The following is a 144,179-nucleotide window of genomic DNA, read 5'->3' on the forward strand; positions in this document are numbered from 1 at the left end:
TATTACGTCATTTATGCATTATTAAATCCTCGTCTTAATCTGAGTCAACAGTCTAACTGCGTTATGTAAATTGGTAAATTGAAACAGATGATACATAAAGCTCTCGTTCATTCATTTTCATATTAGGGGTCAAGAGTTTATCGCTGTGTGGGAGAGTATTTACTACGTTATAGTATGATATAGCTGTACTATTGATTTTTCCATTCAGTCCTCTTAGGAAAAACATGCTTTTTGTTAAACTAACATGCAAACCATTCCTCCAAAGTGATTCTTCTTATTTCAAATTAAATATTCCTCTGCACTGGTTGCACCCAGCTTGACTCGACTTGAACATGTGCCGCCTGGATATCTATGGATATTCCGCCCACGTAAAGTACCAAATGAACTCTTATAATTTGGTTGATAACCTCCTCTGTTATGTCAGTAGTATAACACCCAGTGAGGTGGGATGTAGTGTAAACAAGAGTGATTAAAGCGTGTTATCTCTCCTGCCTTTTGACACTTGTATATCTGAGGCTGGGTTAAGAAGACACATGCTGTCAGGCAATAAATCTTAGTTATTTCCCAAGGTCTAACCATGTTTACACTCAGAACGCTGTCTTCAGTGTGTGGAGAATAATATCTCAGCCGGTCAAATCAGGGTTCAGGAATGTGTCAGTAACCTTTCTGTCAAAACAGGTGTTCTTTTAAATCCAGATATTCAGCAGCAACTTCACCGCTATCAGCAGAGGTTGAAGCATCCAGTTAATATTGATTTATGAGGTTTGGAAAAGTGTTTCAAAGTCAAACAACGATTCAAGAAAACTCAACGATAACTGTTATTCCATTGAACATTAAAATGAATGATTGTAGACTACGGAAACATTGTATTCTTTACGTTATTTTAAATCAAGGTGGGTGCTTCTTATTAACCTTGAAGAAAAACACATGAATTGAGAATGTTTTGAGGTGAAACATGTAACTTCTGGATATTTTTATAGTCCACTACGTAGTGAGATTTCATAATCAAATATTCATTACAAATATGGCCTTCCCACAATTAAATTAACTTGATTGAAAGCAATTGCAACATTGAAAATGCATGATCCACTTGTAGAAAACTCTGCCACATGTCTGATAAGGGAAGGAGAGGAGGGGGTTTGATAGGTTTTGGCTTGCAGCAGCAGTTTAGAGTAGAAGAGTAAACAGCACAGACGGACAGGAGAAACAACAGTAAAATGTCTTGAGTAGGTGATCATGAGTCAGTCCCCCAGAATGCCTGATCAATGTTTGTTTGGAGGTATATTGGGTTTCGGGTAAGTAATGTTGAGCAAGACATAATAGTACGTATAAATAAAGAGTGCGTTAAATCTGGGTTTGTGGTGGAAAGCAGCATGGCTAACTTTTTCAGACACCAAAGTATGATTTAAGATTGTTATCCCTAGTGCTTACTCAGCATCAATTAAGAAAACTATATGATGCTCCACTTTAAACAATGTGTAAATGTCCTTAAATTCATATTAAAGGAAAATGTATCTTATGCGTTGTGTTTGTTTTCCTTACTGTAACAAAAATGTATCGAACCAAGACAGCAAAACCGATAAATCAAACTGAATTGTCTTTTTGTAATGTTAGGATATTTTTTGGGGGAAGTGGTCCATCATGTGATAATATATATTTGTAAAGGTAGCAAGAACTGTCGTTTTGATTTATTGTGGTAAAGTAAAGGTGATTGATCTAATCAGTGAATTAGTCTAGATGGAAGGGCTAAGCTGTTAAAAGCCTCTGGCCACCTTGGCTCTTGAGCAAGTGGAAAGCCCATGCCGAAGTGTTATAAACTGCATTTCATTGAGAATCTGCTTGAGGCTGGCTGCAGAAACACCGGAAACCACATACACACCAATTCAAAAAAGACAATCTTTGCAGCATTCATAAACAAGTTTACAGCCTGGTTCAAAAAACGGCTTTTGTTCTCCTTTGTAAATAAAAGCACATTAGTCAATTTTGCAACTCAAGCCATCGTGTTTTTTTTTACAACACATCCCTAATCAAACCCAAACCCACAACCCTGCCCACAATTCAAAAACTGAACAGAGATAGTTGACTGTAATGAAGACACACCTGTGACATACCTTCTTTTCATGCTCAGAGTTAGTTTTTGAATGTTGTTAAGACTGCGGTCATAATTTTTGTATATATATGTTTATTGAGAGTGTGTCTGTGTGTGGATGCTGCTTGCTGCTGTCTCTTTTCCAGCTGCACTCGTCATTCGGGGTGTGAAGTCACGGGATTCAGCTCGGCGGCTGATAGGCTGGGTCAGAGGTCTTGCCCCTATGTCAGCTGAGCAGTGACGTCACCGCAAGAGAAGGGTATCCCAGCTCCCTCAGCTTCCAACCAGCCACGTTAGCCTTTTGTTCTCACATGTGTTAATGATTCTGTTACGTTGTGTAGGGTTGAACACCCAATTTATTAAATTCTGGATCTCCTGTTTTCGCTAGGTAGGAAGGTTAGTAAATGTATTTTGGTTTCTTTGACTTCTCAGTTCAGTTGCTCTACTTAAGTTAGAAATGTTTGTTTGTTTCTTTGGCCTTGGTTCACCCTGTGATGGCCCCTCCCGCTTTGCCTGCATGTCTTTTTATGTTTCAGTCTCCATGTGTTTCCTCAGGCTTGCAGGTATCTGGAGATGGCTTGTGGGTGGAGCTGGGAGAGGTAGTCTGAGTTACCTGCCCGGCTGGGCGGGGCCTTCAGGAGATATAAAAGGCCTGCCTCTCTGAGCTCTCGCTCTCTCAGCTGGGCCTGCTACTAGTGATGGGAATTCCGACTCTTTTTAGAGAGCTGGTTCTTTTGGCTCAGCTCACTACAAAGAGTTGGCTCTTTCGGCTCCGAAGTGGCTCCTCAGATTTTTTCTTGTTTGAATGACTGTATTACCTAAAATAATGTTAAATTATATGTCAAATGAATTACTCATGTAAAAAACATACATTATATCAAATGTTTATCATTTAAAAGGCTTTATTTTTATTCTCAACATGGAGCAGAGTGTTACAGAAATTAAATAATAAAGTACAAAAAACAAGACTTATCTCAATTAGACAAAAAGGTCCAATCTCTGATGTCTGTATATTACTTATAAACTTTAAACACCTTCATTAACAGCAGGTTCCCTTGACTGTCTTTATTCTTCCAACTGCACTGATGGATAAACAGTTGTAATGTCCATGAACTGGATGACTGAGATCCTTCACAGGTTTTAATGTGCCTTTTCAGGTTTTTTGTGGACCCCAATTGATGACACTTTCATCTTACACAGTCTACACTCTGCCTTTGAACTATCTCTGCCATTGAAATTCGTCCACAGGTTACTGCGTTTCCTGCAGTCACTCGTTTTCTCACCTTTCCAGTGCGTTCCCTCTCTGTCGCGCATATTCTCCCTCTCGTCTCCCTCCTGTTAGTGTACTGTGTTGTGTGTGTCTGTAACACCTCCCCTCCCTATTCTGCTCAATGTAGACACGTGATTGGTCAAGACGCCACCATGTCTTGTCCAATCACGTGAGGCTTTAACAGAAAAAGACGAGAAAAAAAAAACGGCAGTCAGCCGGTTCGTTCGCGACCAGCACGTCACTACTTGCTACTCATCCTGTCTGTATTGGTTTGAAACATGCATCACCACCATCACACAACATCTTCATTCATCCACACATAACAGACATCCCTGATTACTCAGATACTGATATTTCACATGATTGTTTGAAGAGATCTGACCTTTAGGTTAAATAAATATTACTTTTCGAAAGTTTTATCAGTGTGTGGCCTCCCTTCTTGTTACCAGCCTTGAGCCAGGTGGTAACAACCCTGAAGGTAATTTTTGTTTCCTCTTAAGTTGTCACAGTTTAATATTATCTACTCAAATAAATCAATTAACTTTTATACTGGCAATCATAGTTTCTATGTGGCTGCTTGGGACTTGGGGGAAATGGGTCGTTTTCAGGTTATGCCTCAGCTACCCCTAGACTGGGCATAACAATGTATCTTGGCACATTATAGCACACAGTTGTCTGTATGTCCCTGTGTTCAATTTCCATTCTTCTTCATGTACAAGCTGCTCCATACAAATTGCCCCTGGAGGGATTAATACAGTTGTTTGAATCCTTTGAATTAAATGGAGAACTCAGCCCTCTTCATGTCACTACACAACAGGCTCCGCCTATGACGATGCACGCCTGCTTTAATGATAGTCGGGGTAATGGTCTGTTTAATCTGGCCTCAGAGCTGGGATGAATTTTATGATTAAGAATATGACAGAGCCACTTCCACACCTTGAGGAAGTGATGATTCTACACGTGTTGCTTGTCGCCTTGCGTTAAATGGTTGTTTCATCACTGTCAGAGACAGATGCTGAGATCCCCCCTCCTGCCACAGCGAGCTGCTGTGGAGGAGCCTCGTCACAACAGACTACCCTGACAGGAGGAGAAAGCGCTCATTGGTGCGCATTATTCTGTAAAGAATATCAATCCAGCTGTATGTGTTTATACAAGAGATACTGCATCATCCTCTACAACAAGTGTCCCCCAGATATCTGGCTCAATTTGTTGTCACAGAAATGCCTCGGACAAGAAAGAAACCCATTTACTAGCAGATCCCCAGCTGGAAATGTAACACTCGCTGTAATTCATCACCTGTTTCAAGGGAGGTGCACTGCTGTCGGCCATTAAGACCACTGAGGGTTTAACCACAGCCGGGCGATGAGTTGTAGTCATAAACTGCTAGAGTGTAATCGTGTGGATCTGTGTGAGCAGGTTGTGCACTCTGTGATGGAGTACCTAGACTTCAATGAACCTCCACCCAGCCAGCGCCGGATCATGTGGACGTCATGCTGTTGAAGAACGATATAAATATAGATTGTTCTGCCCTCACTGGGCAAAATCCATAACTATGACCTAGGAGGCTTTGATCTCGGCTAACGTATGACCAAGGCCGGTTTTGTTTGTCGAAGGTAAACAGGGTAATCTATAAAAGAAACAGAACCTCTGTGGATTAGACAACTCTGGGTTTTCAGAGGGTTTGGATGAAGGGAGGAGTGGTTGTTGATGTTCAACACAGCAGACTGAAGCTTGTTGATGTTTGACTTCTGTCCTGTTTTTTTGTAGTGTCAGTGATCACTGTATTTCACTCATACTCAGGGAGTTCTTTGAGGAAAAAATGGAAATTTCCCAGGCCAGGGTTTTGAATTTGTGGCATTAAATAAGAGACAGTTATCCAATACATTAAAAAACATTCATGACAAGTTTAGTATCATACCCTTTGAACACATTCACATTTTATATTTAGTTGTCTAAACGATTCAATGTCATCATCCTCCCTGGATGGCCCCAGAATTATGAACTAACAAACTATTAATAATTGTATAGTCATAGTCCTAACTGCCAGTCCTATATTGTGTCTAAGTTGTCGTGCAGCCTCCCACCTCTAGCCAGGTCTGTAGCTCTGGTTAGCGGCTATTGCTATCATGCTCTACAACCCTAACTTAAACAAGCACAGATGGCATGTCGTGTGGTTTGACAGTGTTTGATCTAATGTTGTATGTTGTAAATTCCCTATTATTGGTGAGACTGGGTCCTTTATGTTGTTCATTTTGATCAGGCATTCTTATCGGACCACCCATGTAGCATAAATGAGAACGAGGGTTATATTCGTGAGTCTTCATCCTAAGCAGGGAATGCGTGTGTGAAGAAAGTAAGTAGTTTATCTCCCAACTGTTCACATCGGATTGATGTTGCGGGTAGTGTGCATTATTTCTGTTATTAAGTAGTGAAATATACTACGTTAGCATGTTGTATGACTCACTGTTTAAGCCAAAGGCTAGTTTCTTGTATTGCATTTGATTACATGTGTGTATGTGAAATGGCAGTTAAGCTAATTGTTTGGTATTTCTGTTACCTTTAATACATGTATACTGCTGATTATGAGTCAGATGAGTTTTAGTGGATAGTCTTTAATATTGTATGTAGGCTGTGTCTGATTAAACTGTAATATAACCAACCAACCAGAGCAAAGTGTTACCAGCAGAGGCATTTGAACATTAACCTCAAAGAAGGACAGAAGGCTGGTGGTAGTGATGGGAAGTACGGCTCTTAATTTAGGATCTTTTGCAGCCATATATTTTACCTTAACTTTGCAAAAACTAATGGTTTGTGTGTTGAAAACCCTTTCCCATTCTTACTTTTGTTTAGTATTTCAATCAAACTGTTTTATTGCACAAATTAAAAAAAAACTGCAAACATATCCACAGAACCGAACCAGAACCAAACTCAAGCAAACAGAACCAGAACCAAACTGGAGCAGACATTAATGTCCTCAGTGCAGGTTGGCATTGAGAAAAATCAGATGCCCCAGCTTGGATGGGCTGATCCGATTTCTCCTCTCAGTGAGAATTTGCTCTGTCTTCGAGAAGACTCTCTAGGAAGGAACAGATGTAGCCACGATACACAGCCTCTCCACCATCCCCTATATCCTATATCCTCACATGTCATTGGCTGCATGGCTGCCATGTTGACCAATCAAAACAAAGTTCTGCTGTGAGCAGAGCTGGGGCTGAGCACTGTGAGAGCTAAGCATCGAAAGGAAAAAAATGGGAGCCAGCTCTCTCTCGATGCGAGCCGGCTCTTCTGATTCACTATAAAGCATCAACTCTCAGAGCCGCAGCTTTTGATCATGACACATCACTAGCTGGTGGTGCTAGCTCTGCTATAGTTAGCCAACTCTGCAAACCAGTTTGACATGTTTACATGCAGACTCTGGGATCTTGTGTTTAGCCATGTTACATAAATCATGCTAAATTTTGACTGCTATCCAAATGCATTCTTACCTTTAGACTAGTCAGAATTAAATTTTTCTGTGTAAACAATTATGAATGTCAAATTTGTATGTTTTTTGTATTAAGCAAAATGTTAATAATTTCATTATTAGTATGGTTTATTTATTTACATATGTTTCTTACTTTGATTGTTCAGATTTTAAGGATATACTCCAAGAAAGAATATACTCCAAGAAAGTGCAACACAATGGACTGATATGTCATTTAATTAACTGGCTGTCTCATTTCTATTGCATAATGCTAATCAGCCCAATATGATCATTCATTGACTTTTCTTTTGCTTTGTGCCCTACATTATGACTCTGCTTTAATTGCAGCTCCAGTTTGATAGTCTGATTATCCAAATGAACTGAAAGTGGTTGTAAACACCGGGCCAAGGGAGGTTAGCCGAGTTGTAAGAGCAAACAAGCCCCCTTTTGTTCCGCTGACTCAACTCCCAGTGAACGCTGACATGATGATGGAGGGAGTCCGGATGGGGCCTTGTCAGAAGGCCACAGCGCCATTCTCCAAGAGCAGCACCACAGCGGATGAGGGTGCCACCGCTCTGTGCGTTAACATGGAAGAAAAAGAAAAAAAGAGAGGTAAGCTGAGGACTGTAAAACAGGGTCAGCGGGGACTCCCTGCGTCTCGTCCCGCATCAAGGGACGAGAGGAGACACACAAGCCGGCCTTTTAGAGGGAACACATCCACAGAGCGAGCAGTGAATGGAGCTCTGTCAATTTGCCAAAGTAGCTCGGGTGATTAACATTTGAACTGTGGCACATCAAGAGCCCCCTGTGGATGAATGGTCATTCTATCAGGCTCATTAGGGGGAACCTATTCAAGGATGCCAAGCACAAATTGCCCAGGCCCGACTGTCAAGCCTGGGTAGAGAATGACAATGGGCCACCCAAAGTAAACAGTGGCGTCTCGTAGATCGCTCAAATCCTCCGGTAAACAACATTCAGAGCCAAGATAAGCAATGAGCTTCTTAAACTGATGGAGTGTGTCATAATAATAACCTGTGTTGCACCATGGTGAATCGTTTCAGTGTGGTCTGCTCCTCTGAGTAAATAGTATCATGGGACGGACAGCTTGGAGACCAATCAACCGGCTAGTACACACAAACACGAATCCTTTTAGTTATTTTCTCATTTTCTTAAATAGCAAAACTTCTCAAACGAAACAAAAAAAACACAAAAACATACATTACCTCCCTTTATCTGGGCTCAAGTATGTTGTTTTGAAGCACAACCTCCGAGGAATAGCCGAGATTCAGCATGCATTAACAGCATAGCTCCAGCTAAAAGCATTAAGAGGCAGGACTGACGTATTCGGAGAGACACAACAGTGCCTCGCCTGTTCTGTTTTTCTTTTCTTTTTGCTACCCTGCCATCTGCAGACCCCTCATCAACAATTTATGGGGTTTTCTCACACATGCACACAAACCAACAGGGGAGAAGGAAAAACAAACATCTACATGAAAAGCTACGGGAAATATTCTATAACAATTAGATCAGGAAATAGAAAGACCTCGAGAACACCAGAACTCTTATTGTCACATCAATTTGTCACATTATAGTGAAAGCTACATGTCTAAACTCGCCTGATGGAGGGTATTTTCGAAGGATGTATTCCACATTCTCACTTCATATTTGTTGCTGCAAAGCCCCCACAGATAAACAATCATTCTTGAAACAATACTTAAAAAGGCTTTTTGTGTTTGGACTTGAATGAAGTGTGTAGATGCTTTTGAAACTTTTTCAAAGTTACATCAATTAAAGTTATGATCAGTACCTTTTTGCTATCTTGTACGTCATCCCTGGGCCCTGACACTTCATCATGTAGCATCTGCATGTCAGTGTTTTGGTACGCACAACACCCATAGACTGTATAAATGATGGACGTAGTATCCGTGACGTCACTCATCTGTTCCTGGGTGCTGTTTTGAAGCCAATCGTTGGCGGGAGACATATTGGTGATGCTGAACTCAACCAAACTTAAGGCTGGGACACATTACAGGATTCTTCAAACCTTCACAAATTTAGAGACTACACACTTGATAACAACAAAAGACAGATCGCACAAGATCTCTCTCTTCTGATCTTATAGTGTGTGGTGTGCACTACGGAGCAGTTCTTCACGCTCAATATTCCAAATCTCGCGTAGTAAAACGTGACTTCGATGTAAACAAACATCGCGGACGAACAGGAAGAAGCAATGATGATTGTTTTCAGCCTCTTAATTTCCGAAAAAACACCCAAAAAAGAAAAGAAAAAAGAAAAACGATTATGGAAAAAGTCATGGAGACGGCGGGAATGGGGCTGTATGCATTACAGCGCGAGTTGTATTCATTACAGCGGTGAGTTTTAGCCGGCGTCATGTTTTTGTTAGTTTTAAGTCAGTTCGCGTCTTGATTGGCTTTTGCTCCGGTACACGTGACTTGTTCATTATTATCAATCTCTCCTTCTGAGGCCTTCCGAGCGGCTCCGACCGGACAAAGTCACTCTTAACCCACCCCACACCACAGGAAAATCAGACACAATGTTGTTTGCAAACATCCAACAATCTGGCCTTTGCTGGCTTTGATCGTAAGGGGGAGATCGGGACAATAATCAGCCCGATTATCCTGTAGAGTGTACCCGCCTTTAGTGTGAGGTAAAGAGGCAGGGTTTGAGCCTCCTAGTCAACAGCTATGTGTTCCCGCCTGTCAGTCAAGTCAGTCATGTCCTTAAATGGGCAAAAATTGTAATCTTAATATCTTTCAAACTGCTGTGTTCTAAAAAAATGTTCTCCCCGGACAGTGTGTGCCAATCGAGAAATGGGGTATCCAGACTACACTTGTCTTTTGTACCAGGATGTAAACATGTTTATTTCTGTTGTAAAAATCTGCTTTTTTTTAATTGGTGTGTATGTGGTTTCCGGTTCTTCCTGAGCCAGCCTCAAGTGGACACTCAAGAAACTGCAGTTTTTAACAATTCCACATTAGCTTCAATTCTCGCAGCTGGAGGTTGCCGCTTGACTACACTATAACAGTATAGATTCTTCTAAGTATGCAGCTAGTGTTTTTCCGCCTCAATCTTGTTCTTTCTGAAAATCTGAATGCAACCTGCAAATCTCTGAATGAACAGCATGTGGGCTTAATCATTTTTTTGTATACTGCATAGGGACGATGCTCGAACATGAATTAATTCATAGGGGTGTTCTGTTTCATGAAATAATAGCATTACAAGGCACAGTTTCTGTTTCCTTTTAGCAGTAATTTGCTGCTATTATAGAACCCTCTCTCTTCCAAGTCCTTGGTGGGACTGCAGTCATTTTGGCACAAAAAATGTTCACGCTTTCTGATTGCTCTCCCATATTTGTTTTTTTCCCCCCTCCATCTCTTCTCTCTTCAGTTAAAAATCAGCATGATCTCATTTGATAGACGTGTTTACCCAAGCTCTGGATGGAATTCATTAGCTGTAATTAAGCGTTTACTTGATCAGGAGGGTAAAAAAAAGGATTATGTGAAGTCAGATTAAAGGGAGCTGAGTGAAACCAACGAAGAGATTATCAAGCGCTGCCAGGCAGGCAGGCTGCCTTTGGAGTTGGGCCCTCTCTGATCGCTATCTCGTTAGTGCTTTATGCGTCAAGAGCAAGCTAATGCCTAAAACAAGCTTGGCTTTATGCAGATTCTCCTGCAGGAGAACAACTCTGGAGATGTCTTATTGAGCAATTGGTGAAGACAATGTACTGAGTCAGAGATAAGGCGAGATAGAGGGGACAGGCCAGCTGGACCATTCTGTGAATTTTATAGATGATACGTATTTTAGAGTTAACTATCATCCATTGGACAAAAGAAGCATTTTCTTTTTATTTTAAATTATTCTTAAAGCCTAAATGTATTCATGACTTCAGTTGGTCTCTGGGAAGTGGATATAGATGTTTTGAAGCAGAATCAGTTGCATCATGGTCACTTGAAGTCAAGCTGAAAACACAACATGGGCATATTAAATGTTAAGGCATCAAATATGTTTCTTGTTGATGTCTTCATCAGACAAAAACAGTCACTAGATTTCATTCAGGGTTATTTTTTTAGCTGCCTGGCACCTCTAAATCTTATATCCTCTCTCATTTTGGCTGTGTTTTAATCTTAATCAATACCTGGATTGTAGCTGTCACTTTATTTTTGCTGCTCCTTGTAGAAGGTCAGTTAATTTATCAGGGTGTCTGCGGAAAACATCTGTCTGCAACGAGTGAAAAATGATGTGTACTGCACTATACTGTACCTTTCACAGAGACATGCAGCCCATAATGCACCCTGGAGGAGCAATAATGACACGAGTGGAGCTCGGGGGAGACAACAGATTGAGGTGAAAATGTATTGTGAGTTTGTCACTATGAGCATAAGTACTAAACTTATAAAGCACATTTTCATTTATCAGTTATAAGTAAAGTAGTGTGCTGTAAAATTGTAAAATACACTTTTTGCATCTTAAAAAGTGAGCAGTTTACTTTAAAATGGTGAAACCAATATACCAGTATAAAATGCAGGGAGGTGAGGAGGGACATGCACCGAGGTGATCGCTAGTGTGGCTGCTACTATAACACACTGCATGCAACCTGACACTAATGAACATTTGCCCCCATTCATTGCTGCTGCTCAGAGCATACATAGTGACACATACAAGGCTTGCAGCAACACTTTAACAGCATTCCTCCACCATTACATCTTAAGCATCAAAACTGAGGTATACTATTAAGTTAACAAACCACACCGGGTTTGATTGGAAAGACTCCTCAGTTTGGTGGGTGGTGTATATGAAATCAGCCATAAAACACACATTTTAACATCCATAATTATTACATCCTTATTTGTACTTTTCAGGCAGTAACTGTTATAATCGCTCAACATGTCAAATTGTGACCTGCCAAGGGACTACCATAGACTGTATAAATAATGGACATAGTATCCGTTACGTCACCCATCTGTTCCTGAGCGCTGTTTTGAAGCCAATCAACGGCGGCAGCCATATTGGAAATGCGGAACTCAACCAGGCATAGTGTGACATAAAGAGGCAGAGTTTGAACCTCCTAGCCAACAGCTATGTGTTCCCGACCAGGAGTCAATTCAGTCATGTCCTTATTTGGGCAAAAACTCGTAATCTTAAAATCTTCTGAACCGTCGTGTTAGAAAAAAAATTCACCCTCTGTACAGTGTGTGCCGATAGAGAGATTAGCTACGTAGGGCCAAGACGTTTTTTTAACCGGGCTGTAAACATGTTTATTAATGCTGCAAAGATTGTCTTTTTTGAATGGGCGTCTATGTGGTTTCCGGTGTTTCTGCAGCCAGCCTCAAGTGGATTCTTGATGAATTGCAGTTTATAACACTTTCGCATGGGCTTCATAATTTGAGACCAGAGGTTGCCGCTTGGGGGACTACAGATGTAAATTAGCTTCAAGCTAACTCTGGTACAATGCATCAAATGGTACTATTTATGTTAAATATTATACATGGTCCCTTTATCAAATCAAAATGAAAAATAAAATTACAGCAGCAGTAACAATACACTTCCAATAGTCAGAAACTACATGTTAATTTTGCCTCTAAGGAGTTAAATACTCTTGTTTAAGTACTGCTTTAGGGTACTCTATCGAGAGTCTTAGCACAAAACAGGGTTCCCACTCTTTTCCAGAGATCATTTTCCAGGACATTTCCAGGACATTTTCATTGATGATAAAGCTGGTATGACAGACTATTTAGGAACTAAATTAGGAACTAAATTTAGACGAATATGTTCCTCTCAGTAGAAGTCTACATTGAAAGACATGTAGCCTATGGCTATCAATGAAATCATCTCTTACATACTTAAAAATTATGGCAATTGATAATAGAATAATGCAACCACAGATGTACAGCACTTCACTTTATTAGTGCAACCAAGTAACAATGATGGGCAACTCTCATCTCAGCTTTCTCTTTTCTCAAAAAATATAAAATGAGCTAAGAAAAAAACAAAAGAGCCAGCAAAGGAATCAGGAAGCTGCCTTACTGAAATAATTAAATAATAATAATGATCAGAGGATCAGTGCTTTAATGACCTAAATAGATCTGAATGACAAAAATGGCCACAAATGTTTCTCAACTCAACTCAGACTCAAAATATACCTGCTTAATCATGATATTCATCCTGCTAAGTGGTCGATATAAAACAAAGCATATGTCACATTTTTTTATTTGAGTTATCGTAAATTCTGAAAAAATCTCACCGGTGTAAAGAAGCACTCTGTATTTGAAGATCTCTCAGAGATTTAAAAAAATGTAAACTGTCTTCCTGCATGGCGATGTCTATTATGATCAGTGATGTCTACAATGTGGAGTTTCTGTGCAGCCGTGTCGCTCTTTTTGTTCCGTTTGTTTTTACTATCGGGAGTTTGCACTCCTGCTAGCTAGAGCAGGGGTTCTGAAACTTTTTGGAGCCAGGGACCCCTTACAGGTGAGAAAATTGTCCATGGCCCCCTCATAATTGTAACACAGATTAAGCACATTATTGATGTGTAATGATCAAAAGCTGCGGCTCTGAGAGCCGATGCTTTATAGTGAATCAGAAAAGCCGGCTCGCATCGAGAGAGAGCCGGCTCCCAGTTTTCTCCTTTCGCTGCTTAGCTCTCACAGTGCTCAGCCCCAGCTCTGCTCACAACAGAACTTTGTTTTGATTGGTCAGCATTGCGGCCAATCATATGTGAGGATATAGGATACAGGTGGTGGAGGGGAGGCTGTGTATCCTGGCTTCATCTGTTCCTTCAGAGAGAGTCTTCTTGAAGACAGGGCAAATACTTACTGAGGAGAAATCGGATCAGCCCATCCAAGCTGAGGCATCTGATTTTTCTCAATGCCAACCTGAGGACGTTAATGTTTGCTTGAGTTTGGTTCTGGTTCTGTTTGCTCGATTTTGGGTCTGGTTATGTTTGCTTGAGTTGGTTCTGTTTCTGTTTACCTGAGTTGGTTCTGGTTCTGTTTGCTTGAGTTTGGTTCTGGTTTTGGTTCAGTTTGCTAAGTTCGGTTCTGGTATGGTTCTGGTTCAGTTCTGTTCTGGTTCGATTCTGGTTCAAGTCTGGTTAGGTTCTGGTTCGGTTCTAGTTTGGTTCTGGTTCAGTTCTGGTTCGGTTCTGGTTCAGTTCTGGTACGGTTCTAGTTCGGTTCTGATTCGGTTCTGGTTCAAGTCTGGTTGGGTTCTGGTTCTGTTCTGGTACGGTTCCGGTTCGGTTCTGGTTCTGTTCCGGTTAAGTTCTGTTCTGGTACGGCTCTGGTTCGGTTTTGGTTCGGGTATGGCTCGGTTCTGGCTCGGTTCTGGTTTGGTTCTGGTTCGGTTCTGGTTCAGTTCAAGTAGGGTTCCGGTTCGGTTCTGGTTGGGGTCTGGGTCGGTTCTGGTTTCGGTTCTGGTTTAATTCTTGTTTGGTTCTGGTAGAGTTTGATTCTGGTTCTGTTTGCATGAGTTTGGTTCTGGTTCTGTATGCTTAAGTTTAGTTCTGGTTCTAACCCTAACCCTAACCCTAATCCTAATCCTAACCCTAACCCTAATCATAATCGTAACCCTAACCCTAATCAAAATCCTAACCCTAACCCTAATCACAATTCCAACCCTAATCATAACCCTAACCCTAATACTAACCCTAACCTTAACCGTAACCCTAATCACAACCCTAACCCTAACCCTAACCACAACCCTAACCATAATCACAACCCTAACCCTAATCATAAACCTAACCCTAATCACAACCCTAACCCTAATCACAACCCTAAACCTAACCATAATCACAACCCTAACCCTAATCATAAACCTAACCCTAATCACAACCCTAACCCTAATCACAACCCTAAACCTAATCACAACCCTAACCCTAATCACAACCCCAACCCTAATCACAACCCTTATCACAACCCTAACCCTAATCCTAATCCAGTTCAGTTCTGTTCTGGTTTGATTCTGGTTCAAGTCTGGTTGGGTTCTAGTTTGGTTCTGGTTCGGTTCTGGTTCAGTTCTGGTTCAGTTCTGGCACGGTTTTAGTTCGGTTCTGATTCGGTTCTGGTTCAAGTGTGGTTGGGTTCTGTCCTGGTACATTTCCGGTACAATTCTGGTTCGGTTCTGGTTTAGTTCTGGTACCGTTCTGGTTCGGTTCTGGTTCTGGTCTGGCTCGGTTCTGGTTTGGTTCAGTTCTGGTTCGGTTCTGGTTCTGGTCTGGCTCGGTTCTGGTTTGGTTCGGTTCTGATACGGTTCTGGTTCAAGTATGGTTGGGTTCTGTCTTGGTACATTTCCTGTAAGGTTCTGGTTCGGTTCTGGTTCAGTTCTGGTGTGGTTCGGTTCCGGTTCAGTTCTGGTTCAGTTCTGGCACGGTTTTAGTTCGGTTCTGATTCGGTTCTGCTTCAAGTATGGTTGGGTTCCTGGTACATTTCTGGTTCGGTTCTGGTTCGGTCCGGGTTCGGTTCTGGTTCAGTTCTGGTTCAATTCTGTTTTGGTTCTGGTTCGGTTCTGGTTCGGGTCTGGCTCGGTTCTGGTTCGGTTCTGGTTCAGTTCTGTTTCAGTTCAAGTAGGGTTCTGGTTCAGTTCAAGTAGGGTTCTGGTTGGGTACTGGTTTGGTTCTGGTTTGGTTCTTGTTCGGTTCTGGTACAGTTCGATTCTGGTTCTGTTTGCATGAGTTTGGTTCTGGTTCTGTATGCTTAAGTTTAGTTCTGGTTCTAAACTTAACCCTAATCCTAACCCTAATACTAACCCTAACCCTAATCATAACCCTAACCCTAACCCTAATTATAACCCTAACCCTAATCACAACCCTAACCCTAATCATAACCCTAACCCTAATCATAACCCTAACCCTAATCACAACCCTAACCCTAATCACAACCCTAACCCTAACCACAACCTAACCCTAATCACAACCCTATCCCTAATCATAACCCTAACCCTAATCACAACCCTAACCCTAATCACAACCCTAACCCTAACCACAACCCTAACCCTAATCACAACCCTAACCCTAATCACAACCCTATCCCTAATCATAACCCTATCCCTAATCACAACCCTATCCCTAATCGTAACCCTAACCCTAATCACAACCCTAACCCTAATCACAACCCTAACCCTAACCCTAATCACAACCCTAACCCTAATCACAACCCTAACCCTAATCACAACCCTAATCATAACCTTAACCCTAATCATAACCTTAACCCTATCCCTTACCTTTATCACAACCCTAACCCTAACCACAACCCTAACCCCAACCCTAATCACTACCCTAACCCTAATCACAACCCTAACCCTAATCACAACCCTAAGCCTAACCCTAATCACAACCCTAACCCCAACCCTAATCACAACCCTAACCCTAATCACAACCCTAATCATAACCTTAACCCTATCCCTTACCTTTATCACAACCCTAACCCTAACCACAACCCTAACCCCAACCCTAATCACAACCCTAACCCTAATCACAACCCTAACCCTGATCACAACCCTAACCCTGATCACAACCCTAACCCTAAACACAACCCTAACCCTAATACTAACCCTAATCACAACCCTAAGCCTAATCATAACCCTAACCCTAATCCTAACCCTAATCACAACCCTAACCCTAATCACAACCCTAACCCTTATCATAACCCTAACCCTAATCACAACCCTAACCCCAACCCTAACCCTAATCACAACCCTAACCCTAATCACAACCCTTACCCTATCCATAATCACAACCCTAACCCTAATCATAACCCTAACCATAATCACAACCCTAACCCTAACCCCAACCCTAACCCTAATCACAACCCTAACCCTAATCACTACCCTAACCCTATCACTACCCTAACCCTAATCACAACCCTAACCCTAATCACAACCCTAACCCTATCCCTAATCACAACCCTAACCCTAATCACAACCCTAACCCTAATCACAACCCTAACCCTAATCACAACCCTAACCCTAACCCTAATCACAACCCTAACCCTAATCACAACCCTAACCCTTATCACAACCCTAACCCTAATCACAACCCTAACCCTATTCCTAATCACAACCCCATCCCTAATCACAACCCTAACCCTAATCACAACTCTAACCCCAACCCTAACCCTAATCGCAACCCTAACCCTAACCCTAATCACAACCCTAACCCTAATCACAACCCTAATCCTAACCCTAATCACAACCCTAAGCCTAATCATAACCCTAACCCTAATCATAACCCTAATCACAACCCTAACCCTAATCACAACCCTAACCCTAATCATAACCCTAACCCTAATCACAACCCTAACCCCAACCCTAACCCTAATCACAACCCTAATCACAACCCTTACCCTATCCCTAATCACAACCCTAACCCTAATCATAACCCTAACCATAATCACAACCCTAACCCTAACCCCAACCCTAACCCTAATCACAACCCTAACCCTAATCATAACCCTAACCCTAATCACTACCCTAACCCTATCACTACCCTAACCCTAATCACAACCCTAACCCTAATCACAACCCTAACCCTATCCCTAATCACAACCCTAACCCTATCCCTAATCACAACCCTAACCCTAACCCTAATCACAACCCTAACCCTTATCACAACCCTAACCCTAATCACAACCCTAACCCTATTCCTAATCACAACCCCATCCCTAATCACAACCCTAACCCTAATCACAACTCTAACCCCAACCCTAACCCTAATCACAACCCTAACCCTAACCCTAATCACAACCCTAACCCTAACCCTAATCACAACCCTAACCCTTATCACAAGTCTGGTTCGGTTCTAGTTTGGTTCTGGTTCAGGTCCGGTTCAGTTCTGGTTCAGTTCTGGCACGGTTCTAGTTCGGTTCTGATTCGGTTCTGGTTCAAGTATGGTTGGGTTCTGTCTTGGTACATTTCCGGTACGGTTCTGGTTCGGTTCAGGTTCGGTTCTGGTTCGGTTCAGGTTCGGTTCTGGTTTAGTTCTGGTTCGGTTCTGGTTCAGTTCTGGCTCGGTTCTGGTTTGGTTCGGTTCTGGTTCAGTTCTGGTTCAGTTCTGGCACAGTTCTAGTTCGGTTCTAGTTCGGTTCTGATTCGGTTCTGGTTCAAGTATGGTTGGGTTCTGTCCTGGTACATTTCCTGTACGGTTCTGGTTCGGTTCTGGTTCAGTTCTGGTACGGTTCAGGTCCGGTTCTGGTTTAGTTCTGGTTCGGTTCTGGTTCAGTTCTGGCTCGGTTCTGGTTTGGTTCGGTTCTGGTTCGGTTCTGGTTCAGTTCTGGCACAGTTCTAGTTCGGTTCTAGTTCGGTTCTGATTCGGTTCTGGTTCAAGTATGGTTGGGTTCTGTCCTGGTACATTTCCTGTACGGTTCTGGTTCGGTTCTGGTTCAGTTCTGGTACGGTTCTGGTTCAGTTCTGGTTCGGTTCCGGTTCAGTTCTGGTTCAGTTCTGGCACGGTTCTAGTTCGGTTCTGGTTCAGTTCCGGTACGGTTCTGTTTCGGTTCTGGTTCGGGTCTGGCTCGGTTCTGATTTGGTTCGGTTATGGTTCGGTTCTGGTTCGGTTGTGGTTCAGTTCAAGTAGGGTTCTGGTTTGGTTCTTGTTCGGTTCTGGTAGAGTTTGATTCTGGTTCTGTTTGCATGAGTTTGGTTCTGGTTCTGTATGCTTAAGTTTAGTTCTGGTTCTAAACTTAACCCTAACCCTAATCCTAATCCTTACCCTAATCCTAACCCTAACCCTAACCCTAATCATAATCGTAACCCTAACCCTAACCCTAATCATAACCCTAACCCTAATACTAACCCTAACCCTAATCACAACCCTAACCTTAACCCTAATCACAACCCTAACCCCAACCCTAACCCTAACCCTAATCATAACCCTAACCCTAATCATAACCCTAACCCTAATCACAACCCTAACCCTAACCCCAACCCTAACCCTAATCATAAACCTAACCCTAATCAGAACCCTAACCCTAATCACAACCACAACCCTATCCCTAATCACAACCCTATCCCTAATCACAACCCTAACCCTAATCACAACCCTAACCCCAACCCTAATCACAACCCTAACCCTAATCACAACCCTAACCTTAACCCTAATCACAACCCTAACCCTAACCCCAACCCTAATCACAACCCTAACCCTAATCACAACCCTAACCCCAACCCTAACCACAACCCTAACCCCAACCCAAACCCCAACCCTAATCACAACCCTAACCCTAATCACAACCCTAGCCCTAATCACAACCACAACCCTATCCCTAATCACAACCCTATCCCTAATCACAACCCTAACACTAATCACAACCCTAACCCCAACCCTAACCCTTACCACAACCCTAACCCTTATCACAACCCTTACCCTAATCACAACCCTAACCCTAATCATAACCCTAATCATAACCCTAATCACAACCCTAACCCTAATCACAACCCTAATCACAACCCTAACCACAACCCTAATCCTAATCACAACCCCTTACCCTAACCCTAACCCTAATCACAACCCTAATCAGAACCCTAACCCTAATCACAACCCTAACCCCAATCATAACCTTAACCCTAATCATAACCTTAACCCTATCCCTTATTTAAGTCTGTAAACCTCTTTCCATAGTTGGGGCTGAAGTCTCAACAGCAGAGATTATTATTTTTAATTTTCCTTTTCTTTTCTATGTTTCATTGTATTTGTAATTTTAATTGTGCTCTTTTATGCTTGTCTGAATGTTTCCAATGCTTTTAATGTTTTAATGTAAAGCACATTGAGTTGCCCTCGTGTATGAAATGTGCTATACAAATAAAGTTGCCTTTCCTTGCCTTGCCCAGAGATAGAAACCCATGAGAACATCAATTCCACCTCAAGTGATTAAAGGAGTTATTATGTTACTGATCTCCCTGATGATGGATAACATGTAGTTGTCAGCAGATGAGAAATTCATCATACATCGTATATGCACATCCCATCCCTCCGATTATTTTCTCCCCACTGATGTCAGTCAGAGGAATTTAAACTAGAAATCAGTTATAGTACAGGACACTGACATGCCCCCATGCTGGACTCTATGTGCAGAGATTAATGTTAAAGTGTTAACTAGGTCTTATATGACTGACCTGTTGATTTGAGGTCTGTAAGGTGGAGCCTGTCAGAGCGCTGCTGGATCGCACACAGGAACCTGTAATGAGGCTTCAGAGACATGCCAAGTGGTTGGAAAGCGAAGCATTCCTACCTGCTGCTGGCTCAGACACACGACAGCATGGAGAGCCAGGTTTCAGGATTACTGGATCTTAAAGAGAAAATCAGAAGATGGATTTAAAGTTACCTGGATGCTAGGTGATAAAACTTTAGTTTTTGCATGTACTTTTTAACACAGATGTCTATATTAGTTCAGGAAACAAATCATTTCTCAATCTGAGGGTTTGAATTTACTGATTACTTCCAAATGAATACAGGTGTGCTTTATCAGAAGGAGAGGTGTGTTTTATATTCAAACTTTTTAAATGGCACCCAACTCGAGCACAAATAAGAGCACCTTCTTATTGTTAGATACAGCTTGAGCATTTTAGTGCCATGGTTTGCGTTTGTCTGGCAAAAGGGAGGGTCGTGTGCCAAGGGTAATGTGTTTTAAATGCTATATTGAATCGCCAATAAGAACTGTACTATGGTGAGGATAAGATAGGGTACCGGCAGCTGGTAAGAAGCCCCAGTATGCCATAAACGACCTGGTACGCAAAGAGGTTAAATTTAGTAGAGGTGGTATTGTGTATTGGAGCCCACTGGTCCACCTAAAGTGCTGGTGGTAGTTGATAGTGACTTAAACATAACATGCTTTTTGACCATAAGCACTAATAACTTTTAGAACCAGGAACTTCTCTTCAAAGAACTAAATAGTTCCTGTGGCCAATTGTTGTCTGTTTCCACTGTGGCCTGAAGTCCCATGGTAATTATGCAAATAAGGCCAGCAACTTATGGAGAAGGAATAAAAGGCCAGCATTGTCATGTGTGACTTTACAGTTAGCTTGTTTGCATAGTGGAGATTCATATTGTGCTGTTTTAGGTTGTGTATTTTATTGCATTGCTAATGAATTTGTTGAATCAACATTTGTAATTAGACAAGCACTAGTAACAAAGCAGATTCAAAGTGCCTGAAATGCTTGACTCAAGAGGATGGATTTTAAAACCCATGGCAGAGATTGACCGGTGTTTCAGTTTAAACTGCACCCTGTTATCTAGCGACTTTCGGCCAGATGTATCCCTCATAAATGTCTCTAGATTATCATTTAAGACTTATATGTTAAGTATATTTTAACATTGTAAGAAGAAAAACTAAACTAGGATGCATTCCTGAGGACTCCTTCTGTGTTTTAACCATGGACTGTATAAAATATGAACGTAGTATCCGTGACGTTACCCATCTGTTTCTGAAGAGCTCTTTTGAGGCCAATCGGCGGCTGGGGCAGCCATATTGCTGCTGTCGAGCGATTGTGAAGTAAAGAGGCGTAGTTTCAGTCTCCTAGCCAACAGCTACAGTGTTCCTACAGTCAGCTGTGCCTCTTATCGGAAGACTCATAATCTCAATATCTTTGAAAATTGCAGCATTAGAACAAAAATTCACCCCCCTCACAGTGTGTGCCGATCGAGAAATGAGCTATCCAGACTACACTCGTCTTTTGTACCAGGCTGTAAACATGTTTATTTCTGCTGTAATGTTGGTCTTTTTCCCATTCATGTATATGTGGTTTCCGGTACTTCCGGAGCCAGCCTCAAGCAGATCCTCGATGAACTGCAGTTTTCAGCACTTCCACATTGGACACATATTTTTAGACCAGAGGTTGCTGCTTGGTTTTAACTAATGTTATAAACTGAACAACCACTGACACATTCAGCTGAAGGTTGCCAATTTACAGGGTCGCAATTTAAACTGTAACACCGGGAGCTTACAGAGAAGTAGTCCCACTATCAGGCCCATAGAGGACTAATGATAAAAGTAATCAAATCAAGTGAATTACAGTTGTTTACAATGTTAATGTGGACAGCGGGTGAACATAAAACACAGCAGGAACTCTACCAATCAGTAATTGACAGTCTTAATTGTGTCATTTAGAGACAAAAGTTGTAGTGTTCAGAAGTACCTGTACTGCTCATGACCAATACCTGAAACAAAAATATTACCTCCAGGCTCTTTATGCCATATGGACAAACATATGAGTGGAATTGATTGTTGACTCTCAGAGATTATGAGCAGCTGCCACACAATGATGATACTTTAAACTTGTGTATGTTTTGTTTCCATATGGCAGAGTTATTGCAGAGCTTATACTGAAGGATAATTACCAGGTGGGTACATTATTATCAGAAGCCAAGCAGGGTGCGAGTGGGACCCAAAGCACACAAGTAGAATCCAAATATCAGGAGCATTTATTCATAGATAAGAAATACATTTTTTAGAAAGTACTGTATTAAATTGTATTCATAATATTAGCCATTAAAAGGGACACTTGTAACCTCATGCTATTTATTTGATTGCTTGCTCACTTTCCAACTAATCTGCCTCATCACCTTTTTGTTCAAAAATGTCCTCATAGTTTTATAAAATCCACAATTTCTGATATATCTGGAAGTGAAGTGTAGCTGCTGTTTAAGAATTGCAGAATTATACACTATTACAGAGGTATATGGATACTATAGATGTAAAAAAAAAACTCAAAAACTTAATATTTCTGCTCATTTGGTATGATTCTTCTGGAGATTAGAACAGCATCTTTTGGAGTTTGCAATTTTGTCATGTACCATCAGTCAGCCAAAAACAAGCAGAAAAAAAGGAGTCAAAGTTGACCAGGAGTCAGTGAACATCTGGAGGAAGATCAAGAAGGCCATTTACATCAGACTCCAAAGAGCATCCCTGAACAGACGGCAGAGAGATACAGTGAGTAACTGGAGGTAAGCCTAGAGGCCCTATTTGAGAATATTTCACCACATGTTTACCCAAGAACAGAAAGTACTTCTCCTACATAAAATATATTATATAAAAGGTGAAATTCCCAAACCACTTACCCTATTATTATTATCTTCTGTAATACGATTTGAAAATTACAATAAGCATTGTATTATTTTAATTTACAATTGTTTTTATGTAATGTGGTTCTTTGAAAGGCAAAACTCTGGTAGCATGCTGATGTTTGACTAGCTAGCTTTTGTTACGCCTTTACCTGAATGCCATTGTTGATGACGATGACATAAAGGTCTTGAAGGGTTGTCCCATTTCATAGGTGAAGATTTAATCAGTTGTCATTTCAACTCTGTTCTCAAGGGCAAAGAGTCACTCTAGTAGGAGTACTAGGACCAAAGTGGTTTATGATTGAGTATATGTATTTGGAGTAGTATTGGTGAACTAATCCTAAATAAAGAGTATTTGCAACAAGGCGTGCTTTTTATTCTAAGCAGGTGTTAACTAGCGCCCTTGATTCGGGGCTTCCCACATAGAAAAATTGGTCTGGTAGGTCGGGACCATATCTGGCATCAAGCCGGCACTGCTGACTGACTGCTGGCATAGCAAGTGGTATGTCAACTGGATGTGGACCAGGTCTGGCAATGATGGCATTGTATATATGATGGCATGCCACATCTGGCCCGATTGTGGCTTGGTTTATGTGGCCCAGATCTGCATCTGGGCCGATTAAGGTTGAGCTTGTGATTAAGCTGGCTCATGTCTCTGGCAAACTATATCTGGGCCACTTAAGGACCGTCATTCTTTGCGGTATGTTGGCCGAGTCTAAGTTTATTGTGGGCCAGAACCGGGCCAGACCAATTTAGCTATGTGGGTTCTTGCTAAGCTAGGCTTTCTGTTTTGGAAAATTAAGACCAACGTGGTATTGATCTCCTGTACTTAAAAAGGATTTGCTTTACGATACAGTGAAGAGGACATTAAAGGCCTAGAGGGAGACAAATAGTGTGCAGAGACAAGCTTACAACCTAACCTCTTAATTTCTTCTTTAGTAAGATTTGACAATATCAATAGCTATTGTATCATCTTGTTTTGATGTAATATGGTGCTTTGAAATAAAGAACTGCTAGGAGCAAGCTGATGTCTAGCTAACTAACGTCACATCCTTACCTAAATGCCATTAAAGAAGACCTATAAGGGTCTTGAAGGATTGGATCATCTCATAGAGGAAGATTTCACCACTACCCATTTTAAGTCTGTTCCCAAGGGTAAGGAGGCACTCAGAAGTAGGAGAAGGGTGTTTATAGTGGTATCGGGGAACTAATTCTTAAACAAGACTGTTTGCAAGAAGGCGTGCTTTTATTTTAAGCAGGTGTTAACCAGCACCTTTGATTCTGGGCTTCTTGCTAAGCTGGGCTTTTTGTTCTGGAAACATTAAGACCAATGTTGTATCTGCTTCACCATACAGTTGAGAGGATGTTGGAGGCCTAGAGGGATACAAATAGAGTGCAGAGAGAAGTTTGATCATTCTTGCACACATAAGGTACAGCTTTACCTGATTAAACCCATCTTTATATCTGTGTTTTTGAAGATACTGTGAGATGATCCACTGAACGGACAAGAGAGTGTCCTGCACGGAAAGACAGTGTGCTTAAATGGACCATTGTATCCAGCCTCTCCTTTGCTTAACTGATTCTGTTTGTTTCATGAATGGTTCTAAATGAAACAGAAGGGAAACAAGATCTCCCTCAGTATCCTTAACACTAAGCTCAGGTAGTCTCACAAACACACATTTGGCTTATACTCATTTCCTGCAGTACTTCCACCCTGCAGACATAAGCATTCATTACCAAGCCGTGTTCACTTTTTGCACAAGGAAACGTCTGCATGCGTTCACATACAAATTCTGCATACACACACCCCAATAAGCAAATGACACAAGGCTATAACAACATTCAAAGTGCGGCAAGAAAACAAATCAGCTTGTTCTTGAATATCTGCACATCAGAGCAAAGCCCTTTGGTTATTGTAATTACAAAGTGCAATAAATCAAAATAGAAAACTGGATGTGTTTGCTGTGGATTTTCCCTCTCCCAGCTGATTTTTTCAGAAGATGCCACTGCTGATGCAGCTCTTCTTGAGACAACAAGCCCCAGAGAATTGCCCATGTCTCAGCAAATATGAGGAATCGACATCAGGGGTAATGAAGTGGCTGAAATAGGAGTGCGGGCGGCTTTATGATGTTGTGATAATGTATTTCTTCCTTGGGATCTGATTTTAGAGCAGTGATTATCATGCTTTTGATTACCTTATGACATAAATCTTTAGGCCCCTAACAGATGTGTCCACTCTGGACACCAAGGCTCTGTGTACTCACAGCACAGTTCGGTTTAGCTTAGCAGGCTAGCAACACACTTTGAAGCTAAGAAGAGGACAATGAATGCTACATAATGAGCTGCACTGACTGTAAAAGGGATGTGATGATCAACAGGCCTTAATGTGACAAACTTCTCATCATCTTTACAACTAAAGTGCCATTTACAGAACTAAAGCTCCTCTCTAAAATCAAACACAAAGAACAATTTCCAACAAGGCATTCAACTTCATCACTCGGCTGCATTTTCCTCTCGCTTCATGCTCATGGTGGTACTGTATTCAAAGAGAAGACAGACGTCCTATACTGATGTCTCTTTCTCACAATGAGGCACAGAGAGCGGGTAAAATACCTCCGTGATGACCCCCGGAGGAAAAGCGTTTTTCCTCTCCAAATTCGAAGTATTTTCCTCCAGGCTCGAGGGTCCATGTCCGGACTCACGCGGCCGAGAATGAGGTCAACCTATTGTTCAGTATGTTCTAGTTGAATATGTTCATGTTCAGTCTTGTGCAGACATAATTTTGGAAAAAATTAAATGGTTTCTTTTAGTGCGGAAGACTGTATAGAAATACCTTTTTCCCCTCAAAAAAATACTCATGAATCGTTTGGAGAATCGATAAGGAATTGGATTGATAAGCAGAATCGACAATGGCATTGACATTGATAAAATCTTATCAATTCCCACCTGTATGAGCCATTTTTACCTATGTTGTTTTTTTTGTTTTGTTTTGGGACTCGCACAATCACCACAAGGGGCACTTCAGGTAAACGGGCAGGTAAATGCTACAAAAGGGGCACAGGTGAAGTAGTGATCTTGGGAACGGGAAGAGCACAGTTTTTACCGCTCGTCTTAGACCACGCTGTTATTTTCATCACGCATATCACCTTCAAAGTAAGTTGTCTTAACCTGTTTATCTTTTGGAACAATAAACGGCAAGAAATAACGCAACAATAACCTCAGATTGAACATTGGATTCTTTTAGAAGCGCGTCAAAAACACCTCACTCCCGCACCCAGACAGTGACTAAAATCAGGTCAGGTTAGTCACTACACCACCCCTATTCAGAACTTTGCAGGCTTAATCTGGCAGGAAGAAGTAAGTTAGCAAGCAGAAGGAGAGTTAAATTTTTTTGGGAAAGCTTTACCTTGTTACATAATATTTTGTACTCATGGCTGATATTGGATTTGCAAAAAGATGTACATTTTCTGTTGAAGTTTTGTTTATTGCTAACAGTAACGTTAGCAGTAAGTTGTTGAATGCCTATGTTTCCTGTTGTCTAACCATTGCTGACAAGTTGTCTTCAATGGAGAAGCAGTGAATTGATGATTTATAAGATTCTCTAACAACTAAAACCCTAGACCACAGCCAGTCTTTTTTTAAACAGCATTCAGGTTTCCACCCTTAGCATGATGTGAGAGGAGAACAACCGCTGTGTGAATGTGGTCAGTTGCTCTAAAACTACAAAAAGATTGACATATGATTCTGTTGAGCATTTAAAACTGCCACTCTCGTTTTGCTTGCCACACAGAAAAGGAGCAGTTACACCTCACTCGAGGTAAATAAAAAGTGCCTGTCTTGCAGTTTGGACTCTGATATTCACTCAGCGGCACTGACATTGACGAGCTACAAAAGAATACAGAGTGTGTTTCAGCATTGTGATGTTGGTGAAAGAAAAATATTCTTTCTGGAGGTAAATGTACCAAATTCCCATGTTGCTACCGTCAGTGAAGCCAGATTATGCAGTATTAAATCTGCACTGCTGTAGGGATATGTGTCATATTAGGTTAGTCGGCAAAGGGAAATGCATGGCTCGAGGTTTTTTAGGCTTTGCAAACATTTCATGGAGCCTTGGTACGTGCGACTGCGGCAGAAGCAGTAGGGTAGAGCTCAGGAGAGCATGCTGCCCTTCCAACTGCCCCTGAGAGGCCAGCAGGCTGTCACTATCACTCTATAACAAAAGTCAAGCCTCCAGTTTGATTTGTGTGCATTTCAGGGAAGCATCCCAGTCTTTGCATGCAGTCAGCATTCAGCAGTGTATATCGCAGGGATGCTATGAAATCATTAAAATGACATTTGAATATAGACAATGGCAGGAAAAATACCTTTACTTGTTAAATATATTATAGAAATTTAATCACCAAAGAATTGTTCAACAAAAAAGGGGGAAAGTTAACTTTATCATTTAATAATTCCCATTTATCAGCGCAGCCTGTTAAAGGTGCGTTTACACAAATTAAATGCAGTTAAATCTGAATATAACAGACCTTAAAGGTGTAAAAATGTAATTGGAGATACTCGATGACTATCAGAAGCTCACTTAAAGCTGGGGTTGGTAATCAGATTTAGATACACTTTTTGTTATACTGGTTAAAATGATCTTTATGTCCCGATGCCAATCAATACATGATGTGTTCTTAAAAAAGAGTGAAAACAAAATGCTATCTACAGCCGGAGTAAACCTGGGAAAACACCAACCAATCACCGTTTTTTGGGTGCCAAAATTTTAAACCATTCAAATCCCGTCCTGCTGTTCTGCCCTCCTCCTGCGCGTACATTTCCCCGGCGTGCACTCCTCCGAGTCCCCGTCTACTGCCTCTGCTTCCCCTGCCTCTACTGACTGCCCCTCTCGCTCGACCTCAGGCCTGTCCCCTCTGACCCGATGAGGTGCTTTGCTCAGGACTGTAGTCCGGATCAGAGCCTAAAAAGCTCTCACCAACAAGCAAAATAATTAATGATATTCTGTAAGTCCTACAGAAAATGTATATGTACTGTAGCGTCCGTCCGGACGCTGTAGGGATGACGAGCCGATTCGTGAACACGTTGATTTTTAATAACCGGTCACTGTCGGCCGTGATCACACCAACCAACAAAGCAACAATCAATGTTTGAATGAACGAAGAACTTCTCTTCTCGTCTCTCCTCTCTCCCGCTCACACACTCTACAGTACACCTCTCCTGATGCCTTCACTGACTGTCAACACTGTAGGAATTAAGAACATCTACACTGAACACGTTTAACAAACAGTAGAGCTGTTACAGTTTTATATATGTTATAAATTTTCTCCTGATATCATGTCACTGGTACAACTGGATAATGCTAGCATGACAGTTGTGAGTACTAACAGCAGCCATGTTTGTTTGTGTTTTCAACTTTCACTATGATAATGTTTCGGTGACGACTGGTTTTGAATCAGTCACCATCATATGGTCGCAAGTCAGCTGCGCTCGTGCTTGTGAGCGGGGGGGGGGGGGGGGGGGGGGCTACATTCAAATTCATGCTAGTTTTCCGAGATTACCAACCCCAGCCCCCACTTCTTCTATGTGCAAGAGCAGTGTATAAACAAAAGTAAAGACAGTAGTATGTGTACAGAGTCTATTTTTAGTCTATTGGAATCCCTGTGATATCTAATGTGCCTGCAGCCCCCTCTTAATATTTTAGTCATGTGTTTGGCATGGGTGCAAAAAAATGACCTTTGGTTCATGGCTTTTGGGGAGACTGCATAATTGTCAAGTGATTTTGTACTATTAAAAATAACTTTTTTAGTTTTTAAATATTGTGGATCTAAGTATTGTTTTTTCTTTAAAAAAAAAAAATTTTGCTAACACCTTGTCAATCATCCGAACACATTTCACCTTGTTTCAAATGTTCACAATCTGCTGAGTTGCTGTTGTTCCCACAGAAATCCAAGCAATGGACCGTTTTTCTAACCCGTACTTTCTGTTGAGGCTTTTCCTGTCTTGTGTGTGTGTGTGTGTGTGTGCGTGTGTCTTGGATGATTGGTTTTACTCAAGAAAGAACAAGATGTTATCAGGAAAATGTGGGCTTCTCATGATCAAGAATGTTCTCTGGTTTCCATGGCTACCAACAGATCCTATGCAGGGGAGCAGAATTGTCAGTCTCAATTACAAAACGGCTGATTAGTATCAAGGTACTTGTGCAGGAGGAAGTACTAGAGCCTTTCAGATCCACAGGCAGCTGTGCAGCTGAGGGGCAATCAAAGAATGTGATTGCTGTCATTTGAGAAGAACTCTGTTTGTTTTGCAAATAATTCTAAAACGATGAAGAGGTCAGAGAAGTGAAAAGTTGAACTTTGGTGCGCTTTACATCCAAATACTTGATAACCTTTTTGCTCTCCTATCATCCTCAATCTACATACCTTAATCTATATGATCTGAAATTTTAATTAAAGTTTCCTCACTGCACTTAATTTAAAAATGACATTGCAGCGTGGTGTGAAATGGAGAACCTTGTGGGATCTCACAGCTAATGAGAAAGATATCACACGAGACAATGCTCTGAAGTTATTTGCTGTTTTGCTGCATGCACTGTGCAACCAAAAGAGAAAGGATTCCCTATTCATCTCTGTCGCCTTTCCTGGGTCAGACAGAGGACACAATCAGGCTAATAACAAAATTAGCCTTGATCAAATTACTTCTGCCTTGGTGGTTAATGATACTGCAAAGTTTGGAGCCCCCTGGAGCCAAGAATGCACATTTATCGGATGTTCGTAGTGCAGTTGAAGTTAAATTAGCTTTGAAATCACATGCCGCTAATGCTTATGGGTCTGTACTCCTTTAGGCTTCTTCAACAGTTTCCCCTCACAACACGGTGATCAGTGCACCTTAGCGAGAGCGAATGACTTTGACATCTGCACTGTCAGCTTACTCTCGCTGCCATTCCTGCTTTCCTTAAAAGAATATAGATGGGCGGACATTATGAGTGAAGTGGTAAACAGTGTTCTACATTTAACCTGAGCTCCGTAGCGGTCAAGGACGACTTAAGTGGGACAGCCCTGCTACCTGGGCTTGCATCAAGTAATGCCACGGTTCCCTGTCGGTGCTCGAGGCCTCTCCAGCTCCCAGTCAGACTTCACAGCCACAGAGTTTCAGTCTCCCGGTGGGAGCTCATGCTCAGTGTCAGGTGTCAGGTGGAGTTATCCCAGCCCCGGAATAAGGACTCCATTGTTTGTGAAAGCCCCGGTCATTGTCGCAACACATTTCTTGCCGCAAGGAGAGATGGAACGGGAAGGCTTCTGAAGCGATCTGTTTCTCTGTTGGTGGAGGTAACTGCGAGGCGGGGGGGTGGGGGATGTGGTTCACTTCTACAGTAAGGGCTTCGTGCATTCGTGAAATGCTTCATGGGGTGTACAGCTGCATCCGCCACGAGGAATCTCAAGAGTGTAAACGAGTCAATGGAAAAAGTAGGGCATGAAAATACAGCGAAAATCACTCAGTTGCTTCTAAAATCACACATTCTGTATGTTGTTATGCTACAGGAACATCTGAAAAGAAAAAAAAGGGGGCACCAAAGGGACTATCCTTGAAGCAAGAGTGAATATGAGAGCTGTCAGTCTGCATTTTTGCACTTGTCTTTTCAGCAGGCATCCCCTCAGATGACATGCGGTTATTGTCATGTTGCTGCAGTTACTCCGGCACAGAGAGGTTGAAGTAACCTGACTATGTAAGGGCTCGACTCTCAGACAACCCTGTCACAGAACAGTCTTCAGACTGGCACAGCACATCTATGATTGATCCCAAAAGTATCAAGGGTGGATTTAAAAAAAGTATTTTTTTTTCATATTTTTTTGCTTGGGGCGAGTCCTTGTGAATAAAAGGAAAATGAGAGGCAAGCAATGAGGTAACTTATAAATTGACGAATGATAAAGCTGAGAGGTTGTTTGTGAACTCACAAGGGCTTCTTGTTTTAAGAGGAGCAACAGGAGGAACTCTCGTCCAGTTCCTACACTGCAAAAAACTGAAAATCTTACCAAGGGAAATTGTCTATTTTTTGTCAAAATGTCTTATCCCACTGGATTTAAGATCAATTTACTTAACAAGTAAAAATTGAGCTGAGATCTTATTTGTAGAAAACGGATAATCTTGATTTAAGACAAACCCTTTACTTGATTTAAGTAAATGCATTTTATTGGAGAATCTATCAGAAAACAGCTCCATTGATAAAAGAAAGAAAAGTTATTTTTTAAGGGTGGGTTCCAGTTTTCAGGCACTGTTTCTTCTAAATCAGATAAAAATATACACCCTCAAACTACATGCACACAATGAAACACCTACTTTTGAGCATAGCTTGCTTGTCCTAAAAAACAACATGACTGAATATTAGTATATCCAGCTAACTATGAGAAGACATATCTCCAAATTCTCAAATTTAAATTTCTAACCTTTTTTCCAGTACAAGATGGTCTTAAACCTAGAGAAGTGCAGCTATAATACAACCCAAATTAAGGTGAATATATCTCAAATGAAGAATTTGACATGAAATTTATTAATGCAAAAATCTTTTCTTTTTTTTTGAGTGAAAAAATACTAATTGTTTACATTGCTGGCTTATTCTGAGATTTCAAGGTACTTTTACCTTGGAATAAGTTTTTTTCCCCTTGTTTTTGGAGGCGCAGTTTTTCCAGTGTAACTGGGCGATTTGGTGCAAGAGATCCACACCCTCCATGTACCCCAAGTCCTTTTTTGCAGCTCCACATGCGACTGCAATGCCTCTGTAGCACTCCTTTTCTCTGCTCTACCGTGGTATCACTCCCCCTGGTCTTCACTCCTCGCCCCACTTGATTGACCTTCCCACTTCAGACCAGTCAGAATTGCAGAGTCGCTCCCAAACTCCCCATCATAGGCTGAACATCACCTTCTGCACACTGAATGAAAACTCCTCACCTCAATTCACTGTAGTTACTCTCAGAGATAGTCCATTTGATCTGTGTTATTCTGTCTGTATTCGACTTCAAGCCCCGTGCTCTTACATGTGGCCACAGAAACACCATTTGACACAGGCTTGCTTTGTCAGTTTGCTGCTTTCCGTTTTCAAAATGCACTGTTTTGGCTTCATCACTAATTAGTATTAACCTTGCTACAATTCATTTAAGCATTTAAAAAGGTCACTCCATCAAAATAAACTTAAAATTTCATAATTCATTAAGTTTACTAGATGCCCTGCATACTTTAAATGCTGGTTTTAGGTGTTTGTTTAGTGAGTATTCAGCTCATTTAACCACTCAAAGTGTAAAATTGACTGCCTTTGAACTGCATGCATAGAGAATTAAACACGAACACTTGATTTTTGTCCTTGCACAACATAGGCGAGGTTTGATCTTTCACAGTGGCATGCCTTATGGTGTTTACAGCGGGGAAGCGATGATGTATGAGTCAGCTAGTCGAGACTTGCAAGGTAATTAACAAACGATGTTTTGGCTAACAAAGCACAGCCTTGATGGGGCTGCATTACTTTGGTGGAGCCCCACAGCTAGGCCGCTCACGAGGATGCCGCTTAATGGAGTTAGATGAATGGACTGTGACTCGGACCAAGCAGGTGGACCCCACTGCTACCCCCACACCCTACACCCCCTGCAGAGATGAACTCACACACGCATGAGAACGCACACGAGACACACGCTCACAAATGTGGACACGCACACGGGCTGATGCACATACACATCATCCTCAGAGGAGAGTGTACACAGCTGCAAGGTGAAACATGGCAAAGAAGAGACCAATTATCCTCCAGACAGAGGACTGGGGAAGTGGGAAGCTTGATCATTTTTTTCTGCCGAAGGTTTGAAACCCTGCTGGTGTTGGCTGCTGACAACTGGCTTCCTCTTCTCCACCTCTCTGTTTATGTTATCGTTCACTTTAAGGACAAACTTATGAGCACAATGTTTGAAAGTTGGGGTGCAGATGTCAGCCAGTATGAGTTCATTGTAGATGAACACATGCTGACCTGTTTGTCTGTGTTGTAATTCACAGACACTAGAAGAACACAGCTTCCATGCATGACGCATTAAGGAAACATTTGGTGACGGTGGTTGCCATTTTTTTCTGCTGTTCAGTGAGATTTGATAAATACAATTTGGGCCTTCAGTATTTTCTCTGTATGTATCAACAATTATAAAATTGGAATGCCCACAAAGCATGTGTGCTAGTTTAATAATGCAACTTTCATTGCATGTATCACAGGGAAATGGTACCAACATATTCACACATTTTCAAATCGCTATAAGTTCCTCTGCTGCTTCATCACTCTGTCTGGTGTCTCCTTTGTCCACGCTGTCACTTCTATGTAATGTTTATGCAGCCTAGAAAAAAGTAGCATACTAATAAATTGCAACCTTTTCTATACACATACATTCATCCGTTTTTAAAACAGCTAAATTTAATCTGTAGTCCTAAAGCAGGTACTGAAATAAAACAAAAACAAGTTTTAAACACTTTTATATATAAAATGATCACTTGTGTGACGTCCAAAAAAACAAAACAGATCCACATATTATAAACTCAAAAGAATGAATGGTGAGTCCAAAACCTCCTGGAACGGGCATCAAATGAAGAAACAGATAAAACTCATGAGTATATGACTGGTGTGTTTTTAACTAATGTTTGAGGGTTTTTTAAAGGTAATTAAATAACATTTGAATTGGTTTTCACCAACATCTTGTCCCAACCACAAATTGCATTACTGCAAAAGTGATTAAAACAAAGGCGCAGAATTCAATACTTTCAATAGAATTGTGTTTTTCTGATCAACTGCAGAGATTATTTCGCTGTGTTGTCTGGTTTACATCATTCACTAATGTCAAAAGGAAAATCCAAGCAAAGAAAAGTTTTCCAAACAGGATGTTGAGCTAATCTGTAAATTGATGGTAATCACTCCAGAAACAAACACATACTATACCGAGCACACGGATGCTGAGAATACTAAGTACTGCTGAACAACTCTTCAACATCCCTGTGACTCCAGCAGCAGCTTCAAAGGCTGATCTATCCACCATGACTGTGTGCCTGATGGCGGAGAGATCAAACATGACATGAAAAATATATTAGTCAGTCAGGTGAGAAAAGACAAAAACAGTGGCTTATCACTGGTTGTACATGGTGATGTGGTAACACTTTACTTCTGAAAATCCGTTGTTTGTTTGTTCCTGTGGGTACATTTTCCGACTGTTAAGAGCAGTCTTTATGTAGTAAAATCCATATGGAAACACACAATCTTTTGATGCGACACAGCAAGATACTCAGATGCAATAATGGCACATTTTGGTGACGTTAAACTGCATAGTTTTGGTTCATTCCTGCATTGTTCCCCAGAACTCCAGTGGACAACCAACAACTGGCAGCCCCAAAGCACACATGACATTGAGACACCAGAGGGAAGTCATTTTCCACTTCTGAAAAAAGCCCCAAAGCAGAGTTGCTTTGTGGTAGGAGGGAGGCAAAATTGCTTTTAAACATTTGGGCAGAGGGGGCCATTTTAAAGAAATTGAAGGGAACAGAGGGGATTTTTGATGCTGCAGTTTAAAAAAAAAGTGCAAAGGAAAGAGAAAAGAAAGCCAAGTTCCACACCCAAGTTTGAGCTGGAATCGAAATCTAAACACTACAAAGCCATAGAGAAAAGGCTGGCTTTCATGGTTTCAGTGTAGTTTTTTTTGCATCAAATGTTAATTTTGGCTACTTAGTAACTTGAAACACTGGTACACATGGACAGAAAGCAAAGCCCCTTCTCATTTTCACATTATCAGAACAAGGAAATATAACATTTTGAATCTGTTTCCTGTTCTGTGATAACACTCATGTTTGCTCTATTAAGATTACTACCCAGGTTTTTTTTGCCTTATTTGTCTTAGTAAAGATAAACCCAGATAATAAAAATGCAACCAAAGAGCCACATGTGACTTCATATATAAACTGCATTACAGTTAGATTAACACTGAAAATCACAGGGTTAAAAACAATGTCCAATCATTGGTTGTACTGCGTAGATAAGTAGTAATCAAAACCAATGGGGTGTTTTAACCCAATGTAAGTGTTAAGGTGTTAATTCACCCACCATTGGTGGAAAACCAACAGAAGTGACTTGATTGTATTACTACCACTGGTTCACAACACCCCCTGGACACAGCACTCCTTTGTTGCCATTACACACACTGGGTTCAGTTGTAACCCAATGATTTTGATGAGTTGAACTGAAACCATGATCAGTATCATCAACTTGAAATAATCCATAATGCACAAGGTCACACTTTCACAGCCCACTCCAAGTGAATTATGAGCACACTGCAGTGATATATGGTACTCATATATCTAGATCCTGCTAGGTACTTTAAAGGGATGGCTAATGTGATAAAATGTGTACCCAAGTCTGTGATGAAGCAATGACATGTTAGAAAAACGTAGCCACTTAGATAAGCAAATTCATGTTACATTACAAAAAAGCTCCTAATATAAGCTCAACTAATATTTATCTCCAGATTCTGCATTAAGAATGAAGTAGGAACAGAACCAGGATCTGGTTTTGGTGTTGGATGTGTTCTGACATCCAGGAAAGCTGTCCATGCAGAGATAAAAAGAGACAGAAATGCATCCCGCTGACATGCAATCCAAAAACCCATTAGCAGTATAGCTCTGATTAATGTCTTACATCTCCATGGAAGTGCTAACAACCAGGCAGAAACCTCTGGTGTAAAAAAAATCTAATCAAAGTGCTACAAAGTGCAGTTTCTTGACTGCCCACTTGAAGCTGGTTCCAAAAGCCCAGGAGACCCAATAAACACCAATGTAAAAATGCTTACAGCAGAAATAAACATGTTTACAGCCTGGTAAAAAAAAAAAAAAAAGTGGTGAGGTGATCTTTCTTTTGGACTCATTTGTTTTGAAGATATTAAGGCTACACGTTTTACACAGTTAGGCATAATTAGGGATGTGGGTGAGTTGACCAACAAGTGGGCTGAAAGTCACTGGATTTCCGGTTTCGGAAAGTGGAAGTAAACAACGGCTAAGCCGATAGAGAAACTGCTTCTTCAGCATCCACTTATGATTTCAAAAGTTGGGAAGTGGTTTATATGGAATTTGATCACTTTCAAAGCACCCAGAAACATATTTCATCCCGTCAAAAAAAAAAGGGAAAAAAAAGCAGAACGAGCGCTGTGCATTGTGGGGAACAGTACGCGAGGCAGACTAGTCCAATACATACTGTGAAATTTTCCCGAATCAGTAGACATCCAGGGAGTTTTGGCATACTGCAGATTTTGCGCTTGTTCACATACTGCTTACTACATACTGAATTTTGGCCAAATCAGTACATACTGCCAGTATAGCAGGCGGTCTCGAAAACAGCCTGAATCTGTATTTATAATATGGAGACTGCCATCACCAGGCTTCAGAACTCCTATTCAGTAACCAATGGGTGACACCACCGAGACTGTTGGATTTCATTCTTGCTTCTCAAATTGCTCATCAGACTGTAAACACTGCAGGAATTCTTCAATCAAGGTCTTTAATCACTAATTGGCTGGCTACATCTAAAGCCCTGGAAAGTTGGATGTTGTCACAGAGGCTTTGTCAAATCTTCCAGCCTTCATGTGCTCACAGAAAGGTTAATTTCCTTGAAACATCCTCATTCTATGACTGAACACATGTTTCAACACAGTCCTTACAACCTTAGCTAAACCATTGGAAAGATACAACTCCTTCCTTTTCTGCATTCATTCCTGTCTTGGAGTTATTGATGTTTGATTTTTTACACATTTATCTTGTCATCTTCATTTTATCTGCCCAGTTTGACCTCGCCATTCATTGTTTTTTGCGCCTGTGTTTATGTGGTGTTGTCCATACACCCTTCTGAAGAGTCAATGTGACCAGGCAGAGTAAAAGAGGGCAGAAGGAGAACTGAAAGGAGGTTTTGAGGTCGCACAAGGGTTACATCTTTGATGCCAGAAATGGTCCAACCTATGAAACATATGTAAACAACATTAATCTATTTTACATAATGCAGGCACAATACGAGACTACAATACAATGTGACCTGGGGAGTTAATCTACACAATAACACGACAAGTTGCTTAGTCAATGAGAGATTTCAGAATAAATTAACATAAGAATTTCCCCCGAGGACTATTCCAATCAGAGTATACTATCGTTTTCTGTTCCTGCTTAATGAATCATACGAATTATAGTCATATTATAAATGGCAAGTCTTTGCAGGGCTATTAGTTTGTTTCTTTAGGGGTCTAATAGAAGACATGCTTCATTTAGGGCCCTGTAGTGTCCCGCAGCAACACGAAATGAATTGCATTATTTCCAACAGCTGCCATTTTCCAATGATCTTATCAGTAGTGCACTAACATAATGTGGCAGAGGAAGTTATTATTCCACACCAGCCGTCTCACTCGCGCTCCATAATAGCATTCATCTTTCTGAGCAGGTCTTTTACTTCCAGCTCGCCGTCCTCCTCCTCCTCCTCCTCCTCCTCCTCGCACATTTTGCACACTTTCTTTCTTAATTACAAAAGATGGATTCCGTCAGTAGATACATTCCTGCTCCAGATTTATATTCCGCGGGAGTTTGCCTTTAACTTTCATTTTAATGCTAATGCCTCATGCTTTATTAACTCCCCGGTGTGTAAACCATGTTTGGTGGAATGTGCGACTGCCTGAATGCAATAACACCTCATTCAATACGTTGATTAAATTTCAGTGCATCTACAGAGGCGTCCGTAGAGATTACTCGAGGTGGGACACATATTCCTTCATTTTACTACTGAGTTCAGACCTACCTCTCCTTATAGCATGCCTTCTACACCTCCAGTTGGAGCACCTGATTTATGTTAGGTAGTACAACCAAAAAATGAAACAAGCACTCCTCAAGTGCGCCTTTTTCTTGCGTAGGCCTAATCATGCAGCACTTACCACCTGCTTTGTCCTTCACACTTGTTTGTCATCACAGAGCTGCGGATAATTTCATACTTCCATTTACTTAACAACAATAGCTAACGTTGAACTGATACGCAGAAGCAGGGCCACTTGTAATTTATTATTTTTCTCTGAATACACCAATGGCTCAGGTATTACAGATTGTTTTTTCTCACACTTATGTTTCATTTTCACTGAAAAACAAAACATTGAGTCTTTCTGCAGTTATTAGAAAACATGACCTTCTTTTCAAGAAGTAATTATATCAACACTTTTCAGCCAGAACATTATGTACTTTTAAGTCTATGGAAGCGGTTCTGAAAGGGTCATTTGAATCAAAAGGTCACTGTGTTTTCTCAGCTTGTTGAGGCCCAGGTAATCCTATATTGAGAAATATGGAATTTGTTGTACAGGGTCTTTTAAAATTACCAAATACTGTATATACCTATATACCTGATATATATCCTATCCAGGGCCATCATACGCATTGCAACCTCAATAGAACAGGACAACACACATCCACTATACACCCACCTCATCCCACTCCCTTCAGGACGCAGGTACAGAGCACTGAGGTGCACAAAGGCTAGCTTTGGTAAGAGCCGGATCCCTGCTGTTATAACGAGCCTGAACAAAAGGCCTCGCTGAATTATACAACTCTGTCTGAGTGTTGATGTCTTTGTGGACAGTTTGTTGAGCCTACAGTGTATGTTCTTGTGTTTGTCTATGTCTGTGGAAATGCAGAAAGGTGTTGTGGAAAAGGATTTCCCCAAGGGGACAATAAAGTCTAAAGGCAAAAATATTAAGACATTTTAGAGCTTGAAAACATGTAATGATCAGTCATAGATAACATGTTTGATGATTTTTAGAAAAGAAAAACATTAGAGTTGGGAAACTTTGCATAAACAGGACGTGCTCTGCACATTTTTGCAGTATAATTTCAATACAACAGAAAAAATGGACTAAAAAAACATATCAAGGTTTGGTGTTGAAGATCTTCCACAACATTAAAAATTCTAAAAACATATTTATTACAGGACAGTGTTAAGCACTTGATTCTGATTGGTCATTACTCAGTATCATTCTTAAAGTAACAGTCTGCTATTTCTTGATAGCAGACCAATGTTATGAACTTGATACCCATATATGTTTTGTACACCATGTGGAGCTCCTTTGAGTATCTAGAAAAGTGCTTCATAAGTCTTATAAATTATTACTACTATTATTATTAGTAGTAGTAGTAGTAGTAGTAGTAGTAGTAGTAGTTGTGTTAATTATAAAGAACACAACATAGCCAGGTATGTGTTCTGTTGTTTCCTGCATTTTGTTGGCATTCTTAATAGGTGCAATAAATAACAACAACCTACAGGTCTTCTTCCTGTTACTTTTCTGTTGGCATTTTCTTCTCACCCAACCAGTCCTGTAACACTGCCAAAGCTTTTACTGTGTTGTGGTTTTGTGTCTGTTGTCTTTAATTTGATTGATGTCTCTTTCACTCAACATCCCTCGCTGTTTCTCGCTGTCTCTTGTCTTCAGTTCTCTGCTGGTGACTGGTCACCCATTAACCATCAGTCTTAAGTTTGTACTCTCCCAATAAATTGAGAGTGATAATACAAATGATCTCCATGTTGTCAACCATCCCCTACGGCCGTCCCCTAATGTAGCCTTTGCTACCCCAAATTAGTAACCATTGTCAAGGTGTTTTGACCAATCAGAATCAAGTATTTAACACAGTAGGATGATCACTACAAAAGCTGCTATAACATCCCACTCTATACATATACCCCCTACAGAGTAATTTTCTCTGTTGAAGTGCTGTATCAAAGCAGAAACCTTGATTGCTAAGCTGAAAAAAGAAATGATCCATTAACCAGCTCTTCCTACACAGCAGACAGTCTGACTTGTCAAACTAAGAAAAGCATGGATGATATTAATATCATTGCGGGAGGCAGTGTTCTATTCAAGTGCGCCAGTAAGTGAGGAACGCTCTGGCAGTGAGCCAGCATACACAATGGCAGCACCCTGAAACTGAAGCTAAATGGAGTTTGAGTTACACCTGTGCTTTATTGCTGTGGGAGAAAACTGATTGGATAGCTCGTTGTCTCAGATAACATGTCAACGTTAGCTTTTTAGATACATCATTGTTCAGTCCTGGGTAGGAGCTGAATTTTAACAAAAGGTCGTCTTTTGTCCAAACCAATCAAAGTTGATTAAAGTAGGATAATCACTGATTAAAGAAGTTTTGAGGTAGACAATTTTGACTTCAACACTTTACAGTAAAAAAAGCAGTCATGGAGGATTTATGGAACTCATAGCTGCCTGATGGCACTCATGGAAAGATTGAAAAAATGTGTGTATCAAAACACAACTCTCACAAAGGCTAATATGGGACTAAAAAAATAATAGAAAGAATATAGAAGATATTTTTGAGGATTGCAGTAGCTCAGCCCATAAAGACTAAGACTTGGGAACATGAAGATTGCCAGTTCAGGCAAGGCAAGGCAAGGCAAGGCAAGGCAAGGCAAGGCAAGGCAAGGCAAGGCAAGGCAAGGCAAGGCAAGGCAAGGCAAGGCAAGGCAAGGCAAGGCAAGGCAAGGCAAGGCAGCTTTATTTGTATAGCGCATTTCATACACGAGGGCAACTCAATGTGCTTTACATTAAAACATTAAAAGCATTTGAAACATTCAGACAAGCATAAAATAGCACAATTAAAATGACAAATATAATAAAACATAGAAAAGAAAAGTAAAATTAGAAATATGTTAAAATAGAATTAAAATGTTCATTTAAATCGAGTTAAAATGAGCTAAGATAGGAAGGCAGTGGCAAATAAAAAGGTCTTAGTCTTTGATTTAAAAGAGGTGAGAGTTGGAGCAGACCTGCAGCTTTCAGGGAGCTTGTTCCAGATATATGGTACATAATGACTAAACGGTGCTTCACCATGTTTCGTTCTGACTCTAGGGACTGAAAGCAGACCAGTGTTTGATGACCTTAGAGGTCGAGATGGTTCATAGTGCCGGTTTGGACCAAGCTTGGAGACTGGCTTGTAGCAGTCAAGGTGCCAGTTCAATTCCTAGGCACTGCTCAGGACGCTCATACATTCAAAAACCATCCCGCTCTGGCTTCTTTACATAAGTGCATGTCCATATGAACCTATTTTTGTGTTTATTTCAGCCTGTGTGTATGAAGAATGTTCAAAACCAGAGGGAAAAATAGAATTTCCCCTTGGGAATAAAGGCAAATGTTTTTATTATTATTTTAACTATAAGAAAGCAGTCATGAGAGATATATGTAATTCATAGCTGCCTTATGGAACTCATGGAAATGAGTGAAAAAAAATTGTGTGTTTCAAAACATAACTCTCACAGAGGCTAATATGGGACTAAAAATGCATATATAAAAATATATTGAGAGAATATAGAAGATATTTTTCAGGATGGCAGTAACTCAGCCCATAAGGACATACAAGCTGTTTTTTTCTATATATTCTTGGAATTATTGCACTGTACACCTTCTTGTTTGCTGCTGTAACTCTATGAATTTCCCCGTTGTGGGATGAATAAAGGAGTATCGTATAGTATGATGATCGCACCTTTAGGTCCCTGTTTGGACCAAGCTTGGAAACCGTCTTGTACCAGTCAAGGGGCCAGTTCAATTCCTAGGCATTGCTCAAGACGCTGAAACAATCAAAAACCCTCTTGCTCTGGCTTCTTTACATACAGTAAGTGAATGTCCATAGGATCCTGATTGTGCGTTTATTTCAGCATGTGTGTATAAAGAATGTTCAGAACCAGAGTGAAAAATGGAATTTCTCCTTGGGAATATATAAGAGAAAGCAAGATTTTTTTTTTAGTGTAGAAAAAAACTCAAATTAAAATGGGTCGACACAAGCCAAGAACTGCTCACAGTAGCTTTAAGGTTTTTAAGGTTACTGTATTCTGAGTTCTGTTTGTTGAAAATGACCTGTTAGCTACTAATGGATTATTAGAAAGACTTTTTCCAGAAAGACCAATAATTTCCCAAAAAAGTGACCAATGAAAAATGTATTTGCTAATTACAGTGAGTGCCACTAACCCCGACTAATGGAGTTTACATCCGTACAACGGGAAATTCTCTTTCAACACCACTGAAACACTTTCACTGTTGTTCATAAATATGTGCAAAACGTGTTAATAGGCTGAGTTAATGCATTATTCAAACGTGAGTCAGGAGCAGCTTATTATAGACTGCTATCAAAGTGTTACTCTGCGGTGTACTCTGCAAAGTTCTCTCTCCCCTTGATGTGCACCCAAAGAAACAATACAGCACAAAGAGAAGTGAGGTGGAAAAACTTCCTAGCTAGTGCTGAGACTTGAAACTCTCCATCTCATCCTGCCAATCACACCGGTGAACATTTCAACCCTAAATGGATCGCTCTCTCACTTCTCTACTTGTAGACGCTATCATCTTAAAAAAGAGGCATCTTATTGCCCTCAGAAGCAGGAATAACAAAACTTTACTTCTCTGGCTTGTTTATGAATCAAAGCAGCCACTTGCCACATGAATGTGAGGATATGGTGGTCTGATTACTTTAATAATACATGAGAAGTCTAATGATCATATTCAGACGTCACCCGTCTGCGAGGTGCTGAGCGTTGATTAAAGTTTGCTTGTTTGGCATTTGAATAATGAACAAACACTGTGGAGAAATGGCAACCATTAACCTTTCATCGAGTCCCTCTTATTCTCAACCCCGGCGCATCAGGACGTTCCGATTCCTGATTCCTGTTTTCCACTACATTACCCGGCAAGAAAAGATGCCAACAGTGTCAACAAAGAGCTATGTCAGAGGATGCTCAGTTATGAGGCACCCAACAAGCTGATATAATGTTGGTATAGTCATTTTAGTCAACCCATCCAACATTATAGGCACTGGTTGGTGTGCTTTTTAAGTGACACAGGTGTGCTTTGACAATGTGCTTTTAACATGGTGCTGTGGTGATTTCTAATAAAAATATAATCATATAATATTTTTTTGCTGGTAACTTTTCACTCACAGTCATATTTCTAGAAGATGTATGTGCTATAGACGAAAGCGGCAACTGATTTATGTGTTCCATCATCTTGCATAGTCATCATTACTGCACAGGCAACTCAGTATGCTGCTTGCTTTCTAAATGTGACAGCATCATAGAGAGTTTGATCATCAACTATCAGATAGGGAGTGAGCATTTTTTAATTGATCAATGTCCAGCATTTCAGCCAATCTTCTCACCCGGATCAAACGCTCAACTTTCACCAAGCATTCTGAGTTCTCTTATGTACTTATAATAAAAAAATAATAAAATGCACAATAGGACATCAGTGTAGAACTCCAGCCATGGCATTCACTTTACTGCATGAACACATGTGTACAGCCAGCCAGAGTAAGTCAGGGATCTCTTTTAAATCTCTTCTTCAAACCTACTCTTATCGAAAAGCCCAGTCGGATTTTACCTGAACTTTATTTTATTTTTTACTTCAGTTTAACCGTGTCAATATTAGAGATGTGAAAAAATATCGATACAGCAATATATATCGCCGAGTTGAAACTTAAATACGATTCAGTATCTTTTTAAAAAACAATAAAGTGGAAAAGTTGTTATCAATCAAATAGTTTTGACTTAAATTTTCCTTTCAATTTTGAGTAACATTGTGTGATTTACATATACACCATATCATCAATCAATCAATCAATCTTTATTTGTATAGCGCCAAATCACAACAAACGTTATCTCAAGACGCTTTTACAAACATAGGAGGTCTAGACCACTCTATGTCAAATTATGAACAGAGACCCAACTTCAGGACAGGATAAGATTCAGTCTGACCCCACCTTAATCCATCATGAGCATTGCACATCGCAGTATTTAGCTAGTTACAGTGGTGAGGAAAAACTTCCTTTTAACAGGCAGAAACCTCAGGCAGAACCAGACTCATGTTAGACAGCCATCATGCCTCGACCGAGTTGGGTCTGGAAAGACAGATAGAGGGGAGTAAGAGAGAGAGGTGATAGTGATGAGACGAGTCGTAGAAGCTGTTGCCGCTGGAGTCCAGCACGTCCGTATCAGCTGGAGTCCAGATCGTCCACAGCAGGAGGACGTCTACAGCAGCTCAGAGGAATCTACGAGACAATGGAGCTCAGGGACTCCAGAAAGGTCTGTGGTTAGTAACTTTAATGGGACAGGCAGAGTTAAAGTAAGTGATGAGGGGGTTGGGGGGAAGGGGGGAAGTTAGGATCCCAGTGTGTCAGTGTGCCAGTTTCCCCCGGCAGTCTAGGCCTATAGCATATCTATTTTTTCTCAGTTAACTATGTAGAATATCACAATATATCACAATATTGTGATATCATGATATATCGTGATACTATCATATCGTGATGAGTATCGTATTGTGAGGTTCTAGCCAATGCTCCCCCCCAGACAATATATATATATATAATAAAATCATTTTGTTCTGTTAGAGTTCCTTTAAAGGAATTTCATGTCTGTTGTCTTGCCTTGTGTGATTTATTGAACTGCTTGTTTTATTTTGCTGCCCATGCAAAGCACTTAGTAACAGTCTTTGAAAAGTGCTCTACAAATAAAAGTTGATAATAATTTAAAAGATAAAAACATTAATTAATTTATACATATATTATTATTATTATTATTATTATTATTATTATTATTGGTAGTAGTAGTAGTAGTAGTAGTGGTGTTTCAGCAATAACAACTGCTTTACATTACCCTATGATAACTCCCAATGTGGTTCAAAAAGGTGAAAACATATACCAAACGTAGGACAGTCTGTCAAATTAGCATGAGCATCAAGTGGCTAACATGTCAGCAGTGTAGAAATATTTCAGAAAGTGAGAACAGTTCCACGGCCACTTGGAATATGCAAATTGATCCAGATAGGAGGATTTAAAACTTCAGAAGCTAAAAATCCAATCTGCTTATAGATCTAGTGGAATGTGAAATAAATTTGTGCTGACTTGTGCTGTGATTCATCCTTATATTTTTTCAAAGTGTGCCAAATATGATCAGGTATCTACTTTATTTACCTGTTTTTCTTGTGTTTCTTGTGCATCATGTTTACTTTTACAAGCTACAAAAGGTCTAGCAGCTTGAACTCTGCTTGCACTTTTGACAGCTTTTACAAGTGACAATTCTACTGTCAACACTGCTATGAGGAACGCTAAAAAAAAAAAAAAAAACATTTTTCAGGAAGGTTTCTCGTTGATTCATTTGAGCCGAGAATCTGTAGTTAACACTTACTGTTCATGTCTTTCACAGCACTGAGGTGGCAAACCAGGGTGTCTTCATGTCTTGCTGTGCTTACTTCTGTTTCCTTTTCAAAGAGTGGTCTTTGTGTTTTTCTGGCACAAGTTTCAGCTTCCACTAAGCCTCTATGATGTTGTAAATGGAGACACTTATTCTTTGTTCCAGGAAGTGCCACTGTAGGTTGTTAAAAGATACTTTTCAGGAAACATCCTCAAGGAATTGTTGTGCCGGATATTCTTTTGCCAAATCTTTCCAGCAATCTAAAACTTATTAATAAACATTTATTCAATACAGTAAAGCCAGATTTATGTAAACTCTCTAAGTCAATAAAGCAGTTACTATCCTTTCTGTTAAATGCTGTTTCTACAATGATTTATGATTCATTTAATACAATAAAAGCTAATGGGTGAATTACTTTAGCTGGAACTCTCTAAGCAGGAGAGCTTTAACTGGACATTTAAATGAAGACATGTTTCCAATTAAAGGTCACATAACAGTATTTTAGGCTTCTAACAACAAGTCCTAGTCGCAGGGTATTGGGTTCAGTTGCAAAATACATCATCAAATCAAGCTTTGAAGAGGGTCTTCAGCCTTTCAGTTTCTAATCTAGTTATCCATGTGATGACCTGAGTGGGCAGGGATGCTATGATAATGAGGCACTGCACTGATTGGCTGCTTGACAGTTGTCTTAGGGGAGGGGCAGTGCAGACAGGTGCAGAGTGGAAAAGTTTGTAGAAAACTGTGTACTGATCAATCAGTTTGCAGATCTATTAATTGTGCTTCCCGACATAATACTTAAAAAAAAGACTGAAAAAGGCCAATGCTGGAGCCTTTCAGCCGTTGCACATATTAGATGTAAAATTGTGTTTGCTTATGGCTGTGAATCATGTTTTATATTGATTTTTATTATCACTATTACATTAGGGCTGCAGCTGAAAAATTATGCCAAAAACTGTCAAACATGCCACAAGAACGAAATCCAAGCAAGTAATCAGTTTCAGGGAATAAAGTGGAGTTATCGTCTGACGTGCTTTAATAATTGAAAAGTGATTACTTAATTTGCGCAGCTTATTTTTTACCTGACAGTTCTTCTGTAATATTGCAAAGACAGCTATGTTGACATTAATCTGAATTGTATGTTTTATTTAATATTTTTCTAATATCAGATTAGCCAAGTTTGTAAAATATGCTGATATGCCGACGACAGACTTGTTCGCGTTTGCAATTGATCTTTGATGCCTTCACAGTCTGGTTCATGAGAAGTGCAGCAGCTGTAGCCACAACAGTATGTCTCTGAGTGGTACCTTCAATTTGAGAATTATTCCAACTTTCTTACTCTAGCTACTTTCTTGGCACAAAAAACCCCCAACAAATTAGCACCAACTACAGCCTGCACATTGTCATTCAAGATAAAAAGCAACCACTATTTTTTTGGTCCTCCAGTGCTAGGACAGAATAACAGAGCAGTTGTCATGCCAGCTCAAACCTATACCATCATACATTTGTAACATGGAAGCAAAACCGCGATAGCATGGGAGGAAGCAGCATACTCCAGAAGTGGGATTGGTTTTGCAGGCATGCCTAGGCGAATCACTCCTGTTGTGATGTCACCACAGGAGCAAATCCAATTTGCCTCGTTGAAGCTATGCTTTCCCAGTAGGTGGGCTACAGAAACAATGCACAGGCTTTTCTTCTTCTGCACTCTCAGGGTTGCTCGGCTGGAGAATGACTAAAGTTTGTATGTAGAGACAAGGAAAAAATGTGTTTTTCATTATGTGAGACCTTTAAATTTCGCCCAACTCCAGGGTTTCCTGAGAACAGATGACAAGGACGCCTGCAGTGTGCTAATAGATAATGGCTCTAAATAAATGAGAAGTAACTGCATGCAGAGATGTAAGAGATTCCTCATGGAGCTGACGAAAAAAAAACAAAAAAAGACAAAGAAGAAACAAAAATCTGTCAGGTCTCGTGTTAATGTTCAGCATATGGTCACAAGAGAATGTGTGACAATCCACACCAAAAGGTGCGAACGTCTGTAAACAACTGCATAAGCAACCATCTGTTGGATATTTTCAGAAGTCACTTCAAAGAAAATGAATCCTTTTTTAGCAAAACTGAATGAAAAACAAGTTGTCTGAAAATTATAAGACTGCATTTAGATGTCTTCTTTTTTGGCTTACTAATTCAGGTCAGGTCTTTGTTGTCTTGCAGCTTAGTCTTAAATCAGACACTAAAGTTTTATTTTCCAAGAAACACAATCATCTCCCTAATATCATCCCTGTCAAATGGTTCAAAGGTTCAAAAGAAGAGGAGATATCAAAGAAGAATAGAGAAGTTGAGAGTGGTTTGAGGAAATATTTTGTTGTCAGACTGGTTCTTTCAAAATAATTGGGATATCCATCTAACACAAGTGCCCATTGTGTAGTCTGAGAGTGTTAGAGTTTGAGTTTGTGTTCAGCCTGTGGCTTCTTGTTGCTCAGACAGGCAGTGCGCAAACAGCTCAGACCTATAATGACTTTAGAGGAAGGGTTGTGAGGAAAAACACTCCTTTTAACAATGTGCTGAACTTCTGCAATTCCTTTGCTCCTTCAACTGATAGCTCCCTGAGGGAAACCCTGACAAGTATAACACAGGGAGGGAAAACAAACCGAAAATAAAATAGTAAAAGGGAAAATTTCCACGTTGATATGGTCAATGAACAACAAACCCTCTTACCTCATACATTACCTTTATATACAGCTATTGGCTATAGCAAATCACACTTTACAGAGACGATACTATCAAGATATTTCAACTGTCAAGAGTCCTGCCAATAAATTCATGTCAGGCTAGAATTCCAATCTCATATTAAAATCATTTATCAACGCTGTAATAATTCATGTGTTTACCATATTGCTCCAAATACTATGTCTTACATCGGACCTGCATTAGTTTTGTCCGTCTCCAATCCACTGCAGTCGTTTTCAGAACGGAGCACTGAACAGGACGGCCGGACAGCTGGAGTCATGTGACCAAGGTTTTGCCGCGGTAATTACTGAATCAACGATAATCCAACTCCTCTCCTCATCCATGTTGTCTTTATCATCCTCTTAAAACCTCTGACCTAATGACTCCGGGCCTGGATCTGCTCATCATGACAGTTTGTTGTTGTAGTTTCGTGAAACACGATCTTGCGATAACACAGAGTGTTTTATTCTGAAAACAAACCAAATGTTTTCATTTTGTTTTGGTGCCTGACTTCCTGTCCCGCTTGATTGGAGACAGATCTGGTGGAATTTGGCTGTTAGCCTGTGTCCAAAACCACACACTATCATACTATTCATGCTAAGTATGTCATCATATTGAGTATGTAGTATAATGCTAATTTGTAGTTTGCAATTTTGTGCATGCCTGTTTGTCAAAGCTGGGCACACGCCTGTTAATTCATTAATCTTTAGTTAACAGTGTTACTTTCATTTAATTAACTTTTAACGTGGACTTTAATTTGAAAAACCATTAATTAAATCTTTAATGAAACCCTTATCTTCCATTAAGTTCAGTTTTTGCTCATTTGAAAGTCTTGCTCTGTGGCTCTGTTCTAAATGCTCTGCGAGTCATGACTTAACGTGAGCCCACTATACAGCCTGTTATTTAAGTTACAAGCTTAGGTACTGGATAACACTTAAGTTAAGGTTTGATTAACTGTACCTACCTCTGCTGGTTGTACACTAGAGTATGAAGCGAGACTCAGTAGTAATATCCATCTGCCCCTAAATGCATTACGGCTCTTCGAACAATACAATACGGAGCTCACCAGTCAATAATAACTGACGTACAAATGCAAATAATACACTTAATATGTGGTTGAAATATATTCAATCTAAACTTACTTACCAATATCATATTCCATTTCTAACCAGCCTGTTCTGCTAAATGCTGCTAAATTATACATACTGTACGTTTAATAAGACAATGTTTCTCTGCAGGTGTAACATGAGGTTAACTGTATCAGGATTTATAAGGTTTCAGTGGTGAAAACAGGTCAAGTGAACAAGATTCCTTCCCTATATTTTGGCTCACAGTAGAAACTCCTTGTTCCCTCGGGTACATGCTGATTTTGGGTCTATATTCCCCGCTGATTCGTTCATATGCCTTTGGCAATGTCTGATAAGACTCTCATTGTTTGATAGCATTTCAACACACACACACACACACACACTAGACACACGGGGATGTGCACGTGCACCCAGTCACAAACACACACATGCAGCACTGCTGTAGGAGGGGGGACAAGTGTCAGCTGGAGGCATAGAAAGATAGGCCGCCCCCGCTACACAGTTAATCTTAATGAAAAACGAGTCTGCCTCCAGACGGGGTGCTTTGGCTGACATCCATTGATGTTCTTTCCTCAATGTATTTTTTGTATCCTTTATATTTATGTATTTTTATATTTTTTTAAAGCATTATGGAGCTTAAATTAAATGCATTTCCAAGTTGTTCAAACTATTACTCAGCTATTTTTTTTTACCCTCACTTATAAGACAGTTTGTGCATAGTAAGTCATTTGCATCAGTCCAGACCCTCTGAAGTATCAATAATTAAACACTTGTTTCTATTAATGAATGAATGAATACTGTAATGTCTTTTAAATGTCAAAGGTCACACTATGGCCTATGTAGATGACATCAGTCAAACTTGTCAACAACAGAATCATCATGCTGTCTTATTCAAACACTGCACAGTACACGTTAAATGCACAACAATGATACCACAGTGTGACATGAGTTACAGTAAATTCAAGGTTTCACATGAACATGTTTTTATTTTGATGGTGAAAGGGTTAAGCGTGAAAAATGAATGGGAATTACTGGCTGTGGATTTGTTCAGCTTCAGCCACTTTGGCTGGTGTGCATTCAAAAAGAAAATACCAAATAATGAAAAATGTTTTGTATAATTTGGCAAATAAAGGCGATTACTGAAATATATTGAATTTGTTCTTGCTGCACTTTTCCCTCTGTATTGTTTGATTATTTTAAAGACAATAAATGATCTTTTTTTTCCTATAGTACCAGCTCCGTTAAACTTCTGTCATTACCAATTGCAAGAAACAAGCCTTGAGGAAAAATGGCTCTATTATCAGATGACTGAGACTACTTGAACTGCCCAATACGACATCATAACAATATTAATACTTTATTTTTAGCAGACTAACCCCATTATAGATGTATTACATCAGCTCATCCATCGAAATTAAATTTTTTAGAATGCTAAAATGTAAAATAATTTGAATATTATCAGTATTGACTATCAGGGGCAGGTTATTATTGGTTGTCAGCTCAAAAAACATCCATATTGTGCATCCCTTATTGTTTATCTATGAGAATAATGTAAGGCTGAAAAGTTGAATAAATCATATCACCAATAAAATACATTTTCATAAAGGTAATGAAAGGTCATCAAGACGAACCACAAGCCATGGACCATTAAGGCCAGAGTGTTACGCAGACACCATCAGTCTCTTCCCTTTCTGTAAACAAGAGCCTTGAGCTGAGTCCTGACCTCTTACACCCCTCAGATGTTGAACTTGGAGCTGTGACTTCCAATTTGCCCGTCTGATTGTTGCAGCGTGGGGGGGGGGGGGGGGGCCTTGTCATGACCGGTCTGCAGACGGGGCATGGAGCTCAGTTAAACTGTCTTGTCCCTCCAGGAAGTTCCTCCGGCACGGTTTCTTTTCGGAGGTTCTTGGCGTGACATAGTGCATTAAGCATCAACCGTGAATAAGTGAATAAAGGGGTTTGACATTTTACCCCGAATAGCCGAGGGCTTGGACACTTAATTAAGTCCTCACAGTTCTGCTCACTACTAGTTATTGTAAGAAGAGGATAAGGGAATGCACAGGCTTCGTCGGAAATGGTACTCTTCTATAATACTAAAAGACGGCCGTGTTTGATTGAAAAATAATGACTTGAATGTCGAAGACTTTTTGTACCTTCATAAGGACTTTTGAGACATCTGAAAGTGCTACAATCTCGACATAATCCAGTTTTTGAAAGCCCTGTGGTGCCAAACAAACTTGAGAACAAATTGAACATCGAGTGGAGCAAGTGCAAGGCTTCAGTGCTTCATTTAATCTGTTGTACAAGTGGATTAATATCTGTAAAGATCCAATTGAATATCACTCATGTAAAAAATCTTAAGGAAAAACATTTAGACAGTTTTTAAACTCTTGCCCTCCCCCTTTCCAGCATCCATGCCCCAACTACTGGACGAAGAGAGCTGATTGGTACCAATACCACAACTTCACTTGCATTGGTAGCGCCCTCACTGCTAACCAAAGCATGTTACTTTCTAGAATGGAAAATATCCCTCATGTCTGCACAATCTGCAATGTATCGGATTCCTGTTTTGGGTCTAAAGCTGACAGTCATTATTAAGAAAAACTTGAAGACTTGTGTGTTGTATTCCATCAAATATCATTGTGCCATCCCGCCTTTACTCTGCAGTACCTGCTTTTGTCTGTCAATCATGGCATTGCACTCCTTTTAACAGCATCAAATAACTAATTTAAACGAAACTCAGAGACACGAACATCCGGGCTAAATCAACAAAACAACTGACAATGATAGAAACCAAATTCGAGAAAAAAAATCAAGTGGATTTTGTTTAAGTTCTACCCATGTACCATGTGTGAACATGGAGGAGGCGGATTTTGTGACCTACACTATATTCAGTCAGCAAGGGAATTGCCTTCACTTTTGAAGTTCTGTCATGTCCACTCACTTTTTAAACAGTCAGTGTAAAAAAACCTCAGTATAAACATTAAATGTATGTCATTGCACTCAACTCCTGCTTGTGTTTTTACAGGCCGCATGGTTTGATACCTAACTAACATGTGGCTGAATATTTCTCACAAGCTCTTTTAGTTAAGAGAAGAAAAGGGGGGGGGGGGGGGGGGGGGGGGGGGGATGGCTGACAGTACAAGTGGACATATCCTGTTTGTTTAAAGAGGGGGTATTATGCTTTCTCATATTTCCAACATGGATATAAAGTAACAATTGTAGCTGACAAAACTGCAAGCTATCTGGCAGCCCTGGCTTACACATGTTTCCCTGATGTATCCAATACAACCATCCACTCTAACTTTTTTCCAAAAGCGTCACAAAACCAAATATTTTTAAGATGACACTGGACTGCAAACTAAAAGACAATACGACAACAGACACGGTAAAAAAAGTTGTGACTCCACAGCTAGTTGAGCCTCCACTAATTTCACCCACTGTATATGGACAACATACAACTCTTTTGAAAGAGACAGTGGCAAAACCTTTTTTATCAAAAAAGACCCAAAGCCACAAATCTTACCACAAATTTTGTGCTTGCAAACATGCTTTCATGCTTTACAATTAGCATTTCTCAATCAACACTTTCCGTAAATAAATCAATAAACAGTCGTTAATAAACAGTAACACAACTTTTGCCTCATACAACAATGTTCATACTAAACATTTGCAAGTTTGCAAATTGCTAGGTGTGCATATGTCATAATTATCCCTGAATTTGTGTGTAAACTGCTAAAAACGGTCCATTTTCAAAATACAGCAAGATCTCCACAAGACTTGCTGGAATGATGAGGTCATTGCATAATAATCTCCAAACTGGTAGAGCTGTATTTCTACGGCTCTACTTACTGGTTCATCTGTGCTGCTAGCACAACGGAACAGCACGCTCACGGCAACACGGAAGCAAATGGTCCACCAATAGCTCTGGCCCCCGACACGCCTCAGGAGTGCTAATCAATCAAGGGAAAGGGAGTTATAGGGATTTGTAATGTCTTACAACCATGTCAAAATGTAGTTTCAGATGACAACCACATAATACTAAAGTAAGCTCAACAAACTAGTGATGTGTAATGATCAAAAGCTGCGGCTCTGAGAGCCGATGCTTTATAGTGAATCAGAAGAGCCGGCTCCCATCGAGAGAGCCGGCTCCCAGTTTTTTCCTTTCGCTGCTTAGCTCTAACGGTGTTCAGCCCCAGCTCTGCTCACAGCAGAACTTTGTTTTGATTGGTCACCATGGCAGCCATGCGGCCAATCACATGTGAGGATATAGGATCATACCATTATGTGAAAACAGAGAGGGGGGCAGACGCTCAGAGTTTGGTTCTGGTTCTGTTCTGTGGATATGTTTGCAGTTTTTTGTTAATTTGGACAAAACAAAAGTTTGATTAAAATACTAAACAAAAGTAAGAATGGTTTTGTAACAGAATAAATGCACAAAACTAGGCAATTATAAGGCTTCTCATAAAAACACTGTACGTAAAAGGGTTTTCAACACACAAACCATTAGTTTTTGCAAGTTAAGGTAAAATATACGGCTTCAAAAGATCCTAAATTAAGAGCCGTTCAGGAGTCGAAAGAGCCTGCTCTTCTTTGGGAGCCGAGTTAAAAGAGCCGACTCTCTGAAAAGATCCGAACTTCCCATCACTACAACAAACTCCTCAGATTTTTTGTGTAAGCAATCAAAATACGCACATCACTGTCTCTTCTTCAGCAATTGTTTCAGTAACTTTTCAAAACTGGATCTGGAGTGTTAAATACTCCTGAGCCAAAAAAAGTATAAAAAAACTTAATGACAACTGAAATTACCCCAAGAATATTGGTGTTCATAGAACGAGAGCCGGCTGCAGGAGAATTGAAATGCTTCGAAGCAGAAAGAAAGAATGATGCATGCGGACTGAGTCTGCTGCCTGAGAGGAAACTTTTAGCGGTAACTGCCAGGTCTATGTTACTGACTTACTGAGCTGATTCACTTCCTCAGAACTTGACGAAACCTCTAAAGAACAGGGAAAGACTGAAATGATTGCACAACAGGGGATGAAGTATAATGCAGCTCGCTGATTAGGCCTGTGCTGTTGCTTTTATGTCAGCATATATGTGGAGAGTAAATGATCCCTGATAAGAAGCAATCTACGTTATCCAACCTCCCACACTATTTTAGCAGCTGTTCCCCAGATGTTAGCTTGGCGCAGGTTCCTAATTGGATGCTACCTGATTAAAATCACTGGTTATATGAAGGGGAGGGTGTTCATGTGAGGCTTTGTTGTCGAGGTGTATGAAATCTTATCGGACCAAAGCGAGAAAAGACTCTCGTTCTATCATATCACCCTCACACTTTCTCATCACTTTATCAGAAAAGCTCTGAAGTACACTGGCTTTCAACTCACCAAACACCCTAGTTCAGGCCTCAAGCCTCCACCACACACTCCCTCTCGTGTGTCTGAGTGTGTAGCGAAAGTTGCAGGTCTAAAGCAATTATGAGCTGCAGACAAGGCTTTTGTTACACTACGACAAACCAATTTCCTGAATCTATGGCAGCCAAGTGACTCATCACTTTACTTATTCAGGCTCCTTAGCATACAAGTGACACATAGGGCCCTTTGAAATAAGCAATATTTCTTATCTAAATAAATCAATAACCACCATCTGCACGCAGCCCACAAGATCACTGAATTCTCAATTTATGCAACCGCCGCTCATTTCAAAGAGCGGTGCGATCAAAATACTGAGGCGAACCAGCTTCATAATGCAGGGATTGTTGTTAGGTGAACTAAATTGAAAGGTTCCATTAAATAGAGGGCGCCTCATCAGGTCTGAATAATAATGACATTGGTGCCCATCTCATAATAAGTCTTGGCTTTATGTGGCAGACAGCTTGAGCAGCCCGGGCTGAAATTGAATTTGGTTCATTTCCTTTGGCTGTCTAATTCTTTTGTGCACTTCTCCTCTGCTTGGCATTGATTGTTCGTCTAGATACAAGGTGCATCCAGGCTAACTTCCATCCATTGGTGCAAACGCACTCTCCCATACACACACAGGGATTCAAAGCCACCTCCAGAGTGTCTAAAAAAAGAAATCCAGTTTGATTTTAATGCAGTTTGGAGACTCTCATTGTGGTTATCAGTATATGGAAGAAAAAAAAAGTTGGCCTAAACATGGAGAAAAAGCACAAAAAGGCTTCTGCTTTGGTGCAGCCTGTCTCTGTTTTCTGATATCTTCCCAGGACACAATGGGATTCACTCCAGACCTCATGCCCCCGGACTCTGAGATACCTTGTAAGGCATTAAAACACACAACTGAAGGTGAATGGCCTCCATCTCATTATCAGTGTTTTAATTAAGGTGAGCAGCTTGCAGGGTGTACAGTAAACCAAAATCCACTCTTTGCCATCCAACTGCTTTGGTCTCCACTTTGCCACGGTGCATTTTTTGGCCACGCACGATGTCATCAGGACACAGTTGCTGTCAGTGATTTAATTTTGGATCCAAAGAGTATGTATTTTAGCTAATTAGAGAGTGTTGGGTCTGGTTCAGGCTCTGACCATCAGTCATGGCGGTTTTGTCTTTGCTCTGGGACTCTTTTAGTGCCAGTAATCCTTTCCCCTTTTTTTCCCAGACAGCTGCGCCGGCATTTGCCCCCAGATTAGCACTAATGTCAATAATGATCACACTGTGCAGAAAAAAAACATCCAAGATGGCCCAGCCAAGTCTTTAGTAGCACTTTGTTTAACATGTCTCTGAGGAAGGGGGAAAATCCATAATTAGAGAAAACAATTGACCGGGATCTTCTGAGCAAGTGGATATACAGTAAATGCGTCAGTGTGCAGAGCATCATTATCTCCTTATACTATGCTTAACAGTTGTCCTACTATTGGGCCTGCTTGATTTGGGCCGTAAGACGTGGATTAACCTGCCTTTTTTTCACCTCAGCAGATGAGTCCAATTAAAAATCCACAACACCATAGCATAGAGTAAGACCATGAAAATGTTCCTCTCTTTGAAACAATATAATAGCTGGTATTCTTATGTTTAATACTATCAAAAAACAATGAAGACTGATCTATAATTTCAAACAGAAGCAGCCGTGAGTGAAAGAGAGAGAGAGAGAGAGAGAGAGAGAGAGAGAGAGAGAGAGAGAGAGAGAGAGAGAGAGAGAGAGAGAGAGAGGAGAGAGAGAGAGAGAGAGAGAGCGTTGGATCTATAGAGAGATAAAGTAAAGAGAGAGCAGTGTTAAAGTCAACAAAGCAGCAGAACCTGGACATGAGATGTTATTTTCTGACTGTTTCACACTGGTTCAACTCTAAGAAATTCTAAACACACCCACACTTCTGCAAATCATGAGGGAAGTGCCAGAATTTGGAGCCCCCCCCCCCTCTTTTTGCCCGTTGTACGTCTCTAAGCTTCGCCCCCCTTGACACGGCCACCACACGGCTAACTGCCCTCATTCACTGGTTGGCAAATATTCATGTTATGCAAGGTCCTTTTAGCATCTGATACAAACACATGTTGCGTTTGTGTCTGTTGAAGTCAAACAGAGAGCAGAGGAGAGAGACTGTATGAAGTTTGAGGTTTTTATTTTATTTATATGACCATGTGTACCAGATCTTAACTCTGCTACCAAGGATCTTTGGCCTCCAGATGAACAAGATGTATCATATAATTCAAGGATGAAATTCTGTTTGATGCAATATATGTTTTCTATTAGTCCCAACCAAGCGGCAACCTCCGGTCTAAAAATATGAGTCCAATGCAGAAGTGCTAAAAACTGCAGTTCATCGAGGATCCGCTTGAGGCTGGCTCCGGAAGTACCGGAAGTCACATACACATGAATGGGAAAAAGATGATCTTTACAGCAGAAATAAATATGTTTACAGCCTGGTACAAAAGATGAGTGTAGTCTGGATAGCTCATTTCTCGATCGGCTCTCACTGTGAGGGGGGTGAATTTTTTCATAACGCGGCAATTTCGAAGATATTGAGATTACGAGTCTTCCAATGAGAGGCACAGCTGATTGCGGGAACACTGTAGCTGTTGGCTCGGAGGCTCAAACTCCGCTTCCTTACATAGCAATCGCTTGACAGCAGGAATATGGCTCCCGCCGACGATTGGCCTCAAACAGCTCTTCAGAAACAGATTGGTGACGTCACGGATCCTAAGTCCATATTTTATACAGTCTATGGTCCCAAACTGCGGACTGTTGTCAGGTAGGTTCACACCTCTGCACAATGATCACCTTGCATAAATTCTGTCTTAAAATACAGTGAAGAAATACTTTAAATCTAATGGGCTGATTCCAGAGAAAAGTTTGTCCACTTCCTGAATTCAAAACCCTTCTCACTTATTGATGTGACAGGGAGGTGAAAGGGGAAGGCAGCAAATTGTCACATTAATTGGGTCATACCTGAAATACGCTGAAGGAATTTGTAGTGAAATCCCATACTCCTGAGAGTGTGTGCTAAGTTCAGATAAGCCTCCCCTGCATGGATTCTCCATCTTATCTTGAGCCGGCAATAGGACTGTGAGATTGAATAATCTGGCGAAGGCTGGAGAGCAATAGTTCAGGCATCCATAGGCTCTTAAAAGCAATTTGACAATGCTTCCACACTCTAATAAGTGTGGAAAGTCTCCTTGGTGTCAGCGGAGGACGCCAAAGTAAGAGGACGGTCCTACTTGAGATCCTCACACACAGAAATGTGAAATCACTAATAAGTGTGCCGGCTGTTGTGTGCTGTGCAATGTCAGAGTGAAAGTCATGTGAGGCTCTTGTCCTTGTAACCTGCATGCTGGGATGTACTTCATGAGATGTCAGTTTATCAGTAGCTGCATGACTGGAGGAGTCTTTTTTTGCACGTGAGTGAAAATGTTTTTTGATTTTCAGCATGGCTGTGTGCAAAAGTTACATCAAATCATCTCTTCTGATTTGGTTTGAAAGACATTGTTTGGTTTTGTTTGTTCAGTCTTTCATCACACGAGACAGTTCTCACATTAAAAAGAAATGAGAAATTTTGTGTTATTCCTTTAAAAAAAATGAAATAATGATACTTATATAAGCCTTTAGTGAACCAAGGGAATGCTTATGATACTTGTAAACATTCCATTCTAGGGGTGGGAAAAATGCCAAAATTACAATATATCATTGTGTGATACAAATACCAACATCCTAGTGCCAAATATTATATTGATTATCACACAATTGCTTCATGATGATATTATCGTTGGTTATGTCTTTTGCATTTCGTGGTGTCATATCGCATGGTAAGGTCTGGCATGGTACGGCATGTTATCATTAGGTGCTTTTATACGAGAAGTTCTTCCAGGAACTAAATGGTTCCTGGAGCCCATTGTTGTCTATGTTTCCACCAAGGCCTGAAGTCCTATGGAGATCATGCAATCAGGTCAATGACATATTGAAAAAAAAAAACGTTTTTGCACTATACCGCCATACCAGTAGAGGGCAGTAAGACAAAGATGAAGGCCACTAGACAAAGATAACATAAAAGGCAACAGATAGACCAGCAACGTGATGTTCAACACTACGGTTCCCCTGTAAGCGTGGAGGAGATTCAGTTTGTGCTGTTTAAATCGTGCTTTGTTGAATTGCAAATGGATTCATTGAACGGACACTTGGAATTGCGAGAAGTAGAACCGTTTCAACACGCCAAAAAACGCTTGCAATTTTAAAAGCTGTGGTAGATATTAACCGCTGTTTCAATTGAAAGAGCCACCCTGTTGATTGTGGACGTTCACCTGTAGGCATCCTTCACAAATGGCCTTAGATTCTCATTAAATACTTATATGATGAGGTTATTTTGACATTGTAATAAAACAGTAAACTAGGATGCATTCCTGGGGACTCCTTCCCTGTTTCAACAGCTGTTGTAAACAGCCAATGACACGTTCAATTGGAGGTCCACCGGTTTACAGGGTCACTCTCAATACTGTAACACCGAAAGCTTACAGTGACGCATTTGCGGTAGTCTCAAAGAAGACAACTGTTAAACCACTATTAAACCCAAGTGACTCACAGTTGTGTGAAATGTTTTTGTGGATGGTGGTGAAATAAAAACATTGTGGTTGCTCTACCAATGGGAAACGTTCAGCATTCAAAGCCCTGTCCCCAAAGTTCCTGGAAAGTACCTTTAGGCATTTTTTGACCGCAGGAACTTTACCCCGGAACTAGAGACTTTGCCCTTGAACTATGTGCGTTTCGACGGGAGGAACCAGGGTCTAAATTTAGTTCAGGGGTAGATAATCTCCCCCCTGAAAAGCCCCTGCTAGGGGGGTGGTATGTATCAAAGGGCCTGGGACTTTCAGTTGAACGTAACAGTGTTTGTGTAGTTTACACAGTTGTTGAAACACAGAGGGAGTTCCTGGGAATGAATTCTAGTTTGGTTTTTTTTATTAAGATTTCAAAATATTATTTAAATTTTTTTTTTTTCTCCATTAGTCACTGGCCTGATTTGCAAAATCTACCCGGGATTTCAGCCTGCGGTTGAAACGCAGACAACAATGGGGGGCACAGGAACCTTTTAGTTCAGGGGAAAGTAGTTATGGGGGCTAAAAGACCCTGGAACTCTCGGTCGAAATGCACCTTTTGAAAAGTACTACCCCAGAACTAAATTTAGACCCTGGTTCCTGCTGCAGATATGCGCATAGTTCCTCAAAAGATCTAACTCTTGGGGAAAGTTCCTGCGGTTGAAAAGCGCATATTGTATCATGGGTCTACCAGCGATTCCCAGCCCTGTTGTAATTAACTTGTAGCTGATTAGATCAATCTTCAAGAACAAGGCTGGAAATGCTCCATATTTCCTTGTAGCCCATATGTTGTATTAAAAGACCAACCAACATTAAATTCTCTCACCCGGCTCTCACCCACAACTCAATTTGTTCCCACTGTGAACAGAAATCTGTATAAAAATGACCAGAAACCACTGCAGCTGGCCGTTGTAGCAAATTTTACCCTATGGGAGAAAATGGCTTTATTTTTATTTTTTGGTAAATAATGTAAGTGGAGGATTCTCAGTGGTTGCGACTCTTTAATAATGACAATTATTGAAGGTTTGACGCAAAGTCTGTGAAGTTTCTGTGTTTATCATGACAAAAGAAGGTTTCATCAAATGTAAGTGTGCATACTGATGTTTTGAGAAATGGGTTTTGGACAGCAATTCTGGTCTATTGCTTTGGATACACAGGGTTCCTTTGTGAGTAGGATTTATTCTGTTGTTGGTTTTGGTCTTTTGTTGACTGCAAGAAAACCATGCACCATCTAAATGCTTTAAATGATACGCTTATTGTAATCTTATTTTTCCTGTGTTACTAGATTTGATTTCTTTATACTGAGAAAGACGTTCATCTTTTATTCTTCACATCTCAAAAAAAACATCACTTGCCTCCTATACATAAATGTAAATGTACACGCATCAAGAGTTTATGAGTGAGACTAAATATAAAATACTAGAAACAATAAGGATGTTTATTGGGTTCATAAATGTCTCCTTAAAGAACACTGGGGTGTAGACGCTTCCTGCCTAGAGGAGGAAGAGTGAGAGTAAGAAACAGACACTGTAACTCCTTTTTTTTTTTTTTTTTGGGAAATGTTAAGATAAGAGATCGTCGGAGAGTAAGAGGCTATGAAGTGTGAGCGAAGGAGCGGAAATTGAACCGCGCTGCCATAGCCCCAGTCAATCAGATAAATAACGGTATAATCGAGTTTTGCACCTCACATGCATAATTCATCTAACATTTAGCTGTATATCTTTTTTTTCTTTCCTCAGAGTGACTTTGCTGCTTAGGACAAATTGTTGTGGATTTAAGAACATGATGAGAATTAATTTTCCTTCTGTCAACCACGCTACAGGTTTGAACCCAGAGGGAGATTACAGCAGCTTCATGAAAGCCACAGAGTTGGATTTCTGTGCACATATCACTCTTTCATCCTGCCTTTGAACCCAGATTGCATCAACGCTTCGCGTGGCACACTTGATTATTCCTGACAGGGATCAGGGTCATAAATGTATTATTTCAAAAGCAACCTTTAATAGAGCTTTAAGAAAATATATCAAATGCAATCAGCCGTATTATTTGAGATTTAGTCATCTTAAAATGTGCACTGATAGTATAACCACATTCGCTAATTTTTATGCCTCATTTCATCCCTGTTTGTTATTCTAATGGACACTACATTCACCTTGTCTAATGTTACCTCCAATGGAAATGTTCAGTTTGATGTGAATTATGACAAATAAGCAGGATAATGTTCTGATTTGACTGTGAATTGAAATGATCAGTGTAATGTTAGGAGGCTCTTTGATATGGGAGCGTGACCAACCATGGAATCAGAGGGTCTATTTTTGTAGTTGTATACATAAATAGTTTTTTAAATAAACAAAATCATTTCTAAATCAATATTTGTATCAACTTGTGTATGTGTTTGGTTGATCTTGGTTAGCGAGACTCCGATGCTAAGCAAACTATGTCAGGATTCCAATTTGCATTGCCACCTGTTCACTTTACATTATCACTTACCTATCATTGTCACTGTTGCTTGTGTTTCAATCTTGTACAATACATAGACATAGTCTCGGTGTCACCAAATTGTTTCTGGAGCGGTGTTTTGAAACCTATTGTTGTCATATTGAAATGCTGACTCAACCTAACTTTGGTCGATCTACTTTGATGCAAATAGTTGAGGTGCGTTCTTAAGCCTCTTTGCTAACAGCAGCAGTTTAACATCTTACACCCCGTACAGTGTGTGCCGATAGCGAAATTAGCTACTCAGACCAAATCTGTTTTTGCACTAAGCTGTAACCATGTTTATTTTTTCTGTAAAGACCCCCTTTTTTGAATGTGTGTGGATGTATCTTCCGGTGTTTCAGTAGCCAGCCTCAAGTGGACGCTTAAAAAACTGAAGTTTTCAACACTTCTGCATTGGCTTCATTTTTTAAGACTGGAGGTTGCTGCTTGTAGTATTTTTGTAGTTCTTTAATTAACTGTTTTTTATACAAAAAATTAATTTCTAAATCAATATTTGCATCAACTTGTGTAAGTGTTTGGATGAACTTGGTTAGCAAGACTCCTATGAAAAGCAAACTATGTCAGGATTCCAATTTACATAGCCAGTTGTTCACTGTACATTATCCCTTACCTATCATTATCACTGTCTCATGTGTTTCAATCATGTTTAATAAATGGAGGTAGTCTCTTTGACCCTACCCATTTGTTTCTGAAGCAATGTTTTGAAGCCTATTGTCCACGGTTGCCATTTTGAAATGCTGACCCAACCTTCAGTTGATCTAGTTTGATGCAAAGACTTGTAGTTGTTGGCCTCTTTGCTAACAACGTTATAATAAAATGCGGCCCCCCATACTGTCTGTTCCAATAGAGAAATTAACTATTCAGACCGAGCTTTTTTGAATGGGTGTGTATGTGTTGTCTGGTGTTTCCGCTGCCAGCCTCAAGTGGACGCTCAGTGAACTGCAGCTTTCAACACACAATCATTAATGACTCCTCAGTGACTATTACACGTGATTTTCCTCAATTCAAATAGTTTATTTCTGTCTTTAACCAACATCTAAAACAACGGAAAAGCTCCAGGGTTAGCTAAAAGCCTATCTTCCATCTTCAACACTTAGCCTGATGTTGTTTGGCATCCAAAGGAGGACACATCGCAACCAACCCCGATACCCCTGATATATTGAAGCAGTGGGAGGTGCAGGAGAGTCACCTGGGTGGAGAAAAATAGAGTGTTTTCTTCTGGCTCTGCAGTCCTTGGCAGGTGTAGAGGCAGCTCACTCACCACTCCACGGACCACCTGCTGCCAAATCTGATTTAGTGCAGGGAAATATTTTCTCCCTGAGACCCTGCCTTCAGTTTAGAAGGCCAGGCCACATGTTGTGAAACGAAGTAGGCCGCCAAACTAAACGGGTTGTCATTTGCCCACACTGCGTAGCTATTGATTTACTGCTTCGTGCTGCTGGTTTCCTAGAGGGGACTGCGAGCTCTTAAAAAAAAAAAAAAAAAAAAAAAAAAAAAGAGTCTGCATGCTCCATCAAAGGAAAGGTTCCTCCAGCCAGGCCTCCCATAAGGCTCAACTGCCAGTATTTGACACCATTAAGGGTGGAATAAATGATCAGCTAATACAGGAGTTATGCCTTTAATTGAACATGTATCATCAGATAAAAAAAGCCTCAGGTCAATAATGTTGATGTACTATTTTTAACCTGAGCTACGGCTTATTATAATGCGCACAGTTTGTAGAACTATTACATTGATTCATGCAAGATCAGCAGTTATTTCTGCTTATGCTTTAATTACCTTATACAAAATGCACTACTTGATTCTTAATGGAACAACATATCTAATTCACAGTGACATGATACTTGGTTTTTTTATACCCAATAAATGGAACGCTGTGCCTCAAGCATTAATTGGTCGGCATGAGTATCAGGAAATGGTAATTATTACCATCAGATGTCTAGACCTGGTATCTGCTGCTGTATCTAACTGTAAACCAACTCAAACACTACTGGAAATTTTCAACAGGAAGTCATATTATAAAGATTTTACCAAGGTAGTTAAAATATTAAAACCAACTATTTGTCAATTTTTTGTTCTCTTAGTTTAATAACCAACTAATTGTACTATTTAAATGCGTAAAAAGGTGATATTAACCTTAAGATTTGCGCTGAATGCAAAATTGTGTTAACTACTTCTCTTTCTTTTTATTTCTGTAATTTATTTGTATTCATGTGTAGTTAAGTGAGGACATCCACTGAATGTTAATTTTGCACGGCAATTGTTTTTGTATACAATGTGCAGAGAAGGCATTATTGTTCTGTTTTATTCCATTCTATATGGTCGAATTAAATTAGTTTTGGTTTGAGTTGTCAATCAGACACCACAAGCAATTTGAACACATCACCTGAGGCTCTCACAGCTCATCATGCACCTTTTAAAATTATTTTTGACATTTTCTGACTAAATGATCAGCTTATTCATGGCATATATAGCCAATTAATGATGAAAAATTTGTTTTCTGAATACTTCTGTCAGGTTATGTTAACACATTTTAAAAATTACCATCTTTAGATTAGAAATTGACATTTTAAAGCCTGGTACAATAACTGTTTCAGTCTATAGCTTTCTTTATTTCTTCACACCGTACAGCAGTAGAATTTTTGTAAACTCATACATTTTGAAGATACATTATAAGGCTAAGAGTTTTGCGCAGTTAGACATAATCAGGGGTGCTGAAGAGTTAACCAACAGGCCTATTTGAAATGTTTGCCAGGAGGCATAAGGCCCACTTTAGCTCTGCCTCAGCTCTGAATCTTTGCTTGTTTGTAGACTGATCAGAAGTTAGGTTGAGTCCCCAGTCCTTAGGTTCCAATATGGCAGCCCCAGGCTGCCTAATGCCACTTCATAAACCAGTTGGCGACCTCACTGAGACTACGTCCATGTTATGTACAGCCTATGATCCTGACTTGTATATGAATGTGTATTTTTCATAAAAGGTATACCTCAACCTATACTTACCTTGGTCTGTTCAATATACTCGTCATTGTGAAACCTTAGTGGGAAATGTAAACAAAGGGTCTTTGAGCAGCATGCTCTAGATAGCTGTAAAAGACATTAAGTGTAACTATATTATATAAGAGTTGTTGTCTCCATTTGCTTTGAGGCAACATTTCAGTCTGTTTTATAACCCTTAACAATGTTCTAGCTTATTTAAAGCAGGTTAGGATCCAACAAAAGCTGATGTTTTCATTAGAAATTAGGCTTTTATTCATTTTTTCTGTTCTTTTTTTGTTTAAGTATTCTTTTAAAGTCTATGTGTGGAAATTTTGCATTTGCATTTGAACTGTTCCCACATTTTAATAGCAAGGCCCACCACAGTGCAGTGCTCAGGGACCAACTCCAGTTCTGAGTCAAGCTTATTCCCAACACCTAACATTCATGACTGGAGGTGGGGAGAGAAAAAAAAAAAAACAAAGCACGTAAAAACACTCCACAGACTTCACTCGAGCCAGGACTTTACTGCTGTGAGGTGCATCGTGTGAGCCAGTGTGCCAGAGCCTTTCAGACTGCAGAAGTGTGATCTAATCTGACGCTGACTTTGTCTCCATCTGAAGATCCAACAGCAATCTGAGCGCAGTGGGAGTAAATACATCCCGAGCAGGGCAGGGTGATGGAAATTACACTGAAATGACAATTTCAGCTGCAGCCATGTCTGCTCTGTGGGAGCTTCTGATTCAAGTCATTTGCGGCTTTGACGTGCCTTTCAACATTAACACATGCAAACGTGTTTTATCTGCGCACAGTAAGAGCGCACATCTTCACGTTGGAGATCAAAAACTGGGATTGACAAATGCATGAAAATGATTTCGATGTGTGTGTGTTTGTGTTTGCTTCATCTTAAATTATCTCTAACCTGTTAACCTTTTCTATCAGGAGTGTGATCAAGTGTTTATTCAAACCGCAGTTGAGGGTTTGTGTGTGGGGAACAGGGGATTGAAATAAGCTTGCAGGAATAATGCAAAACATGAAGGCCTCTCTTTAGAGTAAACCCTCTCCTCACATCTCCCCACTGAATCTTAAAGCTTCACAGCGAGCAAATTGAGATACTGATGCACCTCAATTATTCCAAAACAAGATCCTAACGCAGCGTTAATGCAATCTGCGTGTGTGATTAGCGCTGGTGGCCCTGGTTGCAGACTGGCTGCACGTCGCATATCATCGAGCCATTACGTGCTGCCAGGCCTGGTTATGGAAATAAACTTATAACAGTGCTACCTGATGTTGCTGCCCACTGAGACAGGCGGAGAAATCACATTCATTTACCAGCCTCCAATTAGTGCTGAGCCCGCATCATCATCAATTCACATACTAATTGTCCCGTGTGGCTCGCACGCTATACCACCATCTGTGCAGAGCGTCTAACTCGTCAGCAGGTTGTTATTTTAAGGGAGCGGAGAGAAGTGGATGTGGCTGTGAGTCACTTGCATGTCTGCGTATGAATTATGACGGCTACAGCTATTGTGAAACCTGACGGTATCATTAAAACACAGCAGTCTTCAGACGCATTGATCACAGAATAAACCCACCCTAAGGTCGGTCCTGATAATTGGCAATCTCCCTCACCTTTCTGTGCCCTTTTCATTGATCGGTGTTACATATTTTCTCACAAATAACTAATTAAAAGCACAAAGAATGACCTTAAAATCGACACGGTTCCAGTGTGATTACACATGCAACATTCTGTAGCATAAAGCATCAAACTGACATATTGCAAATCCCCAAAAAAGGCGAACTTTGTAGATGGAAGTGTGCGTTTGTGATCAAAAGTCACACAGCCAAAAACTCTATTACAGAAGAAAGGTCAATTTGTCGACCAATCATGACCTCAGCAGACCAGAACACAAAGCATAGGGACAGAACTTCACTCTACTACTCTGCTGTAAAGGTTCCTACAGAGGACAAAAGATGCCAAAACAAAAAAACACGTACCATATTTAAAATACTGATTACCACGGAATTTACTGGAATGCCACTGCTATTTAGGATAATAAGTAGCATATCCAGTTTTTCGATTAGATTAGATTAGAAAATCTTCATTGTCCCCAAGGGGCATTTGTGTCGCAACAGCAGTCCACACATCCTATACATACAAGCAATTCACACAACAACAAACACAAGTTCACAAATCAATACAAGTACATATCCATATAACTTAACCCCTGTGGATGACATCATTCTTCCTGTGCATGAGACAAAGGTAAGGTCCTACAGCTTGTTTAAAACCCCAACAGCTGAGGACACAAATGATCTAAGATATCGGTTTGATCTTGCCCCCCTGGTGTAAGTGAACCTCCTCCCTGTTGGCAAAAGTCTAAAAGGGGGTGGTGAGGGTCTTCAAGGATGGCCTTTGCCTTCTGAGTGGCTCTCACTTGGTAGAGATGGCCAAGATTATTAAGATTAGTACCAACGATCTTTCGGCAGACCTTGACGATGTAATCTAACCTGTTTTTGTTAAAAATGCTGAGGTTACCAAACCAAGAGGTCATTGTAAAAGTTAAAATAAACTCAATAAAATATGAATAAAAGTGATCTGTCAACATTGAAACTCCTCAGCGTCCTCAAGAAAAAGAGTCTCTGATTGGCCTTTTTGCAAATGGCATCAGTGTTTGCATTAAAAGCCAGTTTGTCATCAAGAATTGTGCCTAAGTATTTATACTGATTAACGGTCTCAACAGCAGATCCATTGATGACAGTCTGTGCCTTGGTTGGTTCTGACGAAAATCAATAGTTACTTTTTAAAGTCAACGTTGCCATTACAATTACCCAATTTTTAACCTGTGGCAGACAACATAAGAGCAATCATCAGCTGGTGAGGTAACACCAATGTCAGCACAGTGGCATCCTAGGAGAGAATATCCCATTCAGTAATTGCACTCAATAGCTCATGTTCATTCAGACAAGAGGATGAAGAAAATAATGAAGGTTATTGCTCCTTTCTGAGGTGAAGGACAATAATACAGTAGTGAGTTGTACTTCTATATGCAGGAAAAAAGACTTTGTCTACCATCAAGGCTAGTCATTCTACTCTCACAAAGCACTCAACCAAACAACACGCTTCTACAAAGCAAGATGCCAGAGGGCCCAGTGTTCCAAACACTGTTGACCCTGGGGTAGCTCACCTTAGCTGGGTTAGACCAAGAAGAAGCCACCCCATCCAAACAGCCAGGGCTTGATTTAAAATCACCATCAGCTCCACCACAAGTTGTAAGCTAGAGAGGACCAAACACACATGTTTTATATACATTGAGTCTGCTGGCTTTAGATAACGAATTAGAAAAGTACCGGTGAGACGAGAAGCAGAGTATGTTAAGGGTATTAAAGCAAAAAAATAATGCTAATGTTACTTGTTTTTACTAAGAAACAAATTACTTTCATAATCCAGAAAATCAGTTAGCACTTGTCTCTTTTTGGTAGTAGTAACAAGTCATTGTAGCTACTTATTCAATTTCAGTATAATGCCCAACACTGCTTGGGATCTAATGGTACTTCAGGGAATGGTTGAAAATGGAAATGGACTTGAGAAAAAATTTAAATTGGTGAGATGAAAAATGAATATCGATACAGTTTTTTCATCAAGGCAGCAGGCTAAAATTTTGAGGAAGCACCGCCAGTTTTTCCCACATGGAGAGGATCATAGGGGTCTACTTTTGACATCCTCTATCACAAAAACTCTATCTCTCTATGTATGTGTTGAGACTAGTCTCCACCCCTGCTTAGTAGAAAATAGAGGAAAAAAAAAAAAAAGACGTAACAGACAAAGTAAGAGATTACATCTCTGCAGGGAGTGCAAACACATTGAATATGTATTACTGTTAATTGTTCTTTCAGCTGTTTTTATCAACTCCTGTTATTTTATGAGCAACAGGAAATACCTGTGGTTTCCTTTCAAAATAAAAGCTTTTTTCCTATCAAATCAGGAAATAAAGTAGTCTAGTCTGGAGAGTAGACTGTATAATAAATGGACGGAGTATCCGTGACTGATGCCATGTTTTGAAGCTGATCGAAGGCGCCATATTGGAAATGCTGAACTCAACCTAACTCATGTTGAGCTAGTGTGGAGGTAAAGAGGTGGGCCTTGAGCCTCCTCGCCCAACAGCTACAGTGTACTAATCAGCTGTGGCTCTCATTATTGAAAACTTGTAGTCTTAACATCTCCTAAACATCCACATTATGTATATTTCTGCTGAAAAGATCAGCCTTTTTGAATTGGTGTGTATGTGGTTTCTGGTTCTTCCAGAGCAAGCCTCAAGTGGAATCTCTATTAACTGCAGTTTTTAGCAGTTTTGCATTGGCTTCAAATCTCTCGGTCGGAGGTTGCAGCTTGGTTTTGAGACAGCGAAAATGGAAAACTAAAAGCATGAAGCAATCTCTTCTCTGAAGCTTGAACATAAATTGTTACTGAAACCCTTAGAAAAAAAACTTCTCTAAAAAGTGGTGTTTTAAACCAAATATCCTGAATTAAGTGTATCACTCTGCCTGACTGATAAGAAAAACAAAACTTTTGACATGTGGTTAAATAAATTCCATATTTTTTAATTAAGGGCAGGTAACGGTTAATTGCTTTGTGATTATTTGTCTGGCAAAAAAAATATGACAGAAATGAAACAGATGGTAACAAAATAAGAGTTAGCGAAACAGCTGGGAAAAAGTTAACTATGCATATCTGAAAAACTCTGCTTTAAATTCCAGTGTAACCTGGCAGCTGCTGTGTCACACTGAAAAGGTGGACTGAGAGGGTGTGGAGCTGTTTACCCTCACATTTAGTTGAGACCTTGAAGGGATGCCTAAGTGTTTTCAGAGCTAACATGGAAGGTAGGTGGCTATGACACAGACCTCAGGGGTTTAATAGAGGCCATATTGCCAAAGAGAGGTTTTAAAAAAAGTATTTCAAAAGGCTGTACACAAGAGAGAGGCTGCTGTGGACCAGGAGTACACTGCTCCTATTTTAAAATAGAGGCTTCTTGTGTAAGCTGCAAACATTCTACATTGTGTGTATTTATTTGTAATTTAATTCATTGAGTTATGTAAGAAGTTATGTAAGAATGTATTTCTAAATCAGTGATGTAGGACTTAACTTTGTCACACATTGTAAAGGAATGGAGGCATTTCTTCACTGGCCGCTTCAATCAGAATCTTTGAATAACAAAGTTAATAACCATAGACCTTTCTGGTCTGAGCTCCCTTGTCTCGTAGGTTCCTCTGAGTCACTGCCGTAGGTGGCCTGGTCGAGGCAGATGGCTGTCTAACATGAGTCTGGTCCTGCTCAAGGTTTCTGCCTGTTAAAAAGAAGTTTTTCCTTGCCACTGTAACTAGCGAAATACAGCAAAGTGCTCTACTCATGGTGAATTAAGATGAGTTAGACTGAGTCATACCCTGTCTTAATGTTGGGTCTTTGTTATGGTATGGTATGTATGGTCTAGAACTGCTATGTTTGTCAAAGTGTTTTATATTTCAAATATCTTTATTGAGTTTCCATCACATTTGAAAATACAAAACACAACACACAAAAATACAAAAAATAATAATAAGACAGAAAACCCCGGGGTTGGGCGGTAATGTTCTACATTGTCACAGATGGTACAGTATTGTGCAAAACAAGGAAGACGAACAGGTATCTGCGGCATTGATAGTAATACCTGATATAGTGCAATAGCCCTTCCCACCCTCCCATCCCCTCCCCCCATCCCCCCATCCCCAGCTGTCCTGAAAAAATGAAGGCATAATATGTAAGAGTTAGTTTGCAGCGCACCACACACAGTCAGATCTTACTTCTTATGCCAAGGGCTGTATAAAGGCTCATCTTATGATGTTTTAGTGTGGGTGTCATGAAAGTAGGCTAAGAAAGGAACCCATGTTTCATAAAATTTCCTCTTCGATCTACTGATAGAAAAACGGAGCATCTTGAGTTTGAGACAGGACATTACATCCTGACGCCACTGGTCAAGCGTGGGCGGGGCAGCACCCTTCCATTTTAGCAGGATTACATGTCTGGCCAAGAGCAAGGCAAAGGCGACCATGCGGTGTTCTGTAGGAGTGAGGTGAGGGTCAGTGTTTTGAGACGCTTGTTGTGATTTGGCGCTATAGAAATAAAGATTGATTGATTGAAAGATTGAAATTTGTCTGGATGTAAAAACCAAACATCCCACATTAAAAACATCAGACAAAGATTTTTGTGACACAAAAGTCTAACCTCTGTTTCCTCCTCTTTTAAAAGACTTCGTGTGAAACCGACAAACTTTCCCTGCAGTTTTCACAGAGCATTATAGTTCTGAGCCACAAGTGTTTTAAGGTGTCTGCAGTCAAGTGAGTTTCTGTTAACACATTTTTCGGCCTGGCACTGAGTCCGATCACGCACGCCATCCAATCCCCTTGGCTGGCTGCAAAGTAAAATGATTCAATACATCCAATAAGCTTTTCTCTTTCTTTTCATTTCTTTCATCCGAGGCCTGCTTGTGTACTGCCATCCCGGGTCAGTCAACCCCATTTCAAGTGGCTCTCCTTCAATCTATACCTCGAATTTCCTCCGCGGCTTCTCCTTTCAAAAAGTCACAGACCCTGGTGTTGCCGTTTCACAAAAAAACACAAAAGAGAATAAATCCTTGACAAAGATAACACAGTTCATTGTGTCAAAGAGGATTATTTACAATGATGCTGAGGCATTGTTAGATCGGGAGAGTTGTTTCAAGATATTGCTTTCTGTGTCACTGGACAGGAAGAATCAAGTTTGCAGGACGTCTGAAAAGCCATTACTCAATTATCACTTGATTCTTCCGGCTGTGTGAGTGCAATTCATTTAAAATTAACGCAGTAGGGAATATCTCACATTTCTAGCTCATGAGTTTGAACTAGGATCATTAGTGAGACAATAAAAGTGGACATTAAAAATGTCATCCACCACTCAGGCTCCACTGACAAGCATTAGACCAATAAGCACAAATGTCTGAAGGATAATGCTCACATTAGGGTTTGATTCATTCACTGTCTCTATTCATAGCCCCCTGTGAAACACTGTGAATATTACTGTGTGTGCATTACACCCCGCTCCAATGGAATCCTTTCTACTGGGAGCAAACGCACAGCATAGATCACCAAACAAAAAGCTTATAGGAAAGGTCCTGATTAGCCCCCGTGATTATCCTCTATTCATATCACAGGGATTAGTCCTCTAATATGAATGGCACTATTAACCTTGGTACATTTGCAAATCATTTCCAGGATGTCAGGCTTTTTGAATATGTTTCTGTGTGTAATGCAACAATGGGAAAGTAATGTAGCCATGCAGCAGGGGTTAGCTTGGATATATATATTGATTTTCTCTCTCTTGTTGGGTGAAAGTGTGAGCTGAAGACGTGGTCGTGCCTGTGATGTTCATCACTGCTCAAAGACAATTATGGAGTGAGAAGTTAAGGGTAGCAGAGGGTAATCCTTTTACCAGGCTCCCTCCGGGCTTTCCAGTGGGTTGCTTGATTCAGGATATTGACTCCGACCACTCTTGTCTGGCCCCAAAATTACCTATTGATTTACCCTTTTGACAGTTGTTAGTTGGAAACTTAATCACAGCGACCTACATTGTCATATAAAGTACATTGTCGTTCAGCACAGGCTGCTGGTTCCCCTTTTGTGTCTATGTTGTAAGAGTTGCTGGTACTGGAAACATGACAAATCAATATGTGAAGCATCCCCTGCTCAGCATCTTTATCCCTAATGCTAATCACATCAATTCAGTTTCTCTTATGTGTAGCTGATTTCAACTGTCTCACAAGGTGAACAGCTGTTTGATTACTGATGGAAGTCCAAGAATACTCTAAGTATTGCTTAGTATTGTAAGTTGGAACAATATATACCTCTAGTAGCTGCTTGTAGCATGCGGATGCCTGGATTTTTCGTCATTCTGACAAACAATTGAAATTAGATACACCTTAAAACAGACCAAAATGGGTACGTTAAAGCAGACCCAAAGGGTATCTTAAAACAGACACTAAACGCATAGAGTATGCATGCGCCGACTACGATGGCAGCAAGTTCTAGTAGCTCGTGTTTGTGCTGCACACACTGGATGCAGCTGGACACCCGAATTTCACCTGTTGGGGATGAATAAAGTATCTATCTATCTATCTATCTATCTATCTATCTATCTATCTATCTATCTATCTATCTATCTATCTATCTATCTATCTATCTATCCATTTTTCTATCTAAACTTGACAATAAATCAAACCCAAGTTTGTAAGAAAGGACAACATCATTTGTTGAAGGTGTTAAAACATCTTGGAAAATAATAATTTAACATTGCAGGGTACCTAAAAATAGATGTTAATGAAATATGTCCTAATAAAAGACACCAATTGGTACCCTAAAACAGTCTTGACCACATGTTGGTAGAAAGAAAAAAGAAGTCTACCTAAAAGTAAACCACTAAGATTGTATAACAGGGGCTAAACATACCTTAAACAATCTGGTCAAGGGTACCCCAAAACATACTAAATTGATAGTTAGATATCAAGAAAACTGTCTCGAAGCTGTACCATCAAAACAAGGTTACCACTTGTGAGACAGCTAGAAATTATGCGTAAGAGTACCTAAAAACAGACAGGATATGAAACTATACCTGAAGAAAGACATCAATGGAACCCTAACAGTCTTACTCACGTGTTGGGAGAAATAAAAAACAAGCTCAAGGATCCTTAAAAACATATAATGTTAACTTATAACATGAACTGGAAAGGTCCCTCAAAACAGACTGAACTAATAGATAGATAAAGAAAATGTACTCCTAGGGAAAAAGATAAAAGAAGCTCAAGTGTACATACTTGCATACCTTAAAACAGCCAGTCACGTGTATCTAAAACAGTCTGAACTACTTGTTAGATAAAGAAAATGGACTCGCAGGAGTACAATCAAAACAATGTTAAGACAGCTAGAAATTGTGCTTCAGGGTACCCTAAAACAGACATGACTTTATTCAATAAAAGACAGAAGTTAATGCAATTTTGGCGACAACCTCTATATAATAACTTGTCCACAAGGACACTATTGGTTAAATACAATTTGTAGTACAGGATTGTATATTTCTCGAAAACTTAAAACTTGGATGCCAAACATTAAGCAGCTGAAAATTATCAGCTGAAATCAGAAAAACAACATATTAAAAAGTCTTTGTAATCAAATGTATTGCCATGGCTATGACAAGACAGTATGGAGGCAGAGACAATACAAAAATGTCCTTCAGCTCTCTGACCCAGTACTATGCCCTTTGCTCTTAAATGTTCTTAAATTCCTGCAGGCTCCCAGCAAGTTGATGCTAAATTTTGAACTCTGACCTTGCCGGTGGCGAAGAAGAGACATTTCTGAGTCAATGAGTTTGAAAAACTTTTCATCAGGAAAATATTGATTTTGGAAAAATCTAATAAATCATGAAGTATGGGATAGGTTTGTGGACATGTATGTCAGAGATAAAAAGAAAATGTTCATGGTAACGAATATGTTTGTTGATGATCTGTAAATGATAAATCAAAGCTAGTTTTCTTGAATTTAAAAGAAGAGATAATTCATATATTTGGGTTAATTTATGTTTACTATTTATGTGTGTTAGAAAATGTAACATTTAGTTTCACAGCTTAATTGGTAACTCTAAATCTGTGTTAATCTGAGTCTCTCTAGGGTTTCTTCCTGATCATTTAAGACTACACCCTGGCTTCTGATTAGTAAGATCAGTGACACATGACCTGGATAAGGAAGTGTTATTGTTGTTAAGCTGATAAAGTCTTGAGAATAGTAATAACCTGCTAAGGAAATCTAGATATTTCTGTTTCCTCTTACCAAGAGTGATCCAACCATCAACATGTCCAACTGCCTTACAAGAAACGGCTTCCAAACCATCACTCAATGCTAAAATCTCTGCCCAATGTGACACCCAGTTTACCATAATGTGCACTATGCTACAATTAAATTTCAAGTGTTTCAATACAAAGAGCCAAATGCATGCTCTTTATAGTGCTCTCAAAGGCCAAAGGACTTCCTGACAAGAGTTTTCAGGCTGCAGTACAAAAAGAAGGCAACAAGCAACCTCACACAAATCAGAGTCAATAGTAAGTGCAAAGTCAGGAGGGGCAGCAATCCAGCTATTTCCAGTAAGCACTGCTAATTCAAGCTAATATACATCAGACACACATCCCTCTACTTCAACACATAGGGGCCACTGCAGCCCCTTGTATGAGGCTCCACCCTGAGCGCGTAATATCATAAGCTAAAGCATATTTACTGGCTATATCCAAGAGGAGACCTCATTCAGCAGTAAATCATGACTGTTTGATATTGGATTTTCAATGAAAACGCTATAAGCTTGCAATAAGATATGGATGTAGATTTTATAGGGAGAACACTTAAGAAGCAGGAAGTCTTGTATTTTTTTCGATTCTCCCTGACATTATGTCTGATTAAAATTGGATGCCATCAGACCTCTCTATTTAGCATAAATACCTTGATTTACACTTGATTCTGATAAAAGTAAATTACATTAGCATTCAGAAGATTCCCCACTGATTAGAATCTACCACCTGGTTAGACTTTCAATTATGCAACAACTTTTTAAGCTTGATTTTTGACGTTTTACTTCCTGTTCTGAAGAGCTGTTTGAGATGTTTGATCTCTCACTTTTATTGAATAAATCACTAGGAGAGATTTTTGAAGATTACATAATTTCAAATACTTAACCAATCAAAGTCTTTGGTGGAATTTGACAGGTTTATCTATATGAATATGCTTTTGATTGATCTTTGGATTTAAACTCTCAGAATAAATACTAGTATTAATGTGTATGCTATTAACCCTTTGCTGAACAAAAATGATTTTACTTGTTTATAAGTCAGAATAAAATAATCACATTGTCTTAGATTAGTTAATTAACAATATTAAATAAGGAACCACATGTTTTTATGTAGACCATTTTTTTCACTTGATCCAAATTGGCATTTCCAAGATTTTTTTTCACTAGAACACAATTTTAAAGTTACAAAAACAAAGCAAATGTTTCTCAATTTTGTGTACTTTCCCACCGACTGCCTGCTCTTTATGCCTTCTGGGAAATCTAGGGCAGAGTCAAAGGATGTCTGAGATTTTAGAAAAGCTGTAGGTAAAGTTGCCATTCTGCAGAAGTTGCTGAACAGTGAACTTGTCAATCGCATACGAAAGACAGCGCCCCGGGGACGTTTATGACAAAACAGCTTGTGACTGCTCAGAATTGCCTGTTGCAAAACATCAAATAAAGATACAGAAGTTTTAGGAAAATGGACAGCAGGGGAGGAACATGGGTAGCTTTAGTAACATTTCTGGAACCTATGGCAAGACTGGCAAAGCAACAAGCACGTAATGACAGAAAGGATTAAGGTTTGGATACTCAGTGTTCCCTTATATGCATATACATAGGTACAGGCCTATTTCAAGTATAGTGCACTCTGGGAGCACAATACTTGAAACACTGTAAATATGATGCACTCCAGCTTAAGCACCAGCAGCAGATAAGACCAAGGCTGGGAGAAAATATTGTATGATACTAAAAGGCCCATGACTGACAGGTGCCCTTAAAAAGAATTGAAAATTTGTAGAGGTGAAGTGGTGGGACCAAATGAGATATTTATTCATGAAACACCAAATCCCTGGCAACGCCATTGGCTGAGACCACTGATAGCAGTTGAATTCCCCCCTCTCCATCCTCAGTAGTCGAAACTGAACATTAATGAGTGTTAGCCTACATGCTAAATATGTTCTATTGAATTACCTCTGACTGTACAAGCTCCTCATTAATAGAGGTGTGAAAAAATATCGATAAGGCAATATATCGCGATACTTCGACCTCCAATATGATATCGATATTTCAACTCTTAATATCGATATTTTTGTAATAATAAAAATTCACATTTTAGCTTAGTTGGAACTAAAATACAACTTCAGTATTTCAAAAAACAATAAGTTGGAAAAGTTGTTTTCAATCAAATAGTTTTGACTTAATTTGTCCTTTCAATTTTGAGTAATATTGTGTGATTTACATATACACCCTCCCTATTTCTTCTTAGTTTACTGAATAGAATAGCGCAATATATCACAATATTGTGATATTGTGATATATCGTATCGTGACCCAAGTATCATGATGTGTATCATATCGTGACCCAAGTATCGTGATGCGTATCGCATCGTGAGGTTCTTGTCAATACTCACCCCTACTCATACAGTCACCCATTCGAAGGAATTCTCCTTATATATGTGTACAATTATCAGTCCCTCCAGGAAGTTGCGATTTCGCGACGATGACAACATTATTATTTATAGATTGAGGGGCTCAGTGTTAGCTTGGTCTCTACCATGAACCAGCTCTCCTCACCTCCATGCATCTGTCTCATCTTCATTGATGATTTTTACCCTCGGTGTGCGTTAGTAACAAAGACACAACCGGGGGACGTCTGTTTACTATTTGATGTTTGACGTTGTTGCCGTGGTTACCGTAAAAAGCTCTGCATCTACAGCTTGATTTAATCCAGTTTGGTGATACATCAGACACATTCAGTAAGTTTTGATCAACTCCTTGTCATCAAAGATGCAGATTAATTTCAGAGTGCGTGAACTGGCTGTGCATCAGTCGCTGCGAGGTGCATTCTAGTGATGTGTCACTCGCGAACGATCCGGCTCTAAGATCCGGCTCTTTGAAGTGAACGACGGGAGCCGGCTCCTGACTGGGAGCCGTTTTTTTTTTTTTTTTTTCTCGTCATTTTCTGTTAAAGCGTCACGTGATTGGTCAAGACATGGTGGCGTCTTGACCAATCACGTGTCTACATTGAGCAGAACGGGGAGGGGAGGGGTCACAGACACACACAGCACAGTGAGCACACCAACAGGAGGGAGACGAGAGGGTGAACATGCGCGACAGACAGAGAACACACTGGAAAGGTGGAAAAACGAGTGACTGCAGAAAACACAGAAAACTTTAGACACATTGAAACGGCATAGTCAGTTTAAAGGCAGAGTTTAGACTGTGCAAGGTTAAAATATGTCATCAATCAGGGTCCACATAAAACCTGCAAAGACACATTAGAAGTGTCTGTGAAGGATCTCAGTCCTCCAGGTCATGGACATTAGAACTGTTTATCCATCAGTGCAGTTAGAAGAATAAAGACAGTGAAGGGAACCTGCTGTTATAAATAAATATACAGACATCAGAGATTGTAAAGATAAAGCATTTTAAATGATACACATTTTATATAATGTATGTTTTTTACAATAGTAAATCATTTGACATATAATTTAACATTATTTTAGGTAATACATTCATTCAAACAAGAAAAAATCTTGGGAGCCACTTGGGAGCCGAAAGAGCCGGCTCTTTGTAGAGAGCCAAGCCAAAAGAACCGGCTCCCTAAAAAGAGCCGGAATTCCCATCACTAGTGCATTCAGGGACCGTCGTAAATGTGCAATACAGTCCTTTAATGGCATTTTTCTGTGAATCAAGAGAATCAAAATACAGTCAGTGGCCACATCAAGAATGTCTTCTAAAAACAACTGTAATTTAGCATATTTACTTGCCCCTGAGATGTTATTGGGGGAAAAAAGCAAAAAATAATAATCGCAACTTTCACGCAATTTTTTCAAAAAGCTGTCGCAAATTCAGGCTTTTTGGGCCGCAACAATCACAAAAAAATCCCGCGAAATCCTGGAGGGACTGAATTATAACGTGAGCCTCAGTGTCAAATTCCTTAACAGACATACAGTGCCAAAAAAATAATGTCGTTCTTTGAGATGTAATCAAGCTGCAACTTCCTGCCATGAAAAATGACACCAATGTCTAAGAGCAAATAACTGCAGTATCTCGACTGTCCACTGTAAACTGGCTCCAAAAGCACCAGAAACCACATAGACACCCATTCAAAAAGGCCCATCTTTACTGCAAACAGAAACATCTTTACAGCCTGGTACAAAAAAACCTGATTTGGTCTTGATAGCTCATTTATTTTGCTTCACTCACTGTATAGGGAGTGATTTTCTTTTTAACTCATTATTTTGGAAAATATTAAGATACGTTTTACATAATTTGGGCATGGCTGACTTGATTTACAGGCGGGCACACCTTAGCTATTAACAAGGAGGTTAAAGACCCGCCTCAACCCCTCCCTTGTGTCTGTAGCTAGGTTGACCGAAAGTTAGGTTGAGTCAACTTGTCCAACATGGCCACTTAAGAAACCAGTGGGCAACATCACTGAGGCTACGTCCATGTATCATACAGTCTAATGGATGTAATGAGTGAAAGACGAAGCTTAACTTCAACCATTCATTTCTTCAATTATGGTTCATGCTTTAAACAATATCTGCTTATTGGAGAAGCTGCCCTTTACAGACACAAAGGCAATGGCCATGCTCCCCAAGACTTCTCTATAGAATAAGCATCATTTGGAAAATTCACACTCAGTTCAAAATCTGACCGCTCACTTTCAAACATGCTCATCTTCATTCCAAGCACAAATACGGTCATTCTCCCCACCAGCATTAAAGTTTTATACAGTTTCCTCTATTTCTGAGATGCCTCTCAGCAAGTCATGCTATGCACAAATGTATGTTTTCTCTCCCTGCTGGATGTTGTGATTTTTTTATATATCCATTACCGCAGGCATTAGTGGGGTGTTTTGCACTGTGCACTTAAGCTCAGCAGAGTAATAAACTGTTAATTTTTCACACTATCTGACAGAATATCATTACACTCAGCCATAAAGGAGGCATGGCAAGTAAAAGCTCTGCATTCTATTATAATTTGCTGCACAAGATTTTGTAATAATAATAATTATACCACTGGGAGGTAAAGTCGAGCACACATTCCACCAACGTTGTAATGTGAGGCAGTGATGATGTTGTGTTGCAAGGCAGAAAATCTGCGTTATGAAAGCAATATAAGTCTCAGTGTTTATTCGGAATAACAGATTGAGTTATTTCGGCTGAAAAATTAACGCACTATGTGACGGATTGTGTGACATTTTTATAAAGCCTTTATGTTTTTTTTTTAAATCTACACCCAATGCTTGAAAAAAAACAAACATTAGGACTAGTTTCTGGGCGACTCATTTCCCACATTTACTCAGAAATCAGGCAGAATCTGCTTCAGCCAGCCTTGGAGGTATACTGAGGGGAATGAAAAGCTAGTTTAGAGATGATATCTGTTCATCTCCAGCCATGGAGATTACAGCCATGACAGCTGTTGTGGTGAACGGCTTACAGCTTACAGAAGTACCTGCAAAGAGATGGCCGAGATAAAATAAATTACCTGTGTGATGGCTGACGGCTTAAGAACACTGCCTCATTTCATTTTTTCCGCCAGTTATCTGATTTTGTTTGGGCTAAATTGATAGAAAGATTTTTAACTAAATGGGTTTCTCATTTCGCTCTAATCAGAGGTTGTGTGTCTCCCTCAGCATTCAGCCAGCCGTCCAGGGTACGCTACGATGAACATGTCACTCAATTTAATTTTACACAAGCCTGTTTTTGTGTTGAATTCTCCGCCCTGCACTCAAAGCTCCCCATGTGGCTGCAACAAAAGACAAAAAAAGGCCACATTCCTGGCTGTGCATCATGATTTCTGATGTGACCGTGCGCCTGTGCTGTAGCAGTGTGGCAGTCTGCTTTCGTTCCCTCTCTTGGCGCACTCAGCCCGCGGAGCCGAGGTTTAAAGGAAAGGCCTTATCAGTGTCCTCCAGGTCCTACACCTCCACTGGAGTCGCTATCCTCGGGGGTTAAGGCAGGGGGAGAAGTGAAGCCTGGCAGACGAGGGAGGGAGGAAAGAGACAAAGAGGTGCAACAGAGGAGAAATAGGTACAGGAGAAAGGGAAGCAAAGGGAAACATGGTGTTGAGAAGAAGGGAGAGAGGAAATCAAAATAGAAACAGAGAAGAAGAAAAAGCAGAGTGGCGCTGACTGACGGAGAGTGCGTGAAGGTTATTAGTCTCATATCCCTGCTGTGACACCGTCCTCTCTGAATGGCAGGGCTATCACTCTATCAGCACCATCTGCTTCAGGAGGATTAGAAGAGTCATCATAACCTGGACTGTGTGACTGAAGACAGTTCCTCCTATATTATGATATACTGCACAAGATGGCCACCACAGGAAAAAGCAAAAATAACAGACAGCTGGCAGCCTGTGTGTAAAGCTGTGTGGACAATGAGCTTCATTGTTTGGTCAGTCAATGAAAGTCATTCTGTTTACTTTGAAGATTTAAAGGAGAGCCTTCTGTTCTGAGGTGTTAAGAGCTGACCAGGTGATTCTTCGGCCTGCTGTGTCAAAACATCTACCCACATGACATCAATTCCTGAAATGAAAAAACAAGCAAGACGAGGTTAAATGTGCTCGTACTCACTAATCTTTTTTTTTTTGTGATCAAATTTGTATTTTATTCACTGTATATTTGTATGCAGGTTGTTACAAACAATATATTGATCAGCAAACGCTGAAACATCATGCTTGTGCAATAAGTTAACCTCACACAAATAAGGGGAGAAGAACAAAAACAAACCATAGTCAATATAATAAAACAATAGTGATAAATGACAATATTAAGAAAATTAAGCCCAAAACCTCATCCCACCCCCCACCCCCATTCCAGGCCACCATATATCGACATAATCAATGTAGAAGGGTATTGAGTTTCGTAGAAATCATTTGCCAAGTCTCTATATTTGCCTCTTTCGCCCTGTGAAATACTCACTTATCTTTTAACTAACATTTGAGTAAAAATGAATTACTAGAATTCAACGTAAACAAATTCATAATGGCAAAAGTATGTGTTTCTTATTGAGGGTATAAATGTCCTTCACTTCCTGGGTTAGGTTTCTTACTTCCACAGATTACTAAAAACCACTATGAGGAGCTTTCATGGTGATGCTTGTAACCCCTTTGGACAAAATCGGCCGTGTTTTTCCTGGATAAAGACTGCATTTCCCATGAGCGCCATCACCCACTGCCATACAAATGTGGCTCCTGCCAAAGCTCTAATTTTTTTGCGCAGGCAATTTCATAGGAAGTAGAACTTCTTTTTTAAACTGCTTTTCTGTCTACTTTGTGCAGAATGCAGAGTAGTGAGGTAATGCTCTGATTTAGAGCTACGCAAAATGATTGACTATAATATAACAACAAAACAATGTAAATATACAATATGTTTATTAGTTTAAAAGTTATTTATCAAGCAGGTCACAGTGTGTGCAGGCTGAAGGAATCACCTCTAAATCACTTAAAATGATAAACGGTGTGCCCCAGGGCTCTGTCTTGGGACCACTGTCATTCACAATTCATATCAACAATATTGGCCATAATGTTTCTAATGCAACTCATCATTGCTTCCTGTATGCATTAGTTTGTCGACATGCATTGTCTACGAGCAGACTAAATCACTGCCATGTCGTTATTCATAAAGGAAATTCTTAACTTGCTTCCCTCTGTTTTTATATGATAATCTAAAAAAACAGTCACCAGACTTATTTTGCCGTCTGTCCCTAGAGTGTGTCTTGAAATGGGGAGAAAGAGTTTTAGGTTCAGGAAGATTTGGGAGTGATGGAGCTGGTCTCCTTAAATATTTTAAGCGTGCAGACTTAAAACAGTGGAGGAAGCTGCATCAGGATGCTTTGACTGACGTTTCTGATAGGTGATCCTGGACATGTTGACATGCGTTTGTAATAGTGAATTGGATGTCTGTAACTTCGTTGGAAGGTGCTGCTGTAAATCTTGGTCAGGAGACTCTTGTACAATGTATGACCCTCAGTTCAATGCAACAAACTCGGAATCCAGTTGTTTTAGGAATTCCAGCTGAAAAAATAGTGGTATTGATTGGAAAAGCAATCCATTCTTGATTCTTGTGCAAAAGGGTCTTAATAATGTAGTCTTTTTTAAGTGTGAAGCTACAGCTAGCAACCAGGTAACCAATGGAATCAGCAAAGTAATAGTCTGACACACACTTCCCTGTAGAAGAGTTAAAAGATGAAATATTATTGTTTGGGTACAGAGTATTCAAGTAAAATGTAATATGTTGATGAGTGAGAGATTTAGAGGCTGTTGTTCAAGGGTTGTGTACTGATGGAGAGCGCCAGGCAAGCTGTGCCCCCATACTTTCAGTAAGCTGAACTCAGATAGGCTTACTTTACATTCTCATGTAATGTAATCATTTCCATGTATGGAAAAATGTTCACTTCCGCTGAACCATTCCTCCAAGGATATGTTCTTAGGCCCTTGAGCAGATACGGCCTTACACTTTAGAGACCTACATGCCAACCACAGTGATGTGACATAAAAACATGGCGAGGTTAGAACAGGAGAAAAACCCTCCAGGCTTTAGTCTGAATCAAAGGTAATGTGGGTCGCTGTAGGAGCATTCTAATTTAAACAATTCTCCAGGGGCACATTACCTAACACAACAGTCCCAGAATGGCAAGACAGAGTCCTCAAAGTTGGACCTTAAAATACAAGAGGCTTCATTATTTGGAGGAGGTCGAGCCATCTGTTAAGTGAGACTGGAGAGAAACATTTTTACAGTATATGAAGGTCAGTTTCCTGAAATGGGATTTTATTTTGAAGGGCATTTACTTTTTGTATTGTATTATGTAGTGTACCAAAAAAACAAGTTAACATGTTTTTTATCAGCTATTCAATGTATGAATGAAAATATGGCCACATCTTTAGCACAGAACTGATCATGAGAGCACTACAGCTGTTTAGTTTTGTCCCTGTCGTCCAAATACCATCCTTGAAACGTACAATATGCTCCCTGAATATAAGAAAACAACCAAGTGACTCCACACCATGAATTTAATTCTAAAGTTCTGAATTCCTACCTAAAAGATGGCACCTACTCAGACCAATAAGAATCTGGTTTTAAAGCTAAAACAAAGCTTTGATGTTTCAAGGATATGTGGCCTGCTGAGTGTTAGCAGTAGTAATTTTCCTAATCCATTTTGGGATACAAAGGAATACTGAAATGCTTCAAGAGGCCACCAGGAAAATTTGAGGAAAGACTGCCCAGGGAGTTTGCATTTAGGACTTCGTAATATATCCATGCTTAAAACTAAGACACTCGAGTGATGTCACTTGAAACTCCCAAGAAAAGTTTTTTATTGGTTATCAAAGAGACTCAAATTAATTATGATGCCTTTGGTCAACAGGACCATAGGTTATAAGATGATTATTTCTATAAAGTTATTCTGAATGTCTGAAACCCATGCCAGGGGGTAGGTGTCAGATGAAGTGATGAACAGCTTTCTGGGAGAGTCTTTTATTTTTTACATTTTCAAGGCAAACACTGTCTATGAGTGACAAGAAAGTAGGATGAAATACTGAAAATGTAAAAAACATACTACTTACACATGTACAGGAAAACAACAAAGCGATAAGACACACTGCTTCATGTCCAACAGAGGCACCAAAATGAACACAAACTCAAAGTTCCTCACGATATCTAAAAAATAAACAACTTTAGAATACTGTAATTTCACAGTTCATGTGTCCCTGTGACTAGCACATAGACTGTGTAATATCAAAGACTCTTTAAAGCTTCACTGAGTGATTTCAGACTAATATAGAAGCTGCATATGGCCTGTATAAATCCATAGCAGTTTAAGGAAATGAATCAAAAAGTATTTCCTCATGAAGTTGTTACAGCTAAGTTTAAATCAAAATCTCTGAGTACATGTGCAACATACTAAAAATCACAAAATGCTACACCCTGAAACAGGGGTCTCCAATCACTGGTATAGGGCTAAATAAATAATTTATTCTATTTGCCTTTTGACTATCAGTCTGCAGGGTATTTTATTTAGAAAAACAAGTGAATTCTCCGCCCATCACATCCCTCCGTGTGTCTTTACTGCCAAGACTTGGCACGAATCTGTCACTGTCAAAGCTGTGATGCCGAAAAATTAAGCCCACAAGCTAGCTAAAATGAGTAAAAAAAAAAAAAAAGTCTCTAGAGAGCTTCTTTGAAAGGGGGAAAGAGCCCAATGATGAGACAGCAGAGGAGCCAAACACTTCCAAGAAAAAGAAAGCTGCATTTAATAGGAAATACCAGGACTGCTACAAAAAATATGGCATTATCGCAGCCTCAAAAGTATGTTTGAAATAAGTTCAACTTTGATTAAAATCAAGGGCGGAATATCCTGAGATTGCCACAAAAACAGTTTAAAAACTCTTCTTCCACTTCAACACAACAACCTATCTTTGTGGAGCTGTGTTTTCTGCAGTGACACAACCAAAACAAAATTACAGAGCAGACTGGACAAAGTTTTCCCCCTCCGGTATTGCTGCAAGTTTGTGAAAATACGTCTCACACGAAACCAGTCTGTCTCAAAAAAGGTTGGAGGCTGCTGCCTTAAAACACTTTAGCTGATTAAGTTTTTGTGTTCCAAAGGGAAAACTAAATATAATTTAGGTTTTATTGAAATGAGATTCCTTTATCAAAAAACTTGCCAAAGTGTGAGGTGTCAAGAAAATAGTTCAGGTGCCGTCTTTTCCCAACCATACATTTACATTGATGTCCCTCATAAGGACGCATAATGAGAGGTAAATTAGAGAGAGGTAAAACTGGCACTGTTTTCAGCTATTATTAAAAGGTTCTGATATAAGTTTGAAAGCTTTTCCATTACACACAGGCTTTTGAAATTCCAACTGGCAATTATTTCCACTTTAACTTTGTGCTTGAAGCCAATTAACGGAAAATGGCAGCTGACCTCAAAAAATGTCAACATTTACATTTTTTCAACAACTTAGAGTGCTTGTTTTTGTTTTTGTGTGTATGAAAGAGAAGCATTAAAGCTATGAGAATTTTTTTTATCAATATTTTCACACCTCACTGGGAGCGAAAACACTAAGGTGACTTTCAGAACACTTGGCAACCTCCCATAATTGCAAGCTTTTATGATGAAGAAAAGCCGCCTTTAAAAAGGAGGCTCTTAGGGCAGGAGGGGCTCCCAATGAGGGATGTGTCCTCGAACGTTGGGCGGGAACTGTTTGTTCAAACTGCCATTAGGGTACATTGTTGAGGACATACTGCGGGCATTTATTTGAAACTTGTGACAGTGTCCTTTCAATTAGGGAGAAATGCTCGACGTCTTGTGAAAGGAGCTGGAACAAAGTAGCACATCAGGATCCAGGGTCAGTTCTTACCCTCTAAATTCACAATGGGTTCATATTTCAGGGAATCATTTTACACAGTGGCAATTGTCTCCTAAACTGCAGTTAAAGGCATTTCCTGGAAAGAGTGACATTTCAGTAATGACAAAAGGAAACTCAGGGTGCTGAATGGAGCTACTGACTCATATATCATCACAATAGTCAAAGTCAATTGTATGCATGCTTTTAGAAAATTGACACGGTTCACTTTCAGTTAACTCCAACAAGGATACAAACAAGTCAGCTTAGCGGATTCAAAGCTCATTATCTTGCAAGGGACATTCAATCCACCAGACACTTGTACACAAAAATAAATCTGTCCAGTTGAGAGAAACCATTGACGCCTTGCAGACACATCCCCTTGAAATGACAAGTAGGCACCATGACACATCAAAGTGGAGCAGCAGGTGAGCCAAATCATTAGATTAGGCAGATTTATGGCTTCATGAAACTTGTTATTACCCACAGCGCGCTCCACTGATGTTTAGCCTGATGTCTTTATGAGGGGGCCATTGTTCACCTTGCCCTGACAGACGCTGTGTGATGATTAGAATACTACAGACTCAATTTGACTCACCTCTCAAGTCAGACAAGTGCAGGTCTGTCTGAGGCATTGAAGATCACTTTTTGGAAGAGATGGAACACAACTTGAACACAGGTTTGAATTCATCTCAATCAACGTTGGCAATGGTGTGGTGCCCTTTTTTTTCCTTTGGTTAGAATGGTGGAAATTATTTTGGTATTTCACTTAAAAAATTTTTTAATTTTTTTCCAAACATGCTCTTGTAACTGGGATTGTCTCCATTTGAACCAATCAGGAATCAAGAACATTATTATGTTAATCAAATCTAGTCCATCTCTGTAGATTATCTTTGAATAACATCAGATATTGCTTATGGAGTCATTAATTTCCATACCACAGAGTAATGTTTACCATGCAAAACTCTGCCTTAATAATTTGGGATTTTTAAGACTTTGGTATGTCTTTACTAAGAGAGGTAAAGTCCACAGATTCATGATTTCTACATGGTTCTGTAGAAATCTGGTGTCGTTTTGTATTGGTATTGTTTTTCAAAAATACATTCAGTAGTATTCTTTCTTTGACTAAACTACTTTAACAAAGATGCAGACTGCTGAGAGTAGTTTATGGACAAACCGTATGCCTAAGCCATTTCCAAGTCAGCCTGAGAACTATTTCATGCATTTTATGCGTCATGATACAAGTTAAAATGAGGCGCACAGCTGCTATTCTTTCTTGGGCCAAAATTGACAGGTAATATCGTCCAAGCTCAACAAATCTAACTGTTCCAGGTATGTAAGGCAACGATATATAATGGGTACAGTTAAAGCCAGGGTTGGTAGTCAGATTTAGATATACCTTTTATTATACTGGTTAAAATTATCTTTATGTCCCGATGGCAATCAATACATATTGTGTTCTTAAAAAAGAGTGAAAAAAGCTGCTATCTACAGCCGGAGTAAACCTGGGAAAACACCAACCAATCCCTGCCATCAGGATCCAAATTATGAAACCAATGAAATCCTGTACTGTCGTTCTCCCCGCCTCCTGCGCGTGCCATTCATGTTGTTTGTGTTTTTAACTTTCATGATAATGTTTTGGTGTTTTCTTACCGCTGAGTGAGACATGAGTTGACGTAGTGCAAAACACAAACGATGTGCTGAGGACCGGTCACAATCATATAGTCGCGACTCAGTGGCACTCATGCATGTGAGCGGGGGCGTCGTTTTGGAGGAGCTCCGAGGGGAGGGGGGAGGGGTTAGACAGAGTCCTGAGGACATGCTACATTCAAATTCATGCTAGTTTTCCATGACTACCAACCCTAGCTTTAAGAAAGGACCACTCTTGGTAAACGGTAACTGGACTTGTTCTTATATGGCACTTTTCTGGTCTTTAACACTCAAAGTGCTTTTACGCTACTCGTCGAGGCTGCTATATAGTAAGGGACCATCAGAACTGTCAACCTTCCGATTGATAGACGACTGACTCTACCCACTGAGCCACAGTGGGTAGACTCTTGTGAAACATAATTATTATTGGCATGCATAAATCAAATTTTGTGGTAAGGCTCTGTTTTGAGTGCTCCATGCCCTTCCACTTGCATACATGGAATGCCAAAGCATGAGGAGGGGAGAGCACACCTTCCTTTCCTTTCATGTGCTTACATGAAAAGCCAAAGCAGGGAGAGAAGCAGCAAAGACCCTGCGGACCCGTACAGAAGAGAGCAGGCACCAGTGATAATACATATGACACTGGTAAAATCAAACACAGCGTTAAGTGGTGAAGCAGGAATTCCAGGCAAAAGCAGTTTAAATACACACCCATTTTGACATTTGTCAATTGGATACATAGAAGGTAATGTACTGAGCTCTCAGCTGATATGGTCCGGCGTTAAGATGATCTGATGTACTACAGACTCAGCTTGACTTTTTGGCGTGCCTGAACTAACACTATGCTCAGTACATAATAGAAAAATAAGACAAAGACTGTAAATCAAAGCTCACATGACCATCAACCTTTTATTCTTTGATGGTCTTTGTTTTGTGACTCTTTCAGGCCTTAGCTCAAGTCCTAAGCCATAAGTACCTAAACTCTGCCTCCATCTCTTAGAAAAGACAGAAATCTGGGAAAAGCACTGATATCAGACACAGATGTTCTCACCTTCTTTGTGCAGTATGGCTAGTTAATCTATTAGAGCAGCTCATTCCTATGGGTTTTTTTCTCCTGCTCACAGCGGCTCAACGGATGGATCATTGAGGCTTAATTTAACACCACAAACAATGGAAAACAGCCGCAAATAACGGCAGCCGTCATGAGCTTATCAGCCTGAGCGGGGATTACAAGGGAAATGAATCATTAACACTATTGCCACTTGAATGCGGCTAAAGCATGATTGGCAGTTTGAAAGCTGGGTGTTAGAAGGAAGGGGGGAGAGAAATGGGTGGAGCTGTGGTCTGATACCCAGTGAAGCGGGTATCATTATCGGATAAGAGCTGCAGGAGGTCCAGCTGAAATGACCCAGTGTGTGTGAGTAGAGGAATGAATGGAAGGATATTAACGTATGACAGACCAAACTGCATGCCCGCCAAGCCCGGTCAAATTAGACATACACTGACGCCCAATCCAGAGTCCATGAACCGATGCTGCCCTGACAACATGCCCGCAGCAGGTGTTGAATGGTAATGTTGCCTTCCTCCGTTTATAGTTTACTGTTGGGGTTTTTTTGTATTAACAGAGAGGCTTTGGGATGTGCATGGTATGGTAAGCACTGCAACCTCTGATTCCGCCTCTCCCAATATGACACCAGGTAGATTTTAATGGCTTTATGGAAAATAGTGGGATGCCACGCTGGTGAAGGGGATTCTGGGTCATGGAGGGATTTGTTAAGTTATTACAGTGTCTGGAGCAAGGCCCTTATCGGCACCTGCCAAGTCTTTGGCGGACCCAGTGGGATTGCACTGACCCTGGTGGAAGTAATGGATATTAGAAAATCTTCCCACTGTGAGGAGGGGGGAGGGATGGGTGACAGAGCAGGGGAAAGGCAGCGAGGGAGGAGAAATGGATAGAACCTCAAGGACACAAAGCTACAGTATATCGCAAGACTATGAGCAAAGAACTCTAATTCATAGGAGGGGAGACTTGGAGAAGATATAGTGCAGGAAAGTTCTTCTGATGTAGTGTAAACTAAGAACTGGGTAGTGTGACAGGATTTACGAGATCTATCTGAAAGGGTCTGCGTTATGTGGTTTATCTAAAACTGAATCAGGTGTTTTCTGCTTGAATGTGTATTTTTGATGTGAATTTCTCTCATGAATTACAAATGAACACAAGGCACCCAGCAAAGAAGCCATTCCTCTTACATCATCATCCCAATATATGTGCTCTACTGATAAATTAGATTACCTACATGGCTCCTAAGATAGATGGGCAGCCAGAGCTACATCATCAGAACATCAGGTGGGCACTTCCCTTCACCAGTGTTTTGTCAATTTAGGCCCACAACACTTCTGGGAAGCTTCACAGTTGGCACTGGCATCCCAGTATCAAACCCCTCCATGGTAGCTCTCACCTTCCACCGTACCCACACACCAAAATAGTAAAGAAAAGAGATTAAAACAAGGGGAGACAAGTGTGTAAAGAGATGTTAGAGAGAGGCCATGGAAGGCAGACCATGGGTGGGAAGCCTGTTTGGCCTAGGACTCATGTCCCCCGCTTGGTTAGCACTGAAAGAACCCCAGTCCATGCTAGCTCTCACGTCCCACCATAGCCACACACAAAAACAGATAAGAAAGGTGAAAACCAGAGTGAAGATTGTATGGAGGGATTTTAGAAAGAGGAGAGGGGAGGCAGAACAAGGGTGCAAATCCTGTTTGGGTTAGCTGTACGCAAAACCTCCCCCTTCCCCCCCCATTCCCATCTGGGAAGAGAAAAGAAAGATAAGTGTCAGTAGAGAGATGTCAAAAAGAGGACAAGGATGACAGAGCCAGGGCAAGGGGGCTACCTGGGCTAGAGCTTGCCGGTGCTGTGTTCATCTGTACACTGTACCTCCCCCTAATCCCCCACCTTAATGAGGTAAGAGAGGAGTATAGAGAGAGGAAACCAAGAATAGTCTGCACAAAGTTGCTAAAAAGGGGGGGCAAGGAAGGAACAGCAAGGGGAAGGAGCCTGTTTTGGCTAGGTTGGAATAACCACCGACACGTTAGCTATACGCTCCACCTTCCCTTACTCCCACATTTTCATCAGGGAAGAGAATGCAAAGAGAAGTGGCAGTGGAGGGATGTTAGAAAGAGGACAGGGTAAGTCAGAGCCAAGACAAGAAGCCTATCTAGGATACAGCTCAACTGTGATGGGTTAGGCTATACACTCTACCCTTCCTTACTCCCCCACTTTAATGATGGAAGGCAGGAGAGAAGAGAGAGAATCAGAGTATATACAAACTCCAGGTTTGTATTATTATTTGTCAAATCTATGCCCTCTAATATCTCTTATCAAAGCTACTTTGGTTCAACTTCAACACCCTTCAAGATAAAACTCACATTATCTGTAACCTGTAATGCTTCTGCTGAGCTTTGAGTGGCAACTTAATTAACGTTCACAACCTATAGCATCAACATGAAAATTACATGAGCTGCAGAAGTTATGAAAAGTTGATTAAAAGTATCTGACAAACTACAAAAAAAAAAATGCTGTACCCACTGAACATTTGATTCTCACAATCTGCTTGCTTCAAATGTTACAGGTCGTGTTTTGGAGTCGTAAAGCTGTGATTGACATTTCATAAAATAATATGTTTGAAGAGGGAGACGCTCCTTAAACTGATATGATGCACTTTTTACTATGTGAATGATTTTTCCACGATGTTGACATTTCTGAAACCACAGAGTCCACTTGTAGCCGTGGAGTGATGTTACAGAGTCAGGTTTCATTTCTCTTGGCTGAGTAAGACCCACAATCAAAAGCAAAACAGTTCAACACAGAATCAACCTAGTCGTGCTACAAGCTGACAATACTTTTGAAACATAAAAAGACAGGTGGAGACAATGAAAGTAAAAAAATTGACTCATGAGATGAATGGCCACTGCCAGCCAGACACTGGATTCAAAATAAGACCAGCAAGGACATACAGGATGTAAAAATAAGACCTGAATCGTCATGTCTGCAGAGATAACATGACATTAGTTATTAGAAACTGTGAAAACAGACATAACCAAATTATTTCAACAATATCTGAATATAAGCCTGACAATCTGACATGATCTGACCCTTTGATTACACAGCAAACGCATCAGCCATGTTCCTTGAGCGCTGCACTCAATGTTTGTGTTTTCACAGAGAGCTCTGTGGCGTCTCAGTTTTGTCCTAATAGCGCTTCGCTAACGATACGTTCAAAGTCTATTTCCGCCAAACAGAGCATGTTGACCTGTACAGAAAGTCAGACTTAAAGGGACAGAGCATCTGGTTAATTTAAAAATGAAAACACTTTGTATAGCTCAAATGTATATTAGATCAGTGGTTCCTAAACTGGGGCTTGTGAAACACTGATAGGGGGGGGTTTGCTAAATACCTTCCAAATCAAAAAACTAAAATTGCATATTTGATCAATAGTTCAAAAAAATATAAACAAAAATAGTGGTTACATTTTTAATGAAACCATGCAAATAAAATATGCATGATATGTTTTTTACTTTTCTTTGTTGCCACACTATTTTTTGGTTCTATTTTGCCTGTTTTTAGATTTGTCTACTAGTGTATTCCCACAGCAGTCGTCACCGGTCTGTCGCACCACTTTTCAGGGGGTCACTGCCTGAAAAGTTTGGGGTCCCCTGTATTAGATTATAAAACTAGATATTGATATATTGTTAACAACTGCAAAAACAGCCACAAATCTGTGATCCATGTCAATCAAAGCTTGAATTTATCTTTTAATTGTGTGTGCAGGTATAACAGCACAATAAATTAGAACATAATTAGAAACATTACATGCATTTGAATACGAGAAAAGAGAAACTCTATATATGTGTGATACTCAGTCATGGTTAACGCATAAAAATCTCAGAATAATACCAAAAGATTAGTAAATAAAACTCTTAAAAGGCATAATAACCTGTTGTAAGTATATTATCATCTTATTTTCTTTTTATGGTTTAATATTTTAGTGTTTGTTATCTTAGAAATGTTTTTTTTTTAATTTTAATTTCTTGTGTTGAGTTTTAACATCTTATTTTACCTCCACTGTTTCCTTATGTGTTCTTCACTTTAGGATTGTGGGTGGGTTTTGGGGTCGGGGCTGGGTTGGGATTAGGATGGGGGGGGGGTCTTTTTATTTTATTTTATTTTTTGTACAGCACTTTGTGTTACAATATCATTGTATGAAAAGCACTTTCTAAATAAAGTCTGATGATTGATTGATTGTTCTTTGTTTACATTTTTGTTACAGTGGTGATCTTGGTGCTCCCGTGTGATCTTGTGGGGTTCTCACGTGACACTGCGCTCCCGCTAGACTACACTTCAGACATGCTTCTACTGGTTTATGGGTGCTCGCTGTCAAGGTGGAGCAAAAAAAAGGCCTAGACAGAACCAGGTACACACACTTGCTGTGAAACTAAGACGGGCTATAGTCCTTGACGCAGCAGTCAGAAGTTTGACTCCCGGCCTCTACCATTTACTGTATGTCATCCCCCACTCTCTTCTCCCCATATTTCCTGTCTCTCTGCAGCTTTCAGCTTCCTATGAAAATACTCCAAAACATAACTAGAAAAGACAAAAATGAACATCAAATGCTAATACATATTAGTGATAAGTAACGCATTGCTAAGACAATTTTTCTGTCTAAAACAAACACATGGAAAGGGGTGTCCCTGGTCAAATTTTGGAGTTAAATAAAATCAAATGGTGCAAGAAGGGGCTAATATGTAAAAGTTACTCCTCTATTTAAATTCTGTTTTTTTTTTTTTTCATGCTGTGAAATTCATCTACACTCCTACTACCTCGCATTTCCTTCAACATCTCAAGTCTATCTGAGATCCGTCGAGTATTAATGAAGACAGAGCGTTAGTGGTGACGACGCACACATCTCACATTAACGACACAGAGCCTCTCACAGAGGGGCTGGCTTTCTGACAAGAGCTTTATTATCACAGCCTGCCCTTCTCAAAGTCAAAGCCACAAACAATGCCACTCATATGCTTACAGATGCACTTCAGTCATCTACCCCACTGCATCCTTGGAATAACATGAAATATTCCACAGCAAATATGGCTTGTTCATGTCTCTTGATTAAGCTTTGCATTGAGACCAACTAAACACATACCAAGCCAAACGAATCAAAGTAGAGCATTAATGTTTCAGAGCACCTGTATCTCCTGTTGGTTCTCGCTTTAAATGCGTTTCATTTTGCTTTTAAGTGACTCTTACAGGAGCGCCCAAAATGATATCCAGTGGATGAACTGTCAGGAAGGAGGTAGGATAAAGTGACTTCTTACTGAGGTGCAAAAATAGACCAAGAAGAAGCAGATTCTTTGGTGTTGTGTTGGCTTTAATGTTCCTTTGTCATCATGCGTCCTGTGCGGATCTGCGCTCAGACATGATGATGTTTAAAAATCAAGCTTGGGCCTATACTGCAGAGAACCAGAACATGCTGCAACAACAAAAAAAACCAACTGTTAATCATTCATCAGGCTCAATGTAACAGCTTCGATGCAAAGCGTGTTAGGACACAAGAGGAATCCATTGTTTTCATCCTCGCTATCATAAACCATGCACCAAAGGGGCTTTGAGGAGAGGAGAAATAGTTTCACTTTGGAGATTTGAAACCTTGAGGATAGGAGTTTTTTTTTTGTCTGCATTTTCTTGTAAGGCGAGAAAGGGAAAATTACCCAGCAGTAAATAGATGAGTTTGATAAGACCTCCTAAATATAAGTCTTATCTCTTGCTCAATTTGAAACAGCCATGGAAGAAATAGGCCACGTTGTCACTCAGGCTTTTAATTAAAAAACACAGGGAGAGAGTGTTTGTGTGTGTGTATAAGTGTGTGTGCGTGTGTTCCCAGGGGAGAGAGAGAGTACTTTTAAAAACATTTATCCACGCTTAATGTTTATCACCTCCAAATGACCTGGATTTGTTATACTCATTTTTTTTTGTCTGGTTAAACTTGCCTGCTCTAATCTCATTCACCCAGTGTGACAAAGAGGGTGAATGAGACCGGAGAGAGAGAGAGAAAAAAAGAGAGCGAGTGAGAGAGAGAGAGAGAGAGAGAGACAGAGAGAGAGAGAGAGAGAGACAGGGTAAAAGGAGGTGAAGTGACCCCATGTCTTTTAATCAGCATCTCAGCTGGGCTCACATCACCAGAGCAGATAAGACCACATGTTGTCACACAGGTGGAAGTAATGGCTAAGGAGCAACCGCACACACACACGCGCACACACACACATGCACACACACACATGCACACACACACGCACACACACACGCGCCTGTCTGATAGCGCCTTGTCCGAATGCTGAGATGTGGACTGACAAAGACACGTACGCGGCCTGGAAACAGAGAGCCGCTGTCAGGCCCGTGACTGATAACAGCTTGTGGAGAGGAGTGCGAGTGAAGAGGAACAAGTGGAAAAACAGGCAGATAACACAGTGGCCTAAATGTGATTATGGCTCCTCATCAGTCATGGAGTGTCCCTTTGAACATTGATCGCTGCCATTGTCAGTTTATCTGAGGCATGATGGAAAACAAAAACAGTCCTGCAATGAACTAAATAGTCTGTGTAAGACTGTGCACCTTTGAAGTGCTTTGGACCTCATCTTTTGTGATGATCTGTGAGGCTCGGCTGATAGACGAGGCCCAGGGGTCTAACAGTCGGACCAAGTTACTGACAAACAGATAGAGAAGATGTGAGCACTTGTAAATAGTATAAACCGAACTGCAGTTGCATTATTGAACAAACAAAACGGGGTTTTTTAAACAAGTTTTGATCATCTTTGTTCCACTTGATTTCTCTTTATGTGCTATTTGTGATTATCTTCTTGAGTAGAGCAATGGTAAAAGGAAGTTTATGAAAAAAAATCTATATTATGCTCATAGGTTTACATACCCTGGCAGAATTTATGGTTTCTTGGGTAGTTTCTGTTGTCTTTATGATATAAAAAGAGTATTAACACAGTTGTTTGCTAAAAAATTTCCTTCACCCAACCACTAACTATGAGTGAAATTGTTTTTTTTCTCTTGTCATTCATATTCATGAAAAATGGCCAAAAAAAATCAGAAATTCTGCCAAGGTATGTAAACTTTTGAACACAACTGTATATAGATATTGAAATATATGCTGTATATCCATATCTATCTATCTATATCTAAATATCTATATCTAAATATCTATTTAGATATACTGTATATATAACTAAATATCTATATCTATACTGTATATGGATGTAGATATCTATACAACTATAACTAAATATCTATATCTAAATATATATAAATCTTTCTATATCTTAATATCTATATATAAATAACTATTTATATATATCTATATCTAAATATCTATGTCTATATATGGATATAAATATCTAAATATCTATATCTTAATATATATACATCTATATATCTAAATCTAAATATCTTTATATCTTTATCTAAAATATATGTAAACATCTATATATATATATATATTTCCCTCTCTCTATATAAATATCTTTATCTAAATATATATATATATATATAAAATATCTCTTTATATTTCAAAAAATCTCTATCTAAATATATATCTATCTCTATCTAAATGTCTTTATCTATATCTAAATATATCTATTTCTTTATCCATATATCTATTTTAAATATCTGTATCTATATCTATAGACACACATATGGTGTGGAGGGGTCATCACAATATATAAATATGTGTGTGTATGACATCTTAAAATAATAAAGACTGCAATCTTAGCTTTAATCTAAATGTATTTCAGATTTCTTGTTGTTTTCACTGTACCTGCGTTTGAATCAATAAGTAATCTGATAAACCCACAATTAATCCAAAAAGCATTTTTGTTTTCACCTCTAAACTAGCACCAATCAGAGACAGATCCAGAGGGTTAACTAAGGCCCCCTTGATATCTGTTTAACCACCTCCAGATGCCACCTAACATCCTAAACTATAATCAGTGGGACCTATGTTAACATAAACTATTTGTGTTGTGTTGCAACAGACTGCTTGTAGCTGTCTTTGCTTTTCATTGTAGCTCATGTCTTTCTTCTGTATGTTAAATTGTTGCCTGGGGCAGACATTTTCTTTTATTAATCCTTAAAGAAGTATGCACAGAAGATTTACATGTTGCCAAGTTGTTGTTGAGTTCCTCTTTGAAGTTGAACATTTTACCAAAGACTACAACATCTTTTGATACTTTAACGTTCACAGTCAAAGTAGATAGGATCCATGGAGATGGAAAGGGTATATAAAAAGCCTTTCCTTCATGTATGAGTGTGCACACATACTTCATGCCACTCTTGCATGAAAACCTGAGTGATAAAGACAGACTTCAAAAATGAACGACAACTGTGATTTCTAAGTGTAGAAAATTAACAGACCGTTTGTTGTAAGTATTTCAAAATTGAATTTCTTGTAACCTGTTAAGACTTCCCTTCCTTGACTCAGTTTGTGTTGCAGTTGGTTCAACCCAGTCAAAAAAGTCTGAACCCTCTCCTTGCACCAATTAATCTGAGGCTAATGGATAGCTACTTGACTTCATGACTGCAACAAAAATAGAGCAAAAGTATGGAAATTACACACAGGCCTCTCTCCACACTGTAAAAGGTACAGTGTTGAGTTGGAAAGCTTTGCTTTTAACATAAAATACTTTTTCTATTCATAGTGATAAATCAAAACTTTGCCATGTGTGTGAAAGCTTATGTTGCAAGGACAATGGAACTTCTATTTATTGTGTAGCTCTAGCCTCGCATTGAGTTTTTGATTCTAAAAGTTTTAAATAAAAAAATGTTGGTGTAAAAAAGTAGGTGTAACCCTTAATCTCAGTGTATATAACTGATAAGAAATACAAGTTAATACATGTCTGGACAAGTACAAGCAATTACAACATAGAGAAAGATCCTCAAACCAGAGACATGTTTGCACAGCAAAACCCTTAAAGCACCAGCAACATCCAAGAGTGAAATATGCAGCAAAACCAGCTCAGTCCATAACACCAGACACACGTACACCTATCCATATTCCATACAGCATTAGATAAATAGCCAACAAAGCAAAGAATGAGATCAGAATCTACAAAACTGAAATCCACAGCAGCAGAAACAAGCAACCAACAGATACAAGCAGATCAGTGACAGCATTCAAACAACAAGATTTTAAAACCAAACATAGCAGCAGAGTGAACAGCACAGTTTCATAGCAGTTTAAAGAAGAGCAAAAATAATACATTCTTACCGTGTTGAAGCTCAGGAGGGATACCAGAGGTCTCTGATTCCTAGCCAAAGTAGACGCCACAAGAGGTACATGTCAAACTTACCTTAACAGGAAGTAATGAAAATGGATGGACTGTGTGCAAGACAATCAGCATGTTTACATCCATAAAGACACTTTACAGTATCACACTCCACCAGAAACCAACATTTGCAACCACGGAGCAAATATTTGGATTTCAACCAATTCATGGAAGCACATATAGTTTAAATGTTCATCTACAAATGACATGAGCAAGCAGGATCTTGAGTCCAATGCAACTTTACTGTGATGTAAAGTTAGCATGATATCACACAGCCAAAATCCATCAACTTTAACCTAGCTCACACACCAAGCAAATCCCCAACATAGCAATGAATCATATTCTGTCAATAGCATGAAAGCTAGCAGAAAAAGAAGCCAAAAACACCAAAAGGGGAACACAACTACTTCATGATGCAAAAGACAAACAACCAGCAAACTAAAGAATGAGCTCAGCAATTAAAAAACAGCAATCCAAAACTGTAAAATAGACAGATGGCAGCACCAGCAACAGCAAAAGAAGGAACCATCAGATACAAGCAGATCAGTGACAGCTCTGAAACAACTAGCTCATACAGTGAGACACACAAACACACTCAAGAGCAGCATTTCACAGCATTTATCACAGTTCAACAAGAAAAAAAGGAAATCTTACCTCGTTGGAGTGAAGACATGATTACAGATGTGTCAACAGTAATGTCTGTGAAGAGTAGCTGATGTCCCAAAGATGAAAACTCATCCTTTCAGTGGACATTTAAAGCCCACAGCAGGAAGCAAATTTCAAGCTTACTCTTACAGGAAATGATGAGGATGGAGAGAGTGTGTTCAAGACAAGCAGCAGGTCTGTGTCAATAAAGCCAGTTTACAGTAATATTCGCTATAATAGAGATGGTAGCATCAAGCTCAGAAGCAACAACAAAGAACCATAAGGGAAGTACACCTTTAAATCCATAGGTGAGAAGCAATTCTCAAACACGCATACTGGCCTGATAATCTAACTGAATACTATGAGTCATAGCAGACTAACCAACAAGTCTAAAGGTTAGAAAGCATTCAGAAAACAATCAAAATTGAGCACAGTTTATCAGACATCGGCGGTCACATGGTCAGAGTCTGCAGACCAAACGATGTCTAATTGTTTTGCGCAGTGTGGCAAACATTAGTGCAGCTAGCACCACCAGATTTGGTCATCCTTGCCTGTCAAACACATAGACTGTAAAAAAAAATGGACAGCGTTGCTCCGCCTTTTCCTGTTGTACAATTTTGAAGCCAAAAACACCCTGTTCGAATGCGCAGCAATTTTGCAGCCAGTGTCTGCGCAGTAGAGAATTTCTGTGTTTCCACAGTTATGTCTTGCCACGGTAACACGCTTCATACGACGTGTTTTTATTTTTTTAAGTTTGAGTGCAGCGAGACAGAGTTTTTGACCTATACTGCAGCCAGCCACTAGGAGGAGCAGTTTTTGTGGAAGCCGAGCGAGATGACTTCCATTTTTTTTTTTTACAGTCTATGGTCAAACATGCCTCTGCTTGTTACATTGAAATGGTTGCAGGGCTCTCAAGTCTCCCACATTGGGCATAAGACACACGCATTTCAACCTGTTCACATTCCACACTTTGTATTTCTCACGCACAATAATTACTAGGACAACGGCCACCAAGTTGCGCCGCTTTTCCTTCAGAATGAGTTTTCCATGCACCAGCTAATCAAAAAGAAAGAGAATTTATAGCTACCCAACAGCCAATCAAAAAATAGCATTACTGTAAACAATGCAACAAAGTTACCTTCCAAAGAAAAGGATGCACATGAGCAATGCAGACTGACAACAGATTAGAAGACAAGGTCTGTCTGCAGGTCTACACCCCCCCTGAGGTCTGTCTGCACCAACACACCCTGCCAGAATCTCACTCTGAACTGAGTTCAAAACTTGAGAGCCCTGTGGTTGTATTATTTTAACCTGACACAGCTTACAACTTTATCTCTATGTTCTACATCAAAATACTGCCAAACTGCTACGAGAAGCTATCTGTAGCAGTAGCCGCTAACCAGAGCTACAGCCTTGGCAAGTAGCAGGTGACTACACTACAGCATAGACACAACACATGACTAGCATTTCAAGCTAACAGTAATAAAACATTAACCGTTCACTTAGCCAACTATTATTCTGGTGCCGACTAGTGAAGGTGACAACTTTGAATTAGTCGGTCAATCTCTTGAATGAATGCTAGCACAAAAGCAGCTGCAGCATTTAGCTAACATTGGCCAAACACAGAGATATCCAGCCACAAGAATATTAATTCCTACCTTTGGAGGAGTCCTTACGTGTCAACAGCAAACTCTGGCTCCCTGTAGCTGTGTGGTAGGATTTGTTGTCGTTAGGCCAAAAACTGTATGAAGAAAATAGAAGTAATCTGGGTCACTGTTTGGTGACAAATGCAGGAGGGAACTTGGTTCAATTTTTATAGTTTTTTTTCCATAAAGCTGTCCTGAAGCAATACATTCATACTATTAGCTAACTAGCCTGCTGGGTAAATTCTACATTAGCAGTGGCAGCAGCACCACAGCAGAGCAAAACAGAGCACAGGGCAGTGGGAGCTGAAATAGCCCATTATTTTAAAGAGGTGCATTGGAGACAGCCAAACAAAGATTACTCCAGCAGCCTTAAAAGTCAGTACAAACCTGCTTTTATATGAATGAACATCTGGTGTTACAGCAGGATCTGTGACCCATAACATTTTGTGACACTACTGTCAACATTGGACCAATTATTTGTTGACAAAATATTGAAAATTTTAGTGCTGTATCGCCGCTGTCCAAAAACTTTGACCCTTTCGAATTGTTAAGTCTCCACATAGAGTATGTTTGGCCTGCTGTGCTTCACTGATACTGCCCACACTCTCCTCTGGCTTTGTTGTACCTGAGAGGAAGTCTAAGCAGAGAGACATACTAAAACTAACTGCACTGGTTTACATGCCTTTTTGGGTCAGTCAAATGTTAGCATACCTCTCACTTCTTGTCTTCTTATTGGTTCAAATGTATAATCCAGTTCAGTATTTAGCTTCCTCTCCTGTTCATTAGTATCAGTAACCTCTCCTCACATTTCAAACAATTCACTTCCTGGTTTTTCTTCTTCGGTTAGTTTTAATTGGTAGGCCAACAGCTTTTTGGTGCATTTCACTTCTTTGTTTGTGTTTCTGCCCCACCCTGACTGGCTCTAGTGGTGCCTTGATTGGCTCTAGTGGTGCCCTGATTGGATCACCTGTGTCAGATTGACTGTGTATCTCTGCTACTGTGTGTGTGTTTTGTCCCTTGCCTGCCTCTCCACTCACCACACCACACAGTAAGCCTTTCTTCATTACCTTTGTTTCAATGTAAGTCAGAAGAGCAGCAATTCCTCTATTGTGGCCTGCATTTACTTCCAATCCCTTGTGTTCCCTTCTACTTGCTTAAACATCATGAAAACACCTGGTAGAGTAGAACAACCAATAACTTGGGGCAGAATTGTGTGGAGTCAAGCTACCTTTTATACTTGTTATTTGGAAAATATGTTTCAAACAGCAGGAAGTGAAAGACAAGTGTGACATCAAATTAGTACAGTGGGAGTGTATATTTTAGGCTGTCCACCTAAGGAGGATAGTAGTATTAGTTGCCTCAGTAAGTGCCCATAAGTAACATTGTTTTATATTCCTGTGACAAAACCCCCTGGCAGCCATAGTAATCATAAAATAAGCAGAAAGAAGTCAAGCGACAGGAAGAGTGAAAAAATCCACTAAGAGAAGATGAATGGGTCAACAAAATATAAATCTGCAGCACTGTATCCTGCTGAAGTTCCTTCTCAGTGTCGGTTGCTTAGCAGTGATTATCCCTAATCACATTTCTGGTACACCACCTAACCCTAATGAGGAGGGTTAGAGAAGTAGAACTGTTTCCCTGACATGAAAACCCAGATCCTCCCCCGTTGTAGTGTCAACAAGCTGTATCAAACCTCCTATACTTTCTGGTAGCGGCACAGTTTTTGACAGTGTAGCATCTAACTAGGTCTGCCTCTGATCAGATGCTAGCATGCGGCAGGCAGTAGGTGTTTGAGCATATGGTGACATCTGTTTACAAGAACATCAGCACAGAAATATGCCATGTAATATGAAATGGATGAAAGTGTATTTATATTTAGACGGCAAATCATAGCTTGAGTAATGTCGTAGCCAGACGAGTAGCTTTAAGGCAGAGGACAAAAGTGTGAAATGATGGTCTCATAAATGCATATATATCTCATGTATGGTATGCTTTGTGTCCAGATAGTAATATTTTCCAGCCATGACATTGATCTCTACGGGCTCTTGACATATTCACAATGCAACAGTATTTGCTTTAAACCTCTTGAATCTTCCTTGTTGTGGTACTCTGGGGTCCAACAGTATCCGCCTGTTTTCCATCTCCGATGTGTGCGTGACACACTTTGTCAGATTGGATTGCGCTTCTGTTTTTCTCTTCATTTCTCTGTCATTTTCCTGTGATGACAACGGGCCTGTGAGGCAGCTATTACCTTTTTTTCCTCCCTCCATTTACCATTTGTTCAACTGTGCAGGCCCCATTGTTTTAATTTCATGCAAGAAGTAGTTTTGCTGTTTTGGTTAAATCAAAAGTGTATTCAAAAGTGAAAGGCGTTCAGTCTTTCAGGGCCGGAGGTGATGACAGCATTTATGTTAAGTAAACATTTTTTATCAATCCAATATTGCTTTAAAATTTTCTGTTTGTTTATTTTTCTTTCAATGTAAATAACTAAATGAGATGCAGAGCTGAAATGAATCAGACTTTTTGATGTTTTGGGATGTTTCATCTGTGGACAGGAGACAAGATTCACATTTGCATGCTTGCTGAAACCGCCCACTCTATGCACCGAGCCACCGGGTGATCAAAAGTCGAGCTAATAGGGATACAGCACAAGGGGGAGTTTAATTACTTACCTAAAATACTTTCGAATGATGTTTGGGTCGGTGCCGCTGGAAGCGAGTGTCTGGCAGTGTGTTGCGACTGGAATTTAGAGAATTCTGAGTCATAGCAGCTGCCTTATTTGAGTTGTGGGATTTTTCGAAAAGCAACTGGAGCAGAGATCAATAAGGTGTAATAGGCCTGGGAATGAAATGATGCCAAAGTGTCCCATGTCAATGAATCTTCTTATCTCTGTCTGCCAAACTCCAGTCCACCAGCCCATGCTTACTCACCTGTAGATTACTGATAGTGTACTGGAGGGTCTGCAGAAGCAGTAAGTAAGGCCTGCGTTCAACTATTTGCCCTTGACTTTTCTGCAGAACAAGAGGTAACAAGAAAAATGCTCATAAGCTGGTGCATATGTATCGCTCCTCCACTTTGACATTAGGGAATAATTTCTTGACTTCATAACATCACCTAGAGCAATGCTAGCAAGGGGGAAAAAACAGAGAGGGATGTATGGGAGCCAATCCTGGCCTAGCAGGGGTGTTCCAAAGGGGTGGCATGGGCTCTCTTTGACATGCCACCACATAAACTTTGTTTTTGTTTTGATGATGTAAGGTAACCTTGAGTGTCAAGAAAGGCGCCTTTAAATAAAGTGCATTATTATTATTATTACTATTATTATTATTATTATTATTATTATTATTATTATTATTATTATTATTATTATTAAAGAAGAAATGCCTATGCATGGGCCACTCCAGTCAAAAAACCATGGCTTGTCCCTGGGTCTAATGATTATAAATCTGTATTATAGTGGTGCCATAAACTGCCCTTTTATTTTTTTTAACTGTTGCAGCTCTTAAATGTGCATGTAAAGACTTTTGGAGTCATTGTGGAAGAACATGTCAACAGCTTCCGGGTATTTCTAAAACACTAGGCTGTGTCTCATGTCTAAAAGGTTTAATATTCAGTTTAATATGATTGAATTCTAAGCCATAAATGACCTATTTTTAACATACCTCCACTTGTCTCTCCTTCTTTCTTCCCCACATGCATCCCTGGCACACACCGCGTTTGTGTCTTTGAGGTTGTACCATTGTAAAAAAAAAAAAAAACAGGCAAAAACCCTCTCCTGGCATGGTCCGATAAGGCATGTGAACATGCACCCTGCTATTCTCTTATCTGGCTGACATGCTCAAAACGCCCCCATGCCAGTGCTGAGCGTGACATGTGCAGCCCTGCATTATTAGTGTGATAGGAACAGGTCCTTTTTTATTCACGGACGTGACGAACATAGTAAATACCCGAAAACACTACGCCGTTGTCGTCATCAGTCTAAATGAGTTTTGCTTTTTCTCTCTCTGAGACGGACTGTGTGCTGAGGTAGGTCTGACTGGAAAACGTGAGGCCAATGGTGAGTAGCGGGGGCAAATTGGAGGGTGAGTGACAGGTTAACACCCGTCAAGCACGCGGCAGGAGCAGGTGCTGATCTCCTGACCTGTCTCATTTGACAACTTATGGTGCTGATGGAGAGTGCTGGAGCCTGACTCGAACTGATTGCTCCTGATGTGGCCAAATATGCACTAGAAAACCTCAGAATATATTTATTCATCTTTTAGCACAAAGATGTCGGGATGGGGCTGTCTATTTATTTTCTTATTTATCATCTGCAAGCCACAATGCACACTCCTGAGCATGTGAATGGCATACATCACACATTGTACATCAGTCAACCTACACATCAAAATACATGTGTTTCCATGTGCAGAAATAGAAGAATATCCATTTGTATTTGCATAACATTGAAGTATTACAGCGCCTTGCATAATTATTTAACCCCTTGGATTTTGCAGCATTTTCTGGTCTTTGTTCCACTTGATCTGATTTTGGGGGTCTCATAGCAACAAACTGAAAGCTTTTCATATCTTACTTGTTATTTTTCTAGATCCATAAAACATCCCTCACCACCACCCTAAAAAATTAACTAGTTTGTGGTGATCCATGCCATGCAAATACAATAAAATATGTTTTATTTAGTTTGCATTAAAACCTATAAGAAACATAAAGGCCACAATACTTGTTCAAGGCCCAGTGCAATCCAATTTACAGTTTTTGAGCATGGCTTAACTTAATCTTGGAACCTATCTGCAATTATTTGCCACTATCATCAGACGATGTTATGCGGTCTATGCTTATGGAACAGGTGCCAACTTTTTGTCAATTGCAATATCGCCAGGGGTTAGTGTCAGCCAACACTCCCTTCTCTGTGTTTTGTTTACATTTGCAATGTAAAGGTCTTCATTTTTGGTTCCATTACATCCCTCAGAGTAGCATCCATTCATCTGGTTAGTAGTTGTCAGTTTAGTAGACAGTATTGTTACACAGAGGCTTCACTCTGGAAAGCTATTTACTGTGATTTGACTCCAATTTACGGGTCATTAAGTTTGCTGGAATATCAAAATCTCAATGCAGATTTTGCATCTGTCCTCATAAGGAAAGGGAAACAAGTCGTGAGATTTTTGTTATTTGTTGTAACATTGTGTGCTTATTTCTAATAAGCTAATATTATTTCTGAAAGCAAAGCTGATTGGCTTTCATAACACAGTGCCGCGCAGCTTTGTCGCTCAATTAGAATAGTTATATCTAGATTGTGAGCTGCTCTTGAATGAAAATATGTATGTATAGAGCATAGGCTGTATAAAATATGGGCGTAGTATCTGTGACGTCACCAATCTGTTCCTGAGCGCTGTTTTGAAGCCAATGGATGGCGGCAGCCATATTGGAAATGTGGAACTCAACGAGGCAGAGTGTGATGTGAAGGGGCGGAGTTTGAGCCTCCTAGCCAACAACTATGTGTTCTCGACCGGGAGTCAAGTCAGTCATGTCCTTATTTGGGCAAAAACTCGTAATCTTAATATCTTCAGATCCGTCATGTTAGAAAGTAATTCACCCCCCGTACAGTGTGTGCCAATAGAGAAATTAGCTACATAGGGCCAAGCCGTTTTTTGAACCAGGCTGTAAACATGTTTATTAATGCTGCAAAGATCGTCTTTTTCCTATTCATGTCTATGTGGTTTTCGGTGTTTCTGCAGCAAGCCTCAAGCGGATTCTCACTGAATTGCAGTTTATAACACTTCTGCATGGGCTTCATAGTTTGAGTCCGGAGGTTGCCACTTGGTATAGAGATAAAATACCACCATCAGATTACTACCTTTTGGAGATGAATGAGATGTCATTATGGTGGTTTGTGGTATGCCTGCTTTAGCTCCTCAGATTGACTGTTTTCCTGCATACGCCATAGCTTTCTGGTATATGATTTGTCAATACTGCTTGAACTACAAACATACAAACATTAAAACCAGGACACTTTCCATGCTGAAAATTAAGATGATACATTTTATGTACAATAGAATCTATAAGTAGAGTTGAGATTAAATTGAAAAAAGATTTAGATTTGCTTTGTCTTCAAAGAAACTGGTGACTTTTAAGTCTTTTCGGGCTGTTACCTTGAGACCTAACTAAAACAGAATCTGCAAAACATTTTTCCCCCTTTTCAATGGAATAGCTGTAAACTGAAAGTGATGCTAGGATACCCAAACTTGTCCTTGGTCACACTCATGACAAATAAATGGTGACTTAGGTTTTACAATAGAAAGACAAGCTGTTGGTTTTATTTGTATGTATCTCAACCCTTTTATTGCCATGTGTGCTCTCTGGTCCGTTTTCAGCAGACAAATCAGGTTGTTTATTCCCATTGCTAATGAATGTGAGCCACAGCACCAATCACTGACCTCCATAAACAATAAGTGTGGTTTCTCACCCGTATACACTGCAGTATATTTGTGTGACAATAGTTTGTCATTTATGGATAAAGCAGATGTAAGTATTATGAAGTTTGAGTGGCGTCACCAATTGTCTATTCATAATAGAGGAGTTAACATCAGATCAATATTCAGGGAATACAAAAGCTTTCTTATATATTGGGCTGAGAGATTCAGGAGGTTTATTGTCAATGTGAGGGGTTTCTTCCAGACGCTAGAATGGGATAAGAGGATTTAGAAAGGGGATTTAGGTAACAAAAGATGAGGAAAGAATAGCAGAATCAATGTATTACAATTCCTTTTTATACAGTAAATAATACCTGTGAGATTGTAGGAATATGGTTCCAAACAGCTTTTTGCATGACATCACCGTATGATATTGCTGGAATTACAGGATGTGCTGCAGTATTGCACATTTTTAGGTAAATGAATAGAACCTGAGAGCAGCAGAAGCCGTTATTTTGCATAATGTTGCCATGGCAAAGTGGAGAAAATGGAAAAAAAAGAACTGCAGTTGGCTGTAAAAGGAAACAGAACCATCAGAAAAGCAGAGGCAAAATTGCCCTCACTTTAGAAACTGTTATTTATCAAAGAATATCAAAGAATATCAACCTTTCATTCAAAATTTGTGATAGAAGTCGAGTAGCATGAAATCGCTTTAAATGCTCTTTGTTGGATATCTTAAATTCAAATCATGTTTTGATCCTTTGGTCGTGATATTAATCTCTTTATTAACCTGAACGCTGACTTTTTTGAATGTCAATGAAAAAGGGAGGAAGGAGAAGAAGGCAGTGTCATTTTTTACACGTATGAAAGAAGAAGTGGTGAGTGCATGAGTAAGCAGTAGTTATTGCTTTGTTTTCTGTTTAAGCATGATCTTTTGAACCTATTGTTGTAAGACTGCATGACAACAGTCATCAGGGTATGTAAAGTGCAAAGCCCCCTTTGTCACTGTAATCATGCTAACATGTTTCACATCACCGTCCAGGACTGATTTCGTGTCATACGTTAATGACTCAGAGCAGCATCACGTCGAGCTCCTTCCTCCCGTTCTGCCCTCTGCATTGACCAGCGTCATACAAACATGCACAAACAAGCAACTTTAAGGTTATTTAAAGGACAGTGATCAATAATGCTCCTGTAACTCCTACTTAATCTCCATAATGAGCTTTATTGCAGCAATTAATCATGTCTGAGCAGCCAGTGCCCGGCCTCCCAGAAGAATGCTGGCAGAATAAAAGGCCAGGCGCGACCGGTCCTGCCCACGGCCCACTTCCACAAGATCCCAGGGTGAGGGGAGAGCCAGTTTGAGGGATTACACTGACCTCTTCAGTTACACTGATGGCTGTTTGATTATTTACACTGCCTAATCCATCAAGCTAGAAATGACTACTCTTTTTAGCACCAAATAAAAGCAATCACTGTTCCATTTCCTGCGCAAAATTGTTTATCACAGTGAAAATTCTCAAAGGAAAAACATGCAGTCTTAAATATAAAGTATATTTAGTAACTCATCTGTAAAACAAAACACTATATTCATGTCTGGAAGTAATAAAACAAAGATAAACATGGTTTCGTCCCAATACACCCCATAGAGTTAGTGTGCAGTTTCCCCCACAGAGACTCCGTTTTCTGAAGCTATGGAATTTTTTCTTAAGATGAAAGGTATCTATATTTGATTTTCCAAACCTTTGTACTGTTTCTTAATTATAGAATTGAGTGGAAACATCACTTTTAATATAACTCCTTTATCAGCCTGATGTTTTTCCTTTCAAGTTTATAAAAATGCAACTTTTCTCCTAAAGTTTTGCTGCTTCTGCTCGAGTGATTCACAGTATCTCCTCCGGACACGTGTCTTCAGGGGTCAGATGATGTTATGGGAGTTGTGTTTCTGTAAGCATTGAAATCTCCTGGGTTCCTTAAAAAGATTTTCCCATGTCGGTTCTGATTATCTGCTTTTATAAAGCCTCAGAAATCTCTGCACTTGAATTTGGTGGGAACGTCTGAATCTGTGAAATTGATGACACATTTACGCAGCAAGATCAAGCCTTCCTCTTTTGGGGGTTTCTACAAATGGATACTAAATTCTCTGTCTGAGAAAGGGAAGCGAGTGAGGCAGGTTGGAGAGGTAGCAGGCGGTAGATGAGGTGGACACAGCGCGGCCCTCTTATGATGAATGATTCCGCTGCATTTAGAAAACTATTGATTCCGTCCTGGGCCTAATAGAAGGTGATGATGGCACAGGGGTGAATCCATTACCGGGTGGGAAGCTGCGTCAGGTACGCACAGGGCTAATGTGTGTCCTTTCCCATTTGTCATCACCAGGCATGTATGCAACTGGAGGAGCATGCAAGTGTGGCATAACGGGTGTGCCTCTGTCCTCTACGCCCGTAGATGGGGACAAGCGAAATGTCTATAAATTTCAACAGCCACTCCAAACAGAGCCAAAAGACACTCTGCCACACTGTGTCCTTCCACCTGAGCAATCTCCACATCAAACCCAGACAGGAAAAAAGGCGAAGGGAAACAAAGCAGCTGTCTTTACTCAGTCAGGATCCTCTCTGTCCACATCTGAAGCAGTGCTGTGCTGGCTGGGAGAACTGCAGATGACCCTGCACGATCAATACGTCTGCAGGGACAGTGGTGTGTTTGTGGAAAACAAGCACTTCTCATGACAGAGTACAATATACTTTTATGTACAGTTCAGGATATTCCATAACAGCAGCCCTTGCGTTCCCTTAGTTAACCTTAAATTCGTATCTCAATGGAACTTTACTGATAAAAAAAAGTCACATTGTTTGTTTTGTTTTTTTAATTAAAGCTACCTTATGCAACTTTATCTTGTGTTGATTTTGGCACCAGGTATTTGACTTACTGATAAAATGTCAAAGATCCCTGAGGTCAGAACAGTCAACATCAGAACAGATTCTTGACTGAGTCCTGAGGAAATGCTACAGTCAAATTCATGCTAGTTTTCCGTGACTACCAACCCTAGCTTTAAACCCCTAATAAACAATTTCAACCAAACTTCTCCCAAAAATGAATGCTTAAACAGAAATGTGCATGATGAAAGCTAGCTAAGTTAACAGAAAGCATGTTTGAAGAAAAACTACTTAGCATGTTGAGCATAGCATGAGTTCAGGCAGCTCACAAAGTCAAGCACAGCCCATAGTACATCAGCTGGTTACCTTCTGCATATCCCATTGGAAAATATTGAAATGGGCAAACTCTTTGCAACACGCCTTCAACCCAGCTTCTCCCTTATATGCTGTGTCTGCTTTTACTAGTGTCATTTATTGTCATTGGTGTCTGCTCTGTTGTGTACCCTGAAGGTCTTTGCTGCTGCTCTCCCTGCCTTGGCTGTTTCATGTATGCACACGAAAGGGAGGGAAGGTGTGCTCTCCCTGCCTCAAACTTTGCCCTTCCACATATGCCCATGGAAGGGCAGGGAGCTCCCAGAACAGACATCTGAAGAGTGACAGAAAATATGGGGGGTAGAGATTGAGGGATGACAGGCAGCAAATGGTTGAAGACAGGAGTCGAACCAGCGACCTTTGAGATGAGGACTATAGCCTCTGTATATGGGGTTCACTTAGACCGCTACGCGACCGGCGCCCCACCACATATACATTTCTGCATGCAAATAATAATTCTCTTTGACTAGAGTGGTCCTGATTGAAGTGTCTTAATGTTCCACTTTGACCCATGTTTCATCTGTTACAATGGAGAAGGCTGGCTTCAGCCAGACACCAGGGGGAGCTCTAGAAATTCTGTTATTAGTCAGGATGACTCTTGTTCTTGTCCATTGTTTGATAGTCTGCTTTAAATTGCTTTCCTGGACACTGACCTAACAGAAGGTCATGATAGGCTTTAAAGATAACTCTAAAGAAATAGACTCCCTAATAGTCTTGTTTGCTTTTCTGGGTCATAAAAAGACATCAGCATCAGCATTAATTCAGCCTTTCATAAGCAGTTGAAAACTCCTCACATTACATTCAAGTAAACTCATTTTCAGTACTTTGATAAATTTGACATCTTCCTAAATCTATTTGACTCTGGCATTGGAAGCCTAGAGTAAAACATACCATCCTGAGCTTAGTGTTGCTGGATCAATACTCTATTATTGCTCAACTATGTATAAAAACTGAACTCAGCCAAAGTAACAATCCATCTCAATGTCAGCTTAAGAGGCATCTGGTCACTGCCAACAAGGTCAGGGAGGTTTAAAAACAAACAGTCTTCTTGATGTGACGCTTTCTGCCACCTCCCTGGCATTGCCATGGGCTGAATTGCTTCTCTGTTTCCACGAAGGTCTTGTAACATTTGATTAGAAAGCCTTTTGGAAGTTCCTGCATGCTTCTCCCGGAGTCGTTTGAAGTGTGTGCCGCTCAGTGGAACTGTATCAACTGCAGCTGTGAAGCCTTTGAGGCCTTTTCTCTTAGAATCCTAAAAGGTGTGTCACTCCTTCCTGAAATCTTTTGATTCTCTCTCTGCCTCTTGATTAAGAGAGAATGAGGAGCTCAAGAAACCTGGAGCCTCATTCCATCTCTCGCATATTTGATTTCAAAGCACCTCTCAAACATTTTGTCCCAGCACTGAATGTATCTAGGATATTAAATATCATACCCAAGCTCAAGCAGTCTCCTGCTTTACATTTTATGACACCACAGAGCGAATGATACTTATTTATATATTTGGCATCAAAGTAATTTTTCCACAAGTCTTTTTAACTACGTGGTCCATTTATTATATGAATCACATTAGATGTCCCCTTGGATGCTCCTCATATCCTTTTTAAAATTCCAGTAGTGCTTCTTCAGTCCTTACTTTAACACATCTGTAGAATTTAGTGGTCCATAAGTAAGGAATAATGTATGGTTGGCAGGTAGTTATGGGAAATAGAATCCCGACAGTGGGAGACAAGACCCCGACGCGAAGCGGATTGATTTGACATGACGTGTGATCAGTTTGACTCTGGTGTTGGTCATGTTAGTGAAAGTTAATAACTGTTGTCAAGGGGTTTGACCAATCAGGATCAAGCATCTTACACAGCCAGAAGGTCAGTAAGAAAGCCGGGTAATAGAACTATTCAGTCAATATCTTAGCTTAATGATCAATGGCTGGATGTTAAAAAAACGTTTCATCTGGATGAGAATTATTTGGAAATGTATGATTTTTTGCAATTTGGAATCATTTAATCCAGCTATCATCGCTCTCTTGCTCTCTCTCTCTCTCTTATTCTCCTCTATCCCTCTCTTCAAACCCCAACCTGGTCGAGGCAGATGGCTGTCTAACTTGTGTCTGGTTCTGCTGGAGGTTTCTGCCTGTTAAAGAACGTTTTTCCTTGCCGCTGTAACTAGCTAAATACTGCAAGGTGCAATGCTCATGGTGGATTAAGATGAGATAAGATCGAGTCCTGTCTGTAAGGGGGGACTGGATCAAATCCTGTCCTGGTGTTGGGTCTTTGTTTATAATTTAACATAGAGTATGGTCTAGACCTGCTATATTTGTAAAAGCACCTTGAGATAATCAGTGGGCAGTGAGAATATCACATCTCCAGGGTTGTCAAGAGGGAACCTCCTTTCACTGGTCTTTCATCATGTAAGGCCCCCAACACCTCTAGTAGGTTCAACATTTAGCTCTAGCATCCTGGTACAACCTCATTCCATGGCAGCCCTCACCTCCCACCATACCCAACACAACAAAATAGACAAGAAAAGAGAAAAACAGGGAGAAGAGTGTGTAGAGAGATGTTAAAGACAGGTCATGGAAGGCACAGCCAGGGAGAGAAATGTGTTTGAGCAGGGAAGCGCACCCCCTGCTTGTTAGAGCTGTATGCTCTACCTCCTCCTACTTCCCTATTTTCATGACAGAAGGAAGAGAGGAGAGGGAGGAACAAAGAAAAGGGGCTTATAAAGAGAAGCTAGACAGAAGATGGACAAGGCAAAGTCAGGGTAAGAAGCCTGTTTGGGATAGAGCCCACTCCTGCTGGGTTAGACTGTACGCTCTATCTCCCCCTACTTTAATTAAGGAGGAGAGGGGAGTGGAAAGAGAGAAAAGAGAGAGAGGAGGAAAATATTACAAATCCAGATCACCAATGGTCAAAAATGGACTTCATTCGGCACACTTTGTTCAACTATTGCCCTACTGTTTTGACATTTTTAAGGACCCTGTCAGTCATGGCCTTAAAAATCCTAACTTTTCTCCCTTTACTTGCTGATGGCTTTTATCCAATCCCATATAGTGAATGCATTTTAACATTATCATATCCAGGGTGATACAAACAGATGATTAATTTAAAGTTACCAGGAGTGATAAATATTTTGAAGAAAAAATGAAACATTTTGCAGAGAAGATCCAGAACCCAAAAAATAAACAAAAAGAAGCGACATCCACATCACCAGACTCATTACTGTTAGTCTTTCCATGGTGCTAATTCTACATTCGGTGTCTTTGTGCAGCCTGCTCTCCTCTCTTTATCTGAACATGCAGCCGTCTGCTCAAGGGGATAGTATTTTTAGCTCAGGAAGAGGAAAAAAAAAACTGTACAGAGCTTATTTACCACCATCATATCATCAAACTGTCAAGAAGCATCTTTTGCCGACTAAACCTTTCGCATATCTGTGTACTCATAATTGATTCTCTGTTATATCGCCAGCAAAATGCCACCAAGATAACTGAGCGGTGCAGCGTGGATGGTATAAAACCCTCACTGAGGTTTGATAGACTGTCGCATCTTATCGCAACTTTGAAACAGTGAGAAGAGAGAGGGAGAGAGAGAAGGTGAATATGCACTCGACTCCTGTACCTCAATAGGTGTTCCTGTGCTAAACAGTTTCAAAGCACTTTGCCTTGAAAATATCATTTGTATCTGTTTTTTGCAGGTTGGTGGAAATGCAGGGATTAAGTAAGAAAGAGGTAACAAGTGACTTCAAGCAACAAACTTTAGGATTTGGAAAAAGACACGATGGTTATGACTTTTCATTAAGTAGGCCAAGTGGAGCAATACTTAAAGCTGTAAAAATTTCATTTAATATGCTTGACCCTTATTTGTTTATATCATTTGCCATAAGAATGGTGACAGATGGTAAGTCATTGTAATACTGAAAATAACTCATTATTTTAGAGAGAAGCAGACAAAAGGAGCCTCTCAGCTCGGAAACAATGATTTGGCAACAGAAAAAATAACTTCTGCTTGCAGATTGTATCTTCTTAAGCTAACTAGCTGAATGTAATAGCTCCATTATAATTAAAAAACTGAAACTTTCACAGTAAAATACATGGATTTATGCTTTATTGCCAGTATTTCCAAGCAACTTCTTCAGGAATTAAACCTTTTTTTTTTTTTCAATTTCTTTTTATTGATTTTTAGGCATAGATAAAACAAAAAAAAAAACAAGACAAACATTAAGGACATAATGGAAATAAATAAGCCAATAAGAATAAAAGAAAGATGCTATAATGCTGACAGTAGTTGAGGTGGTGAAATTTACTGCACAAATATAAGAGTCATACAGTCATACAATACGAGAAAGAAAAAAAAAAAGACAAAGAACAAACATACAAAACAAAACATAAGCATCAGCGTGTTATAATGTGAGTTGGTTGCAGCTCAAGCGCAATGCGAGGTGGCTTGAGAGGGAAGTATGTTGGAAGAGGACATCCATTTTGTCCAAAAGGGGCTTCCATATTTTCATGAAAGTGTTTTCTCTGTTAGCCAATTTGTATCGCAATCTTTCCAAATGCGAAACATTCCCCAAATCTTTGAGCCATTGCTGAAATGAAGGACTTGCTTCTGACTTCCACATTCGTAAAATAAGGCGTTAAGCCAACAATGCACATAAGGAAATAGATTGCCCAACATTTTTTATCTATGGAAGGGAGGAATTAAATCAGATCCATATGTTAGCCAAAATTCTGACAGAGCAGAATCAGAAAGCTGCTCCTACACAGCGTAAGAGGGCGCTACATATTTGGCGTTCCAGTCCTAAACCATGGCTTTCTGTTGTTTCACACACAAACTCCAAATTTCTTTTAACATAACTCTGCAACATGATGTAGCTAACCAATAATATGCTAACTCCTTTTCCATGGAAGTAATGCTAGGTTACTACTATTGTTGGTAAGCTAATTAGCCTTCACCCATTGTAGATTATAAGTATCTCCTTTTTTAAAGACATGTGCGTACAACCATCTGGTATTTAAATAAAGGCTTTAAAAGGCTACAATGCCCAGTGATGTTCCTGAAGAGGTGATTGGACAAAAGCACTTAGGGGGATGAGTTCAGCACCTCTATTTTAGATCTGGTAAATATTGGCTGTGCCTGAAATCACTCATTACTCACTATTTTGTGCACTTTATGAGTAAAAATAATTACACCCTATTTAGTCCACTCATACAGTATATCATAGGATGCATTGTGAAAAAGTGTGTGCAGCCAATGGTTACTAACCAAGTGATATAGAACGTTTGGCAAAGGGACGTGGCAAACAGAAAAGAGAGGCATGACCAAAAAAGTTAATATTTGGCGGCATTTTGACCAAAATCTAAATCTAATGTTTTATGAAAAGTGAAGAATTTCACATAGATTGGGGAACATTTTTCTTCATGATGACAGACATGAGACCGATGCTCATGTGTTCCAGACTAATATCTGAAAAATTGGTTTTATTATTTTATTAAGAAATATGTTATGCATATTTTTTTCTTTGTATCATTTTGTTAAATTCAATCAGTATCATAGTAGTTATCACTTTTCATGATATTTTTTTTTTTATTAATGATCCTGCCTGAGGAATTCATTTTAAATCTGCAACAGCAATGACGCCATTATTGACATCAGGTGAGAAACATCCAGTAGTGTCCGGCTGTGTTTTTTTATTGTGCCCATGAGCTCACTAAATAAATCACTACACCAAAGTTTGAGGTTGTTCTGAAACAGGGGGTTGTTTCCCCCTGTGACACAGGTCTTTTGTACATATGCGAACGCAGCAATCACACTCTGATTCTGAACAACAGAAGCAAACTGAGATCACCTAGAAGAGGTGGTCTCGGCTTGCTTCCAATCAAACCTTGGGAGCACTCCATTTGCAGTGAGAACACAATCAACCAAGCAACTGGAATAGCTGCTTGAACACATCACAGTAGTAGTTGGTGAGGTGATTAGCTTAATAATATCTAATCAGCAGAAGAGCTGCTGCTAGGTGTAGCAACATCACAGGAGTCAAACATCTACTGGTTCAACAACTGGTTCGGTTCAGATAATTGGCCTGACTTGCTGAACCTGGGGGGTTTGTCCTTTTCATCACTGTTTGGCTAAACTGTTTTTGTACCTTTACCTACTACTGTTGGAGTTTTTTTGTCCTTCACGTGACACTGCTCAGCAGAGCAGTGAAAGCCCCTTTTGTTCATGTGCTGTCCCACAAGTTTACAAACTTATGTTTTTTATGCAAGTGATGTCAACACATGGCTCTTTTTGTTGGATGGCCAAATGGCTAACATAGTTGGCGTCTTAGAGCTAGCTTTCCACAATGCAAAGTGTGACCAATACATAGGGCATAGTCCAAAAAGTTTCAATAGGTCTGACACTGCATACTATTATAAGATAGTTCTTTTTACTAGACCAGTGTGTTTTATTTTTTACTTTGACATGTTTCAATTACAAATTTCCTGCAGTCTTCTTCAGAAGAGTCACATGGTGTTGTTGTGTGACTGTCAGCTGATTCAAAGAGGTTGTCTGACAGTCCCAATTACTAGATCAGCTATAGAGATAAGGAAGCAGGCCCATGAAGACAGTAAACCGGGTGACGCTGTGCTAATACTGTCAGACAACAAGGGGCGTGGTCTACATGACTCTTCTGTAGAAGACTGCAGGAAGTTTGTAGTCGTAACATGTCAAGGTAAAAAAGAAAAACACACTGGTCTAGTAAAAAGAACTGCTTATTATAGTGCATCTACATAGTGGGAAAAGTAGGCTGTGATGTAAAGTGACGATGTAAGGACAGCCCTGCGATGGTGGGTACTTTGACCCACACAGTGTGAACACAAAAAGCCCCAAGGGAAAAATGCAATGATGTAAAACCATATAATTTAAATTGAAACAAAGCAAATGAGCTACATGTGTGTAAGCACCCTGAAAGTTAGTTCAGGACCATGGACAGCGCCACTCTACATGATGTGTGTTTCAGACATTACGTCTTCAGTTTTGTGAGAAGTTCTTGAAGTTGATGATGAATTATGACACTTTTCATCTTGTTTACATTTATTTTCTGTTGTTCCTATGGGGCAATTTAAAATAATTAAGAAAAAGAGGACTTAAACGACAGTAATTCATCCATACATTAGTGCTCATCAAGTCTATTCATCTGTACATGAATCTTTGCTCTTCAGTGGTTTTCATCACCAGATTCAGGAAATCTGACATCCTGGCAGCTTCGAACTGTGAAATGAAACTACTTATCCAAATAGCTCTCACAATATAGAAGCCATGTTATTGATTTTTAAACACATCATAAAAATAAAGAAGGCTTTTGATGCTTCTTTGGAAAACTTGCCACATTAAAGGCACTTTGCCGGTGCAAGCCTTCGCCGCCCTGCTGTGCCGAGACTGAGAAAACACCCTGCGACAAAGAACACCACCCCTCCCTCGGCACCATCAGCCACCCTCCCCTCAGCCCATCCTCTGCACCAAACTCCCCGTCATCCCCCAACCGCTGTGTGTGCCAGCTTTGAACGTCAGCCGCATAACCGAGTCCCCAAGTCATATGAAATCACAAACGTCAACCGTCACATCACATATTTATCTGGAAAAACGACTCTGACAGAGTTGTGCCGGGTCTCGCTAATCAGGAATGCTTTGCTACGTTGAAAGGCATCACATTCTGACTTTAAACGTCAGATTTTAATATCAGATTGCCTTTTCTGATCTTTAACACATCAAAAGTGACTCCCTGGAAAATTATATAATTTTTCTTCATTAAACATTCAAGCCTTTTAAATTGGATGTGGTTTTGAAAGTTAAATCTAGTCATATCTATAACAACTGTTACAAATGTACTTTTTATGAGGTTAGAGTCAAAGTGGAAGCCAACTCAAGGGAGCTTTTAAAACGGCCTGATAAGCTAACTTCATCTTAAAACAAGCAAAAAGTTGCAGCAGCCATTGATAAATACTATCAGTGGTGTGGTGGGAATACTTCTTTGGTAGAATGGAGCAGCGACTTAGTTTTAAATCCAGCTACTTTTTCAGATGTCTTTGCACTTTATAATGTACATGCATCTCTTCTAAATCTGCAACAACTCTCCACAGCAACCTTTCACTCAGCTGGAAACCTGTACCTCTGTGCACTGCAGGCCATAACAAATGGAAACATTACAGTGTGTGTTACATAAAATCAACCTTAGGTTCTCAGAGTAAACCGTAACACCTTGCTGGTTTTGTGTTGGTGTACTTTCCGAAATAAAATATCTGTGACCTTTACTCAGGCGTCTAACCGCCAACCTCTGCATGAAAAAGCTCCAGTCGTTCCCTCCTTTATTGTTTTTTTTCCCCTCAAATGTGACTCAGTGTTACTATGAGTCACCATGTGACCTGTCAGAGAGGTTTAGAGGGAGCTGGGCCGACCACTGTCAGCCACTCAGCCTGCAGGGTTTATGAGGGTCTCTGTGCATGTCAGAGGAGAGCAGCCAGTTCACCAAGGTTGTTTTTGTTGTACACGTGTGCACATAAATCTCACATTTAAACACATCCTGTACATGAGGTTATTACAATTTCAGGGAGAACAGGGGTAGTTGGATCTCGCCCAAAGTGGTGGACTAACCAACTCCCCCTCCATTTAACATGTCGTAATTTTGGAGGTGCAAGAGTTGAGGGTTGAGATCACAGATAGAAGTGGATGGTTAACTCTTGATCTTTCTTTTCCCAAAATACTACAAGCCAGTGAATTCCTATGTTAGATGTACTTTTGGGAGAGTGACACGTGATTTTCAATACGCACATCATAGGCATTAGACTGAGGGTAAAGGGGACTGAGTACATTGGGCCATGGAACAATATATACACGGCTTCAATATATGTTTGGCTCCAGATGAGCTGTACCTTAACTCTACCCTGAGAAAGGAAGAAATTAAAATTCGTCTGCATCTTATTGTCTTCCTCCACAAAAATAGCTCACTTCTCTTTCTCTCCATCTCACCTAATCCAACCTTAGTCCAACAAGAGAATGCTTTTATTGCAGCATTTATGACGTTGTGTTCCACGATTACTTCTTCTAACTGACAGTAACTCAAACCAATCTGAAATACAGTTCACATTTTTTCCGTTGACTTTTAGATGGATAAACGTGTAATATTCAAAAAAGAATATTTCTGTCCACCTATCAAAAGGATTTCATATCTTTGGTTATCCTCGAACTTTCCTTTTATGTGTCAGTGGTGGATCCAGGAGGATGACCAGGGGTGGCCATGCCCCAGTGGCCACTCCAAAATCCTTCATAATGACTGGTTTCTTGTCAGAGGCAGTACTTAAAGGCCCTGTGAGGAGTTTTGAACTGGCTGAGAAACAGACTGAAAATTATACTGATGCCTCTTTATAACCTTCAATAGCAAACAATACCATCAGCAGCAACACTAACACCTTCTCTGTTGTAATTTTTAACACCTGAAACCGCCCTGGGGGGGTAGGTGTCAGACCAGATGATGGACATCTTGCTTCAGAAACAGCCTTTATTTGACTGTTTTTATGGAAAATAATCACATTACCTGATAAAGTTGACTGTTGAACAGAACAGGATGAGGCTTTTGTTGAAAACACTACTTTTGCATGTATAGGACAAAAGATAAGAGGTATCACTTTGTCCACAAGGGGGGCGCCAGAATTCATACAAAACAAAAGTTCCTCACAGCTGCTTTAAGTTAACATACAGTATTTGGACTATGCTGTAACAGGCTGCTAGCAGATTTATTTGCATTTTCAGTGTAGCATTTATTTAATTTGTCAGTGCTAAGATTTAAACGTAGCCAATCTGCTGAGTCACTTTAGAAGAAAAATGCAAAAAAAATTAATAATCTAATATATAACATATTTTGGATAATTTTATATTGTGGTTAAAGATTGATAAGTGGTAAGTGTTGGTTGTTAAGTTAAAAATTCCCAGACAAAATACAAAGAGCACAACTTCAGAAGTCTGAATGTTAGCCGTTTCAACAGACAGAGAGAAAGGTTCAGTTGAGATAAACAACCTGTTCCTTTTTTCCTGCTGTCTGAGTTCAAGTGTCAAAACATCCTGTTGTGAAGGTTTCCGGCATAATAGTTAGAAAACACAGCCAGTGCTTCAGAAAAAATAATCAGCGGGAACACTGACTGCTTGTACGTCCCTTTAAAACAACCTGTACACACACATACACACAAAACAACACACAAATTGAAGTACCTCTAAGAGCAAAGACATCCCTCCCCTCTAAAAGCTCCCAGGAAGCTAATTGTCAACGGTACATTTTTTTGTATGTAAGAGAGCACTTCCCAGAGTAGTGCCCATTACTCCCTGCATGAATTGACAGGGCTAATGAGGAAATTAGGGTTTTATTAATTCACCCAGAGGACGAGATGAGGGAGAGGCAGGGGGAGGAGAGGAGAGGACTCCATCTTTGATTTAAAGGTTAATTTGGAGAGGAGGGGAGCAGGGAGCGCAGAGAGTGGTCCTGACAATGTTTTGATGCTCATGGATGAGGGCCAGCTGTCCCGCTACGGGTACAGCACAAGCAAAAAAAAAAAAAAGACAGAGGGAGAGACAGACGAGAGCGAGATGAAGTGGCGGCCAACTTTGGGTCAAGCCTGGAAATCACGCAGAGGCAATTAGGAGTGTTAGCTTCATCAGTAATGCCGCTGGCTACGTCCGGCCGTACAGCGTCAGTGAGGCCTCGCAGTGCCGCACACGCAGAGTGAAGGGGGCATTAGCAACTCAACACTTGACTTTGACAAGGTCAGGCTTGAGGAGCAGCAGGCGGACTGGCATGGTGCTGATGACCTTATGCTGTCATGCTGGTGACCTTGCCGCGCTCAGCACCTCCTTCCTCGCAGATAATGATAAGGATCACTTTCTAAATTCTCCATATATCTGCACGGCGGCACTCTGCTGTATCAGTGTTGGAGATTAAAGGGGCTGTTTGTGTTATTTATACCACAGAGGTGAATGTAAGCTGAATAACATTTGATGTCCTTCTCCTTCCCGCAGCGGTTTGTGATAATAACAGATATCAAAATACGTCTCTAAAGTCACTTAAGTGGAATAAATGTGCTTTGTGTAAAGGAAAAACTCTCCAGTGATATTTAACCATGAAGATGGTATTGTGTACCGAGCATAAAGGAGCATATGTGCTCAGAGAGAAAATGAAACATGCTGTCAAGTTTCAATTTCCTCTGTGGAAAAGAAGTGTACACAGTGATCCAGGTATTTTCATACAGCGGCAATGCATCTTTCGTTTATTCAAATTGTAGTGAGTGATGAAAATCTTACCTCTTGCTTTTTACTTGGGCAATTTTTTGTTTCTGTTAAAGAAAAATCAACATGACCATTAAAAAAAAGAGGAGTAGTCTATTTAAATCATCAAATTTGTAATACAATAAAATATTGTATCAGTCCACCCACACATCAACACACAAAACATAGATAACATGTTCACTTCTTTTTATGTCACTGTGTTCATTTTGATGCCAAGGTCCTAGGCAGTTAGTGAAGTAAACACAAATTATGATATGGGTTAGCAGTGTATAAGAACAAATAATACAAGACCCCTCCACATTAAGTCGTAGTAAAACTCCGCTACACACTTAAGAATTCAATACTCTTCCAACAAATATCTGGAAATCCTTTGTTTGAGCTACGTCCACAGTTACTGTTACCTCTGTTGCCTTCTTGGAGGAGTCTCTAGCATGTCATGAAACAGACCAAAACTTACACTGATACTTCTTTGTGACTTTTTAAAGCGAGCAACATCATCAGCATAACGATTGAACATTTCAATCTAGTTTTTTTTTCATCTCTAAAACTGATGCCAGGGAAGGTGTCAGATTCAGTGATTTTATGTAGCAGGTATCAACAACAGACAGTTTCACCTTTTGCAAATATTTTGATGAGTGATAGAGTTAAATGTTGAATTTTGTTAAAAAACATTACTTTCCCAGGAAAAAATCAGCAGAGATAAGAGGTAATACTTTGTCCACATTTATATAGCACCAAATCACAACAAACGTTAGATCAAGATGCTTTTACAAACATAGCTGGTTTGAGGTTTATCACCAATTTTAAAACGATGACTCATCACTGTGTGCTGAACTCGAGAGTAGGATGGTCCTCTCTGTCGTCACGCAGGCAAAAACATTGGCATCTTCTTATTTATAAATGCATCCTAGGTCTACTTCCCTCTTACCTCCTCACATATATTGCACTAAAGAACTCAGGAAGTCATAATCTCAGGATCTTTTAATATTATCTATTCCGAGGGTCAGGACTGAACTTGGGGAAAATGCCTTCAGGTTTGCGGCTCCCTCAACCTGGAATGCCTTACAAAAGGATCTGAAACTGTCTGATATGATATCTTTGAATGCTTTTAAGCGGTCCTTAAACGACTTGGAGGCTGAAGCATCTGTCTGTAGATGTTTTGTTTAAATGTGACATGCTGTTTTTCTGGAGGTACCTGTTGTGTAGCTGTTGTATGCGTCTGCTGTTTGTGTTTATGTCTATTGTAATATTGTACCTCTGTAACTGTGCTGCTGCCTATCTTGGCCAGGACTCTCTTGGAAAGAGATTTTTAATCCCAATGAGCATTTCCTGGTTTTATAAAGGTTAGAATAATAGCAGGTGTAGACCATACTCTATGTTATATTATTAACAAAGACCCAACATCAAGACATGGTAAGATCCAGTCCCCTCTTAGAGACAGGACTCAGTCTGATCTCATCTAAATCCACCATGAGCAGAGAACTTTGAAGCAGTTAGAAAGTTACAGTAGCAAGAAAAACCTTCCTTTAACAGGCAGAGACCTTGAGCAGAACCAGACTCATGTTTGAAAGCCATCTGCCTCGATTGAGTTGGTGTTGGAAAGAGGGATAGAGGAGATGAAGAGAGAGAGAGATGATAGTGGTGATACAGACTCAGAATCAAATGTTGATACAGCCATGTACTAGCTGATGTCGGCTAACCTGGGGCATTTGACCAGGTTACTTGGTTGGAACCAATTATTGTATAAACTATGCTATCACCTTAAAGCTGATCTGTTGAACTTGTTAACAGAGTACAGTTCACTTGCAAGTATGTGAGGTCATGTTTTCCTTCACCTGATGTCTGTAAATCCAATATTACTTGGTCCTTTTTGCTCTGCTTTTGGTTTCCATCAACTCCTAATTGAAAAGCTTAGCTCTTCCTTTGCTCAGTGTGCCAATATTTTCTGTTACTTTCTTTGCACATCTGACCTTTAGTGGGTTGATAAACTGTTATCACATTAATCCATCAGAGTAGCTAATACCTACCTGTTATTACAAACAGAATCACAAGTGAAATGATGCCCTGATTCTGCACTCTGGAATCCTCTCAGAGTTTGTGAAAAAAGAGGAATATGCTCATAAGTCATGTTCTTACACCTTGTTAAATAGCAATGAGCCATATTTATGCACCTTGTTAAATAATGCACATATCAAACTCTCTATCTGAGCTGTGTGGGTTCTTTTAATTGGGCTTTGTGAGGAATCCTCCATTAGAGAGCAGTTGAACAAGCCAGAGGTGATGCTGCATGATTTATGGGACACTTTCATCTGGATGGGGACATCAACAGGATTACATTTGTCTTTATTCTCTGCCAAAGAGGAAGTATGTGTGAATACTAACATCCCATCAGTCTATCATATGAAGTGGTGTAAGTTATAGACTCTAGATGATATTTAGACGTGTGCTGAGGGAGATGTGTTGCTTTAGGATAGAGAGGTTTTCCGTGATTGTGTGAGGCAACAAAAAAAGAACAATATGCAGCAGAGCTTGTTCTAACCGCTTTTGTATAACATGTCTACTGTAAAATAATGAGTAGGTCTTACCTCCCCAGGTTTTGAGGCTGTTCATTTTTAATGTTTTTATTGATTTTTCTTTGTTAATATGAGACACTGTGGAAATAAATCAGCAGGGTCCTGTGTTTCAGTATGTTAAAACAACCGAACAAAACTACACACAACTGGTTCACCAAATTATTCCCATGTAACTGTTACATCCAAGAAAAGACAATTTACAAAACAGAAGAATTACTTGTGTTTAGTTTGTAACGCCTGCTCTTCTTAATTATTAAGATGGCTTGTTTGAAGCCAGAATAATGGAACTGAAATTCCACAAACTGAAACAGATGAAGTTTGCCAGTCAGACAAGTACATTCTGCTAAAATATAATAACATTTAAAAATGCTCCTGTACATAAAGTCTCCTTTTAATGAAAGATTAAGACTGAATCTGTAATAATCCAAATTCTTTGACCTGTCAGCTGAATGAGCCAAACAGTCCCTGCACAGGCAAAAAAACAACGTCAAAAAAGCACCCCATGAATACCAGGCCATGACGCATGTGCTGCTCTGTTCTAATTATTGTGACTGCTCTACCTCTGCCAAGACTCTGAAACAATCACCATCAGAGCAAAGATTGTGGAATTGCCTGGTAGGTGCATCAAGTCAAATGAGTTATTTATGCTTCCTGCTGGGATCGTGTTTGTTGTGTTCTGTTGTGATGCTGTCCAGCTTAATATAATCGCAGTCTGGCTTTAATAGGTCAGCATACCTCTCTTCTCTAGGCGACTGCAATATCAAACTGCAAGTCAATGCTGTGCCTTTCTGATGCATACTCAGATACTACTCTTGCAAACTATGCTTCCAGTGCATATACATTTTTGTTTTCTTAAGGTAAAACGGTTCCTGTGTACATGGTTTAATTTCTTGTTCAGGCAATGATGTCAGCGTGATAGATGAAATAAACTCATCGATAGTCAAATGATTGTCTTTTATCAAGTTTTATTATCAGCGCTCTTTGCAAAGAGGGAGAAAACAAGTGAACTTCTCTCAGTGGAAGTCAGATGTCTTCTGCCCCCAGAAATGTGAGTTCAAACAGTATATAGAAAAGAATCAAAACAGGTGTGGTACATTGGCAGGAAGCTTCTTCCAAAAAAGGTAATATCCTGTGGTCTAACAAATATCATTGATGGGTAGAATACAGGATCTGTAAAAGAAGGAGTTATGGGAATACAGGAAACCTTACTTCTTATCAAACAAAAGCCTTCTGTGTACGACCTCGGAGGACTGCACCTGCAACAGTTCCTATCAGTCTTACAGAAGAACAGAGGAACACAAGGCACAACAGTTTATTCATTAATTTTCCACCACAATGGAGATGACAAAAATGTGCACCTGTTATGTCTATGCTATCTAAATAAACTTTAAGTAAACCTCTACCATCTAGCATGGATTATGAGTGAGGTTCTTGAAAGTGTACCAGTAGACCAGCAAATATTCAGGACTTTTTAAGCTTTTTAAATCTCTCAAAGCTTTTATTTTCAGGTCGCCAGTTTAGCTCTGTGATGAATTGTGAACCCCAATTCTGGAAGCAGACAGCATAGTTCAAATCTAACCTGTGGCTCTTTGCCGCATGGCATCCCCCACTCTCTCTTCCCAGTGTGCATCTCTACCCACTGTTCTGTCCTCTGAAAAAATAAAGACATCAAAAGCCTTTAAAAATAATTGTTGAAAAATCATTTATTAACCTGATAGCCATGCAAACATAATAACTATCTTAAACTACTGGACAGGGACTATATAGAGGGAGTTGAGGAACTTTCAGTTTGTGGTTTTGGTGTCCCCTGTGGACGAACCTGTACCTAAAGCTATACTTATGTCTTGGCCAAGATTTTCCTGAATATGTGACAGTAGTTTTTTCATATCCCTTTTCACTGGCATGTGGGCCTGTCATTCCAAACCACATCCTGCCAACTTCAGATACACGCGACCAATCATAGTCCTTTATTTAGAAATGGGGCAGTGAGACGAGCTGGATGATCACACATTCTGCTGTCTGTTTACATTTTTTGCCACTGTGCACTACGTCCAACTCTGGGTTACTCTCATTGGTTGTAGAGCTACCCATTCGCTTCCAGAGGCACTTCTGCATGCTGCCATTGCTAATTCCCCATGGGAAAAGGAAAATACACAGAATGAATACAGACCCATTCACTAAGGGGAATAGGTCTGTATTCATGAATGTCTCAGGCAATTCCAGGCTAAACCAGTTATGAACACTCCTAAAAAAAAAAAAGGTGTAAAATTAGGGGGAAATTAGATAACAGTCATCTGCATATAATGTAAACATCGAAACTCCAATTATATGTTATCCTTGTCATGCTTGTAAATACAAACATGATTTATTATATAGAGCACTTACAGCCTTTACTGGATGGAGAAAAACTACACAGCCTCTTATAAAGCAATTCTCCCATTGCAAAATAAAAGTTCAGCTTTGTATAGAATATTCATTTTAGGAAAAGTCACCTGAAATACTGTTTAGCAAAGTTGCTGTGTCTCTTTGTGTTAGGATGATGTGGCAGAGGGCAGTGGGTAACACCATGGTCCCAAATATCCCATAGATATGCAATTAGATTGGGATCTGTTGTTGGTATGAATTCTACAGAAGAAAATGTCAAACGATATTTATATTCATTAAAGCATTCATGAACCCGTATGCCCTCTGTGGATGGATCTGCCTCTATTTTTCTACTCTTATTATTCAGGTTTTGCTTCAAGCTGTTGGTATGTATACACAGCTACAGTACACAGTGTCCATTCAGAGGTAGTTTCTTCTTGTTGGTTATAATATTGTATGAGAGCTTAGGGCCTTTTATTTTTACACTCACTGACACTCGGCTGTAGTTCAGACTGCTTCTTGCTGGATCTGTGGTTCTCTCTGCAAAGACACAGCGCCTCAGTACTCTCAGCCACACTGTGCTACAATACTATCACATCACTGTTAGTCATGGCTCGGGGCAGTTCTGCCATTTTGAGCAGAATGAATGTAGTTAACATGTCACTGTTCAAGGATTATACCAGAGATTTTACATTTGTTAACCCATTTACATTTCATTCTTCGAATGTGCTGCAGGCGGCTCGGTCATGGTTTCATATTTGTTCGAGAGCCGTGGTGAGTTCAAGCGCTGTGGGAACTTCTGATCTCTTTTATGGTCTCCTATCTTGGCATTTTCTTTTTTTGGGGGGGGGGGGGGGGGGGGGACTAAAAAGAACTTGCAATAACATTTGCATAATGTTCATTTCTCCTTTCTATTTGTATTCCCTAGTTTGATTATCAGAATGCACTCAAAGCTAATAGCACATACACTGCTAAAGTAAGACTGCAGTATGTTGAAAACCCAAACTGTTTAACTTCAGAACTTTTATTGAGGGTTCAAATATGGCTGCAGATCATTATGTCATGCTTCAAGAATTCTGTGCATGAGTTCTTTTTCTCCCCTATGACAAACTTAACTCCTTTCAATCCTGTCAAGCTGTCTGTATATATGCATATCAGGACTTCTTTTCCCCCTGTATGTATTGTTCATTTTTAAGAAGTGGTTTCTGGTTTTAAAAGGGGGAAGAATTTAACCCTCCAGAGGCTTACAGTTTCTCCCTCTCTACAGCAGTTTCCTGTTGCTCAGCTATGGTTGAATACTGCCATCTAAGGATTGTCTGTAATCGGATTTCATTGTGTTACAGGCAGGCAAGACTTGATCCGTCTTTTCTTTGAATTTTTGTTCAGCTTGAAAACGATATATGAAATGGAATCAATCAACAACAGAAAGATTGGCTTAAGATGAAGTTGTAAAGAGGTATAGAGATTCAGATAATGAAGGACTTTAATTTGGGACTTAGCTTTTAGCTGTTGTTTGCATTGAAGTCTCTTCCATTTAAGCAGTGCACCCTGCGGATACCTCTGTAGCAAGGGGATCTACTGTTGGCCAGGGTGCAGCTTAATTATGACAGTTGGTTTGGTGGATATGATATGAAGACTTTGTCCTGCTGGCATTGCAGTCACGGCTGAAACAAAGAGCTGGCCCGTGTGCCAGGATGTGCACTGAAAGCCACAGCCGTTTATTCCCCCTCTCGCCGTCCAACCATTGTCCCAGGGGAGTGATTGACGGAGGCTTTACCGAGACAATCTCCCCCCAAAATCCACCTCTTTCTCCCTTATCCCCAGAGAGTCTTGAGCAGTTCCAAACAAGCTTGAGTGCCTGTTTCTACCAAAAGTATTTGCATTCTGAGCCAGCCTTCCCTTGTGCTTTGTGGTTCCTCTGCACTGAGCCCTCAGTTAGGAATGTCAGACTTTGAAAGCTGTTGCTGAGATTTGTGGAGACTTTGTTTTGCTATTTCCTCTTTCACCACACCAAGGTTTTATGATTCCAAGATTCAATGAACATGAAACAAACTCAGCTAATGCTCAGGAAGAAATTGGACATGACATGGAAATGAAACAGGAGGTTCTGTTATCAGTAGAGTCCAAAACCAAATTGCGTGAAGTCTCAATTAAAGTTTGGACCCAAAACAGTAAAACTGCATCCATAACAACATAAGCTTGGAAAAACACTGCCTCACAGGCATCCAAAGTACTTGTACATGATGAAATATTTCCATCAAAGCCTGTAAGTGGGGGAGTAACTCATTTGTTTTCCTGTCTGAGGCTCAAAGGAGAACCTGGCAGAATTGCACATTCTTGAAAATAATGTCAAGTGCCAGATAATCCCTGATTAAAGATCAGGTCTAAGTGTTAGTGAGTTATTTGCCCGTGCTGTGTTAGTGGTATAATGAGGAAAAAAAAGCTCTCCACCTGAGGCGCTGCTGGCATAATCTTCACAGTAAACACTCATCATGCATTCGCCATTGATTAGGTTGTGCCTCTCATCAATCATCAGGGGCTTGTCTGAACAGATTAATAATTATGACATCTGCACTCAGTCAAGAGCGCTGATTAGAAGGAGGAGAGAGGCAAAAGGCAGTAGATAATGGTGAGCAGCGAGGTGCTCAGGAACTTCATCATATCGTTTGCTTCATTTGGTGATCACTGTGCTGCTCACAAGTTTGCTGGCTGACATTTCTATTAGCTGTATACAATAATGCTCTGTAACACGTTAACGATTATACCAGCTTGGTGTGTAGAAGTAGACTGACTGCAAGACATGTCACATACTAAGGATACATGTACATCTCCCATTTTCAAGACAAGTGCCATTTCAATCATCAATTCTAATGATTTCTTTTGTCTCAAAATGATATGTTCTTGAGTTAGTCTCTTTGAAGGTTAAATTTCAAAGCTTGAGTCTCGTGAGATTGCACAGTTTCCAGAAAAAACACAGCAAAACCAAAGTGGACATCTTTGAAACTGGGACATCGACTGGTTCGTCTGACATTTTTCGACATCCAGGGTGCTGCACTCGGATCTTTAAACATTCAGATTGGCAAGATAAAAAGTAGAAATTTCTGTACAAAAAGGACAAGGCCAAAAACCAATACTGGATGCCTGTGATCTTCAGTCCCTCAGGTAGTACTGCATTATAAACAAACATGCCTGTAGTGTAAGTCACTGCATGGGCTCAATATCACTTCCAAACCAAGCAGCAACCTCCAGTCTAAAAATATGAGTCCAATGCGGAAGTGCTAAAAATTGCAGTTCATCGAGGAATCCGCTTGAGGCTGGCTCTAGAAGTACCGGAAGTCACATACACATGAATGGGAAAAAGACGATCTTTACAGCAGAAATAAACATATTTACAGCCTGGTACAAAAGACGAGTGTAGTCTGGATAGCTCATTTCTCGATGTGCTCACACTGTGAGGGGGTGATTTTTTTCTAACGAGGCAATTTCAAAGATATTTAGATTACGAGTCTTCCAATGAGAGGCACAGCTGCCTGCGGGAACACTGTAGCTGTTGGCTAGGAGGCTCAAACTCCGCCTCCTTACGTCACACTCGCTCAACAGCAGCAATATGGCTGCTGCCGACGATTAACCTCAAACAGCTCTTCAGAAACAGATGGTTGACATCACGGATACTACGTCCATATTTTATACAGTCTATGTTCCCAACCACAACTTTCTGAGAACCCTGTTCATAGCTGTATCCATAAAAGCAGGTTAAAATAAGAGGATCCAGAAAGGCTGGTGACTTCTCCTGGTCAGGCCCATTCAAGAAATAACTGAGGCAAAGTGGAAAACTGTCCTGTCGCCTGACCAATCAAAATTTGGCATTCCTTTTTGGAAATCATGAATGCAATGTTGAGGAAGAGGGGCACCACACAGCTTGTCATCAGCGTACAGTTCAAAAGCCAGCATCCATGATGGTATGGGGATGCATAAGTGCTCATGGCATGGGTAGCTGACAAATCTGGAAAAGCACCAATAATGTTGAACATTTGGTTTCAGAGCAACATGTGTATCGCCACCCAGTAAATACAATTTTCAGGGAAGACTGTGCCAACCACTTTTTGCACATATAATAACAGCATGGATCCTTAGTAGAAGAGTCTGGGTGCTAAACTGGCCGGCTGTAGTCCTGATGTGTCGCCCATTGAAAACATTTGGCGCACCATGATATGATAAAGGCGACAAAGGAAAGCCCAAAGTGTTGTGTAGCTTAAATTCTATATCAGGCAAGAATGGGACAATATTTCACCTTTAAAACTCCAGAAACTGGTCTCCTATCAATTTACTATTTTGAAAATATATATTCTAACAATTTGCTGTATCCTTTTTTTTTTTGCACAGCCATATTGGCCATCAACCAAGCGGCTTTATTTGCCAACTTATGAGTGAGAACAGGTTGGTTATCACAATGGGTCCTTATGGTATAGGATTGTAGAGACCCCACGCTCTCTTTAACACTTAAAACACTAAATAATATTTTCCCATCTGCCCAATTCTTCTCCTTTTTTATTTGGATAATTAGTGCCTATTTTTGTGGTTTCAACATGTGTGCCATCAGCTGGCAATAAACAGGACTCTTTCCATGTTGCTGCTTTTGTTTCTCCATATATTAGAACAGAAAGCATCACAACCATGCCAGGGAAAAGATAGTAGAGACACAAAGGCCTTGGATGCTTTAATTCTCTGGGAACTTTGTACTCCCTATAAGGACACACATGCCTCTTTTCTTTTTTTCTATAGTGACTAATGTAAAAAATCCAGCCTTTCCTTGAAGAATGTCTGTGAGTGCACTTATCTGGCAAATATTAAAAATAGATTACGGGGCCATTGGGAGGTAAGTGGTTCCATAAGCAGAATTGATGGTACTAAGGAGTATCATGGAGACTGCCTACATCACCTTGAGGGTCTCATCCGCTTAATGATGCCATGTGCTGCATGCTTTTCCTTGTGAAGAATGGCAACCATTTTGCTGTGGGCTCTGACACTCCACTTAAACTGCTATTCCAAGCAGTTAACAGGAGCACCCGGGCCCACACGCCAGACAGCTGGAAGATGGACAGCAGGGGGTGATACGGTTGAAGAGTAAAAATGCTCAGCTTAAACACACAATCAAGAATTTCCAAGGGCAAATGAAGATACTTTATTTTTCCAGGATAAGGTCAGCTTTTGTCGTTGTATTATAATATCTATAGAACATCAAAGGGCAGCTTTGAGGCGTTCATTTTTATCCTTAAACAGGCAACGCTGGTGTAGATACACCTTTTGTGAAATTATTTTCATCCTAAAAATAAAACAGAAACAGAGGCCATTTAGTCATCTCTGGCCTGGAGCTTTTCCTTTTATGTAAGTTTAGAGATTTTACATATTACATATTCTATGAGTGTTTCCATTCCCAGCCAGTTTGCAAAAGAAACTGGAGTCGGACAGGAGAAAAAAGAGAGCATTTCCAGAATCAAACTTCAGGTGAAGTTTTCAAAAACCCTTGCTTTGTGCTTCCAGCATGATTTTCCTATGAGTGCTGCACACTCGCCTAAGCCAGCTCAAGGGAAAGTTGTGGACAGCTGCCAGTTCCGTGGGGTTTGGAGATGCCTTGTGCAATTAGGTTCTTCCACCGTAAAAGACTTGCCGTGCTGGTGCTGCCAGCCCCCTTCCCCTGGACCCTGAGCCCCCTTCCCCCAGCCAGCCTGTCAGCAGACAAGTTGAAAGGTGCCATTTGACCATGGAGATGGGGCTCCCTTCCCTGCCAGCAAGCTTCTGAGCCGATTTGAAGGTGTGTGTCCCTGGACTGGAAAATCTTCCCTATCCGAAAAGTCGATTAAAGCCAACAGCTGCGTTTCAGGCTCTGCCAGGCAAAACCCTGCAATGGACACGCACACATGCACACACTTTGACACCAAGGAGTGTCTGTTCAGCTGTATGCATCAATACAGCCCAAATATGAAGACGACTTCACTTAATCAGCCTTTAAACTTCATCGCTCTGTCCCATCAATTAGTGCTCCTCTTGTCAGCAAGTTGTTCACTTTATTAGCAAACTTCATCAGATTTATTAGGAAGACAGAACGGGCAGTAGATGAATCACTGTGCACTGCAAAAATGAAATCAGCCAGCAGGCACTGTGGCTGCCACTTTATTGTGTTTTCTCTGCACTGGGAGCCTTTCTGGCCTTAAATTGAAGAAAAGTTGACAAAAGTAAAGATTCATTTTTAACAAATTCGATAGTAATAGAATGGAAATCCTTCACTGACTATGCAGAGCCAGAAAATACAACATGTGTTACACCTCTGGGTACAGAATTTGAAAATATTCTTAAAGAAAATGCTGCAATAACTGATGACAAATGGCCAGAGGCTTTAAAGTTTACTCTCCTTAAAGAAACAAACAGAAAATCATGTCACATTTTCTGCATTGCACTCACTTGCTCAGTGGAGTTTCAGCTGTTTTTGTCGGGAAATTGAGCACTGCAATGGCCCTCATTGCTCAGCAGCCACCAAATAAATTTCCATTGGAGGAAGGAAAATCGATGCGTGCATTCTGCCTCTTTTAGGGTCCTTGTAGACTCTCCCTTGTGATTTTTAAAGTATGTTAATGTAATTTATTGAACCTCTTACCCTAATCACACAGATTGCCTATAATTACATACCTTGACGGCTGCTGGACTTCTAATTGCTAATGCTTTTCTTGGAATTTGTCCTCTAATCCTTGTATGTAATGACTCTTAAAAGAAAGAAAAGTGCTTTGCTGCTACTTTTAGCTGCTTACCAGGCTGCAAGGGCACCACGGTAAAGCTGTCTCGTATGTTTCTCCAAGGTAAAGCTTGTCACTATACCAAAGCTAATATTAGTATTTGCATTTCAGTGAATTAACTGAGCTTGATGTAACATAAGTAAACCACATTCTCCTAATTAAAATATCTGCCTTTATCCACTCCAGTAAAGAGATTTTCAAGTCAACACTTTTCCTTGATTTACAGCTGCCCTGATTGTCCATGAAAAGTCTGAACTCAGTGACGCATTAGCACCAGGCAGATGTTTTTTCTGTTGTTTTGCAGTGTTGCTTCACTAGCTGGAAGTTAAAAGCACATTTTGGTTTTCAGTTTCATTGACTCTTTTCTTGTTTCAGTTTAATTCCAGACAAGTAAAATAAGTCGTGTCCTCACTGTTCTCTGTCTCTGTTTCCTAATCTGTACTTTTCATAGCATGTTTTCACTGATGTGTTTTCCAGTTTTTGACTGGGCAACCTTTGATTTAGTGCAGGATAATCAATCAATCAATCAATCAATCAATCAATCAATCAATCAATCTTTATTTGTATAGCGCCAAATCACAACTAGTTAGCTAGTTGCAGCAGCGAGGAAAAACTTCCTTTTAACAGGCAGAAACCTAGAAACCTAGGGCAGAACCAGAATGTTAGACAGCCATCTGCCTCAACGGAGTTGGGGTTGGGAAGAGGGATAGAGGAGAATAAGAGAGAGAGATAGCGATGACAGTGATGACACGAATATAAGTTGTAGTAGAAGTAGCTGTTGCCACTGGAGTGAGTCCAGCACGTCCTTAACAGCTGGAGTCTGGAACGTCAGGATGATAAGATCAGGATATTAGTGAAATTAATGCAACACTGGTCTTTCTTGGCTATATAATAGTGGATGGCCTCATTCCATTTTCAAACCATGAGTATCACTGTGCTTCGTTGTGCTATAGGCACATCATGCAGTTCCAAACATCTGCCAGTGTTCATTTTGTCAACATTGTCGCTGTCTGAGACAGCAGTGCCGCGGGTTGCTTAACATGAAACGCCTTTTACTCAAGTTGTTGTGTCGAGACTGATTTCTGATTTCATCAATGTTTGGTTGGTCTCCGTGTCCTTGATCATCAGCTATCTGGTAATGTTTTTGTTTTGCTTGTATAGTCTGTCAAATATGCTGAGGGCCAACACTGATACTGATGATTCAGAGAAGAGCTGCTGCAGCAGCTTCTATCACTTTCTGAAGGCACAAAAATATGTAGACTTATAATTATTAAACCCCGGGCGACTGTTTTATCACTGGATGTTTCTCTCTCTGCTGTGTAGAGTATTAATGTATCTGGTACACATTGGGGGCAGACTGCCTTGGCAGAAATGCTTGATACAGAAATGGTGACATGTCATTGAGGGAAATGCACAGGTGGTAATAACAATGCAATATTAATCACAGATGAACTGCATTAGACAGGCTTCATTTTGAGGTTCTGATACTGTCATGACACTTCAATAGAACAGAGCCAGTGTTACTGTTACTATAATTAGTATGCGTAATGATTGTATCACTGCATTAGTAAAAGGACATGCAGTGGATTAGTAATGTTAACAGTAGGGATAAGAAATAATTAACATTTTATTACAGTAATAATAATAATAATAATAATAATAATAATAATAATAATAATAACAACAACAACAACAACAACAACAATAATAATAATAATAATAACGTTTATGTATATAGAACTTTTCTAAACAGTTATATATATTTCTACACACATATACATATGTACACACATACACATATATATACATATATACATACACAAATACACATGTAAACTATATGTACATACATATAGTATTGCTATATTATTACTATAACTATTATTATTATTATTGTGTGTGTGTTGTAAGATATGCTTATTTTTTTACCTCTTTAATTTTAATTGCTAATAACTTTTTAATAATTGATAAATTATAGGCTCTTGTTTGCTTTATATTTTTTTTTGCACTGTCTACTTTGTTACTGTGACACTTGAATTTCCCTGTTGTGGGACGAGTAAAGGACTATCTTATCTTATCTTATCTTATTATGATTATCTGCATTTTATAAAGCACAGCTCCTCTAAACTTACTAACATAAGTATTTTATTAGGTTTCAGCCCAAAACTTAAAGAACTCACACTCAGACTGACAATCTGGAATTCCAGGCAAATACCAGATGGGCCCACCCACCAAGGGGGCCACAAGGCTACAACCAGTAATGTGGGAGAGAAAAAAGAAAGACGATGTTGGATCAGCCAATTTGATTAGGGGTTACAGAGTTCAAAAATTGACAGTAGGCCTCTGAAACTGACTGTACAAGCCGACATCCCTCCCCCCCTTCCCATCAAGTGGATTTTTCCATGTCAGTCCATGTAATGTCAAAGGTCAAGCGGGAAACAATCAACTGAAATCAAGAGAGAAAGATCAGAGTTGGATGGAAATACAAATGAAGTGGGAAATGAGGGGATGGAGATGGAGTGTCGGGTAGAAAGAGCAGAAAAGGTCAGAGAGAAAAAGCAAACACATCTAACTGTTGCTGAGCAGTCTTTAAAAAGGGCCATGTATTTTTTATTCCCATGCAGAACTCTCGCCATCGACGATGCCTGTACCCCAGAAAATCCCTCAGCTGCATCAGTTGTGACAATAACAGGACACAGAGAAGAAAAGAGGGCAAAAATATGTTACAGACTAGCATTAAAATGCTGATTCAAAATTGCAATATGTGTTCAGCCACTGACACAACTTCCCCTTAGCAAGTGACAGTAACAATAGAGCTAGCTGGCTAGCTGCAGGTATGCCAATGCCCTAGCACTAAACTTCCTGAACCTGAACCAATGCCTGTCTCTTGCTTATGCTGGTCTACTTTGTTTTATGGAGTGAGCTAACCTGCATTGGATATGCTTGTTGATTTTAAGATGAATTTATAGTGCTGTTCATTTTTTGTTTTTCTTTACTGTAAATTGTGTTGCAGTCTAAGTCAGCATATCAGTTAATTGGCCAAAGATGGCAGCAAATATTGCTCAATAATCAAAGTTGAAAAGAAGTACCTCATGAATGTCTAACATCTTAAAAGCTGCTTTGAAGTTTCTGTGTTTAATGTCCACAATAAGGAAGTTATCACTCTAACAAGTGAGGAATAATGTATTGTGAACAGGTGCAAATTACAACCTGACAGGGTGAGTAAGACCCCAATGCAAAGCTTCAGATTGAAACAGATGTTTTTGCAACAGTGGTTAGAGATTAAGAATGCAAATGCTTTAATACAGTGTTAAAAAATGATAAAATAATGCCAATGTTTTGGGGCAGACATGCAGAGGTGAAATGTGCCATACTCAGGGCGTAAAATTAACTTTTTACCTCATCTGCCATTGGTTAGTGACCACCAAAAATGTACCAGCCAAAAATATTTTTCACCAGCCAAATAAAAAAAATGATGCCTTATTTGATTAAAATAATTACCATAAGTTTTTATTATGAAAATCCAACTCAAGCATGACTTAAAGAATACAGTTATGTACAGATAATATTAGATTATTCCTATTTTATTTGGTTATACTTTATTTCAAGGTGACGGCTGCATCATCATGTATTAGAAAAATTTAAATTAATTCGTCAATTTTCTTAGCTGTCTGTTCCTCTTCTTGATCACCTCCTGCCTCTTTATTTATCCTTTTTGTTTGTGGTGGCTTCACGCCGGGAATGTGTCGCTACATCTTCCTTTAAACGCTCTTCCCGCCGTGCTTCTTCAAGCAAGGGGAATGACTGGAACTCCAGTAGCTGACGTCACCCTGTTCCCGACGTACCAAATCACAACAGAGAAAGTTGTCAGAAATGGGCGAAAGTATGAAAACAAAACCTCACATGCAATACAAAATATTCCATCGGCCACTGGCGGGTGTGTGTTTTTGTTTGACACACCAAACTAATTTTTTACTCGCCATTGGCGTTTGGCGGGTGTTCATTTTATGCCCTGGACATACTCCTTTGATTTGATGTGACGTGTGACATTAGGTTGTCCCCAGCGCTGTTTCATTTGTTAAGAGTTCCTCACCAGAAACAGAATCAAGAATTTAACACTCCAGAGTAAGGATACCTGGGAACAATTAAGGAATAATGCAACCATGCTTTTAAATATGTATTACACACATGTTGCACATAGTGTTAGTGCTGCATACAGATGCATGGGACTAGCATTCAGTCATCCACAGCATTCTAGGAAACAATATCCTGATTTGTGTGGATGTTTCACAGCACAAAAAGATGCATGCAAAGACATTTTCCTTCTCTCTGAAATCCCCCTCTCAGTCCACTCACCCATGCTGAGAGGCTAATGTCATCCTCTCTGCTTTCCAAGTCTCCTCTCCCTATGGGGCCCAAAATGAGCCAGCAGCACAATGACAGAGATCCAGTGAGGAACAAAAGGCATATTTTTCCTCATAAAAACAGCCATTACTCTAATTTTTGCAATAAGCTTTTGTGATTTTCACTTTAATACCCTCCTACGTGTACAGATTTGTAATGTAGCCATCATTTAAATTTTGGCTTCATTTAAAGTACTCACTTTTTGAGTTGGCTTTGGTAAATAGGCTATGCTAAAACCTGATCATGATGAAATGGTTGATTATTGAAAATATAAACTGAAATACAATATTTGAATTAATATTAGTGACCACTAGGAGGCTAACAGCATGATATCTGACAGCTACAAAAGCATCACACTGGAGACGAGACAGTGTTCAGCAGGGGTTCCCTCATCAATCTGTATGGCTGAGTCACACACATTCACACTGTGTCCTAAGATGAGACAGAAATCATCAAATGTATCAAAAAATAACATTTTACCCTATATTTTTGACTGCATTTAACACCATTGACACAGATTGTTGAGCTTGGGCAATGCCTGTTTAATTCTTAGTACACAATTCTTTCAGGAGAGTATGTTGCCCCAGTTTAAAGCTCTTCTAGCATGATAAATTCAGATTCAAACAGCATGACAAGTACATTGTGAAGTAGAGGGTGCAGTCTTTTGCATAGCTTCATTAATTGCACTGCAAAAATGTTGACTGGGCCCTTGACCTTGATAATTATCTGTGGAATGCGAGTGGTATAATAACTAGCCTGGCAGCAGTGTTTTTTTGAAAAATACTGTCTGGTTTGCTCAAGTTGCTTCAAGTGCACATTGAAGTGCACAAGCAGAACACAAACAAAACAGAAAGGATGAAAAGAAAAAGCACAAAATGGAAAAGTATTGATCTTCATTTTTCCTTTTAAAGTGGAAAATCTATCGTAGATGTTAAGCTGAATCCAATTTTTCCTTCTTTTGTGAGACTAACTAACACAAGTCCAATTTGATATTTGAGGATTTGAATGAGAATGCTGTTTCTTACTCATTATACATGTCTGATTATACATGACTGACTATAACAAGAAGAGGCAGTCATGTGAAGCCATGTGTGAGGTAGAGTCTTCAGATTTTTATTTTATAAAAGACCATGGAAGCTACATTTGTTTGCTTCAACTTGCAAGATAAGCTTTGATTTGTTGACCAGCATTTCAAATGATGTGAGACAAATTAATTACATTCCTATTTGACATGTTATCATACATATGAAGATGTCATTTGAAACATCACGAACGAGCGAAGTTATTTGTAGTTGTTCTATTTTTAGTGTCTTTACTATTGGTACTAAATGGCTTCTTGACTTGTTCCATCTGAATGTCTCAGCACAGTCGCACTCATCTATACAGGCCACCATCCCCTTTTGTTAAAATTTCACAAATGGACTACTGTCATTCTTCTCAACTCAGGCTTGCACGCCTGTAGACATGACACAGATCGATGGTCCTCTCCCATCAGTGTCTCCAGTCTGCCAGATGGCTGGTGGGCTTCAGTCTCCTGACATTCATCAGTGTCTTGCAGTCAGATGCTCCCACAGCGGTGCTCTGACCCTGGGCCTGATCCAGCAGACGAGTTGCTCTAGCTCTTGAATGTGGGCTTCGGGGGGCTAGGTCTAATGATGCCACCAAATGAGGTGCCATCGCCTGGCAGCAGTTTGAAATTTGACCAATATGGCACAGATTTTGAATACAGCTGTGCAACTCTGCTCCCCGTAGTTGGTGTGGCGAATGCATTTCATGGACGAGAAAATCTGTGGCCTAATTCTCAGTCCCTGTGTCCAAGAATTTATAAGGCTTGCACTTAGCCCATCATGCAATTAAACTTTATGCTCTCTGCTGCCTTGTGGTCTCAGTTGTATCACCCTTTACAAATGCTACCATCACAAGGACTCATAGGTGTAAAATGCAATCAAATAAACCAGCATCCTTATGACCTGGCTGGTGTGTTCAGTGTCATGGAATCTCATGTTCCTTCACCACCACCTCTGTACATGAGTGCTCCTCTAAAAGGAAAAAGCAATCGTCCCGCTAAGTGATTTTCTCTGACTCCCTGGGGTGATAAAGTGCACTTTGAAGCCACCCACAGAGGCTTGTCCCTAAAACACCCAGCAATTCACAACTGTGGCTGTGACAAGGCAGCTTTTTTCTCAACAAGTAAAGTGAAAGTCTTTCTAATGGACCCAACATCACTACCGCGGAAACCAACAAGCCCCACGGCACCACCAAATGAGCCCTGTGCAGTACTGGAGAGGGAAATAAATGTCACAAAAAATGTAATTTCGCCTCTCAAGTAAAGGGCTCTCCTGGCTCTCACTCCTGATACCTACTGGTGTGTTATTTGTAGAGGTGCAATTCCATAAAGGTTTCAAATAAAAAGCCAGCTCTGTTAGTTGTGCACCAGTGCTTTGCTCAAATTGGCTGATTTGTAGAGTGACTAAATACCTTTGTTGAAATTACCAAAGATGAGCATGAAAATAAAAATGACTTCAAGAGCTTAAAAGACTGCTGAAACTGTAACTCCTTTTTAAAGCTGAAACTTTCACTCCATCCATTGAGGGAAAAAAAGGAGAGTAACTGCACTGCTTGAAATTTTTCCTTGTTCCAAAACATTCTCATGATGGATTTTGTTGATGTAAATTAAAATGTGCAGGGCATGATTTTAAGATGGTGTTGTGGCTGAATGGTTTGATGTAGGGATATTGATTTACTTTTGTAAACTTCTCATGTCTCCAATTCACTTCAAAATCTGGTACTTCAAAAACAAAGTACCAATGCTCCTCATATTCACTTTTAAGCATTGGTATCATGCAGACAGTACATCATTAGTAATGCACTCTAAAGATAAAAGTAGACCTGTGTCATCATGCAGCTCTGCTTCAGTTCATGTCCTCGCTGTGCCCTTATGGAGCAAGGCTAACATTGCTGTCACATTCTTTTTACTCACATTTTCCTCATTGATCCAACACTGTACAAAGAAACTGTAAATGGAGTGGGCAAGATAGGGTGATGGCAGCTGGTAAGAACTCTATGTATGGGGAAAAAGTTGTGGTATGTCAAGGGGTTAAAATTAGAGGTGGGAGCTGTTTTTCACTTTTTGATTGAGCTACAGTAGATTGCGTATGTTAGCATGCTAAGGTTAGTGGCAGCATCCAGGCTTGCAGCCCTCAAAGGCCTCAAAAAGTGATATGCAAACACAGATATTTTAGCTGGAGCTGCTTTCCACAGTGTTAAACTGGTTGTAACTAATTGGTTTGTAGAAGAGGAAACAACTACAGCTTGTTCGTCTCCGGGTAAAACCATGTAAACTGTGAAAGAAGGAATGCTAAGCTAAAATCAAGAGGAGTATTGTTAAACAAGCTAGCAAGAGCTCTCTGACATCTAGTGGTCAGGTTTGTAAACTTTTAGGAAGATGAGGTACCTGTTGATAATTCAGCTCAGGGTAAAGCCCAAAGTCCACAGGATGCTTCACGTTGCGTTAAGGCTGCGCCGCGCACTGCGCAGTCAATACTTTCCCATTCTACTCAATGCTCTAGGGTCCACAGGGCGCGCTGCGGCGCGTCTCAGCTCCATCTCGGGAGCGTGCCCTGCGCCGCTCCGCCAGAGATACGCTTCAAGTCTTTTTTTCGACGGAGCCCTCACCAATTTGCACAGAAAAGAGTGACCTGGACAGGAAGTCAAGCACGAGGATCGCATCCAACATCTGCCAATTTCAAAATAAAACATCATATACGGACTCCCAACCGTTTAAAGATTGTATGGATCAGAAATACTCATCGATTGTGGATGTAAGCTACAAACGGACACATATCTGTGATCCATGTCGACTACAACAGGACTTTAAGATGATAACTGTGTCAGAAGGTAATAGGACAACAAAATAGAGCAGAATTATTCACATTAAACTCATCTAAACCTACAAAAACGAAACTTTACAATTATGCAGCCTACTGTGATGATTAAAGCACAAAAGTAATGGAACACAATCCAAATGAGCAGAAATTCAACCACAGAAAGGCTCTGTGACCTGTTGTTTGTATGTAGTTCTCTCTATGCTGGACCCAGCTGATCCTGCCTTCTCTGAGCTGGCGCTACGCTCCCAACACGAGTCCTGTGGACCAGGGCGCAAGCCCTTGGACGGAGCAAAGTCGTGTCGCAGCCGTAGCGCAGTGCACACGCATCCTGTGGACTTTTGGGGTAAGAACCTTGAATGCTTCAATGCATACAATGATGAAGCTAAAAACAAAAGAACAGATACTTTTTAACGTTTCCTTTTTGTTTTCATGACACTGCAAGCTCTTAAACGTGTACTCTTCTTTCATAATACCAGAGGATATGATCCACTGACACATTTTCCTAACCACTAGCCAAACTGCTCCTCATATGTAGCTTTCAATAGAGCTGACAACTCCATGCAGTCTAAGCTAGTGGACTAGCCTTAGCTAATACTCCCTTTATTTACAAATTAGCATCCTGAGATAAAAGATTGGCACGTAGTGGACAATCAGAGGCCTCACTTACTGTGCTAACAACATTTCTGTTGTCCGTGTATAGCAGGTGCAAGACTAGGTTTCTATCTCGCCTAACATAATTAGGAAACAGCTTAGCCAGGTACTGATAACGCCAGTGCCAAGCTAATCTATAATTATCAACCAGACGGGGAGTGCTGCTGTGTACTCAAAAATGCAGAAACCATTATTTTTTACCCAAAGCATCAAAGAAGCTAAACAGACTTACAGAAAAACAGAGATGTGTATTTGGTTCAAATTGATTTCATTCTTTTGTATGAATATCAAGGCCTCATTCTTCCACCCTGTCCCCTCCTCCTCCCCCTCCCTATGGTAGCGTGTATTCATTGGGACTGCTGTTGCAACCAGATAAACAGGTTTTTTTTTGTTTATGGCAATTATTGCCTGAGGATTGTTTTGAATGTGACTTGACTGTCAATGAGGAGGCGGGCGGGAGGAGTGGAAAAGTGATGAGAGGGAATATAGACCAACCAGCAGAGTGCATCCGTCTGATGCTGTGGAACATCTGCTGATACATATGGAATGAATACAACATATAGAAATGGACATGTTCCTGTTGTGGCTTAACAATACTGTTTACTATGATCAGAATAAACTAATTTGTATAGAATGAGTTAAGAAAATGTTGAAATGTAAGAAAAAATTGTTGATAATTCTGTATATGTGAATAAATATATCAATAGTAGTTACCTCATTAATCGTGGCAACAGGAATATTTCAGGCAAATGACAACAGTCTAATAAAGAGAGGACTAAAATCAGATCTCACGTCAAATTGAGTTGCAAAGGACATCCACTCTCCATCAGGGCAGGCAATTTTTTAATATATAATGACATATAATGACGCGATATTGTTTATTTTGATACAGTTTATGTTGCAGTAAAATAATGTCATAACTTTCTTCCATGGACCCGCCAGTGCAACTATTTCTCTTGTCACTGTCTGTTCCTCTTCACCCTGCTCCGCCTCTCTCCCTCTGAGAAAACGAAACATAAAAAAAACCTTCTCCTCCCTTGTGCACTCACAAGAACAAGTCCTGTTTACAGTGACAACGTGGTGCATGCATGGAGGCAGATAAAGATGGTAGCAACGCTGCCAAAGAGGAACCGGTCGGTGAAAAGCAAATAATGGGCTCGATTATTTGGTGATGATTTGGGTTTGAAATTTCTGATGAGCAGCAGAATTGTGCATGCTGTACAGCATGCCGAAAAAGGGTTTGGAGGTAAAAGTTTGATCTAAACAAATATCGTCAATCATTTACAACAGCACCAGAAAGTGCAACCGTGTGTAAACTAAGACCCTGATGCTTTTACATCCTTCTGCACCAAACAATCCATGTCGTACCTTTGCCTATGCTGTGCCAAGGCAGTGGCCTACCCTTTTGCTTAAGACGATGCCCCCATTGATGTTATGGAACAGGATGGCTGCTAACAACCATTGACCCAAGGTACCATTCAAGCGGCAACCTCCGGTGTCAAACTATGAAGCCCATGCAGAAGTGTTATAAACTGCAATTCATTGAGAGTCCACTTGAGGTTGGCTGCAGAAACACCGGAACTCGTATACACACAAATTCAAAAAAGACAATCTTTGCAGCATTAATAAACATGTTTACAGCCTGGTTCAAAAAACAACTTTGCTCTTCGTAGCTAATTTCTCTATCGGCACACACTGTACAGGGGTGAACTTTGTTTCTAACGCAACGATTCAGAAGATATTAAGATTACGAGTTTTTGCCCAAATAAGGACATGACTGACTTGACTCCTGGACGGGAAGACATAGTTGTTGGCTAGGAGGCTCAAACTCCGCCCCTTTAGTTACGCATTTCCAATATGGCTGCTGCCGATGATTGGCTTCAAAACAGCGCTCATTAACAGATGGGTGACATAGATACTACGTCCATATTTTATACAGTCTATGTACTATTACCTACTTTGAAAGAGAAGTTCTGCCAAAAATGTACCCTGAAGTTAGAAAGAGTTGTGCGCCACAGCTAGGAAAATTATCCAACTGGACTGGTTCCTTGAACCGTTAACAAGAGGAATGTCAGAGCAGAGCAACTCCATTTGAAATGTTGGCTGTTAAAAATGCCTGTGACATATGACATTTAGTGGGTGTGGATTTGACCTAGAGCTGACCTTGTTGTTGTTATTTATTTAAAGTAAAACTATTAAGACATATAATGTATATCGGCATTTAGCTGAAAAATATCAAGTTGTGTTTTGGTCTTTATCGCCCAGCCCTACTGTCCACAGTGGTCGCTTTCAAATATACACTTCTGTTACTTCTTGTATACAAACTACCTTGCTATCAGCTATAATAGAAAACAGTGTTATCTGTCTAATTTTATTCCTAACACATGCTGACAATGGTGGTCACAAATTTCCAACACTCTTATTCCATGTGTTCTAACCATAGTAAATTTGATTTGTAAGACTTCAGCCCCGTTTCCACCAAGCGCATCAGTTTGGTTCGTCTCGGTCCGGCAAGCATTTTGTGGCATTTCCATTGACTAA

General features: G+C 40.1%; 2 long non-coding RNA genes across 2 annotated transcripts; one reads left to right on the forward strand and one right to left on the reverse strand.

Annotated features, from left to right (window-relative positions):
• Positions 1-6,933: 6,933 nt before the first annotated feature.
• Positions 6,934-100,858, reverse strand: LOC117823158. The gene is made up of 3 exons (XR_004633327.1): positions 100,722-100,858; positions 100,023-100,105; positions 6,934-7,397 (listed from the first exon to the last, which is right to left on the reverse strand). It is a non-coding gene; the product is annotated as an uncharacterized LOC117823158 (long non-coding RNA).
• On the forward strand, positions 57,059-61,359 carry LOC117823159. Its single transcript, XR_004633328.1, has 2 exons — positions 57,059-57,158; positions 60,812-61,359. It is a non-coding gene; the product is annotated as an uncharacterized LOC117823159 (long non-coding RNA).
• Positions 100,859-144,179: the final 43,321 nt, after the last annotated feature.

The sequence above is a fragment of the Notolabrus celidotus genome, chromosome 12, assembly GCF_009762535.1.
Source record: "Notolabrus celidotus isolate fNotCel1 chromosome 12, fNotCel1.pri, whole genome shotgun sequence".
Classification (NCBI taxonomy): domain Eukaryota; kingdom Metazoa; phylum Chordata; class Actinopteri; order Labriformes; family Labridae; genus Notolabrus; species Notolabrus celidotus.